The 119,947-nt window shown below is 37.8% G+C and overlaps 3 protein-coding genes across 6 annotated transcripts; 1 reads left to right on the top strand and 2 right to left on the bottom strand.

Annotated features, from left to right (window-relative positions):
* Nucleotides 1–2,320: 2,320 nt before the first annotated feature.
* GIGYF2 (GRB10 interacting GYF protein 2) lies at nt 2,321–114,797 on the bottom strand. Of its 4 annotated transcripts, none has more exons than XM_032480511.1 (29): nt 114,707–114,797; nt 109,876–109,940; nt 93,000–93,083; nt 83,150–83,279; nt 81,963–82,058; nt 74,244–74,355; nt 70,039–70,150; nt 68,818–68,858; nt 49,346–49,525; nt 45,831–46,048; nt 45,576–45,738; nt 45,295–45,483; nt 42,215–42,411; nt 41,105–41,264; nt 33,748–33,914; nt 31,226–31,317; nt 30,145–30,252; nt 29,001–29,101; nt 27,148–27,248; nt 25,114–25,275; nt 23,812–23,970; nt 21,045–21,281; nt 16,545–16,667; nt 13,700–13,918; nt 13,365–13,570; nt 12,059–12,213; nt 10,392–10,564; nt 8,222–8,369; nt 2,321–4,142 (listed from the first exon to the last, which is right to left on the bottom strand). In XM_032480511.1, the coding sequence occupies exons 3-29, from the start codon at nt 93,038–93,040 to the stop codon at nt 4,075–4,077; spliced, it is 3,858 nt and encodes a 1,285-aa protein (XP_032336402.1). In that variant the 5' UTR covers nt 93,041–93,083; nt 109,876–109,940; nt 114,707–114,797; the 3' UTR covers nt 2,321–4,074. The 4 variants fall into 4 exon arrangements, with proteins under 4 accessions (XP_032336402.1, XP_032336405.1, XP_032336406.1 ...); XM_032480514.1 differs by having other exon boundaries at nt 13,700–13,915; XM_032480515.1 differs by having other exon boundaries at nt 45,831–46,030.
* On the top strand, nt 58,202–65,500 carry KCNJ13 (potassium inwardly rectifying channel subfamily J member 13). The gene is made up of 3 exons (XM_006191134.3): nt 58,202–58,373; nt 62,387–62,862; nt 64,609–65,500. The coding sequence occupies exons 2-3, from the start codon at nt 62,403–62,405 to the stop codon at nt 65,229–65,231; spliced, it is 1,083 nt and encodes a 360-aa protein (XP_006191196.1). The 5' UTR covers nt 58,202–58,373; nt 62,387–62,402; the 3' UTR covers nt 65,232–65,500.
* Nucleotides 113,801–115,186, bottom strand: LOC116663799 (translation initiation factor IF-2-like). Its single transcript, XM_032480517.1, has 2 exons — nt 115,078–115,186; nt 113,801–114,706 (listed from the first exon to the last, which is right to left on the bottom strand). The coding sequence occupies exons 1-2, from the start codon at nt 115,178–115,180 to the stop codon at nt 114,303–114,305; spliced, it is 507 nt and encodes a 168-aa protein (XP_032336408.1). The 5' UTR covers nt 115,181–115,186; the 3' UTR covers nt 113,801–114,302.
* Nucleotides 115,187–119,947: the final 4,761 nt, after the last annotated feature.

Here is a 119,947-nt window from a genome sequence, read left to right as displayed (position 1 = left end):
CCTCCACATTTCACCTGTGAAATAAGCTACCTTGTTTAAGCATTGTTATTTTGTCTTGTAATAATGCACCCAAACCTAATACCGACCCACTGACCATTTTCAGGACTACTTCTCATGCTAAAGGAGACGTTCAAAAGAAAAAGCAATTTGCTATCAAGGGAAACTAATCCACCACTCCGAGATTTGGAGGGATAAATAAACAATCTTAAAGAAATGAGGTCTCTGCTTAAAACCAACTGGATTGAACTGGGTGTTGGGGCTATCGTGAGTTTCATCCCCATGATGTCATCACTTGGAGGCTATGGCAGCTTTTAGGGAGGAGGCTACTTCTGTTGCTCCCCAGCATCTATGTGCCGTTTCTCCCATACACTGAACCACAGCAGTGGTTGTTTCTTTAGCTGCAAAACATTCCCTCTTCTCCCAAAGGTTCCAGATTCCCCATCCAGAACTGACACTACCAAAAGCTATATGGTCATGCTCAGGGCATCCAACATCCATACATCTGGCTGCTTCAAGGCCCCCAGGCTCTCCACGGTTCCAGCAACCACTGCAGTTTCTTCAACAGGAATTGCCTGCACTCAGGCAGGGGCAGAGCCATCCTCCAGAGGTGGGCTTTTTTCCTTTTTGTTCTAAAAAAGCCCATCAACTATGAGGCCAACTTCCATTTGGAATGTGTTCTTGATTGTATGTTACTCTATTTGGAATATGCATGCCTGTTGCTCCGTCAGTGAAGTTCTGCTACCCACACTGGAAGCACAGAAACACACACACTTCATTCATAATGCAAAGGAGGCATTTTGTATAAAGTAAATTTCAATGTCTTTACCTGATCAATTTAAAAAATGGTGTATAAAATGACATACTGCAGTTACGTGTATATATTTATGTATGTGTGCATATACAAATAAAATGATTGCCCTAAAAGAAAAATATTTAAAATAAAGCCTAAAGTACCATTATCCTGAAATTAAAAGAATCCAACTTAGAGCCAATGAAGAGTTAAAGTTCCTTATATATATGTGTACTCATTCTATGCAGATAGTGCCCCCAAAATGCAACAAAAGTATCTCCCACCCCATATGCTCTCCTAAGTGACCTTACCGCTCATTCTATCAAGGGACATGGGGGAGGTGACCATGTTCCCAACCCCCTGAATCTGAATGCTTCTGACTACTTTGACAGAATAAACCACCACAGAAGTGACACTATGTGACTTCTGAGTATAGGTCAGAAAAGGTGATGCAGCTTCTGCCTGGTTCTCTAGGGGATGCCTACCCCGACGCTGCCATGCTGGAGAGGGCACACATAGCTCCTCCAGCCATCAACCCAGCCGAGTTCCCAGTCAACAGCCCACATCGACTGCCATTCACATGAGCCATCTTGGCGCCAACCTCATCGAACTTTCCTAAAATAGCAGCCCCAGCTGACATCTAACCACAACCAGAGGAGACACCATGCAAGAACTGCCCAGCTGAGCCCCTCCCCCGAAGTCCCGACTCCCAGAATTACCAATAAAATGAAAGGCTATCGTAAGCCAATTTGGGGGATCTGTTATACAGCAAGAGTGACCAGAACATCAACTACTTTGGGGGAAGTGTTCATAATCAATCTTGTCCGGGCATGTTTTTTAGTTCTCTGACTTAAAACAACTGGAAGCAAACAGTGTACAAAACAAATACTTTAAAACTCAGGAAGAGGTAGGATAATTTGCAAGTAAGTTTACAGAGTAAAGAGATAAGAACATAGTTACTGGAAGTGAAAGAGTGAGCAAATGAGAATGTGAAAAATTGAGAGAACTGAGAAACAAACATTCCTAGGAAAGAGTGGTTTCTTTCTGCTATGTGGGAAATTCCTCAGGTAGAAGCAAGCCTCCTGGTTAAGCAAATGGAATGTTCCAATGACTAAAGTGACTCTGCTCCCCTAAATCTGCCCACCCCACCCCCTAGATGTTTGTGTTTTATTTATTTTTAAAATTTCCCTGAACGAGCACACAGTAGAGTCTAGTGTGGAAGGTGTGGGCTGGCTCTGCAGGGGCACCCTCAGGGCTGTGTGTCTGTGTCGTGGGGGCAGGAGACCGCAGGAAGGGACAAAGGAGGAAAGACATTTAACCAACTTACCCATGTTTACCTTGACTGCTGCATTCTCAAATACAGAACCGGCCAGCCTTCCACAGCCTGCCAGAGAAAGCCACGGCTGCCTCCGTGTCTCGGGTGCTCACGTGTTTGGAGCTCTTCCATGGTGCCAAGAAAACGGTTTAGTGCACAAGTCAGCCTTGACAAGGGTGAGTACAGGAGGTGTACTCAGATAGAATACTACCAGGTTTTATTTAAGTTCTTTTTTATTTTCCTCCACACTGGCAAAAGTTCCGAGGGAGCTTAAAGTTTTGTAAACATTTTAACTATCCCTCCTCCCCACCCCCCACTTTTGAATTTACAAAGCAAAGGAGAGCAGGAGTCCCAATTTTTAATGGTTCCCCATCTCCTCATGCTATTTGATCCAAAAACTATATACAAGTTTGTAGCAGTCTCTGTATAGTTACTGTACACGTTTAGGAGGGAGGGAGGCAAGAAGGGATGGGGAGAATGGTGATCCAAAAGAATAAAAACAGAAACCAAACATAATCATCCAAAACCAAACTGCTCTCAGAGCAACTCCACCTTCTCCGGGCAGTGACGACAAAGAAAAGGTGCTCTACCAGGAGCCTCCCGAACCACAGCACTCCTTGCTCAGGGACGGACGGTCCGAAGGCTCCAGACCAAAGTGTGACTGGCAATCCCAGCTGATGTTCTGTGGGGGGTTGGTGGAGGCAGGAAGAGTATTTGTTTATAAATAGGGCTTGAATACATTTATATTTGAAGTGAGGGGTATTAGGAGGCCACGACCAGAGCCAGAACCAGGCTTCTGTCTCCCGTTCTCTCCCATCCCCTCCATCCCACTGCAAACTCCTGTATAGTGGTTTCCATGGATGAAGGTCTTAAAGATGGTCAGGTTTTGTATGTTCTCTTTTCAGAAAAGGCAAGCAACTTGCCATTCCAGAATCTTTAAGCAAAACCTTTAGGGGCCACAGCAAGACACACACGCAATGCTCTGAGGAACCAGATGAAATTCCGGGCTTTTATCAGAAGCAAAAGTTTATCCCTATCCAAAATGAAATTATACAAATTCATACATATGGTAAAGATCCTAACTGCCTCTTAAACGAGACAAATTTTCAGCAGAAAGGCCCAAAACAAACTGGTCCTAGTCCTCTGAAGTAAAAATATTATGGGAAAAATCAGTTTTTGTAAGAAAGAAAAATTAAAAATGAGTCCCTCCCCCAGGCCACAGGGCTTCCTTCGTCCGGTCGGGTCGGTGTGCGCCGGGGGAGAGGCCAGCTCGCTTGGAAGTCACTATCTAATGAAGGAAAAACAAGAATCCTTTCTCTGAAAGGAAGCTCAGAAAGAACAGGCCGAGGGGTGTGCAACATCAAACCAATCCAATCTAAACTCCACCCCACTCAGGGCCTCTTTGATGCAATCCCAAAGTTAGCAGTGGCCATGCAACCTTCAGACTGGAAGAGCTCTGACTGTCTCTGCTGGACACTCAAGTCACAGTCCACGGGCGTTGTGTTGCTGGCCAATGTCTGTTACCATTAACTCTCTTCATGATTGCACCAGTTAGACCCTTTGCCCTTGTGGGGGTGGGAAAGAAGAAGAAAAACAAAACAGAAGGAAAAAAGTGACAAGAGAAAGTAAATTGCTATTGGCAGATCCCAACACACTTTCTGGGATTATAGTAGGTGAAATCACGGCACAGTAAACACGTGCTGCCCAAAATTAGCCTTGTTGGGGAGTAATCCCAACTGCCACCCCCAAGACACAGGGTCCGGTCCACTTATCTACAGTCTGAGATGCTCACCAACAAAAATGGTTTAAAGAATCTTGGACACAAAGGGCTAGAAGAAAAAGCCTGAGATGACCGGTTCTGTGATTTGTTGCAGTGATAAAGAGTATACGGTAAGTAAGTGTTGTGTCCAAAGGTGGAGAATCCATGGTCGGCAGAGAGGTGAGGGAAGGCCAGTCCGCTGGCAGGTGCTCAGTAGTCATCCAAGGTCTCGATTTCACCCATATTGAGTCGCTCCGACGAAGCATTGACTGAAAACCCTGCAGGGAACATCGGCAGTAAGTGACCGACCACACCCAGACAACCATGTGTCTCTAATTCTAGGCAGGAGGCTGGGGAATTTAAGTGTGTTTTTGAGCATACCCTCAGGGATCCTAAAGGGAGGGAGAACAAAGAAGGATAAAGGGCAAAGCAGTAGTTTTCTGCCCTTTGGATGAGAGATTCTATTTTTATTTGTTTTATTTCTTAAGGTTCTGATATAATTTAATTAGGGAGGGAACACACACACACAGCCCTGCATCATTGCTTAAAGAGAATTGCAAACCACTGCCTTAGAGAGCCCTGAGAAGAATCTGGGGTGTCAATGAGTGTCGAGGCCAGTCCAGGCTCGCTGCGGTGGAAAGTTCCTTCAGAAGGTGCACCTTAATAGAATGGGGTGGGGGGAGGGCAGGAATAACACACTAAATACTCTGTAACCACCTGACCAGATGACTGTGAAATGTGAGTGCGAATAATACAACTTCAGCCCCACTCACTATCGGGAATACTCTGGGTCAAAAACTGTCAAAGTTCTGGTCAAGAGCTTTTTGCTTTTGGGAGTAGGAGGCTTCATGGATGGCCCCGCTGCAAGTGCTTAGCACCCGCAGGTGGTCCTCCTGTCACACCGTAGGCGGCATGAAAAGATTAAAGTACTCTTTATTTAACTCAAACTATTGTAAGCAGACCAGCAAAGGCAAGAATTTCATTTAGCAATACTGATTAACCAAAATACAATCTAGTTTAGAAAAAGCAATACTAACACAGCCACTGAAGGCAACAAGCAGTGCTTACAAAGACTACTGAGGTTTAAAAACCTAAATGCCATCAGCCATGTGTAATTTTTCAGTAAACTCCATAGCCAGAGATTGATTAAAAAGTACTGTTAACAGGGCCTCTCTGGAATGAGTGACTCTTAAAAAGCTTTCAGTTCACCCGCCCTAAATGAAACTCCAAACTGTTTCAGTTGCTATTTGAATATCAAAAAGTAAACAGGCGATGTTCTCCAGTCTAAAAGCAGTTCTGTTAATATTATTTGAGTGTCTGTCCCCTCCTTTTTGTTCTTTAATATTCAAGTTTTCAAACAAATACACATTTTAATGTACCAATAATAAACAAAAAATGTGTTACATAATAAAAACAGCTTAATTATATTACATTCTTGATTCAAAAATATCATGATTTGAAAACATAAACATGCCTATTTACTGACCAAAGAAGCTGTGGTACAAGCTGCTTCCAAGGCCTGCTATTGGGAGAGACCAGGACTCCAAACCCCAACCCGAGTTCTATCCGTCAACTGTGTTCTCATAACCTGCAAGACTTTTCCCTTGAAAATAATGAAAGGCTTAGTGTTCATATTTGAAAATACCAGGTTAATTAGGTAAGTGTAAAAACCTAAAGACCAAACAGTCTGTGAAACGAGCTACTACTCTGTTCTGAAGCAGACTTTCCTTTGACTTCATGTATATCTCAAGAGCAAATGAAATGTGATAAAAACAGTAATGAGCTACATGCAATAAAAGTGGGAACACAAACTAAAACAGTTTTAATCATACAAAGACAAGAAGGGGGAAAAAGCTTGGGGCCAAAAAGAGCTAATAAGCACTGACTGCTATAATCTGATGACTACTGGGCTGGGCTTTTAGCAGACATGGTCTCATTTACCTGCCGAGAAAACCAGCAAGGAGGGCACGTCTCCGCATTTGATACAAGGGAAAGCTCTGGGGTGTCCCAAGACCTCAAGCTATACAGACAAGGATTTAAGCCCAGCAAGCCCAGCTCTGAAGACTACATTCTGTTTGGTTCAGAATAACAGACTCTCGCTCACATGATTTCTTTAAAGTTTGGGAGACCATTTATATAAGGAATTATGACTGAGGAAAAATGGTACTGTGTGTGTGTGTGTGTGTGTCTCATACCCAAGTACCGGATGCTAGCTCACAACGGCACTTGGTAGCTCTAAAACCCAGAAGAAATCCAAAGAGTACAAAGGAAGACACGATTATTAAAATGAGGCTGGGCCTCTCTGACAGTCTGTTTTAGAAGCAAAGTTCTCTGTTGATCGGTGACTACTTTCTTAATGGATACTTTGGGATCAGATTTGAATGTGTTTTCCCACTATATGCATAGGGAACTTGTGACTGATGGTTATTTGTCAAGTTTTCTTAATCAGTGAGTCAGTAAGACAGATACTAATTAAAAATAATAATAAATGGAAATGAGTAGATAAAGGGCAGAAATTAGTAAGTATCAGAGAAATTTCTAGAAGGAGGTTTAGTTGAACAGAAATTCTCATTAAATGCTCCAAGCAAGGGCCCCACCCAAATGAGCCGTCTCAATATTATGTTGAAGTTTTACTTTCCTTATGTTTAATTTTTTCTTCCCCCTCAAGACAGATTCCTTAAAACTCTATTCCTAGAATGACCTATTTCTCATTCCCCTGAAGGGGGATTTTAAGTCCCTTTCTTTCTTAGGCCACAGGAGATGGGGTCAGATCAAACATTTAATCCAAAAACCTTTATTACATTTCAGAGGAACCTTTTCTCTGAGAACCTACCACCACCACTCCAAGTGGCACAGCTAAAAAGCAGGGGTTCCTTAGCTAGAATCCACAACCAGAATTGAAAGAACACTCTTAACTCTATATTCACCATTTCTATCAAAACTGGATAAAATTGAACTGTTTCATTCATCCTTAACATAAACTTCCAAGACAGGCAGAAGAAAACAGAATTTTGCCAGATCTCTAGGTTTCCAAAGCCAGCTTGCAGAGCACCAGTTCCAACAGGCAATCCTCAAAGGCAGATTTTTGTTACTGACATTTTGATTCCTCCAGGGCAGGAAACCCCTGAAGTGTGGATTCCACCAAAGCCAGAGCGGGGGAACAATCTATCTCTCGTCGCGTTCAGCTCTTTCATCTCCGTCTGACGCCTCACAGCCTTTTCACGCTCAATCCACCCAACACGTGAACACCGTATCATTTCTCTATAAGCCTGCTCCACTTTCCAGTGCTCATCATTTTAGCAAATGGGCAACTCTTTCCATCCTGATGCCACAACCTTTCCTTTTCCTTGTCCAACCAAGTCTATCCCCTAAATTTCAGAAATCCATCTAACGTCTCCATCTCCACTGCCAAAACCCTATTCCAGGCCACCAGTATTTCCACCTCGTCTATACAGCAGCCTCCTAACTGGTCTGCCTGACTTCTCAACCTGCTGTCTTTGCCAATACAACCATTCTGTTCCAGACAGCCTGGTTTTATATAATAGCCTAGTTCACATTCATACAGAATAATTTTAATTTCATCATTGTCTGTGAGGTTCTTAGGTCAATTTAAGAAACACAGGCAGCCCACCAGGTTTGCTATGCTGTTTATTATTCCAGAAACACTGTTCCCTAACCTTCCTGTCTTTCAAAGCCCCGATTCAGGTGTCACCTTTCCCACGAAGCTTCCTCGTATGAAGATACACACTGGTCCTCAATGCTAAACAAGAACAGTCATGGGTGACACAGAAGAGTGAAGAGATAACAGGCCTGCTGTGAAATCTCAGCCCCAGGGCTGAATGCTGTGTGACTTTGGGAAACGTTCTTGGTTTACTCATTGGTAAAGGTGGAATATCACCTCATAATGCAGAGTAATTCTGACAATCGTATTATACATACAGTAAATGTCAACAAACATTGGCTCTTTTCTCTGAATATCTGATTGAATTATGTCTGCTTCCACACAAATCAGCATTTAAAATTTCAAACAACTTTTTACTGTTCTCTATTAGCATTATTTTCCAACTAAATTGAAAGTTTTTCTAGGGAAATGCATATTAAATATGAAACAAGACTTTAAGGCACCATACAATAAGTTACTACCTTTCTTATTCCCTACAGCACATGAGGTGTAGCTCTTACACTGAGATGCCCAGTAAACACTGACTACTTATTTTGAACTGGTCAGAAAAAATTTACTTTTTGTAAGAAATAATTCCCTTCATGAAAAACATTACGCCACAGAACTCACATATAACTGCTATACCCTGCTATATAACCTCCCCAACACCCAGCTGAGACTTCAGGCTATGCTCACCTAATAAACTAGGATCTGCTCGAACCATCTTCTGCTTTTTCTTCTTTTTGCCACTTTGTACGGCTTCAAAATTGGATTGTTGGTTGTTGCTTTGATTGGTCTGAAATACTGAATGGAGTGCACTGTGGTTCATCCCCCAGACAGAGTCCTGTGAAACAAAATGGCACAACTGAGGTTACACAGTGGATGCAGGTTTGGCCCACCCTAAGGAAATGGCTGATCTGCCCACCTTACCAAGGGATGAATTTAAAAACAGAAAGCTTAACGTGGATTCTGGTAATAACGAAACCAAGAGCAGTCCCCTAAGCTACCCTCTTTCTTCATTTAAATACAGTTATCTCTCAAGCTCTGTCTTCACAAAGCCTGTCCTGTTAACTCTGGACGTCCACACTGCTGTAACACCACAGCAGTCAAAACTGCTACAAATACACACGGAATCTGTACCACTCACTAGGAATTTGTACTCTGGCAACTTACACGCCTCATCTACTCAAAGTGGAAGGTTCCTTTGTTCTCTGGGCCCCCAGACAGAGAGGACAGCCTACAGACCAGCTGGCAGGATGATACCAAACAACTTTATTCCTATCAGCAATCCCAGAAGGGATCTGTTCCCAAAATATTATTCATATACTTTCTACAAACTGGTTAAACTATGAAATAGTCTACCAGACATTCACTTGGTGCTCTTATTAGAGCAATTTATTTTAAATTGAGATCAGATTCAATGAGCTACATGAAGGTATGGGCAGGGGGAGGAGGACTGGAGAGAGCGCTGAGGAGGGACAAGACTGGCTGCCCACACGTGTCTCCTTTCAGCACAAATGCAGAGACTTCTGTACTGCTGCACGGTGTCTTCCTTTCTGATTGCTTAAAATACTTTTCCTGGTGCTGTTAGTGTTTACATCTTTCACTTTCCCTCAGTTGATCCCTCTTAGCCCCATCTACCCAAATGGATTTTTAAATGCTCTGTACTTCACTGCATCTCACACATTCCTAGAAGTGTCCTAGAAGTATCTCTAGTAGAAGAATTACAGAATTAAAGGATATAAATATTCTTAAGCCTTTCCACGAGCCCTGCCAGCTTGTCTTTCAGAAGACTTTACAGCCAATCCTCATTATTCACAGATGTGGATAAGATTCCACATCTGTGAATTTGCTTACTGGCTGTAATTTATTTGTAATTCCCAGATCAGTGCTTGCAGTGTCTTTGTGGTCATTCTGGACATGCACATATACAAAGCAATCAAAAGTTTGAGTTGCCCAAGGCACATGTTCTCAGTTGAGGTAGAAGGTGGCAATACCCTCTGCCTTCCTGTCTCAGCTCTCAATACTGTAAATAAGCATCTTTTTCAGTCTATTTAGTGTCAAGTTTTTCACATTTTTGTGCTTTTTGTTGATTTCAATGTTCAAAATGGCCCGAGAGGGTTAAGTGCTGTCTAGTGTTCCTAAGTACACAAAGGCTGTGTGTGACGTGCCTTATGGAGAAAACATGTATGTTATGTAAGCTTTATTTAGACATGAATTCAGTGCAACTGGCTATTGAGTTCAATGTTAAGAAACAACAATATATCAAATAAGGCAACTTTAAACAGAAACACACACAAACAAGGTTACAGACTGATCAGCTGACAAAAATGTTGTGACCACAGGTTCTTAGAAAACTAACTCTGTATTCTCCCTAGAAGCAATGGTTCAGTATTTGCTAATTCAGTGTTGGCAGCAATGTTACAGAACATACCTACTATGAATAAGGAGAACTGACCGTATCCCCTCCATCCCCATCAACAATATATGAAATGTCTGGCAGTCTGCAGTGCTGTCAGCACTGGGTACGGTGGATCCTGAGCACCGGAGATTTAACATTGGTAGGCTTTAACTATTTAAAAACCAAATTTATCAGTCTATGACAAGTTGGAATTTGTAATACACAAAACCAAGAGAAACAGGGCTGGTATGCCTAACAGAGAGTGAATGATTTTATTTGCTACTTGGGAAATTCACAAAGGTCTCTGGACATGTGATGTGAAAATACCGAGTCTACCATGTTTTAAAAAGTTCTGGTCATCCGATGTACAAAAAAGGTAATACTGCTTTCACTTCCATTTCTCTGGCTGCTCAACATTTCAAGACATCAATACAAGGGCACTGCACTCACTCTGCTGCCTCATACCTGCTGCTGCTGCTGCTGCTGCTGTCGCTGGCTGGCTTTCTGTTTGGCACGGCGCTCAAGGAACTGCTTGGCAAACTCCTTGGCCTCAGAGGTGTCTCCTAAATAGGCCCTAATGTAATCATGGACCTCATAAGGAGATTCTACTTCTTTCAGGAAAGAGACAAATGTGGGAACTGCAACATGAGAGAGAAGACATAAAGAACAACAATGAAACATCACACAGAAAAGATCAGTTTCAGTTTTTAATATATTTTAGCACCTAATACACAGACATTAATGATGGAAACTCGAAAGGTATGCAGCTATTATGGTAAACATTCTTTAATCTACTCTGTAGTAGTTTGAGGGTGTATCAACTATCATTTCGTAAAGCCCCAAGTTATCTGAAGTAGCACAGAGACAAAGATAAATCATGCATATTTAGTTTCACTAAATGTTATATTGGTAGAAACTAAAAATTACGTTGACTGAAACAACTGCTTGCCTAAGACTAAAGACATTTGGGGATTCGTTTCTTTTACCTTAAATTCAATCGATATTTATTAAGTGCCATGATGTGTGCCAGGCACCACAACAGACACTGAAGATATAGCCGCACCCTCCTTTCCCTTCACCGAGACACCATGTTCAAAGAGTAAGAGGGAACATGAAGCAGTGTGGCGCAGGTGAAAACCACGGGTGTCAGAGTTTGACAGACATGGTTTAAAACCCGACCCTGAAATTTGCTGGCTGTGTGACCTTGATGAATTACTTGACCATTCTGAGTCTCCATTTCCTAATTTACAAAATGGGGATAACATCACCTACATTGTGAAGGTATATTATAAAATTACTGCAAAACTTAGATAACTAGGAGAACACGTGGTAAAACCTAGAAGTGCCTCATAAATGGCAGAAGCTTAATGGCTGGTAGCCATTACTATCATTTACTATTGTTTTCTCCGGCTCTTTCAACCATTAGATATTGCCACAGTGCTGCAAAGGAATCCTTAAATTCCTTGACTCTTCTGTTTTTAAAAGGTTCTTGGTTTTAGAGAAGACACCCGAGGTGGACTAGTTCCACAGCCACAAGTTATGGGACTCCTTTCAACACCAAGCTGACTGGTCTCTGTTCAAACATTTGGGGGTAGGGGAAGGTCTCACTTCCATCTAGGGCAGATAATTCTCTTTGTTCAAATTGCGCTGAAACCTTTTTGTTTGCATACATTACAGGTTTTAGTTTAATCCTACAAAAAATAAGCCTGCTTGTCTGTCACATGATTCCCACCTCTGCCCCAAAAGACAGGAAGGGAAAATCTCACATCATCTCAGTCTTCTCTTGCCCAGGCTGACCTCCATCCTCACCATAACAGTTACCTTCCTTCGTCCATCTGGCAATGCTCCCCCATAAAATGAACAATATGGAACTATGACCTCTTCTGGCCTGTATGTCACAAAAGCATTTACTTTTGGTAACCACTGATAACCCATTTCAGCACAGTATTACAGAACTTTTCTCACAAGTAACACTACAATACTATTAAAGAATCAAGTTCTTACGGCAGGTTCAAGACGTGATCCCCATCAAATTTCACCTCCTGAGTGCTGGCCCATCATTCCAATTTGCCAACTCTTTGCGGGCCCTGCTCTGCTGCTCCACATGCTGGGTTTCCCTCCCCAGTTCTTACCATCCAAGTTATTTGCCGTATTAAGGGCATGAAGCATCTGTTCACACCATTGGGTAAATCCATCTTGGGCTTGATTTACTCCCTGAAAGAGCTTCAGTAACTTTTCTTCTTCTTCTACTTTCTTATTTTGCCGGTTAGATACACCTACAGATTTACTAAAGCAAAACAAGAGGGCGGTATTATACTCCCAGAAACTCTTACTCTATGATTATACTCTAACACCGTAAATAGATAGTGTCTTGGCAACACTGTGGCTGCCCAGCAATCCAATGCTTGGAAAAAACCCAAACAAAGAAAAAAACAACCAAAACCAAAAATTCAAATATTTGAAGGGGGAGGGATTACTCAATATCCCTTAAAATCCAGCCTTGGTTAGTACATCCTAGTTTGTGACTACAGGGCTTCTTTTCAGAGAAATGATTAAATTCTTCCTATATGTCCTTCAGTAAGATCTTAAATTTTACTAAGCCTCAGTTCCCTCATCTGCAAAATGGTACTACTACTTTTTTGGGGGTTATCATAAGGAATAAAGATGTTGTACACAAAGGCATAGAGCGCAGTGCCTGGCAAAGATGCTTTAGTGTCCTACTCATAACACATCAGGCCCTCAATCAAGAAGAAACATTCTGACAACACAACCATTTATTACGTAGTTACTGTGTGCCAGGCACTTTACTAACTACTCCACATGTATTTACGTCATCTTTACAATCACACGAAGTTGTTATTACCTTCATTTTACAGATGAGGGAACTGAGGCTCAAAGAGGTTTCTTCTTGCCCAAGGTCATATAGCTAACAAGTGGCACTGCTGGGATCTGAGCTCACGCATTTAACATTAAAACCCATGCTCTTTCAACAAAACTGTATGCCAAGGAAAGAACGATGAAGGTGAAATGTAACTAATTTATCACAAAAATACAAAGGTTTAAGTGTTTATGAAACGCAGAGTTTTAAGTTACTTAAAAATATAAATTTACAGAAAAAATGCTAAAATCTAGAGAATACTTTGGAGAAATATTCAATAGCAATACCAAAAATATACTCTTTCTAATATTTATTAAGTGGTTATCATGTGACAGGCAATGGACTAAGTGCCCAGCAACCAAAGGAGCCCCAAGTAATAAAACAGATGTGATTCTACCGGGAAGAAAGCAATCACCAAACCGATCTCATGTGCTAGGACACAGATGAAAATAAGCAAAAACTAAATAACTACTTTTCTCTGGCCACCCAATATCCTACCTCCCACACACCCCTTCCCCTAACCCACTAAGGAGCACAGGTTTGATCATTTTGAGCCCTACCTGAGACTGGCGTTGTTTTTATTTTTATTTGTTGAATTCCTAGGTCCCACCTCTTTCACTGCATCATCCCAGAATCCCATGTTGGAGTTTTTAGTGTCAGCATTACTCCAGATACCACTGACTAGGTCAGATGCCCACTGGTTAGGGGGACCAGTGTTTATAGAGCCCCAAACAGAATTCCCAATGCTGGTGTGCAGGTTGGAATGCTGTTTAGGAAAAAGAGACAAATAATTACAGTTAACAATATAAAAAAGATAAAAAGAGAGTCCATAGAAGTCAGAAAAGGTGACTTATGCCGGCAGCCCACACAAAGACGCTCAAGAAGATGGACCCACCGTGTTGCTCCGGGCTCTGTTTGGCTGCTGGTGCTGCTGCTGCTGCTGCTGCTGCTGCTGCTGCTTCTGCATCTGCCTGGCTTCCTCCTGCTGTATCTCCAGAAGAGACTTGGCGGTACCTGTGGGTTTGCTGACATTCCCCCAACCTGAGAGCTTTTGCTGCTGCTGCTGCTGTTGCTGCTGGAGAGCTTTCATTAATTCCCTCTGCTGGCGCCTCTGCTGCCGGCACAAACACAGGAGCCACCTCAGGGTTCCAGTTTTTAAAGTCATAGTTACAAATGCCCAGTACACTACATGGAATGTAAATACACCGTAGCTGTATCAGATTAAACAGGCTTAACTCCTCTGCTGCAAATAAAGATGTAAACTGCCCGAAGTACTAAGAGGAGAACAAAAGAAATTAGGAATTATTTCTTAAAAATTAAGTAGAGCATTTGCTTATGTGTAAAAATGAAATTACATGTTTACTTCCAAAGCCCTACCAAAATGACAGAAAAAAATCTTTACAGCATAAACCATAAGGACAAAGATAACAGATTTTAAAAACAGGAAAGTAAGCAAATAAAGACAGACAATAAGTTGAAAACTAAGTAAAAGAAGCTCAGAAATAGGCCAATTCATATTGGAAGCTCAGGAATTAGAGGTGTAGGTATCTCAAACAGAGGAAGACAGGCTGCAAGAGGAAACTAAAACTTTCCTCTTCAAACGGGCTGAATCAGATTAGTGGACTCTTCTATGGGAAAGCTGACCCAGCACAAGAGAATACGCCTATGATACCAACAGCTGTGGGACTCCAACAGAACAGCCTGCACAGAGACCATTACAAGAGACCACCCATCAAGGTGCTGTACATACCAGAACCTCCAAAGAGCTTTTCAGTGCCTTATTCTTAAATACAAACAAATAGCCCAGGATCAACAAACATTTGACACAGCTTCTAAGACGAAGGCCAAAGACCAAATTAAACAAACAAAATTCTGCAGAAACAGAAATAAGATGAAGAGAAAATAATAGCTAGCTTTTTTCAGTAGGTAATATTCTTAGAGATAAGACAGTGCATTCAATGAAACAAGAATAAGAAGCTATAAAAAAGAAACACTTAGAGAACAATATAAGGAGTCAGAAATTTAAAATAAAAGAGCATACTTAAAAGTTCAATGGAAGGCCCGAAAGACAAGATTGAGGAAATATCCCATTAGAAAAGATAAAAACATAAAGATGGAAAATAGGGGAGAAAATATGAGAAAATCAAAATCAGTCCAGGAGGGCAACATGCAGATAACAAGAATTCGAAAAAAACAGAACATCCATGCAGCAAGCCAAGCACCCTCAGATCTGACCAGGTTACAAGGTCCTGTACAGGATACCTCCAGGGAAAGAGTGAAACAGAATTGTCTAAGGTTTTCCCTATGTGAGAAATACTTATTTGGTGGCATTTTATACCTTTTGAAGAGTATAGAAAGACTTAAGAGTTCAAAGAAAATTAATCAAATAAAAACACAAATGAGGCAATTATTAACTGTTGACAGACAAAAAAATGAACAAGAAAAGACCTATGATTCCAACTCTGATGACTACTATTATTATTTTTTCATTCAGCAGAGAACAAAATTATTGGAACAATTTCTAGCCTTTAAGGGGAAAGATATACTCTGCTCTGCATCCAGTTGTTAACTTTTTAGAAAAGAGATAATTTCATAGGAAGTTCAGTCTTTTTTTTTTTTAAGAGGGTGAGAAATAAGGTAATTTTTAAGGTGAAGAAACATTTTAACCTACTGGACAATGTCAAGCACACTACATGGTGAATACATATAGATAATCTCCATGGCCTTCAGTGAACCACACCTGCCAGATCCGGAAATGACAGCTCGCACACTAACAAACTGACTGCTCTGCCTCAGGTCATATTCATATAAAGCGCTTTCTTCAAGACTCTGCTACCTCATGGCACCTTTTCAGAGAGGCCCTCCCAGACAGCGCTACCTCAAACCAGACAGTCGATCACCACTACCAGCAATACTATCCCCAACTCCCAATCCTCTCCCTATGTCGCTTTCTGCTTTGTTTTCCTTTCTAATACTTATCACCTTCTATAACTCTGTATGTTTTATCTTAATTTTTACTGCCCATTGTCCTTTCAACTAGATAGTCAGCTTTATGAAGGCAGACTTTTGCCTTTTTTATCCTGAGACTAAAACTATAACTGAGTAGGTACCCAGCAAATGTGTGATGGCTAGATGGACAGACAGGTAGATGAATACAGCATCTAATGGCATGCTGAGCCACACCATTTTACTCACTCATCTTCTCCTCTCAGTCAAGAACTGTGTTTTTCCCTCCTTCTACTCCCCACCCCCACTCTTTTGCATCCTTCCTATCCTAATGAAGAACTACAGGGTACAGACTTACAAGCAGAGATACTTTATCCCTGTCATATTTTATTCCTAGATTAGTCAGAAAATCCAATACCCTTGAGGGAAAAATGTATTCTGCATTCTAAGCATGAAATTTACAAAACAGTATCTACACAAAATTTACCCCCAATTATGGAACACCCATCTACTATTCATTTATGAGTTATTCGCTCAAGAACTATGGTAAAATGTTTAAGGTAACTGAACATTTATGTACCCAATCTTAATGTTATTCCTACTAGATCCTTCATGTTTCTAGAGTGACCAAATTATAAAGTGTTTAATAATAAACATCCAATTCAGATATACTGACAGTAATACTGTCAGCAACTCTGACAATAATAATTATCTTTAGTAGTCACTAATCCATAATGCACGCTAGCTAATCTGAAACATGGGTTGTCTAGGTCACTTCGACTTTTAAAATTTACCTCCTCTCGAAGTTGCCGTTCTCGTTCCTCTTCTAGTTTTTGGATTTCAGCCAATGACAGTGTTGCCTGGGACTGACATGCTGTTGTATTGGACTGCTGGCCCCACGTTGAAGAAGAGGGAAGCTAACAAAGAGGGAGGCAAACGAGATGATGAGGAAACATGGACAGGAAACAACAAGGCTGTAATGCATTTGTACAGTCAGAATATTCATGTTACCTTCAACTCCATCTACAACGTTCAATTCAAATTTCCTTCTTCAATCCTTCTGCATACTATTCTCCCAGTCTGCTGCTTTTACTTAATTTTTTTGGTCACAGGATTATTTTAAAACAACTTAAAATACACGCAATATACTTTTATTTGACCTACCATTATGAAATTGCAAATTTGTTACATCTGGTATTGGCGTATACAGCAATATATGGCCATAAAGAGAAGGGGTAAACAAAAGAATCACTAAATTTTTAATCCAAGAGGGTAATAAAGGACATAAAATCTACTTTCCAGTGAAAGGGTTAAGGGCAAGATTTCTGAAGGGAGAGGTGAGGTCGGTAGCTAAACAGAAGATGCCAAGCAGTTTTCAGTCAGTCTTTCATCAAAGGGAACTAACCAGACTGTGGCTTCTAGTCATGAGCACTAAGCTGGTTTTAATCAATAATTCTGTTTTTTCTATCCTTTAAAATTATCGACTGACATAGAGTGTAACTATCTGAGCCCTGAATACTTCAGTGTTCTCAAAACTCAATTATTTCTAAGGGAATCACTTGGTCTTTTTGGGCCAGAAAAAAATACACTAATTTTGAGACATCTTATGTAGCTATTAAAAACAAAAGAACAAATCTAACCAGACTTAAAATATGTTCAATAAAAATAATACAGGAGCATGAATCAAAATAAACAAAATGCCAAACAGTCCCAAAAAAGAATGGCTCTTCAGTAGGAATCTCTAAAACTGGAACTGATGGGATAAGAACAGAAAACACTTTAAACTGTCATTGGTATTACCAGATAGCTCTCCAAATGAGACCCTCAACAGCACTGAATATAATCCATCCTTAACATCTTTCGCCCAGTATGACAGGTAGCAGGGGTATTTCTCTCAACAGCACCTGTGCTGGGGTGGCAGAGGGGTGCAGAGGAAAGCTAAGAGAGAAAGATGCAGGACCAAGCAGGCGAAGTTGAAAACAAATGAACTCTTTTTCTCCATAGAAAACGACACATTTGGAAGGTACTATATCAAGATCAAATCAGGCAGCAAATTTCAAACCTGGCAGCGTCACCTGGAGAACCTACAAAAATGTAAACGCCCTGGCCCCACACTTTGTAAATCAGAAGATCCAAAGGTGAAACCAGAGAATCTGGATAGTTTTGTAATTCTGATGCAGTCAGCCAGCAACCGCTGATGTCTAAGACCCCAGTGGCTGTATTACCACACCGTACCCAGGACCCAGTTCCCAGCCATCTTCAGCAGCACCTCAGCCAGCACCAGGAACAGACTCATGGCCTCCTGAAATGGCCTATCCCCTTTCAGGCACCTCTGAAATCCCTCTGTATTTTGTGCCAAAATATACTTCACTGTACCTGCTCGTGATTCACAAGCCTGCTCTCTGGAGTAATGCAGGACAAACCTAAGTCTTCTTCACATGACCAACTAATGTCTGGAGATAGCTATCATTTTCCTTAAGTCTTATTTGTACATAAGAAATAACACTGCCCCAGGGCATTTTCCAGTTCAACATCCTGTACTGCCCACTCAGAGAACTGCAGTTTGTCAATTATGCTTTTTAGAACAATTCTCCCAAGTCAGAAGCAAAGACTAGGGAATCTGGTACATTTTCTAACCCCTGAATGCCTAATATCCTTTGTTGACTTTTAAAAATTTACTTTTTCCCTGTTGCCCTGACATTATTTCCTTACTTTTTCAACACTATTTTTTATAACATTTCTTTAAAGAAATCTGCTATAACTCAAAACAGAGAGGCTGGTACTCTACCATGACCCACTGTCTCCCAACTCCTAGCTCAGTCCCACAGAAGCAGATGAATGCAGTTAAGAGCACAGGCCTCCCTCTCTCCCCATCAGCAGCCGGTCAGTGGGCTGGCTTCCTGGACAGACCACAGGATCAGCGTTTCTCATCCTGGCTCCAGCCTCCTGCTGGAAAGGCCAAGTTACAGACAAGCACATCTGAGAAGTGGGGGCTTCCTTCTTATGCCCGGGCCTTACTTATGGGATGGAAACTACACAGTGCTACTGAGATGACTGCCCTAGCAGCAGTCCGCCCTACCTAGGCAGAGATTCCCACAAGGGCTCAATTCATAAAAGTAGGCTCCATTGTTCCTAGCTCCAGAGCTGTGACTCAGAGATTTCTGCCTTGGGGTAGACGTGGGGAGAACAAACTGGACTATGGAGAGCGCCAGACCTCTTCCCAAAGGAAATGACTTCATTTGAAACAAGAGTGTGGCGCATAAGGAGTTCAAGCGTAAGGGCACTTTCAAAAACAGGTGGCTGGGATGAAAGGCACCTGGGGGGCGCTTGGTAGATTCGCTGCAGACACAGGCTAACCTGTAGGCTGCTTCTTCGTCGAATGAAGCTGAAAGAAACCCTACTGAGGTCAGAACAAATCTCAAATATAAACCTCAGGAAGTATGCCTGGATTTGACTGGATCAGTCCATGAAACAATTTATGCCCCAGGACTCTTCTCAGAATACAGTAATCCAGCTAGCAATTAGTGGAGTTTAACAACTAGATGTGGAAAAACCCAGAGAGCCCAGTCAAAAGCAGTGTCATTCCAGAGTAACGGTGAACATATCCAGTGCGGCGTCCCCAAAGAAGCTGCAGCAGAGGCTTCACACTACTGGAGAGGCAGGGGGAGTGCAACTTCACTAAATTAATCCAGCTATTCACAAAACAAATCATAATAATGAGTGGGGAAGGGGAAGCACCAGTACCCAGAGTTGCTACAATGTTTATCAAAAAAAGTCTAGATTCCAACAAACTTTTGTTTCCAACAAACAATTATGAGACGTGAAAAAAAACAAGAAAGTACATCTATATGTCAGAAAAAAGCTGGCTACAGAAATGCCTGTGAGACTGACCAGATGTTAGATTTAACAAAGACATCACTAGCTAGATAGGAGCAGAGAAAGGGGGACACAGGCCAGATGGCAGGAATTGGGCAGAAAGGAGGGACACAGGCCAAACACAGGAGACCAGACATCGTAAGCAGCAGGGGTCCCTGGGCAGAAGAAGAAAAGCAGGAACCTCCGGGCTGGTAAGTGGGCACACCTTTTGGGGTGACGAAGAAAGCTGGGAAGAGGCAGGAATCTCCAACTGAATGTAACCTTCTCCTCATTATGCCCTCATTCAATAAAATTAGCCTTGCAGATTAGAAGCACCCATCATGCACTGACGCCATGACCCTTCTGAAGGTGGAGCTGGGGTGAAAATCAGGGACTACAACCCCAAACCCTTCCCTCTCCAATGAAAATTCTGCCCGTTCATTTTTACACTCCATGTAACTAACTTGCCAAAACACTCAGGGCAGCCGCTTACTTGAGGCTGCCCCTCTCCCCTTGAGAGTGTACTATCCATCCCTTGATATACCCTCACTTTACTTTCTTAACCTCTGCGTCTTGTCTCTGAGTTCTTTCTGGCCTAGGTCAAACTCTTCCTCACCCAGACGATTCCATCAGCCCCCTCTCAACTGGTCTACTCACCTCCAGTTTTGTTCCTTTCAAGCCCATCTTCTACTTAGCTCTCAAAGTGACTTAATCGCCCCTGCAAATCTAGCAGTGTTATTTCCTAGCTGAAAACAGCGGCCCACTCTGTTTTATCACTCTAGGTTCTAATTCCTTCACACAGTACGTACAGCTCAGGGGGATATGAACCCTGAGCACACTCACCTCACACCTCACTCTCCAGCAACTGCATTCCTCTCTCACCAACACCCTCCATTCTCAAACTGGCTTTGGTCTCCCCATCTCACTTTCTGCTTATTTCACATAATGCTTTGAATCCTCCTAAAACAACACTCTGCACTCATCACCTCAATCCAATTTTCAATAAACCCCATGGCCAGCTGTGTTTCAAGGACTACATAATGTTCTTATTTACACATCCAAATGTTAACGTCTCCTGCCCTCGTGAGTCCATCAGCTCTCTGAGGGCCGCTGCCTTGTCTCATTTATCTTCGTCTCAGCAGCACTCAACTGGTACAGAGTAGGCACTGCAACATTTAAATTTATGAACCATACAGATTTACCTGGTTTTGCCGGCATCGCTGCTCATATCCTACCCTCTTTTTTATTCTTCCCTTGTTTAAATGCCCAACACAAAATACAATGCATCATGTTATACTTTGTTGATCAAAAAACCAAAGCGGCAGTATTTTACTGTTTCACTGCTACTGCGCTGCCAGCGTCCTCCTAACTAAGGAACATGGATAAGATGCCCCATGCGCCACGCAGTCCGGGCCGGTCCGGCCGCGAGGAGGCCTCACCTTCATCTGCGCCAGCTGCTGCTGATGCTGCTGCTGCTGCAGCCTCCGGAGAGCCTCCTGCTGCTGCTGCCTCTGGCGCATTAGCTCCTTCTGCCGCTGCAGCTCCAGCTCTTTCCGCTTGCGTTCCTCCTCCTCGTGCCGGAGTCTGGCTGCCTCCTCTTCCATTCGCAGCCGGTTCTCCTCTAATCGACGCTGGGCTTCTTCTTCTTCCCGGGCCCATTTCGCAGCCTCCTCTTCCTTCCCAGAAGGAAAAATAAATGAGAATAACGTTTAATTGTGTTGAAAAATCTGAATCACTTTTGAATCACTCTGAATCACTGTCAAAGGCTATAGAAGTGACAGAGCAGAAAGCCACAAAGGCCTAGCATGCTTATAGCTAGGGATCACCTCAAACTAAGGCAAGAATGTTGGAAACTGTTCCAACATCGAGGCAGAGGTAGCTTTTCTCAGGATGCTGAGTACAAAGAGCTGCCTTGCGAGGATACTGATCATCAGGAAAGCCTCAGTCAGTTCCAGAACCAAAGCAACTTTACAAGACTACTTAATTCCACTCCTGGTGCTAACCCTTTGTGGCCCATAGGCCCTGGGAAGATCTCTCCCTGGCCCATCCTTCCATCCCTCTACTGGCTTATTTTCCTTTCTACCTTGGCTCATTTTCCTACTGCTTCCCTCCCTCAAAACCATTCCATATGCCGTCTGGACTCTCCTGGCCTTCCTCTGCGGAGTCTGTTCACTGCGCCTGCAGTGCTCCATCTAATCCAGACGGCACACTCCCCTCCACTCTGAGGGGCAGGGCAGATGTCAGCCACTCTAGGAGGACCTCCCTAGCCTTCAGGAGGCAGAGTACTTCTCTGCTTCTGATTATGCCCAACTATATCCTGTCCTCCTATGTCTGCTCTTAGCCCACCTGTGGCAGCAACTGTGTCTACCTATCCAGCAACCATTCCCTTCAAGCTTCTTTGCAGACAGAACCTCCTAACACATCAGAGGTTTAAAATGCCAGATTTTGCTTTTTAGGCTTCCAATGTAAATAGAGACACCCATGTGATCCAATTTAGGCCAAAGGGATGCTTCTAGAAAATGTATTCTTCCCAGACAAAAAACAAGCATGAGAGCCACTCTCTTTTCGGATGCAGAGAACTCCTAACCATGAGGTAAAAAAACGTGAACCCACGAGTCAACATATCAAGAAAGGGTAGAACAGAAGTATGCACCATGAGGTGAAAAAGTCAGCACACCAGGAGATGACAGAGGAGAAGCATGCAAAAGACCTGGATCCTTAATGATATCACCGAGTCACTGGGGTCATGTGTAACTGCCTTATCTTCAGTATTCCTCAATACATGAGGCAATAATGCTATCTATTATTTAGCCATTTTTAGGTGAATATTTTTATTTTTCAGCTGAAAGCATCCTTAATATGGCATTTACTTCTTGTAAAATCATCACCCACACAGCCTGTGAGCTTCCTGAGGACAGAAAGAATTTCTTTAAAAGTTCTGGACTCTACCAGGAAACAAGCCCAATAACTGGCATACGGTACATTAACTGCAAAATTAATCAATATATAACCTAACCTGAAAGTTATCTACCTCTAAAAGAATTCAGGTTTCTCAAAAGAGTTTCAATCAAGAACGTAAGCAAAAACAGGTAAACTCCATCTTTCTGTCAATCTAACCAACAAATAAAGACCCACGTCTGTTAAACGTGGGCTGCTCCACACGGTGTCTTCAGTACAGTAAGAGGGGGAAAGAGTAACTTGACAGTGGAGAAACCCGACAAGCACTACTGCATCCTCAATAGCCATAAACCACGTTAGTAATATGTACCCTTGATATGTGATGAAAATGGTACTTTACTTCAGGGATCTTCTTCCCAAACACCCATAACTCCAGCCTAATTGTGAGAAAAACTTCTAACAAATTCCAATAGAGGATTACCCTACAGTATACGACCAGTGTTCCTTAAAACTGTCGAAGTCACCAAAAACAAGGACAGTCTGAGAAATTGTCACAGCCAAGAATAAACTAAGGAGACATGACAACTAAATGCATTATTTTAGATGGGATCTTGGAACAGAAAAAGGATATTAGAGGAAAACTGAAGAAATGTTAATAAACTAAGGTCTTCTGTTAATAATGCATCAGTATTGACTTATTAATGTGTCAGTATTGGTTTATTATAACAAATGTACCATACTAATATAAAATAATAATAGGGGAAACTGTACATGTCATCCCAATTTTCCTGAAAATCTAAAACTATTTTAAAAATAAAATCTACTAATTAAAAAAAATCTATTTCTATTCTTGAACATTCAAATGAAATGCTTTAGGGGTCTGGCTCCTGTAACAACAGAATGGCACAGAAGGACTGGAGTCAGATAATGATCATTACTGCACCATCTTAGGGCTACATTAAGCAGCAATGAATTGTGCGCTCTGAAAGGGTGAACTGAGGAGAGCCCAGAGGAAAAAGTTGTCAAACCGCAGATCTCACATTTGGTTTTTTTAAAAATAGGCTTTCTTCTGTTTCTCTCTGGTGTTCTATTTTTTTGTCTGTTTGTTTTGATTCTTTGACATTTTGTTCAGCTTCTATAATTACGTGTGGACTGGTTATTACAAAAGTAATGAGCCAGTTGGATCTCTTTTGGTAATTTTCAGCAACCTGGAAAAGTTTCAGATAGGCTCTTCTAGTACCCTAACACTTCCTTACCACCAACTCCCAGCTTCAAAGAAGCAGTGGGAAGCGTAAACCATGGGATCACCTGCTTGCGTAACAACTCTTCCTGCTTCCGCCTTTCTTCCTCTTCTCTTCTCCTCTCCTCCAGTCTTCTAAGAGCTTCTTCTTGCTGCTGCCTTTCTTCCTCTTCTCGCTGTCGCCTTAACGCAATTTCCTGCTCCCTCTGGCGTCGCAGAGCCTCTTCCTAAATGAAAAAAAAGGGGGGGGGGTGCCCATAAACACGCATCTTAATTACTGTATTACATAATTTGAAAAGAAATAGGCTATATGCTGCTAAGATTCTGTTAACAGTAACTATAACAAGTATATAACCAGGATCTAGAGTAAAAAGCACGTATGTGAGCTGGGGAGTAAGCACATTAAGAGCAGGCACTACACTGTGAAGTCCATCCTGGCTTCTACGTTAGTTACATCGTTTCCTGATTAACGCTAGAAAGGACTGGGGCTTTGGTTTCTCCACTGCTACCATTAGTCCCTATTTTTTTAATCAACTGAGAACCTAAGGCATAGAGAAGTCAAATCAACACAGCCACCAACAATGCCTGGTGAGGCAGATATGTTCTCCCATCAGAAGTACTGAGTGAAGCCATGTGTTCCAGAACATGCTCTCAGGAACTAAAGTCCTACGGATATTAAGTATACAGAAAAAGGTTCCACTGTCAGAATAACTTAGGAAGAAACATCGAGCAATACAGAATTAAACAGATTTCTTCACCGGAATACTTCTTAGAGTCCTTAGGCTGATGTAGAGTGTGACTCCTAGGAATACTAGCAGTTCTAATCTAATCTCAGCATGGACTCCTTTTGTTTTTCAGAGTACTTCTTAGGGCAAAAAACAAGGAAATGTGAGGTAAAGGCTAGACAGTGGGGCTATTACAGAGTGGACTCTTTCAAATGGGACCTTTAAAAATCCCAATAGAAAAATGGTCCAAGCACATAATACAGAATTCCCAAAAAAGAAATACAAACAGCCATGAAACATGATAACCATTCAGTGTCCCTAGTTATAAATACTTAAACAAAGTTTAATTACTTCTGAAATCTAACTGGTTTACAAAACCCCAGGAAATACGTAAAAGAAATCAGTTCCAATGATTTACTAAGACTGAAGTATATCCCCCGAGAGGGTGGTAGTAGATAACAGACATTTTCCCTAAAGGGAAGTGAGTCTCCTACAATTCTAATCCCAATCTTGCTGTTAACTCCCTCTGCCTTAGGAAAGCCAGCTCTGGGAGAACTATGACCTCTGAAATGATGGAAGTGAGCAAGATACCCTGATGGCCCTCCTTCAGCGTTATTCCTCGGGGTAGAGTTCTCAGAGACATACCTGTTTCCGTCGAGCAAGCTCTTCTTCCTCTCGCCTTTTCCTTTCTTCCTCCTGCTGTCTCCGAAGAATTTCCTCCTGTTGTCTCCGGAGTTCTTCTTGCCTCTTTCGCTCCTCCTCTTCCCGTTTTGCCCTCATTTCTGCCTCTCTTCTCTCCTGCTCTAGCTGTGATTACACAAGAGTACTCTTAGAAACCGAGGCCGAGTGCAGGAACACTCCAGCGTCAGTGACCAGGAGCTGGTCAGGGCAGACACTACTTTGCACTCAGTTACACGCAGTGCAACTGGGCAATGAAAGCAGCTATTTAAGAGCTCTAAGCTCTGCTATGTCATAGTCATCAGAAAAGTTTTATGCTCCTCTCCACTGAATGCACTCACCCCTATTTTTTACCCACCCCTTCACTCCACACTACTACTACATAGCATCTCCTAGATGTGGGAGAGAGAGCAGTGCCCAATACGAGAGTAACACCAGAAATCTCTTGGGGTGGCACTTCTTTGTTCATCCCTACAAAGGATTTTCTGATTGAAGATCTAACAGTGTGTCTAACAAGGTTTCAACAGCAATTCTATAAAGCTGCTAGTGTGAAAAGCTATACAATTCTTTAAAATTTGAATAGCAACCACTTAAGCTTTATCATGTGTATTTCCTAAATACTCGTCAAATCCAGCCCTTAGTCTCCAGTCCTATTGCTGCACATATAGTTCAGGCCTTTACTTTTTCATCCACCTTCCTAAGAGTCTCTTATCTGGTTTCCCAGCAACCAGTTTTGCCCACAGTCCTCAGCTCAACATTTAACCTCTACCAAAAAAAATCACTCCCGGGCTTACATTTAACACCATCCTTCACCTTGAAAATAAATCCTAAGTCTTTAATGTAACACGTGCAAGGATCCTCGTGATTGGGCTGCCTCATCTTCTTTAATCTCTCTCATCGTTTATTCTTCAGACACACCATGGCTCCAGGCCAGGCCAAACTGTTTAACTGTCTCCTGTGCCAGGATGTTCTCATACACTTCTAGCCTTTACAGGTCTTGTTTCCCTCAACTGCAGTTTAATTTTCACCTTCTACTCTGTCAACCCCAAACCCTTCAACTGAGCTAAATCCTGTTGTTCAACTGAAATTAGCTCTGGTATTACTGTTCATCAAGAGTGTCAGCCAATTCCTGATTGCTACTTGTCCTACTAGGCAGCTGGCCCATGTGCTTTCTTGTGTCACTTATCTGTGTTGTCATCCTCCCGATTCCCCTAAGACACATACACTCACACACACGAATGTGAGCCTTCATCATCTGTGTGTTCCCAGCACAAAGCACTGTGGAACAAAAACTCAAGAGTTGTGGTCTCTCACTTGTATGGAGACAGACCCTGACCATGAATTCTTTTCATACTCGGCACTCTACAGAGACTGTCACTACCTCAGGGGATAAGAATGCATTAAATGTGAAATAGGAACAAGATTCTCTCAGAGGCATGAAAACTCAGAAATCATTACAATGACACTCGCTGTTGACAGACAGCCTCTTTTGACAAGTACTAAAGCTAAAATTCAAGATTCCTAACTCCTCCAGAAGATGTGAATGGAACACAGGATGTAACGTTAACGTTGAGCTTTTCAGCTGTAGGTCTGGGACACTAAGAAACATTAATAAATACCATAAATATTCAATGTGGGAACTCAAGCCTCAGATCAAGAATCTAATAAGCAATGTGGTGGACATATTCTTATGGTCTTGTAAAAAGCATTTACACCATGAATAATGTAACTAAAATATACCTATGACCATGATCATCAACGTGTCAACCAACCAACTTGAACTGATTTAATTTAAACCTATTAACTTTAATTGTTTTGAGGTCTTTGGGGGAGAAGAGGGCACAATAAGGAAAGAATATGATTTATGTGTTTATACCAGCTAAGTAGCCATAAACTAAAAGGAAAAATGTAGGTAGCTAGAGAGACAGAGGTAACAATAAACAAATGTCTACATCCTGCGGCTGGAAAGCATGCACTGCTATGGAAGAATGGGTTTCAGACCTTTGCAGCTTTGGCCTTCTCCATCTGCTGAAGCTGTTCAAGGGCAGGTCCCGGAGTCGTGGTGTCAAGGGGAAGATCCCACACACTACCACTTTCCCAAACTATAAGACATGAGGGGGAAAAGTGAGGGATGTCAGAGCTTACATACATGGCTAGGTATGCAGAAGCGTAATGAAAAGCTGTTTTCCTGTCCCTGAAAGAGCTCCATCACGTGCATCTGTTCTGCCTCTAAGCAGACTGAACTACCAGGGGCCTCTAGTTTATATCAATACCCTTCAACACATCTAGAAGGAAAGAAAGCACCAGGCATTTATTGGGAACTAAGTTCATCCTCAAAAAACCCTAAAAGATATCTGTTCATATCCTCATTTTTATGGATGAACAAGCTAGTAAGGGGCAGAAGTAGTTCTGTAACATTCCCAAGGATACATGGCAAGCCAGGATTTATAACCCAGTGCATTAGATCTCAAAGCCAACAGTATTTTGAAGAGTGGGGTGAGGAGAGGTACAGCTGTAGAACCAGAGAGAACGAAGCAGTTGCACAGTATTGCGAATGTACTGAATGCCACTGAATTGATCATTTTAAAATGGTTAATTTTATGTTACATGAATTTTACTCCAATGAGAGACAGAGAGAGGGGAGAGAGGAGAGAGAGAGAGAAAAAGAGAGAAAAAAAGTACAGCTGAAGCTGGGAGGCCTCTGGAAAGGCTGGGCAGGTCTCACAAATGACACTGGGTCCTACTGACCTGAAAGGCAGCACAAGGTCTGATATGGAAGTAAACAAACAGATAAAGGCTTCTGAGTCTGTTTTCCGATTGCCTGCAAGGTTTGCTGACACTACTTTTCAGCATTCTCTGTTTCCTACATTCCTATTATAGTCTATTTATGGATTATGAATTCTTGTCTGTATAAAACCAGTTGACTGTTTGTGAAAGACCTTAACAGCATCATTCCTGAACAAAGAAACTATTTAATAAGATACTTATAGATTTTAAAAAGTGGAGTGGGGGGTGGGTATAGCTCAGTGGTAAAGGACACATATCAAGGTCTTGGGTTCATTCCCCAGTACCTCATTAAAAAATAAATAAAATAAACATAAATAAAATAAAAAGAATATTTTACCATCCTAACAGGAAAAAATAAGGTACACACAGCAGGGAAAATTGATAAGGGAAGATAATCAGTCCTTTTCCTGCCATAATCCCCAGGGTCAATGTTAGCAAAGGAACTGAATGGCTCAATGGCTCTAAGAAAAATCCATCAATGTCCATGGTTCCTGAGAATTACCAACACCAACTGTAACCTCTTGTAAGGACCACCCAAGGTTCAAACTGTCCACCTCCGCATGAATCAGGCCTTAAGAAACAAAAAAGTGTTGCACCAATATCAAGACGTGTTAAAGATGTCAGCCCTAAATTTTCTGATTTGATGCAAAAAGATGGGAGAATGAGGTAAGAGTAGGCTTTTCTATTCCAAAAACTTCTGGGTACCGCCAGTGTTAAGCTGTAATATCAACCCTTGACTCGAAAGAACAGATCACCATTACTTATGTTTTTACTTATGTTTTTTCTCACTCTGGCAGAAGAGGTGAAAAACAGTTTAGAGGACTTTTTCACAGTGGTTAGAACAACATGAGAAAGAGAGGCTGAGTCAAATTCAAGAAATCTATCTGCTAAATAATTTCTAGCAAATCCTTAACAGCTATTTGAATCCTGTGCTGGGGTCCATTAAAAAAAATTAGTTAATATTCAATACAACACAGGTCCAAAAACTGATTTTTAAAAATTGATTTATAAAGTTATTAGAGTCTAAATTCTTAGAGATATACTACAAGCCAATCTTAAGTTTTTACCTGTAGGCTGTGAGGCTGCTGGCTGGAGTTCCCAGATAGAACCAGTATCTGGCACTGACACAGACCTAGTTACTGAGGGAATGATGTTCTGATCAGATATTCTGCAAAAGGAAAATTTAAAAAATTAACTTAACTTGTCCTTTTCATTCACAAAAATAGATAAAGAGGAGTTTCTAGATTATTTGTAGGTTTTTGAGGTTATTTGGCCAAAAAACTTCATTGTTTTAACTAAAACATAACACCACCAAAACATTTAGGGAAGGAAAAATGAACAGAGAACAACAGTGATCACATTTCTGGACTCAAGGTGTTAGCAAATATTGATTTCCAAATAACGGATGTATCTACTGTCTTTTAAAAACATCCAAAATATCTCAGTAAGAGTCACAGACTCAGCATGTTATCATGAAAAACTCTAAGACCATTACATCAAAAGGTCTGCATTTTAGTTCTGTCTCTGAAGTTTTCTGTGTATTATGTCAACCAGGTCCTTTAGCATCTCAGAGTCCCAGTTTGCCCGTCTTTAAAATGGAGACCTTAATATCTAACCTGCCTACCTCACAGGATGGGTTACGGCTCAAAAGAGAAATGTGAAACATTTTGGTTAAATTGGACACTAAAGTTTTTTAAGAGCACTGACTGATACCTTTGCAGGAGATACAATAACTATTATCCTGAGTGATCATTTAAAACAGCAGGGAGCATGATTTCCTTTTCCTTAGACCTACCTTAATGGTTTTTGGTCTGGTAAATTATAACCCTACATGGTATTGTTATTATCTTTTTGAGATATCATAAGTAAAACTGAGATTAAACTTCTAGACTACAATGTTGTTGCTGCTGGTTCCCCAAGACTACACTGCTTCTCAAGCGTTCTTATTATTCTTTGGTTATTATTCAAAATTTATCTTCTGAGTAAAAAGACCAAGTAAATGCTTTACCTCCAGCTTACCTATTATTTTTATTTTTTAACTATTATTTTAAAAAATCACATTTTGTTTTTACACAAAACACAAAGAGACGTGTTTTGTGTTGGTATTTTAATACCAGAGTCCACACATTTTAAAATTTGCTTTCTTCTGTTTCCCTAACAGCCACCCCCACCCCCCGCGCCATGCGACACATGGCGGAAATGACCACCAACCTCATCTTCAGCGCCTGGAACTGCTGGAGGAGAAGTGCCAGCTGCTGCTGCTGCTGCGAAGACAGCGCCGCTTTCTGCTGCTGAGCCAGAACCTGCGCATACTGCTGTCTTCAAAAAGGAAAACACAGTATAACTTGTCTGTGCACACTCAGTTCACTCTACTGAGACATCACAACACAAAGCTCTGTCCACATCCTACAAGAAGCACCATTAGAAATAGCTACCAAATATATATTAATAATCCTTCATGATAACAGTCACACAAAAAATTCTACACTTCATTCTAGAAAGAACTGAACTTATAGATGACACACTTCTGAGTGAAAAGAGAACAGAAAAAAACTAAAGAAAGGTCAAAAATTGGAAAACTCCCACAAGATGATAATATAGCCTTTTATCAGAAAACAAGTGAAAAAACAGACTCAAACTAACAGCTATTTCCACAAGAACTACCCCTTGCAAAAATAAAATCACTTGTATAAAAATTCTCAAATTTATGATGTTTCAGCTTGGAAAATTTTAAGTAGGATTTTTTTCACTAGATCAGAGGTGGACAAATTTTTTTTCTATGAAGAGTCAGACAGTAAATATTTTTGGCTTTGCAGGCCATTTGCAACTACTCAATTCTGCCACTGTAGTGCAAAAGCAGCCACAGACAATACACAAACAAATGGGTGTGACTCTGTTTCAATAAAACTCTGCTTATGAAAACAAGTAGCCGGCCAGTTTGCCAACCTCTGCACCAGATGATAGCAAATTTCTTCTATGAAAGACCCAGAACCTGAGTGGGTCAGCCATCATTCCATACCACTACTAACTTTTACTTCTCTCCTTCCCTCTCATCTGCTTTTTCTCTGTAGTATTCAAAGTTGAGCCATTCACGGAGGCACTTAGTTCCTAAAATGTTAGTTGATTCTTGCTTTAGGAGCTAAAGATCTTACAAAATTATAGTTATGTGTCATCTGCAAGCTTCTGGCATTTAAGATGCAAGATAAGACCAAACTTAGAATGTTCAGGGGTAACATGCCACTTTTGGTTACTTTTGGTGCTACAGTGCACCCTACCACATTACTGCTCTTACTGTATTAAGAACTGCTGGTACTGGAGGTGCTGCATCTGGTATAAGGCTGTGAGTTCCTGCTGCCTCGTCAGTCGCTCCTGGTCCAACTCTCCCTAGGAGTGAAGGGGTGGAAGGAAGAATACCAGTGAATAAACTGAAAAGAGCCTAAAAGCAGTTCAGTACCTACATCTGAAAAGAAAATGAATTGTAGACCTTTACATCCTGCCCCACCTTTATACCCCAAACCTAAACACTTAACTAATTAAAAAAAAAAAAAAAAAAAAGGCATCTTTAGAAATTAAACAGTGCCCTCTAGTGGAAGAAGGTGGTGTCTGCACTATAAGAGATTCCATAAGGTGGGAAAGGGTCCTTATTTACAGTTGCTGTTCTCCGCTACTGTCCTTGAAGCTGAATGTTGTACTATACTCCTACTATGATTGTAACTTTAAAAACGTGTAATTCTCCTAATCTTAAAAATGGTTTATAAACTTGGAAATTATGTAGAAATTAGAGAAATAAGACAAAACAGAAAGAAGTTAAATGCTATGGTAGGGATTTTACAACAGCACATAATGAATACAGGGAGCCAGTGTATAAGTACATTTTCTTAAAGAGGATGAGAAATTTAAAATTAAACAGAATATAAAAAGAGCTTTGAAAACTAAAACTATCCAAAAATTAGGTTTTTATTGCTATTAAAAAATCAAGAGTTTAAAAATAAGCTGTACTAAAATCCTGTTTTTTGGCTTACATTTCAAATAACATGGCTGAAATTTAAATTTAGGAAAGCTGAAAGTGGAAAAAACAGTGAAAGGTGAAGTGTAAGACAATAAAAATAAAGCATAAGGGTGACACAGACTATATGTAGGCAAATCATTACTGAATAGGTTGTATCTTTACTGTACACTGATTATATTTTGGAAAAAAGCATTTGATATATGATTTCTTGGATTGGGGTTCATTTGAAATTCATGGACATTTTTCTTTCTCATTAAATAGTGGAGGGTAGAAGGCACATCAGATTGGTCTAAAATTTCTACCTGACAAGCCCCTTAGATTTCAAGGTATATTTCATCATCAAGGTGAACTCTCTTAAGGGCAAAAGCAATACCTGACAGGAGGCAGAGCTTCCCGTGGTCTTTCCCTTAGGTGAGCCTGACTGAGGCTCAGCCCCTGTAACTGGAAGTCAGGAAAAGGACTAGTGCGAGCAAGCCAAGCTCTAAGTGATGAGCTTCCAGCTCCGACACACGTAAGATATAAACTCATCCCAGTTTCTGAGTGGGTGCTAAAAATACAATTTATATATAATACATAGAATAATCTCTCTTTGGATTTACAACAGGTATGTCAGAAATAACTCCCCTCACCTAGAAATCTTCACTGCTCTCCAAACTATAAGAGGTCTCAATCCATTAGTGGATTGTGAAATAAACTACTGGATCAAGATCAGTATTTACATATTTAAAAAGAAGAAGAAAAAAAGAAAACAGAAAATGCATGCATGGCACTAAATGTTTTATGAAATTTGTTTCACAGATATAGCTGCTCAGTAGAGTAGAGATGTAAAACTTTTTTTTTTTTTTTTTTTAACACTACAGGCTGTGGTCAAAGAAGTTTGATAGGCACTGTTCTCACTTATGAACTCTCTAACTACAGAGGCTGCAACTTATCACCTTCACCTCATAAGAACCTAACACAGGCTTGGCACAGGCCCTCAATATGTAATTGATGAATAAATCAATGGATATTACTATAGAAATCCAGTGTTCACACTAAAGGTTTCTGACTATGGCCACTTTTGATGATGGCCAGCAACCATTCCAACCTGGAAAAGGAAAAGTGAGGCACAGATCCAGAGCCCTTCAAAAGAAACTCTACAGGGAGAGGCACAGGAACATCTGCAAGGAAGACTTCCCCTTCAAAGGTACTCTAGTGTCAGGATACTAGAAAGCCTACATTATGATCCAATTTCTGTTAAAATATCAGTAACTAATATTAAGAAAAGAAAAAGTCTTCAGAATATTCTGAAACAATGGAATTTTATATTAGTAACATTTCCTTTAAGGTAAAACTCAAATTTAAGAACTCTAAGTCAGAAAGCAAGAGGCAAATAAAAGGAGAGGAGAAGAGATTGTGAAATCTAACTAGAGGCAACAAGAGACTCTAAGAAGTCAATTGTGTTGAAGCACAGCAGACAAATGTAAAAGCTCTGAAATGAACTTAGAAAGGTAAAAAGCCAGGACATGCAGGAGCTGGCAGGTAGGCCAGGATGTGATGCTCCTGTTCCTTTCTCCTACACCTGCTGGAAAGCTACTGCAGGATTCTGTTTCTTTGGGCAGGGGAGGGGCACAGGTATTTGAGTTTTGAAAAGACCATTTATAGCTAGGTATGCAGTCTCTGATTCAGACTTCTCATCACCATTTCAATTACTTTTAAGGAACTAGTTTCTTCTTCATTAGATGTAACATCTAGATTGTGTTTACAAAGAGAAGCAAGTGCTTCCGTGTCTACTATGTATTCTGGGTGAGGCGTAAGGTACTTACCATATGAGGAGGGGGAGCTGGTCCGGGAGAGAAGGGAACCCTTCCCCACATTTTCATGATATCACCAAGAGGCTGGAAGCTTTCATCACATGCTCTCTTCACCAATAAAGACATAGTAAAATAGCCTGCCTGGAACCATTCTGCCATCTCCTGATTATTGAAGGGACCTACAACAGTATTAATTAAACATAAGAGCAGTAAGAAACGTTTCAGGCCAAAGAGGAAAAAAATACTTCCTGGATCTGATCCTCACCCAGAGATAACAATTTGTCTCAGGGGCACCTATTAAATATCTTGTACGGCATCTTATTTTAATTTACCACGAGAGGTGGTGAACAGGCTTCTAACTAAAAAAGTACAACAGAAAATTTAAAAATAAGCCTGACACATCTCAATTTCTCAGCAGTATTTTAATTATTTTAAAGAGCATACATGTCTCCATCTCACTCAATCTCTACACTTCAACTGCCAGAAGAGCGTGACAGCACCAGGAAGGGCTACTGCTCCCCAGACTCCGCGTCACTCACACCCAGAGGGTATGAGCACGGGAGGCTGAGTGCTCCTCTCTGATTTTCATTTTCTATCAGAGATTATTGAAGGTCAGGTAAAATGTGAACAATAACCAATTAAGATAAATTATAATTTTTTTATTCAGGGTAAGACTAAATCTGGCTTTAGTAGGGGAAAAAAACCAACACTCTCTTGATGTTTTACAGTAAGAAATAACTAAATATTTTATACGTAAAATTAACAAACACACTCTGATCAATAACCACTGATTCAGCAAATATTTACTGAACACCAATCACATAGGTCCAGGCAGGGAAATACAACAGTAAACAAAACAAAGCCCTGGATCTTCCACTTCCGGGAAGATGGAGTAGACATACTTTTCCTTGCTCCTCCTGCTAAGTACAACTAAAAACCCTGGGCATTATATATAAAACAAACAAAAGAAGACTCCAAATGGTAGAGAAGACAGCAGACTGATGAGGCCTGGGGGCCTAAGGAACCAGATGGTGGTGAATTCCTTGGGTTTTCTTTCATCTCATTATTTTCCAGATTCAGAGCTGAAGAAGCCAGCATCAAGAAACACGGACCAATACATACAAATGAAAACATGACCCAATTATATGCTGTCTACAAAAAAAGTCACTTCATATATAACAAGACAAGCAGATATAAAATAAAAGGATAGAAAAGGATATATCATGCAAATATTAATCAAAAGAGAGCTGGAATGACTATATTAGTATTTAATAAAGTAAATTTCAGAGCAAAGAAAATGACCAGAGACAGCGAGGGACATTACAGAATAACAAAGAGTCAATCCACCAAGACATATGCATCAGACAACAAAGCCGCAAAACATGTGAAGCAAAATCTGATAGTTGAAAAGAGGAACAGTTATAGTTGAAGACCTTAACAACCCCTCTCAGCAAGTGACAGAACAAGATAGATAATCAGAAAGATTACAGCGTTTAACATCACCTTCAACCAATGAGATCTAACTGACAATTACAGAACACGCCAAAGACAGCAAAATCCACATTCTTCTCAAGTACCCACAGAACACACAGCAAAACAGACTATATATTCTGGGCCATAAATATATCTCAACAGATTTTTAAAAACTGAAATCATGTAACAGTGTGTTCTTCAACAAGACAAACCAGAAATCATACACAGAAAAATAACAGGAAAATCTCCAAACACTCAGAAACTATACAACACCCTTCTAAATATACCGTAGGAAAAAGTGGAAGTCTCAAGAAAAATTTTTAAAAACACACTCAATGAAAATATGTGTATCACAATTTGTGGTATGCAGTTAAATAAGCGCTAAGAGAGAAACTTATAGTATTAAATGGTTATGTTAGAAAAGAGGAAAAGTCTCAAATCAATAATATAAGCTCATAGCTCAAGAATCTAGAAAAAGAGCAAAATAAACCCTAACTAGAGGGAAAGAAATAATAACAAATAAGAGCAGAAACCAATGAAATTAGAAACAAAAACAGTAGTGAAACAATCAGTAAAACAAAGCTGATTCTCTGGAAGGATCAATAAAATCAACATACCTCTAGCAAGACTGATAAAGAGAAAAAGAGAAATGAACAAATTACCGATATCAAGAATGAAGCGAGGGATTATCACTACAGAATCTGCAGACATTAAAAAGATAATAAGGGAATACTTATTATTAAAAAGATAAGAAGGGTATATTCTATACACATAAATTTAGATGAAATAGACCAATTCATCAAAAAACACAAATTACTATACTTCACTCATATTAAATAGAAAATCTGAACAGCTCTATGAAGGATATTGAATTTGTAATTTTTAAAATTCTAAAAGAAGAAGTCTCTATCTGGAGAATTCTACCAAACATTTAAAGAATTAACACCCATGGCAAACATATGGAGGTTTCTCAAAAAACTAAAACCAGAACTACCATATGATCCAGCAATTCCACTCCTGGGTATATAAATCTAAAAAAAAAAAAACCGAAACACTGTTTCAAAAAGATGCATGCACCCCAATATTTATAGTATTATTTAGAATAGCCAAGATGTGGAAGCAAATTAAGTGTCTATCAACAGATAAATGGATAAAGAAGGTATGGTATGGTATGGTATGGTATGGTGTGGTGTGGTGTGGTGTGGTGTGGTGTGTGTGTGTGTGAGAGAGAGAGAGAGAGAGAGAGAGAGAGAGAGAGAGAGAGAGAGAGAGAGAGAGAATACAACTCAGCCATAAAAAAGAATGAAATTTTTCCACTTGCAACAACATGGATGGACCTGTGAAATAAGTCAGACAAAAACAAATACTGTACGATATCACTTAATACGTGGAAGCTAAAAAATACAATGAACTAGTCAATACAAAAAAAAAAGAGCAGACTAACAGACATAGAGAACAAATTAGGGGCTACAAATAGGGAGAGGGAAGAGGTACAAACTATTTTTTAACAACACACACAAAGAATTAACACCAATTTTAAACAAACTTTTCCATAAAATAGAAGGGTGGGAATAACTGCTGGTTCATTTTATGAAGCTAATATCACCCTGATACCAAAATCAGACAAGAGTACAAACCACACCACTAAAACTACAAAACATCCTTCATGAACAGACACAAAAATCCTTTTAAAAAAAATTTACTATGTAAGATTCAGCAATATATAAAAAGAATTACACACTGTGACCAAATGAAGTTTATTCCAAGGATGCAAATCTGGTTCAACATTCAAACACCAGTCAATGTAATCTACCATATTTAACTGGCTAAAGAAAAATCACAGTCATATCAATAGATGCTGAAAAGGCATTTGACAAAATCTAATATCCAATCATGATAAAGCTCTCAAAACAAAGGGTATTCCCTCAACTTGATAAACAACATCTACAAAAACCCAACAGCTAACATTACACTTAATTATTAAAGACTGAAAGTGTTTCCCCTAAGATAGGAAAGTAAGAAAAACAAGCAACGTCTGCTCTCACCCTTCTTATTCAACATAGTTTTAGAATATATAATGAGGGAACAAAAGCAAATAAGACGCATACAGATTGGAAATGAAAAAAGAAAACTGTGCCTATTAGCAGATGACAATAGCATTTACATAGGAAAGCCTATGGAATCCAACAGAATAAACAACTCCTAAAACTAATAAAGGAGCTCAGCAAGGTCATAGAATAAAGATAAACATCTAAAATTCAATTCTATATAGTAGCAATGAACACAGACACTGAAATATAATAAAACTTACAATTGCTCAAAAAAAAAAAAATTCAAGAGCTCGGAAGTGTTTCCTGTCACTGTTATGGTTTGTCTGTTAAACTGCACTGTCACCATGTCCCAGAACATGGGTATCGGCAAGAACAGGGACCTGCACTGGCACCCACTCAGGAATGAATTTAAGTATTTCAAAAGAATGACCACAGCCTCTTCAGTAGAAGGTAAACAGAATTTGGTGATTATTGGTAGAAAGACCTGGTTCTCCATTCCAGAGAAGAATCGACCTTTAAAAGGACAGAATTAATTTAGTTCTCAGTAGAGAATTCAAGGAACCTCCACAAGGAGCTCATTTTCTTGCCAGAAGTCTGGATGATGCCTTAAAACTTACCTAGCAACTAGAATTAACAGATAAAGTGGACATAGTTTGGACAGTGGAGGCAGTTCTGTTTATAAGGAAGCCATGGACAAGCCAGCCCATCTTGGCCATATATCCAGAGAGAACCTTAACTTAAAAAGACACATGCACCCCAATGTTCACAGCAGCACTATTTACAAGAGCCAAGACATGGAAACAACCTAAATGTTCGACAGATAACTGGATAAAGAGGTGGTGGTATATTTATATAAAGGAATACTACTCAGCCATTAAAGAGAATAAAATAATGCCATTTAAAGCAACATGGATGGACCTGGAGATTGTCATTCTAAGTGAAGTAAGCCAAAAAGAAAAATACCATATAATATCACTTACATGTGGAATCTTAAAAAAAAAAAAAAAAGACAAACAAACTTATTTACAAAACAGAAACAGACTCACAGACATAGAAAACAAACTTATAAACTGAGATAAACTGGGAATTTGAGATTTGCAGACACTAATACATATAAAACAGATAAACAACAAGTTCATACTATATAGCACAAGGAACTATATTCAATATCTTGTAGTAACTTGTAGTGAAAAAGAATATGAATATATGTATGTTCATGTATGACTGAAACATTATGCTGTACACCAGAAATTGACACACTGTAAACTGAGTATACTTCAATAAATACATATATATATATTAAAAAAGAAAGAAAGAAAAGAAATTGGATCAAAAGAGGGACTGTGGATTACTGTGTACATTACACTTCTGAAAAAGGTTCTGTTCACTCAGACAGGGTGAGCAGAGAAACTCCAGGATATTCCATAGGGAGAGTAAAGAGGCAGGTATGAGACTACCTTTTTGATGGTTAAAACAGAAGATCTGAGATCTTTAAAAACTTTGTTTCTGATCATCAGTGAGATTCCATGGGATGTTACAATGATAGAACAAGAACTGGCTGCTCTTTACAAAAAAAAATGTAATCTAATATCAAGCATGATGGCTAAAATTAAAAATTCAAAGAGGTAAAGAATTGAGAATGAATATTGCTAGAAATCAAAATTAGAGTTTGAAACTAAACTTGACAGAATTAAAAGGGATTTGAGTTATTGGATTATTTGGATTATTAAATATCACAAAAATAGCATTTTCTGCCTTATAATTGGTACAACATTTTAAAAGTATAAGTTAATAATATAAGCTAAAATTCAACACTTTCTGGGTTTGGACCCAGAACTTCCACTTCTAGAAATTAATCCTGAACAAAGAGATGGACCCAAGAGTATTTGTTGCAACATTTTTTTTTAACTTGGAAATAGCCCAAATGTTGATTAAGAAATAACCAGTATGTCTATAAAATACAGTATCTACAGCAGTTTAAAAGAATGAAGTACTGACAGAAAAATGGCAAAGACTGCTAAGTGAAAGAAACAAATTGTATTTACTACTCAAAAATTTTAATAAATGTTAATGTGTGGGGGAAAAAATCAAATACTTAGGTATAAATCTAACAAAATATGTATAGAATCTATGCTGAGAACTACACAGTGCTGATAAAAAAAAATCAAAGAACTAAATAAATGGGGAGACATACCATGTTCATGGATATAAAGACAACATGGTAAAGATGTCAATTTCCTTCAAAGTGATATAGGGGTTTAACATAATGCCTATTAAAATCTTAACAAGATTTTTGGTAAATATAGACAAGATTATCCAAAAATTTATATTGAAAAGCAAACTAGAAAAACTAAACACTATTTTGGTAAGAAAAATAAACCAGGAGGATCAGTCTACTCAACTTCAGAACTTATTATATAGCTATGATAATCAAGACTACATGGTGATGGTTGGAGGGACAGACACATAAATCAATGGAACAGAAGAAATAACTCAGAAATAGACCAACACAAATATGCTCAACAGAATTTCAAATGAAGTGCAAAAACAATTCAGGGGAGGAAAGACAGTCTTTTCAACAAGTAGTCCCAGAACAACTGGATATTTACAGACAAAAAAATAAACCTTGACCTAAGTCCCATACCTTATACAAAAATTAACCCAAGATGGATCACCAACTTAAGTGTAAAACATAAAACTATCAATTTGGGGGAGTGGGGGGTGGGGGGCACCTCTGGGATCTGAAGCCAGGCAAAGAGGTCTTCTTAATACCCAAAGCACAATCCATAAAATAAAAAAATTGATCAACTGCTCTTCATCAAAATTTAAAACTTCTGCTCTGTGAAAGACTGTTCAGAGTCTGTTCTGAACCTTGACTGTATCAATGTCAATATCCTGGTAGTGATACTGTACTTCAGTTTTGCAAGAGGTATTACCACTGGGGGAAACTGAGTAAAGGGTACATGGAACCTCTGTATTATTTCTTACAACTGCATGTGAGGCTATAATTATCTCAAGGTAAATTTAATTAAGACACCCATCAGTATATGTTTTAATTAAAACACATTCTACAGATGTGTAAACAGATCATGAACAAATAAATACAGTGCCAAGTAGTGACTGATGCTATGAAGAAGAATAGAGCAGGGTAAGGGGATTCAGAGTAGAAAGGGAGTTACCACGTTAGAGAGAGGTCACAGGCTGTGCCTGGTAAAACACTAACATGAAACTGATACTGATACTGTCAACAACCAATTTTAGGTTATAAGCAAAAACTTCAAAAGCAGAAATGAAAAATCAACAAATGTCCTTCACGGCACTCTCTCCCTCTTCTAATCTAACTTATCCACCATACTTATCTTTTAAGCAATTTCCTTATAATATAGTACTCTTTTCTCAGATATTTTAAATAGATCTTTATCATTTATGATATCAACTCCATTTCAGTGAAACATTCAAACAAGGTCTTCCAAGATGGTGGCCACCACCTTTTTTTATGGTCTGGAGACTGAAATACAGAGAATGTATGCAACTCAATTGCCTAGTTAACCAGCTAGGGTGCCAGAACTGAGGGGGTCTTAAGCATACTGCTTATACCACCTATCATATTAGTAATCACATTCTGTCTTGTATCCAAATTACTTTCACTGGACTCCCTCCCCCCACTGAAACTGTGAAGTACTGTAGAGGAAGCCTATAAAAAAGTCTTCTATATATAATGAAGAAGCCTGTAGCACTGACTTCTTTTTCCACTATTATGCAAATTAATATTAAACAATCACCATCTTACAGAATCTGGAGGTAATGGCATAGTTTTATACCTAAAGTAGAATGAAATAACCTACCTTGAATCTCTCCCTGAGGATCTTTGTAATACCACTTCTGCATTGCTTCATGCATCAGTGGAATTGAGACCCCCTTAGCTCTGTGCTCTTGCAGTTTTGACGCCAATCTCTCATCATCTAGTGCACTGTCTTGGAGATAAGCCACCATCTTCTCAGCTTGCTAATGGAAAAAAAAAAAGGATTGTGGGAACAAATGATCCTAAATTAATGCTTACACACATAAAAACTGTCTGCCCTTTTTGGACTACTTGGTCTGTGAAAGGTATTGTGCAAAGAACACAGTAGGTAACACTTTAATTCTTCCAACAATGCCATGAAACAGTACCATCCCCATTTTACAGAGGGGGAAACTAAAGCTCAGAGAGTTCAAGTCATGCTCAAGGTCTCAAAATTATTAAGCAAACCCAACTGAGATTAAAACACAAACTGGAATGGGTCAAAGCCCAAGCTTCTAATTAACACACTTATAATAATACCGTTTAAATGAGTAATTCTAAGTTGTATAAACTAAACATGTAAAATCATGGGTGTTAATAAAACAAAAGGCTCAGTTAATACAATTACAAATAAAAGCTTTTACAAGTTTTACTAAGACACTGCCCCCCTTCTTCCTTTCTTCAACATTTCCTGCTACCAACCATCCCACCCTGAAGAGAGTCTCTTCAGTAGAAAGCAAGCTATCATCTACTTTACATATAAACCATGGTGCATACAATCTTCGGAAAGTCTAGAGACATGAATACGATAGTAATATCCTGAAAGTTTAACTATTTTCCCTGTTACATTTCATGCAAAAAATACAGAAGACAGAGTGCTTATCCACAGCTGCTTGTATTCGCCATTTTTGGCATTCCATTAATTTCCAAAAGGAAAAAAGAAAAGCAAACAGCTAAGGGCAACCTCAGAAGAGCAAAAAATAACCTGACATAATGACTACTACATAGCAGAAACTTAAAAGCATAAAATGATTTGAAAGACAATTACTCATACAAACAAGTACTAGACATAAAAACAACTTTTTCAGTACATAAAATCTAGTGCACAAAAGTTCCATTTTTGAATATTCATTTAATGCTTTCCAATTTTAGAGAGGAGAATTATTCACTTTACCTGCTCCAAATGTTTGAGCCCCTCTTCGTCATCTGGCTCTGTGGAAACACTGCCCATACCAGGAGCACCTCCGACCGGTGTTTCAACTGGCCGGAGAGCAGGACTAGGACTGGGAACAGGAGGTGGAAGTATGAGAAGAGGAGAGGCTGTATCTGAAGGAATCTGTGACAGGGGCTGCTGGACATCAGGAACCATTTCTAGAGGGAAAAAAATGTAGGCAGGTGAAAAGCCTTTAAAATACAGAGAATACGAAGTTCATTTTCTTATGAAGAGTAACTGTCAACAAGCTGGGCAGCTGCTAAATGGGCTCAACAGAAATGCGACCTGTGTCATGAACACTGCAGCTACTTCTTATGGAGAAGTGCAGTATTTCTCTCTAGAACAACAGAAGTACCTCCATCAAAAGACAAAATACAGGATTAAAAGGTATCCAGAAAGGCCTTGTACAGGGCCAACCTGTGTCATTAGAGCATCTGCCCAATGTTTCAGATCTACCTCTTGAAAACAAACAGAATCAGTCCAATCCATTCTTTATATCATGTATCTGAACAGCAAAGACATTTTAAAAAACACTACAAAGATGCCACATCTCATCATCAAAACTTTTATTTAAAAAAATCTACAACTATCTTGAACAATTTCCTACTTCAAGTTATAATTAATATAATTCAATATATTATATTTGGTCGGATAACAAAAGCTCTTGAAGTCTACCTGTACAATACAGGAAGTTCTTTGTAAGAATAAAGACTGCAAAAGAGTTTCTGTCTTGGTTCCTATTTCTAACCTCTCAGTATGCAGGCTCTTAAGAAGGAAAGGGGGATGGAATTAATTAGATACAATTGCACTTTCCCCTTTGAAACCTTGTTTGTTCAATTACAGATAGCTTTTCCAAATTCCTATTCCTCTCACTCTATCCTTTGCCAAACTTCTTAAAAAGACAGTCTATACAAGCTGTCTCTACTTCACCACCACTCACACTTGCTACAATGTGACTTCCACTCCCAACCTCCCAGTAAAGCTTCTCTCCCAAAGATAAGCAGTGACCCAAAGCCCCCAAATCCAATAGCCTCTCCTACTTCCCGTAATCTAACTTTAGTAGCATCTGACATTATCTTCCCAATTCTCAACTGGAACATTCTTTCTTACTTTTCCTGCACTCTATTCTTGCCTCAGAAGATTTTTCTCCTCTTTATCCTCTAAGAATAGGAATTACCCAAGGTTCTGTTCTTAGTCCAATTCTTCTCACCCCAAACAAGTGTATGTAATCTTTTAAATTTTCATTCTCCCTCTGGCCCTAAACTCTTCCCATGAGCTACAGTCCCTCACTCACAACTGCTCTCTGGCCATCTCTACCTAATTTCTCAACACTTCAGAATCAATGTTCATAACTGAACTATTCTCTCCCTTCCCAAATGTCCTCAACTTCCACTCTTTCTCTGTTAAGGACACTATAATCCTCTCGGGCACCTCACTCATCTTTGACTGTTCCCTCTTCTTTGCCCTGGTGTACAAACAAGCAGCAACTACGTCGTGCCAATTTCTACTTTGAAATCTCATCTGCCACCACCTCCTTTTACAAGTGTGCTGCCTACACCATAATGACTGCTCAGGAGACCAACAGGTCACACACAGTCTATTTGTCATCACAACATCCTACCCTACACACAGCTGTCAAATATACACTCCAACCGTGTTTCCCACCAGCCTCCTTTTCACACCTTATACTTCATCTAAATAAAAACAGGAGCTGACTACTGCCCATGCCTGGATCAGTCCTACTTCCTCACCTTCTTATTCCAACACAGTCTAAGCTCAAACACACTTATTTCCTGAAGCATTCCAGGTTTGCCAATCATGAATTCATATCATTACTTTCTGCCCTAGATTATCCACATATACATGCTTTATCTCCCCCACAGACTATAAATTCAGAATGTCAACCCTTAATGCACACTTATGCAGCTTTCCAAAATACACAAGTTGGAACTCCACCCTAAAATCTCCTAGAATAAGGCCCCAAGAAAGTACATTCCAGAGTATGAATCACAAGTAATTCGGGAGCACATCACAACTGAAAAATGACTATAAGTGAAAGAGGTATCAACCTGTCTCAAGTCCCATGGTGCCTGATACATACAGAGAGAGATTCAAATACTTCCTGAGTTCACGCATTCAGCTTTGTTCCAGACATAAAAAAACTGGGGGGAAAATCCTTGGTTCAAGCTCTCAAAATGGTATTTGTATTGCTATGTTAGAAATATTGCTGGTTGTTTAAGAAATAAGAGAAAACATCTCACGTAGCTCGGGAACTTGGGGTGAGAGAGTTTCAGACACAGAGAACAGCATGTGCTAAGGCACAAAGGCAAGAGAACAAGGGACATTTCAGGACCTAACAAGCTGTGAAGCTGGTAAAAAGAGAAGGAAGTAGATAGAGCTGGTGCTGAAACTGCAGGAAGGGAGCTTTGCCAGGTCATGCAAGGTCTCATAGGCCATGTTAAAGAATGAATTCACCTCTCAATGCCAGGCCTCACACTGATATTTTTTATTAGTATGTGCAAGAAACATGGAAATGAACATTAATACTGCCTACTGAGGTATATGAGCAATTTAAGATCAATACATCAACACTGGAGAAGGAGATATACTTTAAACTTATTCTCTAGCAAAGGTGATGGGACTTCCACAGATTCATCCATGTTCTTTTCGGCCTGTTCTGAAACAATGACATTTTGATGTATCATGTGGACACACATGTAGCCATTACATAAAAGGTACCTGGTACGGAATCAAACTACTGCAGAGGATCCCAAACCCAGTTTGCTTGACTTGATACCAGGAAAGCTCTATCATAAAATCCTAGGAAGTGAGATTACTTTGCTGCTTCTAATTCTGCTTTGGTGAATTCTGGGATAGACACGTCGGGGAAGCAGAGTTCAAGCAGGTTTACTGGCAAAATAATCTATTCCAATAATTCACCACTAAAAAGCAGTTCCAAGAGGCATAAACAGAAGCCTTTCTTAGCAGTGACCACTGGCCCCAGCAGAATTCAAGTTCAGCTTGCAGACCCTCACACATACCATCCCCCCTGCTGGGTACTTTGGTTGGTAGACTATTTTCCGTCCGATTCTCTTCCTCAGCTTTTTCTGCCTGCTCAGGTTTGGGTTCCTCTTTCTTCTCAAACTGTGGGGCTTCCTGAGGCTGAAGGTCTGAAGGAGCACCTGGTCTAGCAGACGGCGAGGAGGCTTGGGGGGTTTCCTCACTGGTTTCTGTAACATGAAGCAATCTTCAGTTAGCAACTTGGGAAACTTTGAGTTCGATGTTTAAAAAAAAAAAAGTAAAGGACAAAAATGAATCTTACCAACTCCTACTCTATCTGTCTTTTCTCCTTCTTTGTTATTTGTCTTATCGGGTTCTTTGGCTTCTTCATTATGGCTCCCTTCTGAGTCAGAGCACTCGTCCCCTTCTTCTACAGGCCGGAAGTCCATCTCCTGCTCTTCTGGAATGGGCTCTTTCTGTACTTTCTGCAGCAAGAAAATACAGCCAAAGATAAACAGCATACTTGGACTTGGTGAAAGGTCAACACCTGTCACAACATTTAAAACAAATGTCTTACCTTTAGAGAGAGGAATGCTCCAGATGAGTCGAATGTGCCCATTTCTTCTTCAGCATCCTCTAAGCACCACTCAGGCAAGCTATCCCTGTCGTCGTCTATGCTTCCACTGCCAGAGCGCACCCTTCGGTAACCCCGCTCATCATCCCGATCTCGGAAATCAAACTCGAACCTTCGCCGTCGCTCCATGTGTTCCCGCCAGCCTGCAGAACGAGGGCCATCTGGGATGAGGAGGAGGACACCAACCTTAGAAAACTTTTACAACAGTATTTGAAAAAGAAAACCATGGACAGGAATCAAAGAAGAAAACTGTAACTGACAACAAATTCAAATGGATTAACCTACTAAAGAGAAAATTAGGCAAATGAAATGAAGCTTAAAGCTCTTTATTACATACTACAACCACACACCATCACTCAGTGACAACAGTAGTTACCTTCATTAAGTACTGAGTCACACAACATACTCTAAAGCTTTTAAAGATAAATTTAAAACAAGTCACTTTTAAAGGACACGTTATTCAAAGCATATACTTTTAGTAAGCCCTAGGTATCTGAAATGCCGATCAGTCACTCAAGTGGCCTACTACAGGTCCAGACTTACAGAACTGGATTATCTTTCTATACTGAAGTCCATGCCTTCCCTTTGGCAGGTCCTGAAGCATTTTCTTTCTTCTGATGAAAATATCATTCTTTATGGGTAAGACCAGCTCCCTATGTCAATTTATAATATCAAACTCATCATGCCTATTTGCTAGTGCCAAGATCCCATTTGTAATTCTGACTACCAAAAAAAGTCATGGAATTATACCATTATATGTCATATATAGCCCACTATCCTAATTTTATAGTTTAAGAAACAAAACCTCTGACAGCAGAAGTAACTTGCAAAATGACAAAGCAGAACCAGAATCCAATTATGCCTCCTCTACTGCTTTTTTCACAGTAACATGCTGACTCTCCTTTCCCTTTTCTCTCATCTCTTAACTCTCCCTAGGGAGTTTTTATTTCCGTATAATATCCCCAGGGACATTCCTAAATCCACCCTTGCATACTACTTATTACATCTACTTTCCAAAAGAAAAAGACTGCCTAAGAATAAAAGATCTGAGTTAAAGCATCTTCTCAAAAAAAAAAAAAAAAAAGGCAGCGGGGGATGACAAGGATGGGGACTCTTGTTAAAATCTGAAAACGAGTCTAAAAGAGTCTTAAAAAGAGGGACAGGTTTTAATCTATTAGGATATTATATCCTTGACTGCTTTCTCTGTGGGAGATACACAGAAAAAAATGAGGACAAAGTTAAATGTTATTACTACTGAGGCCCAATTTGCTAAAACCAGCGATCTAAAGCTCAAACTGAAAACCAAAGGGCAAAGTGTTAAAACTTCAAATACAGGTAGCATCTTATAAGCCACTTACAAAATGGTAAGAAAACACTATTTTCCACTCCCCAAACTTTACTTACAACAACAAAACACTATTTACTATTTCTATGAAAACTAAGGAATTTTATACCCAGATTGCCTAAATGTAAATGTACAGTCATTATCCCAAAGAAGTATTCATGATCAAACATTGACTCCAAAGTACTCTGTCTGCTACTCTCCTTTCTAAGTATGCACCGTGATAGGAATCTGTCCTTCTAGGCATCTGGCTCATGTTTCCCTAAGTTTCCCAAGTTCACCTCCCAGAGTGGGTAGTTTAGCGTCCTTAATGCTCCCAACTCCATTCTACACAGCTGTGAGCTGCACTTTAATAAAAGTATATCCCATAATTTTTTTTGTCTTACAATAATTAATGAAACTTTATTCACGAAACTAAATGTAGCAGGCAAGGTACATCTATAGCTCATTAAGACTGAGCACTGCTTTGCAGAACTTACGTTAGAACTAAAGTTTTATGCTATTTTCATAAGTCAAAATCATTATTTAAAATTTTAATCAAATCCTAATAAAAGATTACTAAAACATTAAGAGTAATTGATAACAGATATAATCAGGCTCAATTTTTAATATGCTGCACTGACAAAGTAGATGGTATTCTTTTTAAAAATGCATGTTTACAGTGTTTTTTCAGCCCCATATGTCTTTATATCTCTCAAACTGTCTTTTCAAATATATGGATAAAAAATTCTGGAAAACCGTCAAGCTGATGACAAATAAAACTGACATGAAAACTTTTAACTTGCTTTAATAGAATCAACATCAGACGTTTGAGCTCAGAAACACTGTTCATCTTCCAAAACATTCACCTTGTTTGTTTTTGATCAGCTGGAATTTTTCTTCTTGCTCAGCCCAGATCCTGTCCATTCTTTCACTGAATGCTTGTTGGGAACATAGTCTACAAACCCTTCTGCTTACAGGGAAGCTCAGCACAAAATGCCATGATGCCTTGAAGAGAACTGCAGCACTTGGTTGCCCAGGACACAGACTATGAGAACTGCCTAGACAACTGTGATGTAAACAATGCCCACTAATGACAGAAAACTCGCTCAAGAGGCAGCCAGGAGGAGCTGGGGTAAAACCACTGTAACTCTATCCAAGATTAACTTCACTAAGTTTCCACCTACCCACAACTCCATAAAGCACCCTGAATGCCTGTTACAATGTTCACTCAGACTGAGACTAACCGTTTGCTAATAAGTTGATTTTAAAAAGCAAATGAAAACAGTTTACATTATAACTTCCTCAACTAAAGTAAGCTTCCTTGGCATACAGTCAATAGATAAAATAATACTATGCACATGCAATTCAAAAGACATGTACACACACTCTTTGTGTGCTTCAGTTCTGCATGACCCCAAGATTCAAACTACAGTGGCATCTGATTATCATGAGGCATGGAATCAGCACTTTGGTAGGGGACGAACTTTGACATAAAGCACCAGTGTCTTCAATTACCAGCATATCTAATGTCGGGGAAGAACAGTTTGAAGCATTCTTAAGAGTCAAACAGAAGAACTTACAAAACCACTCATCACTACTATTCTCTCTCCTTTTTCTAAAGTTAGAGGGACAAAAGAATGAACTTGTGATTATGTTCTTGACCTGGGTTTCAAGTTTATTCTTCAAATAAGCAGAAATCACATTTTCAGAACCAAAAAAAAAGTGGAAGAATAAATCCTTTCTTATGCATAAAAAAAAACATTTTAGGGGGAGCATATATTCCTAACTAAGCATAAAATTATACATTTATAAGAATAAAGCATGCTGAAAAAAGATTCAAAGATTTAGAAAAACCAAATGAAATCCTCATTTTTGCAGTTAAGGGCAGGTGCTTCCCATTAACCACACTGACCCAGAAAAATAAAAGTGACTTTAATCAACTGAATAAATGTGGAAAATTTTTATGTTAAAATTTTCTGTAGTAACAAGACTGAGGGTAATGACATAAATATGACTCTTTTCTTTTTTTTTTTTTTTTCATTTTCTGTACTGGTTTATGTTTTCTGCTGAATCCTTAACAATTTCCACCAAATCCCCACTTATTTTGGTCCCTGCTTGCTTTTACTCTTCTTACCAGGACTGTGAGGCCGCCACCTCTCTCCATCCCTTCTTGACCCTGCTAGTCGCCAACCTCCATCTTCATCTTCTCCATTCTGTTCCTCTCTAAAAATACGCCAATTTTCACTTTCTGATCGTATGAATTCATGCTTTCTTCCCACTGATGTTGGCCCACCTTCCTCAAAATTTGGTCTCCCTGTAAAGAAAATGAGTAAACATAAGCCTCAGCCAGCAAGGATTTTGAAAACAGACTTGACTGCTCAAATCAAGCTTTTTAGCAATGTTCAGGAAGTATAAATGAAGTAACTGTGGATATATGCATATGTTATTAGACACACTTCTTAAAGCTGATTGTTCATAGGCTGGGCATTATTTTTTTAAACAAAAATAATATGTGCATTCTAAAAAAGGGCATGCAATGAAAAGTGAATCAACCCCCTGCCACACACACACACACACAGTTTCACTCCCCAGAAGTAACCACCATCAACAGTTTCTTAGAAAGCCTTCCAAAAACTGTCCCTGGCTATACTTATGTATGTATATACAACAGATCCTTCATTCACACTCACATAACACTACCCTCACAGTGTTATATGTTGTTTTGTACCCTTGCTGTTTTCACTTGGCAATGCTTCTGTCCAGCAGATACTTCTTTATTTTTTCTTTTTTAAGCCATACAATATTTTTAACTATATAATTTACTAAAATCAACTTGATTTGACCAACTTCTACTGGTGATTCTGCCCAAATAGGGTATCTGTAAATTTCAACATCTCTTTTATCCAAAACAGATTGTAAAGTCAAAAGTAGAGACTACAAGCTCTAATTTTTCATTTACTCTAGCACCTAGTACATTATAGGTATACAACAAATTGCTTTTGAACAGAATTCAAAGCTAAGCTATGTCTAACCTGATACAACTCAAGAGTTATCAGATTAACAGTAAAAGAGAACCTGGTACACCAAGTAAACTAAATTGGTACTTTCAAAGCACAAGAGAATTCTAAACCATGCAAACAAATTCTTTAGTTACCATCCCACATGTGCTAATATATACAATTCATAACATTATACAAAATCTCACATTAAAGTATGGAGTTGAATATCCAAAACATACACTGATGTCCTCGGTTTCTAACGATAAAAGTTACATATTCCCCCAGTGACAACCTCAATTCTTTTCATTAAATCATACTAAAAATGAAAAGAAAATTGAACAGTAGCGTTTGAAAATGATGAGGAAATTCTAATTTCTGGTCATTCTTATATTCCATTATTCTGTTTCACATGTATTCCACATCCTGTTCACCCAAACAGTTGTTAGTTGTTAGCTTGTTAACAGGTATTATCTATTACCAGATAAAGTATCTTAGAATGGGGGGTACGATTATTTGCTGAGCAAAATACTCTTATTATGGCAGGCATCCTCTAAGATTGCCCTCAACAATCCCTGCCTCTGGCCTTTGTGTAATCCCCTCACCTTAAGTCTAAGCAGGACTTATTGGCTTGCCCCTAATAAACAGAGCACAGCAGAAGTGATGAGATATCACTTCTCTTAAGTTAAAAACTTCCATCTCGGATGCTCTCTCTGAGGAAATCCAGCTGCCCTGTTGTGAGGCAGCCCTGTGGAGAAGCCCACATGGCAAAGACCTGAAGCCTGCCAACAGCCACATGAGTAAGCTTGGAAGTGGATCCAACCCCAGTTGAGCCCTGAGATGACTGCAGGCCTGGCTGACACCATGACCACAGCCTCATGAGAGACCCAGGCCACCTAGCTAAGCTGCTCCTTCCTGGCCCACAGAAACTGAGATAATAAATGTCTGCTGATTTTGGCCACTAAGTTTAGGGTAACTTGCTACACAGCCATAGATAATAAAAACGGTCATTTAACTGATTTAATCTTCATGGCAATCCTCAGTATGAGATTATGTTTTCCCATTTTACAGCTGAGAATACTGAGGCTTAAAAACATAACTCAGGAGATTGTCCAAAATCACATACCACTATTTAAACAGTATAGACAGGATTCAAATGTTAATCTTCTGAATCATTTAACAAATATATTTTGCACACTAAGTATCAAGTTTTATGAATTCAAGTATAGATACATTCCATGTCTGCCGTTGGGTTAGAAGATCTTCTAGGCTCTGTTGCTCAGAACAAGAGGGGACAAGCCATTTTAGAAAGCCCACATTCATTATATGACTTGATGAAAAATGTAGCTAGCTATACTTAAAAAAGAAAAACAAATTTAAAACAAAGAAATTCCTGATATGTACAAATTGATAAATGATGGGAAATGATTTTTAACCTATGTAATCATTCAGTCATAAGTAATACGTGCCAGGTATACTGAGTATTCAATCATGTGACGGAGGAGCTGGTCAAAACACTCATTTTCATCTACTTTTATGCTAAGCCTTTGAGACGTAATCAATGTACCAAAATAAGCAAAAATAAACAAAACACCACTAATGGCAAAATGCTTTTAACTCATCAAAAACTGATCATTATGTTTTCTAACAGATAATGAGCTGCAAAAAAGTTAAAGATATTAAAAATAAAAACACTAGTAATCCTTCAATCTTAGAAATATCACTCTTACCTGTGGTCAGCTTTTACACAACCTTTCTTTTTTAATGTAGTTTCAATCAGTGCACCTACTATTTTGTAATCTACTTTTCACCTAAATAGCAAATACTTCTCGGTGATTACACGTTACTAACAATGTAAACAGGTACCTACCAGGTACACCTTGCTGCTGTAACATAATCTGCTAGTTATTCCCCACTGGACATCTACTTCAAAACTAATTTTTTGAGAACTACAAATAATGAGGCAAGAAGTATCTGTGTGCGTATGTTTTGCTTTTTTGAACTATTTCTTCCAAAAAACTTCAAAGAGTAAAATTACTAGGTCAAATGACAGATTTCTCTCTTCCTCAAAAAAAGGATAAAACCAACAGACCACTTTAGATGATCAAAACTAAGTGCTGCTATCCTTCTGAAGCTTTTTTACTTTAACAGTAGTAAATGGTATAATAATGTGGCTCAATATGAATTTTTCATATCAAGTATTTTTCATATGATTTGCTGACTTTATTTCCCTTTACGTGAATAATTTGTGTTTTTTTCTAAACTAATAGCTTCTTTAACCTTCTTAACTGTCAAATCCTACATATACTTTTCACAGTAGTACCTAAGAATAAGAAAAATATAAAGGACAGGATAGGGTAAAAACAGGGAAACTACAGGAAGAAAAAAATCTGACTTTCATGCTTACTGGAAACTATCTTGTAATTCACAACCTGTTGGAAATACCATACCACATTAAGACTGAATGACCACTTATGCCATTCCCTTATGAAGATCATGGAGTCAAAGACCTGATTTTAAACTGCAGCTCCAATTCTGATCTATACACCTAAAACAAAAGAACAGCCCATTCCTAATGTGAAAGAGGGTGTGTGTGTGTGTGCGCGCGCGCGCACTGAGGCAGTCACCTGAATTTACATGAACACTAGCCCATTCCAGTTCAAAAATTCTACGACAAAGGAGTTCAGATTTTGTTACCAAGTGCCTATTTCTACAAAATAGTTCCTAAAAACTGCAATATACTTTTTCTTTTTAACATCTGCATTTTAATTTTTTTAACTTTTTTTAATGAGTTATAGTCATTTTACAATGTTGTGTCAAATTCCAGTGCAATACACTTTTTGACATATCAAATAACAAATAACTGAAATAGAAAGATCTAGGTGACAATTTCTCTGGTAAACCAAGGAAAACCAGAATAATACAATTCTGACATGCCAAAATATCCCCTAAGTGCAAAGTAGGGAGAGTTTTGCCTTCAGGGGTCACTGTCAATTTTCATAAGAGAAGGGTGAAAAGGAGTCAAGAATTTTTAAATGGACTACACTCATTTCCTCCCCCTACCTTTAAGAAAACTTACTGAAGTATAACATTCTTATCAAAAAGTACACAAATCACAAACATACAACTCAAGAGTTTTCATAAAGCAAATATATCCATCTATCTACTACTTAAGATTATTAAAAAAATAATTATCAGGACCTCTCAAAAGTCTTCACGTCCTCCCAATCAACTTTTCCCAAGGTAAACACCATCCCGACTTTTATCCCCAAAGATTAGTCTTGCCCACTTTCAAGCTTTTTGTATAAATGGAATATTCGTTTATGTCTGACTTTTTTCGTTGAACATTACAGGAAATTCATCTGCACTGTTACAGAGAACAGAAGCTTGTTCTTCTGCACTGCTATACAGGATTTCATTGTACGAACAGACCCACAATGTATTATTCTACTACTGATATAGCTTGTTTCTAGTTCCTGCTATTATAAATTGTGCTACTAGAAACAGTGTTGGACACGAAATTTGGAGAGATATGCTTGCTATTTACCTACGAGTAAAACTGCTAGGTCATAAGGTATATTCAACTTTAGTAAATACTACCAAATATTTCCCAGAGAATAAGTACTACTTTTAACATTTTTTGCTTGTTTACTCAATCTTCTAGCACACATTAATATGAGTGCTTCCTCTATGAACAAATACAATTAAAGACACAGAATCAAAAATAAAGAAGAAACTTACAGCACCCACCCTCCAGGTCCACAGTCCAGGAACACACATGTAAACAAATGACTTGATACATTATAGTCCACAAAACACATCAATACATCTCATCTAATCCTCATAATAACAACAAGGGTTGAGTCAGAATTATCATCTCTATTGTTCCTGTGAGGAAAGGGATACCTGTAGGGGGATCTCCCACAGTCACACAGCTGAGTAGTGAAAAAATCAAACAGAACACAGGTGTTCAAAATCCTAATCCAGGGCTTACTCACAAATTGAACGCATCAGAAGTAGCCAGAAATCCTAGAAAAACTATAGTAGAAAAAGGAAGATCTAAATCTAAGTCTAACAAGCTTTAAAAAGGCAGTAGACATTATCATGCAAAGAAGAGTCTGGGGACAGAGACTGACAACATTTCTAAATGGAACTAAATTTGCTATTTTCCAGCAGATAAACAATGTCAAATGTGTACCCCTGAAAAAAACGTTAAGATCAACTTCTACAATATGAAAATTATACTCCAGAAATTATTTTGAGGGGAAAAAATGACAAGTACCATCTAATAAAATACATGTTTCCAATTACTACTAATATAACCTACAATTATAGTTATGCCAGAATTACTCTAAAACATTAAAATAAATCCACTATATTCTAAATGATTACAGCATCTCTGTATTTGTGTAACTCAGGGGGAGTAGGGGTGTCAAAGAAAACGTCAATTGTACAATGAGTTTAAAAAATAAATACATATTTGTGTATTACCGATATAATTTTAAATAAATGATAAACACTAAAGTTGTTCATGGGCAACCTGTAAGATATTTAAAGTTCCTTTAATGTCTAAAAATTATAGGATTATTCCACAGTGACCAGGGCTAAAATCAGTGAGGGACACCCACACGACCTTTCTCAGCACTTAAAAATCAAAGTCTTCCTCTTTCTGTAACATCAGCAATATGACAAAGTTCAGTAACCAAATGTTTTAGTTGACTTAAAAATAAATATTTTACCAGATTAGTTTGTAAACAAGATGATTTAAAGGTAAACATAATTGCATAATTTACAAATTAATGCCTGAACTGAATATCCCTAACCTATAGTCAATGAATGAGCTTGGGGGCTATGAATCCTTAAACTGGAAGCATGCATTATGTTGGTATGCTTTTTTCTTTTTTAAGGGAGAAGGATTTAATGTTTTTGCCAGGGTCTTAAAGGCATCTATGACCTTCAAAAGGTTAAAAAAACACAAATTTAAAATGTTGTTTTCTGTTCAATACTGCAAACATGACCATATTGCAAACTGTACTATCTGTATAATACCTTTTATATTCTTACATCAACAGTTCCTCAAGATGTATAAAAGATGCTAAAAATACAACTGTACTACATACATATTTTCCCAATGGCAATAAATACTTGGTTGTTTCCACCTTAATGTATTAAGTCTAAGTAGGACTCTTCTAAAAGTTAAATTAAATTAAAATGCAGTATTGGTTTTAGTCTGGTCTAATTGAGTGGACTTCCTAAGGAGAAAGAGCAGTAAAAGGGCACCTGTGTGCATGTTTGACTTACAGCCAGAAATAGTGTTTATGGAAAACTTCAGATGGAGCAAAGAGGCACTCAGCCAACAAAATCTACAGCTGTGAGACTTGGAACTTACAAGTGCCCAAACTCCAAAAGCAAAAGTGGAATTATGGGACAGACTTTGAAGCTTGTTTATGTGCAAATTTTTCTAGCAAGTAACTTTGTATTCCTCTATTCAGATATATATTCTCTGATTAACACTAAAAATATTTTCTAATACCAGAGAAAACAGTGAAAGGGAATCCCATCCAGGTATTGATATTTATTTTTCCCCCAATTGTAAACAAAACTCAGGGTAACTAGGATGGAGCAGTTTAAATTCTATATCCAGAGATTTGCAACTGTTCACCTGTCCTAACCCTTAAGGGGGTAACAATTTGCTCCACTGGTTAACATGGGTCCTGAAAACACAGCACTTCCTGGGTGGAAGGGAGAGCTGGAGGAGCTGTAGTGTATCATACTCTCTGAAAAAGCACCTCATGTAGTTTGAATACACCCCATTTCCCCATAACCCTTATGCTCAGTCATCTGCTGGTATATACCCAGACGCTGCCTGAAATCTCTGGGAAAATGATCAGCAGAGGGCTTGAATGCAGAACTGGAAAGAAAGAGACTAGGCATCTTCTAAAGAAAGCTAAGTACACTATGTAAGAAAGAGCACCGCAAAACACAGCTAAAGTTTAAAAACTGTGAGATTATCTATGTGCATAGGCAAGACACTGCACTTCAAGTAAAGGTTTTGTTGTTTTCAAGTACAATGTGGTACAGTTATGGATCATATATGGAATTGCATCAGCCCCAAAGAAAAGCAAACAACTTACGGACAGAGAATTTAATTTAATAAAGAATAATGTACCTGGTCTTGGCATCTTTCTTAACTATTGTAATTCTGAATAAAAATCAATCAATCAATGAACAGATACCTGGCATCTGTGTTCACTCATAGAATACTGTAGAGGCAACTCCAATGGAAACCACTATTTCTGCTTAGATGGGAGGGCCCATGTATTTTAGGATGAAGTTGGTGTATCATCTGTGCCAATATCAATTTCATCTCAGCTAACCTGGCAAGCTTAACCAGAAATGAATTTAACTGCTCAGGCTATTACAATGGGAGTGCTCTGTTCCTAAGGAGGGATGCCAGAACTGGTCCACAACATCCCTTCAGTTACCAATTAGGAATCAGCATCTACAGACCATTGAAGACTTCAAAGTGTAACACCCAGAAACCAGAATACTTCACTGGAGATATTTCTTTCTTGACAATCATCTTGCTAAATCATTTCTGCCTCAGTATATTCTGAAATGGAGTATATCATGAAAGAGACTTCTAAGTTCGGTAAAACTTTTCACTATCTTGCTTACTATAATGTCTATTCAAGACAGATGGCAGATACACTTAAGTACTGCTTTCGGAAAGGCAGTGTTACACTATATTTACTCTGGCTTCCCTCTCCCACCCCCAATCAGTTAATTGGTAATTGATATAAAGTACAATTCCTACCAGAACATGCAGGGAAGGTGCATCATATCATAAGTCCCTCCTTCATGTTTCACCTTCTCTAGTTCTGAGGGTCAAAGTTTCCAATGCTGTGTCTGAACTTGTATTGAAATGTTTGGCATTAATAAAACAAAGAAGGAATTAATATCTTTTTTAATTGCGGGGGGAGAAGGAATCTACAAAGGCGGATTTCACTTTCTAAGTAGCATTATATTGGTCAACATTAATAATTTTCCCAGCAGGCCTTCCATGATTTTACTTTGAACAATCACAGCCTTTGTTTCTCAGATCCTCTTACATGTGACATTTGATCAAAGCTTTAGAATCAGCAGCTAACGAAGGTGGAGAAAAGCACTGCTCCAGTAAGGCATTACACAAAGCCATCCCACGGCTCATTTAGAAGTTGCTACAAGCTGGATCACAGACATTTTTCAGCTAAACATTATTTAGATGTTAAATTAAAATTTCTATACCCTGAACACTATGTTTCATTGCATGTCATCATACGTCTCCTCAGGGAAACAACCCCTAAACATCACTAAAGCATGACTTAAGAAAATTCTTCATTTTTTCACACAGGTGTGTTTTTTAAAGATAAGCACAAGGTACCAAACAATTAAATTTATTCTTATTCAAGATCTCTGCACATAGCCTTTAGAAAATAAAATTAAAGTCTTCTTCCTTGCCCCTCCAAAAAGATTTCAGGTTAACTAAATTACCTGAATTACTAGTTCCAGAATCAGTGGTAGCCATTCTGCTGAGACGGGATATGAAACGAAAACTAGTAAAATCAGTTCATTAATTTATACCTATAAGTCCTTATCCAAGGAAAATATTCCCCAAAGAAATGGAGGAAAAAAAGATTAGTAAAGGAAATATCTCACACTTCAACATGCTATATAAGGAAAAGACGGCTGAAAGGAAATCTTGCAGGGAATTTTATCCCTTTGAACTTTTAAATAAACTCTTAAGTAAGATTATGCAAACTTACTAAAGACCGGTCCTGATTAGAGGGAAAAAATGCACCCCTTCTCCAAGTCAGTTCTGGAGGCTTTCTCCAGAGTTGTTAAGGTTTGTGTTGGGTGAAGAAAGACCTCCTAACAAACCAGCATTCTTTTCCACATGATCAGAGCTAATTGGCCCCCCTGCAGACTAAGTGACCAATCACATCAGCTTCAGCTGAAACCAGCCCCCACGACATTATAAACAGAGGAATGTGAACTGCAAACCCAGTCCAAGAAGAGAAACTACAAACTGCACTTGTAGATTAAAATTACCTCATCAAAAAGACAGACTCTGAAAGCTTCCTCAAGACATACCTGTGTATATAGGCTGACCCAGCAAAATAACTGGTGAGTAGATGAAATAATATTCAATCTTATTTCTTTCCTTAAGGGGAACAGAGGAAAAAATTGACTGACAAATAGGGATGAAGTCAGATATTGCCAATAGAGTTTTAAAACAAAGATATTACCTACAGAGTCATATGTCAAGGCTCTTTATTCTTTTTCCTTGAATTTTAAAAACAGAATAATAGTCCTACTGAAAGTATTACTGGAAAATTTCTTCTTAAATGTTTTAATAGATGTATACTAATTCTCTTTTATAACAGAAGAATGAGAAGTGAAAGGCCCTAGAAAAAATTCAATGGCTTCTTAAAAAAATGTATCTTTTTCTTTTGGAAGGGACTGAAAAAACCCAAAATAAGCATACAGAAACAAATGACCCCCCCTAAAAATCACTTTGCCTTTTCATTTTTTTAATTCATGGTAAAAGTGATGAGTGTCCTAATTTCCTTTTAAGCATGAAATTATTACTGAAGCTAGATGCTTCTACAAATAAGAAATTAAAATATAGAAGAATCTCTGAGCTTATATAATAGAACCAACAGTTTGCCCTCATTATGGAGGGGAGGAGAGATGATTATGACTCTGTCTACAGTCTTTACTCCAAACATGAACACACAGTAATGCTGTAATTACTTAACATTTGTAGTTATAGCTTATATCTTAACTGTTTGATACGAACTAATATGCTACTACAACATGATAATAAGACATAATTTTAAGTGCTACAACCTAACGAGTAGAATGAATCCATTATTCTGATGACCAATGAAGCAGCCAAACTATCATTTTTATAAAGTACTATTTTTTCCACCAAACAGTTTATAAATGGGCAAATATTTTATAGCCCGGGTTTTTCCATGTATTTATTTAGTTGCAAGAAAAAAAAAATGTAAAAGTCTAGAGCAAGAGTGCTACCAAAGCTGTAGGTAAGAAGTAACAATCCTAAAAGGGCCCAAATGAGAATAACTAATTTTCATTAGCTAAAGTATGTATACAAAACTATCTTCCCAGGTAATGAATTTTAGAACTTAATGAAGGAGGTTAAAAATCAAGTAGAATCATGGACCTTCCCCCCTGCCAAATTATTGTGACATAATAAGTAATCAGTGGTTTCCTAAGTGGAACACCACCAGTGTACACGTCCATGATTGGCATTTTCACATAGGCAAGGATGCAAGAAACAACAAAGGTCAAAGCTGTGGACAACGCAGAACCACACAGTGGTTCACAAACTTAATGAAGGCAGCCAACTACCTTTTATTGCTATATCTTCCTTTGAGTGTCAGAACGTCTTTTATAAAATTATGATGATAGTATTATATTTTTAAAATTATTTTCTCACCTGGCAAAAAACAAAGCTGGCAATGCTTTATAAGAACTCTTCTCTCCCCATTTTATTTTAACTCTACTGCTCTGTAGAATCCAAGACTAGACTGCAATAATTCTAAATGTACTAATCTTCAAATCTTGCAAGATGTCTTCCTTAACTGAAAATATATTTCTTGCCTACAATCATAGGTCTTAACATAAGCATTCCTGAAGAACAAATATTCTGTAGGGGCTCTTGAACAAAACTAGTTATATGGAACACTGGATTATTCACAAAGGCTAACCAGGATCAAAATGTCTATTTTTCCGGCAATACAGCTCTGACTCTGGACTCAGAAGGGATTCACCACCACTTACTACTCCTGTGATCTTAGGATACTCATTGTGCCTCAGTTTCATTATCTGTAAAATGGGCAATGATAGTACTTATTGCTGGGAAAGTTAAGAAATATTATTAATACCAATAAAGCAACTAATACTTACTAAGAAGTTACTCTGTGCTGGCATTACTATTGGCTTCACATGAATCAATATACATGAGGTGTTTGGTATGATTCCTGGCACATAATAAACAATACGTATTAATTAGCTAATATTATTAATCCTTACTGGCATAAAAATCATGTATAAAGTTAACAATGATTAAAGTGGATACTTGAGACATTTATGAGGATAGAAAGAGCATCTACTAAAGGTGCTAAAAATCTAGCTGTCAAAGACTGTTCTGTGAATGCAGTATCAATCATTCTGGGGAAGACTTTTATCTCAAACTCTCTGAATAGACAGCTTCTTGTAGTTAAAACAAACAAACAAACAAAACCCAACTGTGAAGTTAGCTAGACTTGGAAAATAATCCAAATAATCCAAGGCCCCCATCTGCCTTGTATAAATTTCTTTCACTGCCTGATCCTCAGTGATCTTATCTGAAAAATGGGATAATGTCTATCTCACTGAGATACAAAAGAATTGGGACAATGCAATATGAAGGCACCTAGCACAGTGCCTATGAATATTTTGTTGTTGTTGTTATAATTTCCAAAAGGGCAGAGATCAGGTCTTATAAAACACCAAAAAAGTCTAGCAAAATGAGTCATTAAATAGTTGTGCCAAGAAAAAAAAAAAAAAACCTCTAAATAAAATGATAATGACATCTTGTTAGGATAATAAATTATAAAACATTAATGCTCTAATTTTTTAAAATTTATAATATGAAACTGAAACAGCCATCTAATCTAAATAAATTTAACAATCATCCCTGTGTTCCATCGGTAACTCAAATCTGAAGAAAATACAAAAGAATGTCTCTAAAATCACCAATAAATGTTAAATTAGCCTTAGAACAAAAGGAAAAGTATATACCCAGCTAGCCAATGTCCGATTCCAACAACACAGGAAGGCAGTCTCCAAAGCCTCAAAGTCCCTAGACGTGAGAGGATCCAGCAAATTCAAGCAACAACTTTAGTTCCATGTGCCTCTGGTCCCCTTCTTAAGCCATCACCGTAGCTCAACAGGTAGGAAGGGGATGGACAGTCAACACTTCCAGGGCATCTACTGCTGAAGGAAGAAGCAACTAAGAAAAGAGTCAACTATGAACTCCTAGTACTTGACTATGGCAAAGAAGAGAGGAGCACTCGAGGGAAACAAAGCTGCATTTCCCATTCTGTTCTTGGTTACTTCTGCATAAGTCTTTGACACCTTTGTTAGGTGTCCACGCAAGGATGGTCATATGGAAAGCATATATTAGATTTCTACTCACCACACAGAGAAAAGTATAAACACAGATGAAAACTGTTTATAGCTAAAAACTAATTTCACTAATTATGTTTTAAAAACTGTCATTTGATGTCTTAATTATTTTAGTTCATTAAACTCAAACCTTTTTCTTCTGGTTCATTTACTTTCAAAATTAATATTATCTAGGAATCTCTACCTGGAATTTCTTATTTTGCCAAGAAAATAACTCTCTCTCCACCCCACAATCTAACCAGAACCTACAATATTTAAAAGGGAGGCAATCCATCAGCCATGGAAGGAAAGACTACATGAAAATGGCCACAAAGTAAAAAAAAAACAAATAAAACTTAATCATAAATTTTCAACAGCCTAATTATAAAGCGTACATTAGGACTATGGATCTGTAAATGCTTAGTCTTATCCTAGCACTAAGTCTGGCTTCAAAACACTTTCAGACAATTTAACACTACACTTCTAAATAATTTCTATTTATTTATACAGAGGAACACATATTTAACATTCCTTTTAATTATGAGTTATTCACAAATTATTATTTAATTATGAAAAGTAATTATTTACACATAATGTTTAGTCAGATCAATACATACTTGAAGCCCGGACTTGTACAAGACAGATATAGGAGTGTTAAAAAAGACATGAATCCCAATCCCAAATCTCAGGGATTTGTTAAAATGTCAAACAATATTTTAACAGTCACTAAAGGAAACAATAAGAGATATCCTTACGGCAACTCATGATTAGCTATGAAATGAATGACTTAGTCAGTAAATGCCCATTTATGTAAAGAGAAAAGAGCGAGCTATCAGACTGGGAAAGCCTGCCTAGTAGTCAGGGAAGCATTCCAAAGAAATTACAAAGCAAATAAGGTCTCAGAATTTATTAACATGAACTGTAATACAGTTAAGGGTTTACTAATTTACCCTTGATTTCAGAGAACTACAGCCTGAGATGGATGGCAGTAATTGCAAAGTTATTGCTCCTCTCCTAACTCAGAGATACCGGAGAATGGTCACCAAGGATGGCCATAGCACACTTCAAATGGATGGCGCTCAAAGAGGTCTTGCATATCTTCGAGACGCTTGGGGAATCCTAATGGACATGCGCTGGCGCTGGATGATGTTGGTTTTTTCTGCTTCTTTTGTTGTCCACTGGCTTGTCTTTGCAGTGCTCTGGTATGTTCTAGCTGAGATGAATGGTGATCTGGAACTAGATCATGATGCCCCACCTGAAAACCACACTATCTGTGTCAAGTACATCACCAGTTTCACAGCTGCCTTCTCCTTCTCCCTGGAGACACAACTCACAATTGGTTATGGGACCATGTTCCCCAGTGGTGACTGTCCAAGTGCAATCGCCCTACTTGCCATACAAATGCTCCTAGGCCTCATGCTAGAGGCTTTTATCACAGGTAATTGTTTTTGTTCTTTAAAAAATGCATGAATGTTTTGGAAAGGGTATAGTCAGTTATAAGCAACTGTATTATAGAATAACTTATTTGCATTATTACAGGTAATGCCTGAGATTGAAAAGAGCCCAGGATCAAACAATAGGAGAAATTTTAAGAAACTTGACTCTACACTTAAGTTTTACCTATTGAAACTTAAGAAAAAAGGGATCATTATGACACTAGCCAAAAAAAAAAATTAACAAAAAGGCTAAAAGGAGTTTTTCAGAAAAGCTAAATATTTTGTTAAATAAGTGAATAAATACGTTCAATGTATATTTTGACAGTCATTTTACCCAACAGAGGAATTTGACTTTTTCTTTTTTTAAAAAACCTTTACTGGACTAGAATTTTCTCCTCTGACTTCATCTTTTCAACATTTACTCAATACTAGTGAGCCCAGAGCAGCACAGTCAGCATTGTATGTTGGAGTGTAAGTATACACATCCTCAGGAAAATGCACTGGAAATACGGCCAATAGATTATGAAATTCTGCTGATAAACCTGGCAGCACATAAGACTCTTTCCTCTAATAAAGTAGGGCTAGTGATATACACAATAAAAGAAAAAAAGAAAAAACCTTGTTTTAACACCCTACCCTGTAATAATCTGAGAGGGTAAGCAATGGGCTATGTATTTTAACAGTGATCTGGAATAAAGCCCTAGGGTGCTATCAACTGGCTCTACAACCAGAGGCATGTTGTCACCTAACCTTTCTTTACAAGAGCTCTTACGCTGGGTCAGTCATTTGATAAAATTTAAGGCTCTGTGAACTTAGGAAAAACTTAGGTCTTTTTTATCCTAACTTCTAATTGAAATTTGGCATTTCCGTTAATTACAAATATAGGCAACAACAATAGCATCAGCAATACCTGTAACTCTGACACAAATAGAAATCAGGTATTTTCATATCACACTACACTACTTCAAAATTACAGTACTAAACCCACCACTGTATTGTTATTTAATGCATTAAAAAAGCACATATACTGGTACATATTACAATTTTTTAAACGTTCAACTGGATTTCAACATATTTGGTTTCCGTATTTTATTTTTATGCATTTAAAGAATAATTCTGATAAGAGGTCCACAGACCTCACCAGTTTGCCAACAACAATTGTGGCGCAAAAGTAGTTAAGAAACCCTGATCTACCAGCTGCTTGGGGGAGGAGGGGGCAGTTGACAGGTACACTGAAATCACCTTAGTGCTAGAGCCTTCTTTTAAAAAAAAGTTTGTACAAATTTCAAAGTTAAAAATTCTTCAATATATCACTCATTCTACTGGTCTCCTCCCTACCTACCCCAAATCATTCCACTCTGAATCTAATCTCTATTTCAATTTGAAGTAATCTGGTTGCAACTAAACTGAATTTATTTTGTTACATTTGTTTAAAAGCAGGGCCAGGAATACAGGGAATGACCACTCTTTGACTTCATAACAAACTAGATTAAAGCTTTCTATTTCCATATAACAAAAATTAATTTTGCTTACCCATTTTGAAATCATAGTTTTAAAATGAGAATGCATGTCCATTTTGAAAAATTCTTCAGAATAATGAGAAATTAACAATGAATTCAATTCCTGGCTCATCTGGAAGGTATGACACCAAGAAATGTGTAACCATTTGCTATACCCTACTCATTCAGAAAAGGTACTGGTATTTAAAGTGTTCATTCTAAAAAAAAATTCAATGGTTTTTAATTTAGGTGCCTTTGTGGCGAAGATTGCCCGGCCAAAAAATCGAGCTTTCTCAATTCGCTTTACTGACCTAGCAGTAGTAGCTCACATAGAAGGCAAACCTAATCTTATTTTCCAAGTGGCCAACACTCGACCTAGCCCTCTAACCAGTGTTCGGGTCTCAGCTATACTCTATCAGGAAAGAGAAAACGGCGAACTCTACCAGACCAGTGTGGACTTCCACCTTGACGGCATCAGTTCTGAAGAATGCCCATTCTTTATCTTCCCATTAACCTACTATCACTCCATTATACCATCGAGTCCTCTGGCTACTCTGCTCCAGCATGAAAATCCTCCCCACTTTGAATTAGTTGTGTTCCTATCAGCAATGCAGGAAGGCACTGGAGAAATATGCCAAAGGAGGACATCCTACCTACCCTCCGAGATCATGTTACATCACTGTTTTGCATCTTTGTTGACCCGAGGTTCCAAAGGTGAATATCAAATCAAGATGGAGAATTTTGACAAGACTGTTCCTGAACTTCCAACTCCTCTAGTCTCTAAGAGCCCGAACAGGACTGACCTGGACATCCATATCAATGGACAAAGCATTGACAATTTTCAGATCTCTGAAACAGGACTGACAGAGTAAGAAGTAACCATAGCACCCTCTTTTTAATGTATTAAATATACTCAGCCAGTTATGCAGCTACTCTTCCTTCATATTTCATGCTTTCTTTTTTCAATGCTGATTACATCTCTCTGATTACATCCTGGTGATTAAGACTCCACCCATAAAAAAATGGCTGAGCTAAATAACAATACATATTGTAGAAATTTAACATTCTACAAAGCTGGCATCTGTGGTTATCTGCTGAAATCAATGGATCTGAACATAACTGATACTTACAACAACAGAAATGTTGCTGGTGAGTTTATACAGATGTGGTATGACACCAGTAATGAAGGTAAATGGACAGTGAAGTTTAACACAGCTGAACTCTAAGAAAATCAGCCATTAATTTCTCATTTTCAGCTGCAAGTTGAAGCAACAGTCTAGTTTGAAACCTAGCTCACTCCCTGGGTAGAATGATGATTTCACAATATTTAGTGAACATCTTTTAAAACTGTTATTTTTTCAAGACAACGAAGATCACTTCTTTGGTTCTTTATTTAAAAAAAAAAAACTGGGGTAAGTATGTCCCCCTCCCTTTAATTTTGAACAGCTAAGAATAAACATTCACAAGAAAACAGCAAAGAACAGACATGTACAAAACTCTACAAGCATTTGAGCATGACACCCAAACACATGCACATGTTCATATATTTGTGGCAGAAAGTGATCAGAAAGTAAGATGAGTGGCCAACTGGAAACTGTCGGGTGATATTTTGGGCAAGGAAATACAAAATAATATCTACTTTAAAGCTACCCTGCATAATAATCAAACAGTGATTTAAAAATTATAACCAACTATTATTCATCTGAATGAGTTCCAACCTAAGTAAAAACATTCCTTTCCTACTTATGATCCATTAAATGGTTTAAAAAGCCACAACAGCTCTAAATAACTCATAAATGCAAATATATTTAATTTTTGTAGATATAAAGGTTTAGATATAATTCAACTAGGAAGAAAATCTCCAATAGAAAAAGCAAAGAATAATTAGGCAAGAAAGTATTTTCAAATCCAAATTCCTGTTTCCAACTTCAAATAGTTTTTTCTATAAACACAAATGAGTGTTTATTCACCAGTAGGAGGCTGGACTAGATGAACTCTATTATTTCTTTCCAAATCTAATACTACATGAAATTATGCTTCCTCTGCTTTTTTATTTTACATACACTAAGATGAATACTTTCCCTTACCTCCAGTTTAATATACTTTTCATTTCAACTCGAAAAACTAACTGTCCTCCAACAAAACAGGAACCAAAAAACTCACCCTATCAGATTTCAAACAGATTGGTCGCTGCTCTTCTTTTCTGAAATTTCCCTTATCCAGGTTTATGTGAAAAAGTGAAAGATTAATTCTCCCTACTGGTGACGATCCACACAGGAATCATCTTTTGAAATAAATACTCGCTAGTAAAGGCAAGCGGTTGTGAACAGCAGGGCACAGCAGCGAGTCACATTTTTCTACTCTTTGACCAAAAGGAAAAGAAAATAAAGAAGAACTCTGGAGTGGTTTAAGACTGATAATAGCACAGTATATCAAGGACACAGAAACTTAATTACGGTGAACTTTTGCTGTTTGAAAATCCTAGGCATTCTTAAACACAAGCCAGAAAAATAGGGGTTTTTTTTCCCAACCCAACACTGTTGTAACACATATAGACAGCAGGAATTCCTATTTCTATATTAAAATAACAAGATTCACCTAACCTGTGAAAATAAAGTAGTACTGAAGATTTACATGGTATGTTTTTTTCCTAAGAGCTCTACATCCCTTACATAGATCACAACTACAACATTTCAGTGAAGTTGCCCAAACTGACACAATAAGGAAGTCAGCAAGATCTGCTGGGATCTGAGTCTCTACAGATGCACTATGTTGTGCAGTCTCTCAGTACTCTATTTACACAAAAACTCTGCATGTGAAAATTAGATACGACCTCCCCCACATACACTCCCCCATAAAAACTCTGTTGGTATACTAATGCTATTTAATAAACAGACAACTAAGAAATGCAGTCAGAAACTTTTGTCCAGGGGTTGAAAGTTTCTGAAAGAATTGTTCATGAATCTTTCACTTCAAAGAACCACAGCTTTTATGTTAAGGATTAAATTTTCTGCAAAGGCCCCATTATCCTTTCAGGAGAATGGCGTACCGGCAAAAAGAGAGGAGAATTTTCCTGAGAGGTGGGAATAGCAGCTCTAACTCCTGGCTGGATGGCTCACTTACCTGGGCCACCTGGGAACTCAGTGATGGTCTCTCAGATACATGATCAAGAAGCCCACACTGGAACTAACTTTAAAAGTACTTCTGGAAACCAGTACAGATAGCATGACAGTCTCAACAAACTGGAGACAAGTAGATACTAAAAATCATAAGGCCTAGTGTACAAGCCCATATTACAACTGCCAGAAGCAGCCTAATAACCAAAAACTGCTATGCCTGCTTCAAAGTATTTCACACTAAAATGCACCAAACCACACCTTTCTGTATCATCCGGATTATTCTTTAAAATTTTTAAATAATCTTTTAATTTCATACTCACAGAATCATACTATAAGATGATCACCAAAACTGATCTCCTCCTATGGAATAAACAATTTCTACAGAATAGGAATTGTAATTTGAATATTACAGGCCTTTTTCCATCTCCACATTCTCCAATAGGTGTTCACAGGGGTTAGACTCTTACTCAGATGTCTCTAATTCCACCCATTTATCTATACATTAGAAGCAAACACACGATAAGAACCATCTTTAATTAAAAAAAAAAAACCAAATTATTCTGGAATCTTCAGTATTCAAACTGTCTTAATTTGATGTCATAAAACATCTCACACAATTGAGCAAGTGTGTCCCAACAAACTAGTTTAGCACTGCTGTTCTTGGAGAGATTAGACACAATTTGAGAATTTTTTAAAAATCTTACTATTTTCAACAAAAGTGGATTACTTTTAAAAAGAAGCTCAGAATCATTAGCACAGTTTATCCAATAACCTGAAGTGGGTATCTTATCAAAAAGCATTCAATAAAAGCCACTACAATATATTTGTATAGATCTATGCGCAAACTGCCCTGAAAAAAAGAAAGTGAGATTATACACCAAAAAGACCATATGAATAAATCCAAAGTAAGAACATTCATAGTTTTAGCCTTTGCTCTCCGATACAAAAGCAAACATTCTAGTATTTTCCCTATTTTTTCTCACCTGTGAGATGCTATCTGTACTGGAAAAGGAGTTAATAGACTGGTTCCTAACTTGAAATTTCAATTCCTAAGATAGCCTTAATAAAGTATATATGCCTTGCAGAGAACACACAGACCTAAAAAGTTACATCAAGTAAATCCTAATGGCTGTATTCATCACTCCTGGTTTCATGCACTGGAGTCCTCAAATAACCAAAGAATTCTAAATGCAAGCAATGCTACAACCCCATCTACTGGAGAGATGCAAGTAAGTGAGTCAACTTTTAATAAACAGATCCTTATGTGTTGGCCTTGTTAAGCATTATAATCAATGAAGTCCAGATAAAAATACTTGAAAACAGTATAAGAAAGCCTTACCTACATCTTTTCGTCCTGGTTTTTCAAAACGTCTGTCACCCCTAGAAAAGGTAAAATGAGTTTCAAACAATTTGAGAGTAACATAGATTTTCCGTCCATGACACCCACTTTCCTATCTTTTTCTTTTTTTTTAAAGTCTTTATCAAGTCTTTGTTTAAGAAAACCAGTCTTGGTGGGGAGGGTATAGCTCAGTGGTACAGCACGTGCCCAGCATGCCTGATGTCCTGGGTTCAATCCCCAGTACCTCCATTAAAAAAAAAAAACCAAAAGTTCAATAAATAAACTTAATTACCTCCCCACCCCCAGAAAAGAAAAATGAAAAAAAAACCCAGTGTTCTCAATATTAAGAAAGATAGGTTCTGTTCACAACTATGTAAACTTCTGTATTTGCCTTTAACATCTATTTCACTTCTGTTAAGTAGATATGTATTATTTCTTCCTATCTTTTTTAAAATAGGATTTCTTTCTTTTTCAACTAATAAAACAAATACATGGTTATTGCTTAACATTTGGACACTACAGAAAAGCACAAAAATGAAAATAAATTTTTATCTATCATCTCACCTCCCAAAAGCTAGTTTCTATAGACTCAGAAATGTTATTTTTCAGATTAGGTACATTTTTAACCAAATACATGTTTTATTTTAGGTATTTGCTATACACAGTTTTATATACTGCTTTTAGAATGTGCTTTTACACATCATTAAATATTTTCAAAATCATCCTAACTTTAATGGTTATACAGTATTCTATTGTGTGGGTACTCCATTATATAAGAAACCACACTGATATTAAGGTGTTTGGCTTGTTTCCCATTGTTTTATATTATAAATATTATCACAGTGGTTATCTTTGTACATGGATCTTTGTGAAACTGCCTTCGCTCACCTTCAAAGACTTCATATAAAGTCCCAAGCAATAGAGAGAAGATGCCTCGATTAATATAACAAACAATAAATGAAAATGCTTCCCACTGAACGTTAATCAAATAGCAAATCTAATTAACTATTAAATATCCATGCTGGCACTAAAATATTACTCTATTTATCTAGAATGCTTCTTCCTTTAAATAAGGATCATTTAAACATTTCTAACATAACTGATAGTCAACAATTAACAGCATTTTTTTTATGAAAAACTGGAACTGTACAAAGAGGCTTCTCCTCTACAAAAAGCAGGAAAGAAATGTTCTTTACACCAAGATGTGGTTCCTTTAGTTACCTTTCCTCCCAGCTCTGCGACCTATGCATTTCCCGGCCACCTCCTCGACCAAACACACCCTCTACTTCATCAAAGCTTCTTTGGTAGAAACCACATTCACCTCTGCCTCTGCCTGAAAGTAAGAAAACAGAAATAATGATAGTCAGATATCAACATCTGGCACAAGTTCAACACCAAAGCTTAATCTCTAAAGTTCTAACTATATACAAAGCAGGATGTCTACATTCAAATATTTAGCAAGGCCTGCTAGGCCTTTATCAGTAAGACCGATGATGACACTGAAGTAGCTAGACCACAGGAGGATGAAAAAAACAAGTTAGAAAATGGCGTAAGAGTCCCAGTTCCAGTCCTGAACAAGAAATAGTATCAGTACTAAGCTCCTTAATAAAAAAATTCAATAGTGAAATTCTAAGATCAGTAAACCATTACTTCAAATCAAACCTATTACTGGGTTATTTTCAACAAAAATAGAAGATTTGGAGAGTATGAGAAGCAAGCAGATAAAGAACAAAAGCCATGTACAACAATTAAATTAATATCTCTAACTACAGAGAAAAGATAATTTAATAGGGTCAATGTTAAACTATCAATTTTGTGAACTAACTCCTTAAAGGATATTCCATAGCAACCAAAGGCACTCTTTCTCATTTGCCCAAGTCTTGAAGAAAAATATCAGGCAGCACCAAACGCGAACCACAGAGCCAGTAAGAATATGGGTGGGTAAGGATTTAGAGGCTCCAGTGGTTCAAGTGTAAACTGGCCTTTACTGAAGGCAATTTGGTTAGACCTATCAAAATTTGACTTAACAATATTAACTAGAACTTATCCTAATAGAAATACTTGCACAAATCTGCAAATACTGTATGTATGAAGATGTTTACTACAATAAAAAAAAAAAGAAACTTTATCAAGGATTGGCTAAATAAATTCTGATAAAACAATTCAGCAGAACACTAGAAAGCGACAGAAGATAAAGTACTGGTATCAAAAGAAATCTGCATTACTCTGTTAAATGACAAAAGCATGCCAGAGAACAATACATATAAAAAAGGGGTCCAGGTGTATAAATGATATGGCTGCATAGTTATGGCCAAGAAGGATATACATCCAATTGCTGTGTCAGGGGCAGAAGGCAGCATGCACTTTCAGCTTTATATTTTATAGTGTGAGGATTTTCCAACTAATGTACACCATTTGTATCCAACACAGGTTAGAAAACTGGAAGAGAGGGCAGGGCCAGGGATGTACTTATAAATCTTAGCCATTATCTCTAGCTCAATTTCTCCAATAGCATAAAAACACCCAAAGAAAAATGATGATGCATCCTGAATAAAAAGCATGAATGCATTCCAAAGCTAGATACAACTGAATTAAATAATTACTTCAAATATCCATGCAATATTTCCACTTCTTAGTTACAATTTATCAAGAATTGACTCAGGATACAACTGTACTTCTATATGACCTTATTATGAAATACAAAAATAACGTACAGAATTTTATGTGTGCAGTCTTGGAAATGAATACCCTCTTGACTAGTCCAAGTATCAATTTCTTCATCTGTAAAATGGAAGTGAGGACTAAGGTTGAACTGTAATAATCTTAAGTTACCTTCCAGTTGTACCAACTTAAGTCAACTTCCAATTTTGGTACTTCTATCCTTAGGAAATATGCACATTTTGTTTAAGATTCTAACACATTGTAATACAAACTGTTATATAATACTGGGGTGATCCCCTACAGTGATTTTTAGAGTGAAAGAAAAAGTCCCCCCTCCTTTTAAAGAACAATTTATCAAGAAAACCATTAAGTATGCAGCACCCTGAAAAAGTGTTTTATTCTGGAAACACACGAATATGAAAAACAGTCTACAAGTTGTTAGAAAAACAAACAAACCACGAACAAAATATTTTCTGCCACTTATGACTAGCAATGTCACTGGTCCTCCTTGAGTCCAAAGCTCTATAAGTTGGCACACAGACACAAATCAGATTCTAGAGCTTTCCAACCTATAAAATGTAAGGAACAATCTTCAAAATACAAGACCCATAATTACCTATAAATGCAATTCCCATATAAGGAGGAGCAAGTAAATACAGCATGACCAATCTTTCATAAAGCTAAATTCAAAGAACTATCCTATTGTCTGAGATTTCATCCTATTCTTTCTCCTGGAGGATTAAAATATACTTCCTTTTAATAATGATGAAGACAGTGGCTGACAGTTGTGTGGATATGCTTTATTGCTAAAAATCTTAACCAGATAAATAGAAAGGTGACAATTTCCTGTTGTTTCCCCATCTCTATTTAAATTTTACTAGTTCAGGATATTTAGAAGTCAGTTGATTTTCACATTAAAGTTTTCTCAAGTTGGAAGGAGCCAGGATAATCACCTGATGTTATTTCTGCCTGTGCCAAAAAAAAGCTACAATTACCACTATTTATTTAACCAACAAGTTAAAATTAAGTAAAAATATAAATGAAGAAAAGAAAAACTATGGATTAAAGGTCCAATAAGACCATTAAAAAGAATCACAGCTGGGACAACGGTGTCGGAAATTTCTCAGCAAGTCAGCTCATTCATTTGACTAGTTTTATATCACTCATTCACATTAACGTTAATTAAGTTACTGCTTTCATCACAGTACCTTATCTTTTATAAATGCCCTGTTTAAATTCTGAATGTAAGAGTTCTATGTGATAACCCTATACTTCAAAGAAACCAGAAGGCAGGAAGAAGTTTATCAACCCTTCATTAGTTTATCCACAGGGAATTTTTTTAAGCCTGTTTAGAGAGACTGGTTGGTATTTGTAGCACACAACGTTGGTGGTCGCCCACGGCACAAGGAACAGCTCCTTGTGGGCCACACTTCTTAGTAAGATCTCTCAATGTCATGCCCTAAAAAAGCATTGGAGGCAAAGCTGCCTGAGTGCAGCCTCTCCTCACTGCCAGCCCACAGCAAACATGCCAGAGCCATCCCCAAAACACCATCATCCACCACCAAGCGGCACAGATGAGACAAATTCTGGACCAATGGAACCTAATTACCAATGGGACTCTAAATGGTCTGTAGACCTTCTGAAACACACACATGCTTAAAATCTCACCACCCAGTGTTCTGCTGCAGAGGTATTTCTTGTGAATCTTATAGATGATTCTAACAACTCCCCAGGTTAAAAACCACCATTTTAGAGACTGACAAATTCAGAAGGAAAGCACGTGTACAATTTGGTAATGGTAGCTGGCCACAAGTAGAGTTTTAGCTTCTTCATCGTTCACAACAATGCATTCCCACATTCTGTGTGGACTGCTGAAACTCCTTCATAGGAATGCACAATTTAATACGGTCTCTATAAGGAGTGGGTATACATTACTCTATTCATAAGGCACAACTTCCAGGAAAAATTTAGATACTCCACACTCGTAATCATGCCAGCCTGGGTGGTGCCATGTGTGGAGACAATGGCCTCTGTCTTTGCAGACACCTGACTTCCATTTCTAAAAGCACCTCTAAAAATGACAAAGTATGTGTAGACTTCTGCAATGATTTAACCAACTTAGAGGTAAATGCTCAAGCAGATATTTACATTATAAACATCAAGAATGTCTGTAAGTAGCAGAAAATCAATGAACCCAAAAGAGGGAGTAGATATCAAAGAACAATACCAAAATAAAAATTATTCTTCTAAGAAAGGACACAAATCTATAAAACTATAGGTTAAATGACTGCTACAACTTTTTTGTTGTTCTTCACCCAAAATAGCCCTAGTATTGAGGAGGCAGCTTTTACAAAGCCTCTCTCTGGCTGGGGACACTCTTGGCACATGGTCTCATACAGAAAGCCTGGGGCATGGAGGCCTGCAGGGACTTGGGTGCTGCTCCAGTAGGGGGCTGCACCTCTCAACGTGCGAGGCTCCCGGAGGATGAGAATATGGAAAACAAACTTTTGCCAAAGTTAACTAGGACCATCTAGAATCATTCACTCTCAAATCTCAAAGCTAGAATTATCCTCCTCTACTCCAAATCAGGGTTGTGGAGCAGGTACACTGAGAAATAGTTCAGAAAATAAATGTTGAGGACATTTATTATGCAGTTAATGACAAAGAGCAGTTTTTTAAAAATCAAGTATCAAAATATTTTTAAAGTGATTTCCCTATCCTCTTTCTCCTCCTCCTGTTATTATTTTTTTCACATGAAAGCTCACCTCGCCCTCTTGAAGAACTTCGACCTCTAGGAGCCCCCACCACTGTTCCTCCTCCTCCTCGTCCTGTCAATCGCAGGACAGCAGCACTATTTACAGACATGGAAAAGTTTCTCTGCCAAAAAAGAAAAGAAAGAAAAAATGGATAAAACAGATAAAACTGCATGTTGCTTCTCGTCATCTCCTACTGCATCTATAAAATGGCATCTAATTACTACTAGCAATGGGAAACCATCACTCCATCACTACATGACACACTAAGATGCTCCAAAACCTGATTTTAGCTGAAAATTTCAAATTAACATTTCAGATCAACAAACACTAATAACCAATGCCTTGTACTATGTTAGGTTCTGTGAAGAAATATTAAACAAACTTTAAATGCCATATGTATCCAGAAGCAGACAGGGCAAATATGCATCATAATATACAGAGAATACTTGGTAAAAGAGATCTGATTTGAAACAATCCTTTAACTACTTAAAGGTGGAAATAAGAGGGAGTCACAAAAAGGTCTGAATCAAGAGTAGCATGGTAAAGAGAAAAACAATCATTCTGCCTCATTCTGCTCACCAATGTGAATTAGCAACTCCAATTAGTATTTAATAGAATGATAGGTATCAGGGGTGAACGGGGAAGGGCGAAGTAAGAATCTACATAAGATTATCCACCTTAATGGGTAAGGGGACAGAATGCTTGAAAAAAAAAATGAAATTCCAATCGCTCAGTTATTAGCCTGCACTTGCACCCACAGTCAACCTGAGAAGGGTCAAGTACAACAAGACTAATAGTGGGTGGGCATCCTTCAGACATGAAGAGGGACACAAAAAGACAGGAGGCCTGGGAGCCAAAAATATGTTTAGCTGATACTTCCGGATAAATGGAATATAGAGAGCTTAGGAAAAGGTAAAGAGGAAATTATAAAAATCTTGAAAAGTGATCTATAAAATATCAAAATCCTGGGCATCTGAAGGAGAATTTCATAAGAGAGTTTTAAGCTCAGAAAATATATCCTTACCCGAATACTTTCTATACACTTAGAACCTAATAGACATTTGTGCAAAAGTGCAAAGGTGTGGTACAGTGTAGAAAATCCAACTTTAGCATGGCGTATAGCCACAGGCCCTCCTGGCAGAAGCAAGAAGTGAGGCTTAGTTGGACTGAAATAGAGCCCTGCAAATTCAATTAATATTTTAAGTTCAAACTGTTTTCTACTGTGAAGTCCTGATTTGCTGTTTTGATTTAAAATCAATTGAAATATGTCTATACCTCTTCTGAAGAAATCAACGTGCAATTGGTTTTAAAAAACTTATACTTTCATTAATGAATTTCTTGTTTTAATACATGGGTCATTTTCTCCTCATTACCTGTCATTACTTGTCTTTTTCAGAATTGTATTCAATACAATTTGTTCATGTAAATTTTAGAAACAACAATGTAAGTTTTTTTCCTTTGAGTTTTATAGGTATGTAATCATATAATTAAGTATCTTCAAAACTGAAGACTTAAGATGTAATTGATAACAAAAAACCAGAAGATACCAAACTTGATAACTTATTTCAAACTATATTTTAATAAAATTTAAATTTAAAAAAGCTGATTGAAACAAATACATTAACTTACCTTTTAGTACAGAATAACCAGTGGAGTTATTAAATAATGCCTCTGGGAACACCATTAAGCAAGACTATGAAGTCCCAAAATCTAGATTAATATATTCTAATACTGGAAAAAAGAGATCCTGGCACACATAACACTGCGTTATGTGTGCCACAGGATCCGACACAGTTGAATACCTTAATACCAAAGTATTACACATATGAAACTCAAATGCACCCGTCTATACGGTTCGGGGAAGTTCTCACATGCTTTCATACTTCCTCACACACTGCAGCTGAATGTGCAAACTGGTATAATCGCAGGAAGGCAATTTCTCAAACTATATTTAAATGTCCATACCCCTTGACACAAGAAGTCCTCTCTTCACACGTGCAAAAACTAACATAAGCAGAAAGATCTTAACTGCAGTACTGTTTGTAAAAGCAAAAATGGAAACCAACAAAATATCAGCCAAAAGGAGCTAATTACAAAATCATGCTCATCTATCCAGGGAATTCTATGCAGTTCTTTAAAAAAATGAGGCAACTCTATTAGGCTGAACCATGTAAAATTGCTAATATTCAACCATTTCTGATACAGAAAACCACAACTTCATTCAGTTGATCTAATATACAAAGATATACAGCACAGCTGGAGTTAAGAGCATGGAGAGGTTAGACTGCCTCAGGGTGAAATTTTAGCCCTTTTACTCAACTTCTTTGTGCCTCATCTACATAATGGGAATAGGAATCTACTTCATGGGTTGTTGCAAGCACTTAAGACATTAAGCAACAAGTGTTTAGAACAGTGTCTGACACATATTAAAAGCTAAATAAGTATTTACCATTATCTCCCAAATAGATGTTTGGGTGAAAACAGTAAACTGTAGAACTGTGTGCATAGTATGCTACCATTTATGTGCATGTGTGTTTAAAAGAGTAGATACATAAATAGTTGTAGATGTATTAAATACCCTGGGGGGAGGGAACACAAGAAAATGGAAATAATGGTTACTCCTGGGGAAGAATAATAGGTAGGGAGAGTTTGGGTAACTCAGACTTGCTTTTCACCACATGTGCTTTGACATTTTTGTATGTATATAAAATATTTTGTATTCAAAAATGCGTAAGTGAAGTGATTTTCTTTGACGTCAAATAAAATACATCAATGTGGTAGCAGCTACCTAAATTGCAGATATACTGTATAGAGTTATGCTTTTCAAACTCAGATAGATATACAAAGGAAATGCCAAACCAAAGAGCAACTAGAAGATCTTATTTAAGCATTAATTTTGTTCTAAGAAAATCTTTTTCCTAGTTATATTTTATACATGCATGCATATTTACGTGTGTGTGTATGTGTGCGCGCGTGTGTGCGTGTGTGGCAGGTGTGGGGAGAGGGAGAACATATGAGCAGAATATTAACTTGCATTTTAAAGATAAAATATCCTGTTCAGGTAACTTCAGGAAACAAGATATGCACCAAGAAGCTATTTTATATCATTAGAATTATTTACCTCCCAGATAGGAGTAAGAGGGTGAAAAAGTATGCAAAACTCCAGTCTAGGAATGTCTAAACAATCCCTGAACGGGTACCTGACCATCCAAAGTAAAAACATCAAAATGTTAATGAACCTTTTGCCAGCGTTAAGTACTGTTCTACTCCAACATATTTTACAAATAAGAAAGGCTACCAAATTAAGTGTCAAGAATCCCTTAATGATGTATTTTTAAATGCTTCCAAAAATGGACCCTGATGATCTTCTGTGACTACCATGAAAATATCCCAAATCCTTACATTAAGCCCTTGTAATTATGGCATCCAGACTATAACACCTTAAGAAAAACATGTCCATTATAAAGACAAAATGAGGAGCTATTCCTTTAGTCATCGTAGAATTAATTCTGGTTTGTAATTACCGTGCATACCTAACTTTATTCCTTTTCAAATTGTTGACCAACAGTTCCCAGAAGCATTTGTTGTATAACTTTTGATTTTTCAAATGATTTGTGTAGCTCTTAGTAAACACAAGTTTCTCAGAAATGTTATAGGCTGTTTCTGAATGATTCAATTACTTTTTTTTTTTTAAAGGTCTATCACATTTTGGTAAATAGTAGCAAGTCCTTCTCCCTACTTACTAAAAAGCTTTTCTGGCCCATGTAGTCTCTAAGAAATCTACGCAATCATTTAAGGAAAAAAAAATTTTTTTATTAAAAATATTCATTAACATTTTAAAAGTTGGAATAATAATCACAAAAGATTAAAACTGGTATATTGAACTATATAAAAATTAGCTTCTGTATTAAAAAAAACCATAAATGAAATTAAATACAATATTATAATTTAGAAAATTTAACAGGTTAGGGTTAGGGCTAGCTCAAGAAAAAGATTTCTATCTAAAAGAAAAATTGGCAAAGATAAGAACAAAAAAATTTTTTTAAATATAAATGCAAACATTTGAGAAACTCTGCACTGGGGAAAGAAATGAAAACTAAAACAATGGAAGAACTTTTTTTCCAAATTTGCAGAGAATTTTTCAATAAAAACAATGTTGGAAGTACACAATAGTGCTTAGTATATACCATCACCTGTACAAAAAGAAGGTAAACATTTAATATTTACTTGGAAAAATACACAAGAAGCTGCTAACACTGGTTGCCTTTTGGGAAAGGAGACAGGTGGCTGGGGAAAAGAATGGTGTTCTGTAAATTTTGATTTTTAAACCATATGATTTATTACTGATTCAAAAAATTACTTAATAAAAATACTGGATATGGCAAAAGTGATAGTAAAGTGCTATAGCCATGGCAGCAGTGAAACAAAAGAAATATCCTCATACAAAGTTTCTTGAAAGCAGTATGGAGTGATTTGGGTTTTATTTCTGAACTTTCAATTCTAATCAGCTAATCTGAATGTCTATCCTTAAGCCACAGTTTTGATTACTGTAGCTTTTCAGTAAGTTCTGAAATGGGAAAGTACAGGTCCTCCAACTCTGTTCTTTTTCAAAATTGTTTTGACTACTCAGGGTCCCTTGCAATTCCGTACGAATTTTAGGATCAGTTTGTTAATTTCTACCCAAAAAGCAACTGGGATTTTATGGGGATTGTACCGCCAATAGATCAATTAACAATATTAACTCTTCCAAAGCTTAATAAATGTTGGTGCCTTTCCATGTATTTCCGTCTTCTTTAATTTCAAGTATTTTATAATTTTTATTGTAGATGTTTTATACCTCCTTAGTTAAATTTATTCCTAAGTATTTTGTTTTTGATACTACTGCAAATAGAATTGTTTTAATTTTTTTTTCTGAATTGTCCATTGCTAGTATATAGAAATACAACTGATTTTTATTGCTGATCCTGTACTGTACAGCTGTGCTGTATTCATTTATTGCTGTTAATACTGTTTTGAGAATTCTTTAGGATTTTCTATTTGTAGGATCATGTTATCTGCAAATAGAGATAGTTACTTCTTCCTTTCCAGTTTGGATCCTTTTTATTTATTTTTCTCACCTAACTGCTCTGGTTGAAACGTCCTACATAATGTCAGGTATCAGTAGTGAAAGCAGGTGTCCTTATCTTGTTTCCAATCTTAAGGGAAAGGCTCTCAATCTTTCAACACTGAGTATGTTTTTTGGTTACGGGTATTTTATAAGTGCCTTTAATTATTGATTAATTAAAATTTAATGACTGATTAAGTTCTCTTCTAGTCCTAGTTCAGTAAATGGTTTATCATGAAACCATTTATCAATTTTGTCAAAGGTTTTTCTGTGGCAAGTGAGATGATCAAGTGCTTTTTTTCTTCATCCTACTAATGTGCTATGTTACATTCATTTTATGTTGCACCACCCTTGCATTCTGGAGATAAACCCCACTTGGCCGTGGTGTACTATCCTTTTAATATGCTGCTGGATTCAGTCTGTATTGGTGTATTTTGACAACTAAAGATATACAAAGAAAACAGACTGCTTAACATACTAAATGTTAACAAATAATTATCTCTACATGGTGAGTTTATAGCTAAGATTTTCCTCGTCATAACTTTCTGTATTTTCTACAATGAATGAGTACCTTTTATAGCAAAATAATAAGTATTTTATTGACTTTAAAGAATATATGAAGAAACATTAAAATCAACACAAAGGACAAATAATCTAGAACAATGGGCAAAGGACACAGGCAAATAAAAAACAGTAACAGACCATAAGCATATGAAAAGATACTCAACCCTACTAGTAACATGTGAAATACAAATTAAAAACAACTATCACAGCCACCATTTTGGCCAAATTTTAAAAATCCAGACGTGGAGGACTGCATAAAAGTTAGACCTCTCATACACTGCTGGTCAGAGAGCAAACTGGCTTAAATCACTACGGAAACTAACGTGGCAACACCCTGTGAAGTTTAAAAAAACAACCAAAACTCAGCAATCCAGCTTTTTCAACATGTTGTAAGAATGCTTACTGCAGCACTTTTTGTCAATAGCAAAAATTGAAAACAATCTAAATATCCAACCAGAGGAAACTGGAAAAACTGGATTTTCTCACATATGAAATACTATACAGCAGAGATGAACAAACTAAAGCTATGTGTATAAACATAGATAAATCTAAAAAATCATTACTGAAAGCAAAGAAGCAAGCTACAGGATATAAACTACAGTATGCTATTTTTAATATATAATTTATAACCCTATAAAATGAAACGCTTATGATATATGGATACATAAATATGTAATGAAAATATTAAAATATGAATGAGAAAAGTAATCCAATTCATAGTAATCGCTGGGAACAAAGGGATGGGTACACCCCAGGCAGTCTAAATGTTTCATTTCTTAAAACAAACAAAAAGATACACAAATATGTCATAATTCTAAGATCTTATATGCCCTAATTAAAAATATGCTGGTATTTATAATAATATTTTCTATACTGGTTTATTTTAAATACTTCATAATAAAAATATTTCTGAGAAAAATTAAAACAAAAGATAACCAGATGTCATTTTTTTTTTTTAAGTAATTTTGTCAGTTTTGAAAAGGAACTTTTCAGCAATCACTGGAGACAGGACCCTTCCTTCCCCATGTACTCTTTTATAGCAGTAAAACCTTTTGGTCAATGAAAATATCTGCTGATGCCCCTAGATGATGTTGAGTTTCATGACTAAAGATGGAACTAGCCTGACTCAGGAGAAACCATAAAGAAAACAAAATTGCTTATAAAAGTATGGTGCTGAAAATCACCAAGGTTAATATCAAATCTTTCTTAAAACTTAACTCAGGTTAACAGAATTCTTTTAGTAAGCTTTTCTTCCTTAATAGGGTGACTTCATCATGCAAAACATGGCAAGAATACAAAGGAAATCTCCAGAACTGTCACAAAAAATAATGATGAAAATGTTCTGGAATTAGATAGTGGTGAGGGTTATGCAACTCTGTGAATCTACTAAAAACTACTGAACTGTATACTTTAAAAGGGTCAATATTATGGCATGTCTCAATAAAGCAGTTAAAAAAAAAAAAAGTAATGATGACTCCTCATTTAAAGTGGCATTCCAGCATTCCAGCAAAGCTTTATTTCTCCACATTACTACAATTACCACAGTTCCTTGAAATCAAAAACTCCATTACTTGTCTGGATATAGTACACTATAAAAAGATAAACACAAAATCTGATACTTTCCAGCCCAAAACTCTAACTTTCTTGCAATATCACTTAAAAAAACTGGTGATAGAAGAGCACATTTTAAAGCATATAGTGAGCTGAAGATCTACATTTTCCTTCAGTGGTAGACTGCACTGGTAAGAATTCAGGTTTTGCCGATTACTTCTGAAAAACTACATGTTTCTGAAAAGAAGGCCTTCTCACCCCCAAAATTACTTTCTCTCTACTTGAATAAGTTGTAAATATTTCCTCATCTCTACATAATACTCAACAGCTTCAGATCTAAAGCAGAATCTAGTCAAGTTAAGAGAGGCACCGTATGCCAAGAAAACAGTAAGAAGGAAGCAGACCTGTGGGAACGCAGAATACTCCTTAGGGCCTAAGTAACTTCCTATTTTCATGCTTCAGTGGGAAGGAACAAGGGTTTGACCTGAGGCTCAAAACTAGGCACAAACCTGTTCTTCCTCTGTAAATGGTACAAGAGCCAACGGCGGCAGGGGCTCCTCCTGCAGGATAGGCAGAAATTCTTTATCCAGAAGGTCTGAAGGTATCTGTTTGACCAAACACATGACCATGAGATTAATGCTATCCCTCCAATTACTAGAAGATAAAACAAGAAAATATTCTTCGGTTTATCGATTGACTATTATAAATACAGATTAAAGCTTATTCAACCACTATTAACTTTTGGTGGCATGTAAATATTCTGAAAGCGTCAAATATTAAAAACCCCAGTCACTCTCCCTTTCTTCTCATCAGACTACCACTTTCAGACTTGATATACAGCACTGACTGGTATTCCAGCGTGCACATTTTTAACTCAAAGCACAAGGTGGTAAGGAGAGGTTTACAAGTAACTGTATCTGTCCTTAGCAACCATCATTAAAATTTAAGACTCTTAATTCATTAATAAAATCAAAAACAAAGTATACTTTAAAAATAGAAAATGTTATTTCTCCCTATTCAGATAATAAAAGTGTACTTTAATACATTTTGAGTTTTGTTCATTTATAAGTGACACAACATGGTGTCACTCTTAAGATTTGCTCCCCACTAAAAATTTTATAATTAACTCAGAAGGAAAGAACAAGAGAAGCATCTGCCCTTCTTGCTCCTAATTTTTTTTAAAGATATTTCTTTTTTTTAATTAATTAATATTTATTTATTTTGGTGGGGGAGGTAATTAGATTTCTTTTTTTTAAATGGGAAGTCCTGGGGATTGAACTTAGGACCTCACGCATGCTAAGCAGGGGCTCTACCACTTGAACTATACCCTCCCCACCTCCTAACTTCTAACTGGAAAGAAAAATAAGAGATGCACTAAAGAGAAGGGGAAAATTCTTCCTTTCTCAGCAATCACACTGGGACAAAAAAAGAGTTTAAGAGAAATTAGTCAGACAAAGCATGAAGTCCTGACTACTCTCCTGTTTCCATGAAGCCTTCTACTCCTGTAATGAAATTTTAGGTCTTCTCTAAAAAATAAGAAGTACACAACATTTAGAAGAGCCTCTCTGAACTACTGCAAGTTTCAAAGCAAGAAAAAGGTACAATAGAAAAATCATGGCTATTTCATATAACAACACATAACTGTACATACCCTGAAATCTCATTCATAATTCTGAACTCCTTGCTACTTTCTTACCTTGTTGTCTTTAAGGAAAAGTGCTAACATCTCTTCTCTTCCGTAACGATAGTCTGCTAACTTATACTTCGGCAATGCTGGAGAAAGAGGAGGGGACGTAATACTCCCACCACTGGACAGAGCTCGAAGCCTAGGAGACACAATATGAAAATGAAGTGTTAAACATTCCGGCAGCAAGGACCTTTTTCATATAGTACACTATAAAAAGTTTCATTTTAGTTCTTTGGAAAACAGAAAGAAATCCCATTATCTCAAGGTGCCCAAGATTCTAGCTCTAATACAGCCTGCTGCAACAGCACACTAAGAACATAGTTCACTGAGAAATAACTAAACCACCATGTGGAAATTCCTTAACTTAGAAGGTACCAGGGCATGTCCTTAAGAAGCTTAGGGGATGAGGAGGGGACATCTTTTTTCCAAAGTATAAAAGTAATATATGACTAAAACAAAAGTGAGATATTACCTTACACCCATTAGATTAATAAAAATTAATAAACCTGACAATACCAGTTGTTGGTAAGGATTTAAAACAATGGAAATTCTCAAGTAGTATTTATGGAATTATAAATTAGAACAGCCACTTTAAAGAATTATTTGCTAATATTTAACAAAGTATGCTACACAAAAGAAAAAGCAAAACATAGAAGCTTATAAAAAAGATAATTTTATATACTACATATAATGAGGATCATACTACTTAAGGACACATACAAAACATAGCAAAAGCATAAAAGTTAAACATGAATTGACAAATACAAAATTTGAGATATGGTTCTATCTGCAAAGGGAAGAATTCATTTTATCCACAACATTTTATTTTTTCAGCTAGGTACTCAGTACATGGATGCTCATTACAATTTATACTTTTTTATGCCCACAATATTTCACAATCCACTTTTAATGAAAGCAATTAACAATCAGTGTAGAGAATCTGAAAATGCAGTGAAAAGAGTGAAGTACAAGCAGGAAAAAAAAAAAAAAGCCCCATTTACTCAAAAGAAGAAAAAAGTAAAAATATACTCCAAGCTGATAAGAGCAGTTGCCTCTAAGGAATGGAACTGGGGAATGAGGAACATTTTAATTTTATAATAAGATGTTTCTATCTTCAAAAGAGAGTGGGGAAGAGAACCTCAGCAAAAAATGGCAAGAGTAAGATCCTACTGCAGCACTGTATCAAAGTGGAAAAACTACCACCAGGAGTAGCTGATTACCTGGGGCTGGGGACAGCCCAAAATTCTATAAAGTAATAAATAACAACAGTAAAACGAACCAAGATACTGTAATTCAGCAGTTTAGCCTGAAGGAAAAATTCAACAGAAGCATTAAAACATCCTCAAAATTGCTAAGCTTTATGCACAAAAACAAAAGAAATGGCCTACAAATTATATATTAAAAATATGGAGGTCAAGCACAGTAAATACTTGCATGGTATTCAAAAATGGCAGAAAAAATAGTATGCATGTAGTAAATATGTAAAATGTGTTTACATGTAGAAAGCAATACCAAAAAAAAAAAAAAAAAGGACTATGTATTAGTAAAGTAAGACTACAGGGTTTTGGTTTTTTGGTTTTTCTTTTCTTTTTTTTTTTTTTCAGTGTTTCTACCTTCTTTTTCCATGTTATTCTTTAACATTTTATTATGGACAATTTTGAATAAAAGTACCAAGAAGAACATAACGAACTCCCATGTACCTATCACCAGTCCCCAATCCATCCTGCTCCTTCTACAGCCCCATCTAACCCTCCTTTGATATTTTTGGAAGAAATCTTTGGCTTTCAAGATTTTTGAAGGGTATTATTTTCAAGATTTTTTGACAAAATCTTTGAAGAAAATCTATCATTTCATCTGTAAATATTTCAGAATGTTCTCTCTAAAAGATAAGGATTTTTTGAAGTCTGAATTTTGCTGATTTTTTCCCTGTGACATAGTTTTAATAGTTTAACATGTTTCTCTGTTCTCTGCATTTCATGCAAATCGGTGACTGAATGTAGAGACCTGATTAGAGGTGGCAATGCTTCCACGTGGTGGTGTGTGGTTCCATCAGGAGGCACACACTGCCTGGTTGGTTTTGTGAGGCTAAGCAGTCCCTGATGACCAGAGCCTAGATCCCTATATTCACTAAGATTGCTAAAGTGACTTTATTCTTCCATTTCTTCTTTATTTACTAGCTATAGTTCTACAGAGAAACGTCCCTCTTACACTGTTGGATATTGTTACTTAATAGCATACAGTTCATACAGGAAAGGAAGGAAAAAGCCTTCATCCTTCCTTCTTACTTATTAGTTTTCAAAATAATGATGTGATTCTCCAACATCCCCTAACAATAAAAAATTATTTTTTACTTATGTATTTCAGTTCACTGCAATTATTCTTAACAATACTCAAACTGTCTCATCTTTGCCCAGTCAGAGAGGCTTCAGGTTGGCTCCTGAATCCTTCTGACACAACCCTAGTTAACAGCTTCTTTTCTATCTGGTTTATGTCAAATGTTCCAGAGTCAGCTTCTATTATTTCTTCCCTCGGACTTAGAGTCAACTATTTCAGCCTGATTCTCTTTGGTATATATTAAGACCACAATCTGGGTACTAGGAGTGTTCACTGCTACTGGGTTAGTCCTTTGTTTTCTTTCCAATTCTTCATGTACTCAGAGATCACTGGGTCCAACTACTACACGACAGGTTAAACAAGCCAGTAGGAAAACAATATGCCCATGAAAGAGTGATCCAACCACTGCTGAAGGACCTTCCTATACATTGGTTCACATCAAATTCACATACATTCGGGCTCTTTCCTAAAAAAGTGAAATTATTATCCACTGAGAACTGGAGCTCGGAATTCTACACATACACTACTTCATTTAATTTCATTTGAGTTTCACAATAATCCTAATACAACAGATGAGAAAAATGAAGCCAAAGGGTTGAGCAACTTGCCCACAATCACAGCCAGCAGAACAAAATCAAACCCAGGTCTTCATGAGTTAAAAGACCAAAATCTTTCCAACAGTGAGGTCTCCAGTTTTTATCTAAAATAGCCATGGTTTATTCTTCCAAAAATTACTTTTTAAATATACATATATACTTTTATTAGAAGTTATTTTTAAATTATTTTTCTTATACTGAATCAACATGCTCCACAATCATTTCTACCACTAGAGGGCACATGTAAGTGGTTTTCCAAGAGGCAATCATTCCAGTATTTGCAAAGTTACTGCATCTCACCAGAGACTTCCCTTCTCATGGCTCAACGTCCCTAATTTCATCTGCTCCTCACAAGGTTTCAAACCCATCTACCACGCCCAAGGGCTTTCCACATCTGGGACTGAATACTTACTAGGCACCAGATCTATTAAGAGGAACATGACCACAATGTATACTCAAGAGATTCCTCTAGCTACTGTGAAGAGAATAGACCAAGGCAAGCTGAGAGTAATTCAAACTAAAAGAAGATGGTAGCCTGAATTAGGGTAATGGTTGAGTTTTATTTAATAATTAACAAATCCTCTTGCAAGTCTTTCTTCACTCCACAGATAACTGGAAATGCTAAAACATATTTCGGAAATGTCCTCTCCTAAAAACCCACCGGTGATCTTTAACTCCTCTAAGGACCTTGGTCCATACAACCCTCTTCTGTAGAAATTCAATCCTTCCCTTTTTGATTTCCCCTCAGTCTCTAAGGATACTTAATAGTGATTTGTTTAAAACTCCTCTAATGCAGCAACCTCCTCTACCTCTGCAGCACTGCCCATCTTTCCTTTTTTCAGAAACATCTCCACACACTCACTTTCCAATCACTTCAAAACTCAGTGCCACCTGGCTTCTCCCTTCTACTCCTCTGCTCTAGCAAAGTTCAATTACTAGGCCCAAGTGAAATGTTTTTATTCTAATTACCTTCATCTTCCTGGCCATACTGAGATCTGTTTAACACGGGAGGCCTGGCGCCACTCCTAGTAGTACCAGTAGTAACTGACAGGTAACAGAAGCAGGGTCTCCTAAAACTGCATGATATCCCACAATCCTCACTTGTTAACTGCTGCCCAAAATCCAAACTTCAACTTATAAAGGTAATTTAGAATGTCAATGTAGATGTGCAAAGATGTAGGAGTCAAAAAACATTTCTGAGTAATCTCACAATTCTCAATTTCAGCTCTGACCTGTCCCCTCTAGAGAGTAAGGCTTTCATATTCAACCACTCACTGTCCTTCCGGTTTAAAACACCCAAAACCCTCCTTATTAGTTTATTCATCCCAACCTCCTCCATCACCTCTGTTCCCAAACACAGGTCACCACCATCTCCTCAGCCACTACTTAAGCCACTGGCTTAAGAGTCTGGGAATCATCCTTTTTTTAGTCCTCACCTTCTAACCATCTCCATATACAATTACCAAGTCCCACCGGTTTTAAATCCTAAATCTCTCAAACTGTCCCCTGATTGACTAACCTACTACTGTTCACGCTTTTCTTTCTTACCTGGAATGCCACAACAGCATGCTAAACAATCTAACCAGTCACAGTCCACCTTCCACACTACTATCAGTCATTATTTCAAATGCAAATCTGAATAAAGCATTCTGTTTAATGATTCTTCATCAAATTGGCACACAATGATCAAGTAAAATCCAAAGCTCCTTAACACAGAAGAGCTGCCTGCTAGCTCTCTTCTCCCACACTTCACATCAGAGTAAAGGCAAACTTCAACCTCTTAAACCTACAGTTTCTTACCCTCTTGTCTTTACACATGCCCTTTCTGCTGTCAGGAATATTTTTTTCTAATCATTTTTACCTGGGGTGCAGTGGGGACCTGGAAGCAGAAAGGTTAAGTGGAAAGGAGAAGGAAAAGGAAAAGAAGAGAGACAGAATGAGGCGGATGGGGGATTGGAAAGAGAGTGGCAGGAGGGAAAGGAGAGAGATCTAGACCCTCAGGGCCTTGGCTACACACAAATACCAACCTACCCAATGTTCATGGAACGAATTGGCTAGTAGAAGAAAAAGCTGGTAAGTAGCCATACAAATAGACAGCTAGTGAAGGATTTTGCAGAAAACTTGCTCCAATTTACATTTTTAAGATTACTCTGAATGCAGTGGGGAGAGCAATTAGAAGAAAAGAATGGAAGTCAAACATCAGAAAGCAACTGCTACAACAGTCTATGTCAGAGAGATGATGGCTTACACTAGGGTGGAGGCAATGAAGATGAAGAGACATGAATAGACTCAAGAGATATTTTGAAGGTAGAATAGACACAACATTGTGAACTAGACGTAGGGATACAGAAGTAAAACAAAATAAGCAGGACAACTCCAAAACTTCTGGCTTAAGCAAATGAGCGCATTGTGGTACTGAGATAAGTTAAAAGAGCAAAATTCATGAGCTCAGTTTTAGGAAACTATCAAGGATGAGATGCCTACAGGCATCAAACAAGCAGCTGAATATCCTGTACTGACAGTATACTTTCTTTACAGCACTGACATTAGAGTGAAATTAGTGTCAGCTTCCCCACTACATCAATAATTCAAAAGTAGATACCATGTCCTCTATCCTTGTTGCCTAAGCACCTAACCCTAGACATAAAACATAGAAGGCACATGGTAAAATGTTTTCTAAACAGCTCTTAATATTCTCTTCTAAAATACACCCTAGGTTAACACCTAATTTACTATCCCTTCAGGTTGTATAGTTACCTTTTACACTTCTTGAAAACTGGGATCATTAATGCATTCCATCCTCCAGAATTCCCATTTTCCCCACAATTCCACAAAGATTATGAATAGTAACCCAGCAATCTCAGGTTTGAATTCTCTTGCTCCCATCACCCCCACCATAAGAAGTGAACCATTCAACATTTGCTAAGTGCCTCCACTAAGCTAAACAACAGGCTCACCAAAATTGAGAAATACAGTGACTTTCTCAATGGAATTAGTTCTTTTCTAAGTAAGGTAAACACATATAAAGAGACACAGCAAAAAGTCATAACTTTCACATAGATCTAAACAAAATGCTTTGGAGGAAACAGAAGTGTCCCATTCATTTTTGCAAGGAAAGACCTGAGAAAACTTCTTTAAGGCCAGGAAGAGACAGAAGAAACCCCAAAGGAGGTTCCTTGGCTCCTTCCCATAGAGCCAGGTAACTGCAATTATTCATTCCCCTGTAACAAATTCCTTTATTGCCCAGAATTATCTGAGTAGATTTTGGATCCTCAAAATAAAAAAATTAAAATGCCAAAACAAAACAAGTATAATGAATTTGTTTTGCTTTTTAAAAATGTCTTGATGTATACATACAAACATTTATTTGCAAAGAAAAAAGAATAGGATACAAACCAAAATTGGCTAGTGGAAGAAAAAACAATGGTTTTCGGGTGGCAGGATTAAGCATAACTCAGATCTTTTCTTTTTCCTCTGCACTATTGCTCCCTCCATCGTTTTCTGGAATGAGTGTGAATTAATCTACAACTGGGACTAATAAAAAAATTCTTTAAAAAAAACCCCATAAATCTACCAAATTTAGAACTAAAAAAATTTTTTTTCTTCAAGGTAGTACTTAGTGTTTTATCAAGGGCAAAGTAAATAGGAGAGGATGGGAATTAAATTCATACAATTCTTCTTGTGATCAATCTGTCCATGTGTCATCCAAAGCCTTAAATATTAAACTTTTGATTTAATAATTCCACTTCCAAGATATTTCAAAGGAAATGATCAGCAACACAAACAAGACTGCTCAAGGATGTGTATACATGTTGACAATAGCAAAGCATAACAACAACTTAACTTTCCAACAATTCACTCATTCGTTAAACAAATATTTATTGAGTACCTACTATGTGCCAAGCACTGGAGATACAGCAGTGAACAGTGTGTACAAAAATCGTAACCAACGTACTTGCCCTCAAAGGAGCGCACAGTCTAGTGGGGGCTGGAGGATGGGACATAAATGATAAAGAAAATTAAGTAAATACTTGGCATGCTATATTTTGATATAGACCATGAAGAAAAAATTAAACAGGGAAGGGAGGTGGGAAGTAAGGGGTGGGGTGTCATAGATGGTCAGAAAACGTCTAAGGTGGTAACATTTGAGTAAAGATTTAAAGTGATTCTTGTTTTATACCTAAAAATGATTTACTCCTCCATTAAATCTATCACACCCTTTTAAAAATTACGTGATATATTTTGTTATTCTAAATATAAAGATAAGCTACAACCTAATGATTCTACATACCTACCTCATAAAGTCCATGCTTATGGTCATTCATGGTCTGCCCCATCACAATTTTCAACACTCCCATCTTCACTACTGTCCCAGGTACAAATACATCTCTTCATTTTATCCATCTCTTACTGAACATTATGTTTACATCACTATAAAAATGATCATCTTAGTAAAAAGAATACAGTATCACTGAATAATTCTGTATGATTCAGAGTTACACACTGATTCAGTATAATCACTCTAAACTTTGATTCTCGTTATTCTGGACACAGCTCTTTACCTCAAGCTCCATCGAATATACAAGCTACAACAAACGTAATGTTACATGCAGAAAAACACAGCATACTCATACTGCAGCTTTCTAGATCAGGGTTATCCGAGTTACTTAAGGGTCTCATATATTCCCTTTGCCAGAAGAAATTTTGACAGATGGTGCAAAGAAGGCAGTATGCCTACTTGGACCTCCGCTCCTCAATTTATCAGCATTTCAGATGACTAAGGGAAGGTTCCTAAACTCTAATGCCCACAGGTTAACAGAGGTAACAATTAGGCAAAGCCATAGCTTGAGCGTGGGACTGGTAACTTTCCTCTGCTAAAGGTACTTCAATTCAAATTTTGTATAAAACACTGAGCTGATCAAACAAAATACCATCAAAAAAAACTTCAGAGTACCAATGAAAAGGATGTGTAAGACGAAAGAGACCATCAATGATGCACCAAAATGACTTTGGGAATCCATGCTTTAGGGCAGGGGCCAGCGAACTTTTTTCTGTAAATGGCCATAGAGTAAATATTTAAGCTTTCTGAGCCAGATGGTCTGTTGTAACTACTCAACCTTGCCACTATAGTGTGAAACTAGCCAGGTAACATGGAAACAAACGGGTGTGGCTGTGTTCCAACAAAACAGCCCCATGGCCATAGTTTGTCAACCCATTTAGCACCAAATTAAATATGTAATGACTCAAGAACATCACCAGGAGTGGTTTTTTTTCCCCTTTTGTTTTAGCTAAATTCCTGGCATTGCTGTTACTTCTTAATAAAAGGATACTGAAAGAAAAAAAAATTTCCTTCAATTAGCTGACAATTTTAACCAGGTTTTTACAAAGAAATAGGCATGAAAGTGTGTAAATACAAAAGAGCAGCAGTTATAAATTCTAGGTGAAGGCAAAAGAGCTGCACCCAAAACGGTTTACAAAGTAAGCTATATGAATTTAAATCCACTTGGAAGATGTGAATAAAGTTTTAGCTACAAGAATGTTCATCAAAAATATTTTTATAATAATGCAAAACTAAGAACAGCCATATATATGCTACATCTAGAAGACTAGTTAAATAAATGATGGTATAGCCATACAATGCAACCATTTAAAATAACAGAAAATATTTATTGATAAAAAAGATACTTTTGAAGTGGTTATTTTTTAAATGCAGGTTACAAAATTGAATGTACAGCATGATCCAATTTTTGTGAAAATACATGTACATATACACAAGTAAGCATACATAAAACTACCTACAATGATACATCAACCTATTTACAGTGGTCATCATGGATGGTGAAATTATGGTGATTATATCTTCTTCTGGATTACTTATAATTTCTACTTTTTCTAGAGGCATATACTGATTTGACAATTAAGAAAATTATCCTTAAAATATAAAATAAGAACTAAAACAGGTGCAAAATTACTTAGGTCAACATTTCCAAAATAAACTCTCAAAGTATAGAAGTTGCATCAGTTCTTAGAACTTCAAAAAGTGATTTCTCCTCAGTCTCCAAATGCTAGCTATAAGGGCCAAGAAAATTTAGGAGTTACATATAAGAAGAAATCCATATTGTAAGGTAAGGTAAGAAGAGTCCTCAAATAGGGAGTTACTACTGCGTCATTTATCAAACCACCACCACCTGAACAATCAAAAATGTTTAAGACACTATTTCAATTTATATACTTAAATACTGCCTCTGTTTCAAAGTTTGAATGGAAAAAGGAACTATCATTATTCATGCCACTGACGAGAGGATCTTCAATCATCAACTTTGGGGAAAAGGAAGAAGAGGGGGAAAAAGTCACACTATAATGTGATGGATCTCAAAATTCCATGAGAATTCCATATTCGGGGTCCAAACATATCTGTAAGAGACTCAAAGGTCGATTAATTGTTATTATGGCAAATGCTAACCCAATCCTATATGGCTGTTTATAGCCAGTGTAATTCTGGACCACCTGCCTAGCCCATCAATAAAATAAAATTCAAATAATAACGCAATAAAAACTATTTTTAATGAGTCTATGAATAGCATCCACAAAACAGCATTGTAGCAGAAAACATACACATAAAAAGTCACAATTATATAACATTAAATATGCATCTAGACAAAGCATCAAACAAAAGTTAAATAATTTGCTAGGGTGGTGGGAATGTGGGGAGTTTCAAATCAATTATCATTACAAGACCAGAACAGGAAAATAAAAGTAGTTATTAACCAAATATTATTTATTCCTAGGCTGGTATATTATTTTCAACTAGGCACGTAAAGGAAAGTCTCAAAAACATGCACATTTTATAAACTCCCAACACCTGTACAAATACCTTACTACTATACTAGTCATCCAACAGGCAGCAGGATGAGATTTTGAAAACTCACCATTCAGGCCCAAAGTTCAGTGTCTGCGTTTCCGCTGCCATTCTTTTCCGTATGTTTACAATAGATTTTTATATGTGGAAAAACCTGTTAAAGAGAAAAATATCTCCATATAGTTGGTCAAGATTAAATGCAGAATTCCAGCCCAGGAAGGATAGCTAGGGAGTGTGTTTTGCTTATGCTCCTCTCAACCAGTCACCAGAATGAGATCTTTTCATCTCTATAACAATATAGCAGGCAAAGAAAATGAACAAATCCACCCTTACATTCCAATTCATCATCTTTTTATGTTTATATGGGGAAAGGAGGCATGGTATAAGATGATGCTGGTAAGACAGGTGGGAGCAGACAGGTTCCCACTGGGAACCAAATTAAGGACTTCGTTTTTTAGCCTTCAAGCAATGGGGAGTGAATGAAGGATAACAGATTTACATTTTAATTTGTGTTACTCCCTTGCAATGGCTTTTTCCATCACCATGAGGTATAGCAAAGATTCTTAAAATCAGGACCCCTCTACCTATCTCACAGCTTCTGCCACAACTCTCCCCACTTTCTGCTTAGCACTGTACACTCCAGTGATTCTTTGAAAATTATCTTGGACCATCAAGTTAAAATAATAAGGTAATCAATTACATGAGTGATTTTTCAAGAGCAACTTTTACACAACAGATCTTAAAGAGAAATAAGACAGGGAAAGTCAAAAACTGTATTACTTATAAAAAGCCAAACTCATAGAAACTGAGAGTAGAGTGGTGGTTACCAGGGGCTGGGGAGTCAGAGAAATGGGGAGATAATGGTCAATGGTACAAAATTCTGGGGATCTAATGTACAGCATGGTGATTACAACTAGTAATACTACATTACATACTTGAAAGTTGCTAAGAGAGTAGATCTTGATTGTTGCCACAAAAAAGGAATGGTAATTATGTGATGACATGGAGGTGTTAGCTAATGCTATAGCGGTAATGATTTTGCAATATATAAATGCATCAAATCAACACATCTTACACCTTAAACCATCATAATGTTCTATGTCAATTATATCTCAATAAAGCTGGGGATAAAAGGATATCAGAGCCTAGAAAACAGAAAATGCTATAAACATTATACTGTAAATATCTCCAAGATATATCACATCACCCTGATTGTTGCTGTTTAAAAGATCTAAAAACAAACTAGAAATTGGTCTAAAATGCAGAAAAGGCAAACTAAAAATGTGCTAACGTCCATATCAGCTATTTATCTGCTCTCCTCCTGGAAGGTATTTCTGGCCCTATGTCGACCATGTGGGTTGCAGGAAGAATCCCATGTTCTTAACCCTGATGCAAGTTTACTTGCAGTATGATTTCTCTCTTAGTAATACATAAAACGATGCATTACATAAAATCTCCTAATTGATGCATGTTAGGTTCAATTAAATTATGGTACATCCCAACTGAAATAAGTTGTCAAGGTAGTGATAATCAGCCCCCAGGTGAAGTGCCCACTGTAAATGAAGACAAGGATCATACTTACATATCAGCTGTGTGACCTTACTTAGCATAAATCAGTATGGTGTGCTTTAAAAAAGTATGTGGACCTACGTGGCTAACAAACAGTCCTACAGAGACTACATCAACTGTAAGATTTCACTGTAACACAAAACATCTTGAAGGAGTGTTTTTACCACCATTTTAAACCCCACTTAGACAAATGTTTTATATTCAAACCCCTATGGGACTTCGACCATTGGAAAACAGCTCTGAATTAATAGAGCAAGGCAAGATTTGTACCAGACTAAATTTATAAAGCAAGTGAATCTCAAAAATTGAATTATTTGATACATGAAATCAGTGAAAACTAAAATCATTCTTACATATTTAATATTTTTTCCCTTTAAATTACTACCACAAGGCTACACAGGTCACGAAAAATAAAAAACTCCAAGGGCACCATTGCCACAAAGGATGCAAACAGAACCCCTAGAGTTGTGTAGTGCAGAACCTGCCCAACTGCACGCAGTGGTCTTGAGTTACAGAGCAGCCCTGGACTCAGGCAACACCTAAGGAACAAGCAAGGAAATCCTGTTCCAGTCCTCTTTATCATTCATTCCACCTATAAACCTTTAGGTAGTGCCAAACTACCATACTGCAGAAACATTAAAGGCTCAAAAGTTTTTTCAATGCCATGAGCTGAGGACCTAACTACCATTTACAACATGGTTTGCATAAGATTACTTCCTACCGTAAAGTTTTCTGGAGAGCTCTTAAGAACTTAGAATAATAATCCAAGCAATTTAATTATCAGCTAAAGAGACCTACATTACTTAGAATGGTGTTGTGTTCATTCTCCTTTATGAATTAAAGCAGGAAATCTAAGAGTTATGACTGTTAAGGAAATCTAAACACTTACATTACTGTAATTTCTAATTCTGAATTCCCCATCCCTGGTTGCTGTTTCCTAATCAATTTAAATGAGCCCAGTTCTAATATATTTATTTATATATACTGGAGGAATTGTCTTACACAATGTCTCCGAATTATAAATTATTTGGAATGGAAACTAAGACTTATTTCTCAATTGCACTTTCTAAGGATGCAGTGAGGTACTGAAAACGAGCACAGGCTTTGCCACCATTTAAACTCCACTGAGCTAAATGTTGTCAACTCTCAGAACTGTCCCCAATAGAAAACAGCTCTGAATTTTTACAGTAAGTCAGGATTTGAACCAGACACTGAAGGTGGTGCTCCCACCAAGCTGTCTCTTTAGACTGCCTTTTCTTGAAACTGTTTCCTTCTTTTTCCTCCACGTCCAGCACTATACTGATGTATTTTTCCTAACTTCATTCCCTTCCTATTTAATCACCATTCCCCCCAAGTTTCTCTTCTTTTCTAACTTCCCTCAGTGCACCCATGGTTTACTTAACTATAAATTCTGTTTAGATATTGTCTTGAACCTTCATTTTATTTACAATGGTGTTCTCTACTACTTTGGGTAGACCCCTGCCTACGAAATCATAGGGAGTTTAACGTGGAGCATGCAGGGAGTAGGAGTTTATTATAGAACAGCAATGTAAACTTCTCCCACAAATTTCTAAACTGCACACCACCCCTTGAGAGGGGCCCCATCCCTGCTGTGAATTAGATTTTATCTTTTTCTTCCATGACCTATGTGGCATTTCCAGGAGCCTGCTCCTCCTCGATAAACATCTCAACAACTGATCAAGGTACCACTGTTCTCACAGTTTACTGTTGCCCAGGCTCAAAAGCCCAGAGTTACCTGAAACTCCTTCTTCTTCTCTATCCCTCATATCCAATCATTATGTCTCAAATGTGGTCAATTCCTCCTACATTCTCCTTTCTTTATAGCCAAACCTTTGTTAACTCATGTCTGGATTACTGAAATAAAATTTCTAATCTGCTTCCCTGATGCAGCCTCTACTTACACACATTGAACAAGATCAGACTTAGTAAAGCACTGCTCTGGCCATGTCCACCCTTCTTTATAAGGGTCATTAAACCTACTGTGCATGGTCAAAACTCCTTTCAGGTTCCCAACAATCTGACAATCCACACCTTTTTAACTCAATCTCCCACAGTTTAACCTCCAAACTCAAAGCCAAATAACTTTCTACTCTCCACTGCATTCTCCTCCTTCTGGCTCATGCCATTCCCTTACCCCAGAAGGCCCATCTTCCTTCCCTTACACTGGCCTGTACAAAACTAAGGATCCATTCAAATACCTACTCCATAAAATATTTCCCAAAGTGGAAAAAGCACTGCTCATTCTGGAAAGAAAAATCTAAACAAAGGATGCAGAAATGGAATGGAATCTAGAGGATGTAATACTGGGGGCAGGTTATTTTATCAATCTGTATAGAAAAGCTTGAAAGGAAAGAGAAAATGGAAAAGTAACAAGTTTAGGAGGAAGTACATCTACCATTTTAGACAAAATGAATGGGAAGCACCTGAGGAGCCATCCAAAAGACTGTAATACAGACCATGAACTCCAGTGTAGAGTCAGGATGAGAGACACAGACTTGGAAGTAAATCTACAGAATTGTAACCCAAAACAGAATGAAACTATCTCAAAGCAAAAACCAAGAAGGGACAAGCTCAAGGGACAAGAATAAAGCCTTAGCAAACACTGGAGGAGGAAAAGAAGAAGAAAGGATCATGTAGTCAGGTATCTCTAGCCCTAACCTCTCACCTAAAGTCAGATTCTATGACTCTAGCTTTCCCCTCATTCACTTTATCTAAAACAGAAAGGAGAAAGAGTCAGGTTCTTTTGAGAGCTTATCCATTTGTTCAATAAGGCTAAAAAACTAAAATGAAGTTTGGTAAAGCACGTGGCCATATCATAGAATTTTTGCATTTTAGATCTCAAGAGCAATGGAAGGCTATACATGAAGATACAGGCAAGAAAATGTCCAAGATCAAATCTGAACTTTAGAAAGATCATTCAGGATGCCAGGAGGAGAATGAATTAGCAAGAACTAAACATAAAGGAGGGGTGTTAGAAATCCAGCAGATAGCATGGAAACCAGATGTACATAGGGGTAGAGAACAGAGGGCAGTGATGATCACTATATTCACTGACATAAAAAAATGTCAATATGTTAAGTGATCAAGAAAGGTTAGAGAATACAGAGAACATAATTAAATTCACCACATTTTAAAATATATTCTTAGTTGGTATATACAGATATGCCCCCAGATGTTAATATTTACTTCTGAATGACAGAATTATGAGTAATTCTTTTCCTAGTAGGTTACTAATATGTGTATACAACAAAGCTAGCACTTACAAAAAAATTTTTTTTGTAATGGAGGAATTTCGAAGTTTCAAATATTGAAGTCAAAAAAGAGAAACACTGAAAAGTCTTCATATGCTTCCACAGTGAAGTCACTGGTGACTTGAAGAGTGAAGTGTGGTGAGGGACAGAGCCAGACTTTAGGGGGTGAGAGGTGAGGAAGGGAAGACTACAAATGCAGCCAACTTCTTCTAGAATCTTAGCTGTGAAAGGTGAAGAGAAATGAAGTAGAGTGGAAGGAAAATTTCCATTTTTATTTTAGATGAAAATATCCTACTGGAAAAATACTAGTAGAATCAAAAAGAGAAGAAACAATTCAGCAAAAATATGATAGAAGTGAAGTCTGAGAAAGCCGGGCGGATGTGGTTTCAGAGAACAAATGGGGGAAAAAACGTTATGCCCTTCCACCTGTGACAGGAGCAAAGTATACTCAAATGGCTTAGGACACCTCCAAGCTTATTTTTGTGGGGTTTTTTGGGGGGAGAGGAGGACAGTAAGTTGCAGGGAATTCATATTTGATGGCCTCAATTTTCTCAGGTAAGTAGGCAAATGACAGACTAGATGACAGAGTAAGGTTTGAGGAGAATGAAGCAATGCTAGCTGGTGTGATCTACAGCAGTATTTTTTAACAAACTTTACTTAGGGATAATTACGGATTTATAGAAATGTTACAAAGCTATTACAGAAAGTTCCCTCTAATATAAACAACTTACATTACCACAGTATTTTGTCAAAACTAAGAAACCGACATTGGTACATCACTATCAACTAAACTGGAGTTTATTCAGATTTCACCAGTTTTGCCAACAATGTCCTCGTTCTGTTCCAGGATCTAATCCAGGACACCACACTGCAGTTCTGAAGGTCCAATCAAGATGGAGGAGGCACCTATCTGCATGGCTGTGAGCTTCTTTCTCGAACTTAGCAGCCTGGGTACGTGGCAGAGAGTGACAACAGGACTGGACCAGGGTTAAGATTTTATCCACACAGTAAGTGGAAGAATAAGAGGGCAAAGTGGAGGGTGCTAGCAAGTATGATTTAGGCACAATGGGGAAGGAAATAAAAACAGAAGAGAGTTTACAAATTTGATATGTTGGTAATGCCAAAAAAGCAGGTATATTAGGAATATAAAAAAAAGTACTAAAAAAAATTAGAGATGGAGTTAAGTCAAGAAACCAGGAATTTGGGAAGATTGGATGGGTCATCCCACAGACTACATATCTGATGATAACGAGGGAACAGCTGTACTGCCAGACAGTACGAACTTCAGAGGAAAAAGGATTTTGCACAAAGAAGGATGAATAATGGCTAAGGTGACTACATATAATCTATCACCTAAACCAGAATGTTTGTGTGAAAGGGGTATTCATAATTACATAGAGACAAAAGGAGTATTTCAGCTTGAATGGTCATCCTAGTAAAGAAACAGAACAGGCATGTAAATGGAAGAGGATGAAGATCCTGATGGTGCCTGCTGATGCACCTACCGCTGTGCAGGACCACAGTACTGATGACCTCAGAGGGGTGAAGGGAAGGTAACATTATCAGGGCAAGATGGGCTGCAGTTACCTTAACAATACTGAAAAACATCCTGTGTACAGGTTAAAACATGGAGAGGTAATAAAGCTCTCACCTCTCCACTGGCCTCTCCACTCTCCTTTGGCTACTCCAATTCTAGGGATAAAGACCTGAGGTCTACCCCCAATTTTTAAAGAGAGATGACTTTAAAATAGCTAAGAGAGTATTTCTACATAATCACTATTTCAAACCTTGTCCACTATTCAAAATTCCTTATAAATGAATTCAAGTAATACATTTCTCCTGCAATTAATATCAGGAAGCTGGTATTCTATAAACTGGATTCTATACTTGACAATGAATGCTATTTAATCTGCCTTTTTGTCAACTTCTTAAAAACTCTAAGCTAAATCAGTCCTCACTAGCAATTATTTTATCTCTGATTACTAGTATATAATTATTTTTCTTTTCCTCTGTATATTTTTCTAGTTTTCCTGACTTCCTCAGCTCTTTGGGACCTCATCTATCACTGTGTGCATGTGAGTACACGTTCAAAGGTGAAGAGAAAGAAATCAACCTAGTCTCTTATTGCTGGGTTTACAACAACAACGACAACAACAACAACAACAACAACAACAACAAAAAAACACAGCCTCTCAGAGACTTTATCATTTTCTCACAACCTGGAACAGTGTTGAGAAGCCAGATGACTTCTGGGCACAATCACTATCAACATGAGGGAGCTGCAGATCTACATAGTAAGTTGTCTGAACAAACACAGCCAGGAGAAACCAAAGTAAAAGCAAAATCTGGCACAATGGCTAATGTTCTACTCTGAAAGTGTTGCCTGATACAGCTTCCCAGGAGAAGTCTTGATATATTGATTAGCTATTACTATTCTACTAACAATTCAAAACATATACTCTGAAATACCCTCAATCTTTATTACAAAAATAATCTGCTACTGCAAACCTCCATTTCCTGGGTATGTAAAAATTACCTGGAAAAAAACTGGCAAATCTGGGATGAAGTCCAGCCAGTACTATGCACAGATGGCCAAAAGACTAACAGAATGAACACCAAAAAACCTGAATCTGCCATCTTCCCAACCTCCATTTTCATAACAGCAGAAAAAGAGCTACTTCCCTAGCATTCTTCACATGTACCAAGTAAATAAACAGTTCTGTGTCCATTCCAGCAACCAGTTATTTTTACCTTAGCCAGATCTGGATTAAGATAACACAAAATTAGTGACTCCATTCCTGAAAATTAGTTCAATCACTTCAAAAAACAGTTTGGCAGACTCTATTAAATCTAAATATACATCTACCTGGCAATCCCACAATCCACTGCTAGACATACACTCAAGGAAAATGCCTACCAAAAGATGAGTGTAAGACATTCATAGTAGTTTTATTCATAACTACCAAAACCTGACATTTGGCTATTATGTTTTCCAACACAAATGTCCATCAACAGATTAATACATAAATGTAGTGGAGCTTCAAGGCTGGTGAACATATGAAGGTGTAGAAAGAATGGCACACCAGAAAAACTGTGAAGCTCGCACCTCTTCGCACACACCTTGCCCTATGCATCTCTTCCATCTGGCTGTTACTGAGTTATTAACATCATTAATAACGAGACTAGTTGACACCATGTGCCTCCTGATGTGTTACACTGGGAAGGACACAACATCACTTACGTTACATTCCTGACAATAATGCATAAACTGAAATTAATCTTGAAAAAAAAAACCAGACAAGCCCAAATTGATAGACATAAAATCAATCAACCATACTTTCCAAAAGTATCAATGTCATAAAAGACAAAGTAAGGCTAAAGAAACATCCCAGATTAAGGGAGACTAAAAAGAGGTATGATTCTTAATTCCAACCTGAACTAGCGAAAAATAAGCTAAAAGACATTAAAGAGACAATCAATTAATTTGAAAAGAAGTTATATACACAATAGTATTTTATCAATGTTACTTTTTTATGATTCTGAAATTTTTACTGTGATTGTGTAGGAAAATGTTCTCATTCTTAAAAAATAACACTGAAATGTTTGGGAGAAAGGAGCACGAGGTCTGTAATGGACTCTCAAGAGGAAAAAAAAAAAAACTACATACATATATACTTGCATATATGGAGAAAGAAAAAAGAAAATGAAGGATAAAGCAAATATGAGAAAATATTTAAAAACTGGTGACCCAACCAGGTGAAGGACACAAGGAAAGTTTAATTTTTGCAACTTTTCTGTAACTTTCAAATTATTTCAAAGTTTAAAAATTGTTTAAAGTATAATATATTTATACAACAAAATACTCACCAATAAAAAAGAACCAACTACTGATATTTGTAGCAATATTGTATGAATCTCAGACACTGTGTTCAGCAAAAGAAGCCAGCCACCAAAGAATATATACTGTATGATTCCTTTTATGACGTTCAATAAGCAAAATAATCAATTTTAACATGTGTCAGGAAATTGCTCACCATGGAAGTAAGTACTTACTGGGAAGAAGAGGGAACCTTTTGGGGTGCTGGAAATGTTCACTATCTTGTTTTAGATGGTGATTACAAAACTATATACACATGTAAAAATTTTCCCAACTATATACTTCAGATTTGTGCACATATTTGCTATATTTTATACCTCAATTTTAAAAAGGAAAAAATAAACCATAAATGGTTTAGCTACGGTGAAAAAAAACAGTACAATTAAAAATATTTTAAGAAGTTGTGACATCTACACAATGAAATACTACTGAGCCATAAAAAAGAATAAAATAATGCCATCTGCAGCAACATGGATGGACGTTGGGATTGTCATACTAAGATAAGCCAGAAAGAGAAAGAAAACCACCACATGATATCACTTATATGTGGAATCTTAGCGGGGAAGAAAGGACACAAATGATCTTATTTACAAAATAGAGACAGACTCACAGATATAGAAAACAAACTTACGGTTACCAGGAGGAAAAGGAGGTGGGGAGGGATAAATTGGGAGTTTGGGATTTAGGATTTATAGGTACTAACTACTATATATAAAATAGATAAACAACAATGTCCTACTGTATAGCACAGGGAACTATATCCAATGCCTTATAATGGCCTATAATGAAAAAGAATACAAAAAGGAATATATATATACACACATACACATAAATGAATCACTATGCTGTACACCAGAAATTAACACATCTATAAATCAATAAATCTGTCAACTCTTTAAGACCATAAACAAGTCCAAATTCAAATGAAGCAAGTAATCACTAGGCTAAAATATGCAGCCTTCAAAATGCATTTTTTTTATCAGAAAAAAGCTAAGTAAAACAATGAGAGGGAAAAACTGAAACATGAGAGGGGAACCACATATACCAAATCCCTTATAATCATAAAAGACTGGAAGTTATCTTATAAAAGCAGCACAGTCACTCAACAAAATACAGGTACAATATACTTGCACACAAGAGTATAATCATACATACAGTGTCCCTTAGCACCCGAGGGGGACTGGTTCCAAGACCCTCTGCAGATACCAAAATCCAAGGATGCTCAAATCCTTTACAATCAGCCCTCCACATCCAAGAATATGGAACCCATGGATATAGAGGGCCAACTGTATGTCACAAAAAAAAAAAGAGAACATAGAAATAAAGAAATATGCATGAGGTGGGATTAATGATTTTCTCTATTTTCAAAACTTGAATATTCAATTACTTTTATAACAAAATATATTTTAATTCCCACAAAGTGTTTGCCTTGCCTGTTTGAAACATTTTTACAACCCCAACATAAATGTCATAAAATTTAATATTCTTTGGAACATTAATTTGGTTTAAAAAATAATTTTAAGGCATAAAAATAAAAAGACACACTCCTCCCATCTATTACAGCAGAAAACATTTTTTCCTTCTGCACCCATCTGTATGACAATACCAAGTCTCATTTTTAAACATGCAAACTTTTAAAAATGATTTTTAAAATATGATGTTAACACATCTACTGATGACAAAACTTTATGAAGCAAAATTACACTTCCATTATTCACTTCATTACTTAACATTTATCCTAAAGAACTAACAAAGAACTCCTCCACCGCGCTCCCGAAAATCATCCAAAGTCACAATTGTCTACATCTATTTGGACCACATATTATATATGAAACTTTGCAAAATACTATTTATTTCTACATTAATTACCCTTTTCATGACATATCTTCAAAAAAATTATACTCTGTTGGCTTTTCTCCTCATCCTAAAAGGAATTTAAATTCCTAATTTACCCTGCTGTAATAAATAATCCAGCACAATCTGAATCACTACCCACTGCCATTGAAACTAAGGTCAGCTTTATTCCTAACAACCCCAAACCAAGAACAACCCAAATAAATAAATACTGTAATGACTATACCTTGGAATATTCTCATTAACAAAAACAAATTATGGATACATGCAGCAACATGGATGTATCACAGATATTACACTGAGCAAATGAAGCCAGACACAAAAAGAATACATACTGAATAATTCCATTTATATAAAACTGTAGAAGAGGCAAAATTATCTATAGCCACAAAAAACAGATCAACAGGATTGGGCAAGGGCAAATGACTACAAAAAAGCAGGAGGAAACTTGGGGGGTGGGGGCGTGATGAAAATGTTATATATCTTGATTGTGGTGATGGTTACACAAGTATATGCATTTGTCAAAACTCATCAAGATGTACACTTAATGAGTATACTTAAGAAGGCATTGTATTGTACATAAATTGTATTTCAAAAAGTTAATCTTGAAAAGACTAAACCTACTGAAAGTAGACTGCCTCCTTCTAACAACGCATTCCAAGACTAACACTTTATATTATGTTAAATTGCCTTTCTTTAAATTTATTAAAATAGATGTTAAATAAAGTTCTGGATAAAATTTAAAATTGAGGAACACTGTCTAGAATTGTGCCATCTTATATAGTACCCATCAGCCACATGTGGCTAGTTAAATTAATTAATTAAATTAATTAAAATTTAAAATTCAGGTCCTCAAGGAGGGAGGAGAGTAACTTAACAGTGGACAAACCTGACAAGGCATAAAAGTCCACCAACTGTCAAGGGCAGCACTGACACTGATAAATCATGTTGGCAGTACACGTTCTTCATATGACGTAGTGAAAACGGCACTCTAGTACCTCTGTGGACTTTCTCTCAAAAACCCATAACCCATAATCAGGAGAAAAACATCAGACAAATTCCAACAAAGGAGTTCTACAAAACACTTAACCAGTAATCCTCAAAACTGTCAATATTGCTAAAAACAGCAAAGTCTGAGAAACTATCACAGCCATGAGGAGCCTATGGACAAATGACTAAATGTAATGTGGTGTCCTGGACAGGATCCTGGAACAGAAAAACACACTAGAGAAAACTAAGGAAATCTGAATAAACTATAGACTTAGTTAATAAGTAATATTGGTTAATTAATTGTAATAAATGGACAACAGTAATGTAAGACAGAAACTGGGTGTGGTATATACGGGAGCTCTCTGAACTATTTTCTCAATTTCTCTGTGACTCTAAAATTGTTCTTAAAAATAAAGCCTACTATAAAAAATAAGAGAACTTGAGCTGTAATAAAAAAGTAAACCCCTTTTACATTTCAAAAAATGCAGTTCCCTCTGTCACACTAACCACATTTCAAGAGTCACGTATGGCTAATGGCTACAGTGTTTTTAACAGTTCAGATTTATAGGACATTTCCATCGTAGCAGAAAATTCTGTTAGACAATGCTGGTGCAGAAGACTATTTTTATGGGACCACTATAAAAGACTATTTTATAACTGACTGCAACTTATGAATAAATCTATATTTACCAAGCATTAAAAACTCTCAATGAAATCTAACAATTCTCAGTGATATGTTTATTCTAGCTTCTATTTCAAACAATTCCTTGTTTGAAACATTTTTTAAAAAGTCAGTGTAATATACATGAGTAGAACACTGGAAAAAATTCTACTCCCCAAAGCAGCAATTCTCTGAAACTCTTTTAAAGTATCCAAGATGTCACAACTGTTAATACTAAGATGTAAGTTTTCACTGCACTGGAGAAAACTGCTGGCATCTTAGCATCGTTCAAATCAGTGGCACCCAACTGTACTAGAAGTCACTGTATTCTTCACTGCCATGTGCCCTAAACTGATGAGAGAGAAAAAAAGCCAGGTTTATTCAAGAATGCCTTGATAAAGCACTGAAAACTATTAATTTAATTAATCTTGATCCCTGTGTACACATCTTTTCAGTATTCTATGTGTTGAAATAAGAAGTGTGCATAAAGCACTCCTGCTGCACATCAAAGTCTTGAAGAAAGGGACTTAGGCGACTGTTTTGAGTTACAAGCTCAACTAGCTGCTTTTGTTCAAGGAACATCATTTTGACTTGAAAGAGCTGACAAACAAAATTATCTAGACCTGGGTATTTAGCAGACATTTCTTTCAAAAACGAACAAAGTGAAACTGTTACTTTCAGGAAAATAATTGACACTACTTGTTGCCAATTATAAAACTTGAGCTTTCAAGCAAAAGTTAAAATTTTAGAAAACTTCTATTCACTACCATGAGCTTAACAGGTTTGCTAGTACTTAGACTTTCCCAAGATGTAAAGGCTTTTCTGATGTGTGGTGATATCAATTAATGTGTTTTTTGATACTCTATAATATAAAATACCCATTCAACACACAAGATAGACCAATAGATTTTAGTGTAAGAGTATAAAAGTGCATTGATAAAATTCAGATTTCACAGTGCAACTAACGTATAAAAACTACTTGTCAAATTTTAGTATAATATCGAAGGATATCTGCAATTATCTGAAAAAGCTCTTGAAATATTCCTCCCTTCTCCAACTACATACACATCTTTGTATGAACTTCCTTCATATATTCAACTAAGGTAATAATAGCAACAGACTGAATGCAGAAGCAGCTATAAGAATCCAGCTGCCTTCTATAAAGCAACACATAAAAGCTATTTGTGAAAAGATAAAACAATGTCATGTTTCTCAGCAAATTTTTTAGAAAATAAGTATTTTTCATTAAAACTATATTTTCATTAAAACTATATTTAACATGTAAAGAAACTATTGCTATTTTTAAATAAATTAATAAGTATTAAATTTCTCAATATGATAAAGACAGACATAATTGAAAAACCAAAAGCTCTTTGGGGTCCTCAAACTTAGTAAAGGAAAAGTAAAGGAGTCCTAAGATCAAAAAGTTGAGAACATCTATCTCACAGAGAGAGGGAAAAAGTGACAAAAGATATACATAAATTAACTTAAACAAACATATATACCCTGGAAAGCATATCACGGGGCATAAAATATCACTGACAACAAGAACACCAAGATCCAAAATGTGACACTTATTCAAAAAGTATCAAGGATTTAAAAAATGTCTTTTCCAAGGACAGAGAAACTTTTCACATTTTGAAATTCACTTATATGATTTCCTGATAGCCTCTACCACTAGGGTGTGGTCCCTAGTCCCATGAAGTCCCATGAAGATAGGACCTTGTGTGTTTCGCTCACCACTTTGGCTAGCCCAGCACCTGGCACAAAGCAAGTATTCAGTTATTTGTTGGATTGAAAACAAAACAAAAAAAAGACAAAAGATGTAAAAACAGAACCCACTGAGGTCTCTATTAAAATTATAAAGATGACATTTCACAATCAAAATGTATCTGTTTACATATTAATAACAATCATAAAAGCTACCATTCATTGAAGACCTATTTAATATGTCCCAGGCATCAGTATCAGGCATTTTAGATTTTTAATTCCCAAATCACTATGGGATATACTTGGTGAAAGTAAGGAAAGAAAAATAAAGTAAGGAAAATAAAGCTCAAAGAGGTTACCTTGCTTATCTAAAGCTACAGCAAATTAAACCCACGTTTTTCTGCTTAATGGCCACAAGCTTTTCTTCATATATTTATATAGTGCTTAATACTGCTTGGTTACTTTTTGTTCCCTCCATTTCCTGGCAATTTTCAGAGGAATTCATTTTGTGGAAGTCATTTTTTCTCCTTTCCCCAATTTCCCACTCCGTTTGTTTCACTATTCTCCAATTTCTACTCCTTTGCCTCACTCAATTAAGCAATATAGTGAGCCCTCTGGTTGGGGAAGAGTATATACTCTCATAACACACTACCAGAAACTCCATTAACAATGGCAGAAGTAGTATAAAAGACTAAAGAAGAATTAAGACTCTGACTTACTGATCTTGCAAGATGACTTCATATCCATCCAGTTACTACGGGGCCAACATGGACACCACCACCTCAATTCCCAAGGGGCTAACCAGGAAATCCCCTGGATTTGACCATCCCTTCAAGGCTTGAGCCACGATTTACCAATTGTGAAGTAACAAGACAGTATCTCTGCCAATTCTTTGTCAGGCTCTGCTACCAGAGGACCAAAACTGAAAAGGCCAGAGCTCCAAAGACTTCCTCCAGGTTCAGGACAACTTGAATAAAAGCTTTGTTCCCAAAGAATATAGTGGCCACAATACCACTACAAGAAAAGCTGTTACTAATTACTGTCATTCTCCCCACTGCTTCTAAACAATATGTAAATGTTTCTCTTCTTTTCCTCCTTTTGGTGAAACAACAAAATTAGCAATGAGTGAACTATTCTAGGAGAATTCACAATGCCATACACATTACCACATCGTGTGATAATCTCGCTACAAGTCAATCTTTTCCAGGGAAGGGTCCCCAGAGCCTGTGAAAGTTTTACACACATTATGTGGAAACCTTTTAAAACCTCACAAAGCCCTGAATATGCCTTACCTCAACATTCAGATTAAAGAAAATGTGTAATATGAGAAAGGACTCTTCCACCTTAAAAATGAATTCAGCTGCAATCTGCTAAAGAAACCTTGGCTGAAAAAAAAAGTATCATAGGAAGTCACATGTGCAGTCTGTCATTCGACACCTCACTCTATAACAGATCACTTGTGTTAGTAATCCCTATGCTTTGCATCAAAGTCTCAACATACTAATACACTAACATACGATTTAAATAATAAAAATTATGTTAGCAATTCGATGTCACCAAGTACGTACAAGCTACAAGCAAAAACAAATAGGGTATCAAAATGCTCCATTAAAAAAAGTTTACTTCAGTACTACATAATAACTGTATATACAAAAATATGTTAACACAAGTTTATACTGTCTCCCTGATCCTTTCCCAAAAGTGAAAGTCCCTGCTGCCACTCAAAGAATATGAATATAGATTCCCACATAAAAGTCCTACCCTTGGGGAGGGTACAGCTCAGCAGTAGAGTGTGTGCTTAGCATGTACTAGGTGCTAGGTTCAATCCCTAGTGCCCCTGTTAAAATAAAGAAATAAATAAAATAAACCTAATCATCTCCCCTAACCGAAAAAAAACCAAAAATCAAAAACAAAAACAGAAGTCCCACCCCTCAAATTCTCTATGGCTTCCTCATACTCAAGTGTTACTTAATACTGTAAAAAGTATGCAGAAATTAAAATTTATAAAAGCAATCAATAAAAAATAACTAATGAATTTTTCCACAAACTAAGCTTCTCACTTGCTTATGTTCATTTGCTGAACCTTTATCCCAGATGCTCCTCTGAACCCAAATCAAGAACTTTTGTTAAAACACTGCACTAGGAAGCTCCAGGAATGCTTGGTGAGAACTACTATGTCTCATTCACCAAAAGACATGCATATATTTTAACTCTTCATTCAGGACACATAAATTGAAACTGCCAAGCTATACACAGGAAATTTTTCTAGGAAAAGGAAAACAATCTAGAAGCTTCTGTGGGATTCTGCCTAGAGTATGCAACACTCCATTTTCTGAGACCTAACCCCATTCTTAGGAGTGGGACCTTTTAAGAACCCCACCCCATGGACATACTAATCAGACCAATGACAGAGATCTGGACCAAGTCCAACCAATCAAATTTTCCCCTCCCAGGAATTTGAAATGGGGACACTGAGCTACTAACCAGTTGGCTAGTGGCACTAGAGCCTGATTTTATATGTGGCTCAAGGAATCAAGTGGCAATTTTCCTCTATGTCTGTTAAAGCAGAAAAGGCCAGAGTGTGGAAAGACAACTAAAGCAAGATAAAGAGACAAGAGATGACACCTATTTGCAAGCAAGGAGAAAAGTGCTCTCTCAACTACTTTGTCTCCTGACTGCTTCCCAATTTCTGGTTTATGTCCTTCATGAAGCCAACTGCTTGGGTTCCATAAGATACCTCCTTACCGCTCCCCCCAAAGCACTCCTCTTCCTGTTTCATGCCATCAAAAAATCATTATGACAATTTAAGACACAAATTCACACCAGGATCAATGCAGAAAAGAGTATGATTATTCTTACGGTTCATAAGGGATCTGAGCAGTACCAGAAAAGTTGTTTTTATTCACTGCCTATAACTTCAGGAGAAATAACAGGACAAAAATAACCAAAGCCTTAAGAGCAAAAATCATCTGTTTGCTTAAACCCCAGTTTTGTGCTTCCCTTCAACACTCACCTGTTCAAAAGTTCTGCTGGTTCACAGCAGGAGGTTTGAGCAGATTTTGTTCAGGTCCTTTAACACTGTAAGTAATAAAAGTATTAAAGTGAGTAACTCAGCGATTTCTTAGGAAATTTTAAAAACATATTTTTATTATGTTTTACAGGAAATGGACTTCAAACTGGGTTAAAATATTAGAATCACCTGGTTTTGCTTATAATCTAGATTCCCTGTCCTAACAACTAAAGAGTCTCTCTCAGAAGCTTTAGAATGGGACCGAAAAATGTATTTTTTTTAACCAAAGTTCTAAATGATTCTGATGAACCCAACAAATGAGCACTATTAGGGTTTCAGGAAATGATTGTTTGGGGTTTTCATTCAAAACTACATTATAGGGATTTGGTATTAACTTTTTTAACGTATCTGATAGAAAAATGACAGCCAGGAACACAGCAATACAGTATGTACCCTATGCAAATAATCAGTGAGCCCAAGAAGTATAACTGCTGCAAAATGTCCAAGGAGCAAAGCTCCAGATGTGCTTTCAGTTGCAAAATCACAAACTCTTTTTAATGCTCTGATGAGGCAGAATCTTTAAAATCCACAATATGGTGATATTCCAACCGACAAGGAGTGGACTGAACAGCTTCAAGTGGTTTCTAAGCTAAAATCAAATGATGCTTTGAATGCTGCTACTTAAGAGTCAAAAAACAATCATTAAAAATTAAAGTTAGGGGGAGGGTATAGCTCAGTGGTAGAGCACATGCCTAGCATGCACAAGGTCCTGGGTTCAACAACCAGTACCTCCATTAAAATAAACAAACAAACAAACCAACCTGATTACCTTCCCCCTCAAAAAAATTTTTAAAAAAATTAAAGTTGACAATTTTACTAACAGTAAGAAAGGACTTGAGAAAGCCACTTTCACCTTTGATTTAATTTTGCAAAAAAGTAGTCACGTTATAATGTCCAAAAGCTCATCCAACGTCATCCATTGCACTCTATTTTTTGTACGGGCAGACAGAAGCAAGAGAGAACTAGACAATAAAACAAACTCTTCTCTGGGTCTAACTCACCAGAACAAGCTCTAGGATATCTCCTATAAGTATAAACAAATTTCAAGTTCAATGAAACTCTAGTTGACAAGAAAATACAAAATGTTGTTCCTTAATTACTTGAGGTGGGGAAGTATGTAATATTTTGAGATTCTTATAAAATTAACTTTGGCCACTTAAGAGACTATTCTTTTTGTTTTTCAAATCTCTCCCCTCTTCTCCCTCAATCTCATATAAAATTATCAACAATTCAGCAGAAGTATCATTTTGTATTCCTGTATGATTAATTTAGTGTATTTCTCAGTCACCTTAAGAGCATAAAAAAGTGAAAAAATGCTAACCTGGTCAATAAATACCAGGATTCTAACTGTAAGTAAGCTTGTCAGTGAAGTAAAAATCTACTCATATTTTTAAAGACATGTAATTCTTCAGGGATAGAATTCCTAGGACTTGATCACCATAAAATCCTAGTGAGGGTTAAGGGGGGAAAAACACTTGGGTTGAGTTTTACAATAATGATCAAATGTTAAGGCAATTCAAATTGCTGAAGGAAAACAGACATTGAACTTGCCTCTAATATAACTGGATTAACACCAACATAGGCTGTAGATTCAACCTAATGACACCGGTCCCACTAAAATCTATAAGAAACAGAATAAAACAGAAAGTACTGAAAATTTAGTCATTAGGGGCTAATAGAGAACTGCAAATGAAGTCAGTCTTCAAAAATGGCACAAATCAAAGATCCTTTAGAAGGACAAGGATAATATGGATGGTAATAATCTTTCACCCAAAAAGGCTTTCCCAGATAGCAATCACTATCAATAGTGTGGTCTTCCAGTGTGAAGGTCAACAAAAAGAGAATAGACATGTGGAGTATTAAAATGCAGAGTCATGAGAACAAATGAGCTGATATGACATCAAAGACGTTATAATTTGGAACTGTCATTTCAAAAACTCAACAAAGGAACAAGAGGGAGAAAGGCAATTTGTTAAAACACTATCTCATTATTATCATCACTATATCCCCCCTTAGCCAGGGAGCTCCACTCACACCCTGAATTCCTATCTTCTCCTGATTTTCAGGCAAACTAAAACAAATTATTTTTCATATATACAATTCACCAACAAAAACATTTCAAAATCAAAACATTAAATTCCTCAGGTGAATTAAAACAGGACATTTATGAAAGCTCAGGAATAAGAATATGGAGACGAGCTGAAAAAAAATCAAAATTCTTTTCCAAAGAAAAAGTACAAAATTAGTTGAAAAACTAGTCTGAAAGGTCAAAGTGCAGGAATAAAAAACAACACAAAAAGTTCTACACATGTAAAATGCTATAAAGGATATACTAACAAATTAATGGAAGAGTCCCTGAGGACTTTAAAGCTCGGCTGGACAACACATAAATCATTAAGGGGAATTCTTTACCATTAAAAACAACATGTGTTAATACAATTCTTCCAGGTAATACTCCTTAATGATCTGTGTCTACACTTCAAAGGAAATTTATTTCCCTACATTTTCAAATATTCTAAATAATCCCAAAGATCTCCTTCTTCGAAAGTAATTTCTTTTGAAAAATCCTCTTAGGCAGTTTATCATCAATCTCATTTAAAAACTTTTACTTTTCAGAAAGCTGTTTCATGACAACTTCCTGAGATATGTTATACGAGCACCAGAAATTTTTCCAAACTGATGCAGAGAGGTGTCCGGTGGAGGAAAGGGGTTGGGCATACAGGCCCAAATTTCCAGAATCTGATTTTCCTTTCTAAGAGTCCCAAGAGGTATGGAAAAAGATTCCAGAACAACTGAATATCCCCACTCAACTTAGGGTCAATGAGCTGGGTACACATTTCCTACTAACCTCCCTCTGGATTGTGCCTCTCTGGTTAGGCTAGCCTCCATACTCTTCCCAGCCACAAATGATCTGCTCACACCTCAGTTTCTGCCGCAGGGTCTTTGCCCTGGCTTCCCTCTCCTGGAGCATTCCTCCTCCCTAGAGCTACAGGAATAGCTCCTTTCCTTGTGTCAGATCTTTCCTCAAATACTAGATTTTTCAAAGGCCTTCCCAGAGCACACTACTTAAAATTAACTCTTCCCCTAACTCCCTATTATCCTATTTCCCCATCTCATTTTTTTCCCTACAACGCTTGACACTACACAATATATCTTACCTAAGTATTTATTTAGCTGTCTAGAAATGAGCTCCATGGAAACAGGACTATTTGGCTCCCAGCATCCAACAGTGTAGTAGGGTCTCAGTATTTTTCAAATAAATAAATGCACAAATGAAAGAATAAATGAATGGAAGCACATATACCTTCTCCTTCCTGGGTCTCAAAATCCTAAAATGCTTTGTCAAGTACAGAAAAACTGTGAAGCCCTTTCTTTTCTGGCGAGTTACTACCATCACCAGTGTATTCCCCAGTATTAAATGCCAAAAGGACTGACATTTTTCTAGATACAAGCCACTTTTAATTTTTTTTTCCTAGTGTCCTCTACTGATGTCAACATTTGATGTAACAGACAAGTACATATTCCAGCTTGAGTACTCTGAAAGCTGCTAACTAGAGGAACACATAAAAACATCAATGAATGAGAGAACGTATTTGCGTTCTCATCAAAATAGACAAAACTCTGAAAGGCCAGAGTTGCAAATATTAGAAGGAAAAGTCGATGTTCAGAAAAGATGACAATTTTTTTAAATCTAGGAAATCATTAGACTCTAAAAAGGAAATAATATGTAAGGAAAAAATATCTTCCCCGCATACACATTGGGAATCAAAACTGCCTATAGTCCAAGGTAAGTACACTGGATAAGAAACTGTCCACGTTTCTGGCCTCTTCCTCAATGTCCTGCAAGTTAAACTGAAATACTTACCTTTGTTACAGAGAAATTAGGCGTGCTTAAGGGCTTTCAGTCAAAGGATTTGAAAACAAAACAAACAAAAAACAATGCCAGATAAATGCAAAGCAACGTTACTGCTTCCCAAACACGGTCATACAACCTGCTTTCATACCCCCTTCCCTGGCTGTTTGGTTTATGTTTCAGCCACAAAACTGAAATATTCTGAGTGCTTCGTGGATAACTGCTGACACTTAAGGCTAATGCCCATTTTAAACCGATGTGAACGTTCGGGTCCCAAAGCTGCCATGGGTTCTACTTTCCCAGCCTCCGTCCCAGGTTCTGATCATGGCTCCACCTGGCTTCAGGCCTGGTTCAGACCCAGTCCTCTCGCCACGGAAGGAGTCTCCCCAATGCAGATGCTCGGTGAGGAAGGCAAGGGCGCATCTCCCAGAGGCCAGGTGTTGGGAGAAGCGCGGGCAGGAGCAGCTGTCTAGCAGAAGCAGCTGTTACCCCGGGCACCCCGAGGCTGGGCGGGTGGCTAGAAGCAGGTAGCGGAAGGCGAGCCCTCTGGCCCTAAGCAAGCCGGCCTGACACTGCCCACCCCACCACCCTCTTCCCTTCCTCGCCTGCCCCTGCGATGCCAACAGGCCCCGGCGGAGGGGGCTCTCCAGCTCGGCGGCCGAGACGCGCCCGGGTCCGGCATGCCCCCCGGCGGGGAGGAGGCTCCCTCCAGCCCCGCACCTGACCTGTCCCCTCGCCTGACGCCCGAGCCGGCCGCGGCGGCTGCCGGGCGGCCTGTGGGTGTCCATGCGGCTGGGCTGGGTCGGGCAGGAGCGGCGGGGACGAGAGCGCGGGCGGCAGGCCCAGGAGGCCCAGGCGGGGCTGCAGAGCTGGGGCACGGAGCGGAGCCGCGGAAGGGAGCGAGATGGAGTCGCTGGTTACCTGCGGTCCGGGACAGGGAGTCTCTCAGAATCCAAGTCAGTCCTCAGCCTCAACAACACAAGATGGCCGACACGTCGCCACGCACGTCACGTGACAGTGCGCCCGCTCTGTCACGCCTCCTGCTCCGCCCCGGCCCCGCCTCGCCTCCCTCCCAGTTTATCCAGCCTCCCACGACATCCTTCCTTTCCGCTGCCTCCCTCCCCTCTTCCCCGGACACGCCCCTGCCCGAGCCCCGGATGTCAGCCTGGAGGAGGGCGGGGCCGCGGCAGAGCGCAGGCGCCTGCGGGAGCCTTGGCCCGAGCTCTCCGCCTGCCCTTGAGTTGAGTAGAGTTGGTGTCCAGAGTCGGATCGGGGCCAAGCGCCCTGTGACTCACCGTCCTGTGCGCCCAATCCAGAGCCCGTTGGCAGTTCAGAAAGCTCTTTTACGGGCTGATTTTCCACAGTAGAACTTTTCCACAGGTTTTCATCCAGCATTTTCCTGCCCATTTGCCATCCTAGAGAAAAATGGGGAAGCGACAAAAGCTAAAATTCAAAGCAGTTTCTCCATTTGTTAACGGTTCTGGTAGAACTGGGAATTCATTCTGGAGTCTTGGAATGTGACAGCTGGGAAGGACTTTGGAGCTTTGACTCCACTCCTAGGGCATCCAAGACTATAACCCTCTTGCCTAAGAATCTCCCATATGGGGGTTGCCAGATAAAATACAGGCCACCCCGCGAGATCAGGGACATAATTATACTAAAAAACTATTCGTTGTTTTTCTGAAATTCAAATTTAACTTTTTATTCGGTACATCTGGCAACTCTACCCTTCTTAGGTCATTCCGTTCTTCCCTTGTGCCTCCAACCTCTCCCTTATTTACAGGATCCTTCCCATTAGCTCTTTAAAATATTCAAACGTCTTTCATCCTAATGGTTAATGTTAAAAGCTCCAATTCCCCCCTCCAACAAGCTCACTCTCTCTTCCCTTTCAATGTCAATGGCACCAAAGAGGTGTTTATAAGCACTTTCCCACACCTGGCCAGCAGTCATCAACCATTGTAGTGTGGCTTTTATCCTGAGGCTCTACAGGTTGATAGTTTTTCAGCCCTCACCTTGACTTAGGGCTTCCCCATCTTCAATGTGATTGACCACTACCTACTTTCTGAAATATTTTCTTTTCTTCACCTTTATGCCCTTGCTGCTCAAAAGATGATCAGTGCAGCAGTATCAGCATCATTTGAAAGCTTGTTATAAGCACAGAATCTTGACTGGATCCTTCACAATCCCATTCTGCTGAACTCTAGATTATCATCCACATTGTCCCCCTCCCCTTCCTCTGTCCCCTGAACTTACTGCTCCAGATATGCCCATGTATGAAGGTCCTCAAATATGTCAGTCTGTTTAAGCTTTTGCACATTCTGTTCCCTCTTGTCATAATGCCATTCCTAACACTTAATGCCACTTCTCACCAACCTGCATGACTTTTGCTCATCTTTAAGAGCCTAAATCATATGTACTGACTCCCTGAAGCCCTCTTTAATCTCCTTTCTTAGACCAAAGAACTTACCCATTGAACTGTTATTTCTAAGGGAAAAAAAGTGAACTGATGCTTGTTATATGCCAACTACCTCATTAAGCACTTTACTTGCATTCTCTCTTGCAATCCTGGTGATAGTGTTATCCAGCACTTTTGTCATCTGGGCACCTGAGTGTGGTGCTCACCTTCTCCAAATCTCAGCCAGAACTTCCTAACCCAAACTGATTGCAGAGCCCAAATCCCTACCCAGGTTGTTATGCCACCTGTGCCTGTAATTATCTACCTATATGAAATTAAGATATAATTTGCATACAGTAAAATTGAGCATTTTAGGTGTGCAGTTTTGCAACTGCACACCTAAAATGTGTGTGTAACTACTATTAAATCAAGATACAGAATAGTCCTACCACCCACAAAATTCCCCCAAGGACCCATTGCAGTCAGCCCTAATGCCCACTCCCAGTCCCTGCAAACATTGTTCTGTTTTCTGTCCTTATAATTTTGCCTTATGATGTCATATAAATAAAACCGTTTGAGACTGGCTGCTTTCGCTTAGCATCATGCATTTGAGATTCAGCCACACTGTTGTGTGTTTCAGTACTTTCTTCTCTTTTCTTGCTGAGTAATATTTCATTGTGTGTATGCAATATATTTGTTCATCCATTCCCCATTTGAGGGACTTTTGAATTGTTTCTATTTGGGGAGATTATTAATAAAGTTGCTATAAATATTTGCATACAGGTATTTGTGTGAACAAAGGTTTTTATTTCACTTGGCTAAATACCTAGAAATGAAATTGATGGTTATGTGGCAAATGTTTGTTTAACTTTATCAGAAACTTCCAAACCATTTTTCAGAGTGTCTTAGCCATATTTTTAGCCCTAAAGTGTAAGCTTTCAGACAGCAGGAACCAAATTTAAGGGATGATGATGATGGTGACGTTGAGGGCTAACAGAATCCCATGCATTGTTCGACACATACTGCATGGTTCGACACATACTGCATGGTTCAACTTTGCATTCTCAGTAGCTGGTATTGTCCTGGCACACAGTAGGCACTCAATAAATACCTGTAAAATCAAATACATTCTTGATTTTCTACTCCTTAGGAAGGGCACTTTTCTCGTCTCCTTTTATTCACTCTGACTCTCCAATGTTTCATTAAATAGTAGTTTTAAGATTACAGCAGTAGACTTATGCCTGCCCTAGTCAAGGATAATAACAGAGTTTCAGCTTTATTGTATCATTGATAGAAACAGTAAAGTTGAGAATAATAGATTATTGGCTGGAAGGAAGAGTAAGGAGTTTAGCTCGAAATGAATTTAATTTGTAACAAACACAGGTTGATGAACTGTGATAGACTGTATTTTTCTAAATATGGCAGTAACAACATCTTCTGTCCAAGGTACGCCCCCTAGAACCTTGCCACTACCCTTCCTAGAGGTAGGGTCTAATTCCCCTCCCCTTGAGCCCTTCTAACCCGTAGGCCACGAAGAAACTGAAATGAAGGGACTTCCAATGCTAGGTCATAAAGGCGATAGAGCTTCCACTTTGTTTTTTCACAGTCTCTTTTGAAGCAAGAGCAAACTTCCAAATGCCTCGAGGCTGCCACTCTGCAAGGAAGCCCAGACCACAAGGAGAGACCCAAGTGGTTTCCCCCATCAGTAGCCCCAGCTGAGGTCCCGGCATCAACAACCAGACATTTGAGTGAAAAATGCCACCAGATGATGCTAGCCCCAGCTGTCGAGTCACACCTAGGCATCCAAGCCCAAGGCATCCTGAAACAAGAACAACAAGAATCCTCCCTGTGCCTTGTCTGAATTCCCGATTCACCAAATCCATGAGCATAATGAAGTGGTTGTTTTGAGCCACTAAATTTTGGGGTAATTTGTTACACAGCAATAGTGACTGGAACCTCACTGTTATGGATCGAATTGTGTCCCCCTCAAAAGATATGTTGGCCTCCTAAACCTAAAGATGTGCCCTAGAATGTAACCTTATTTGGAGATAGGGTCTTTGTGGTAATCAAACTAAAATGAAGTCATTAAGGTGGACCATAATTCAATATGACAGGTATCCTTATAAAAAGAGGAAATTTGTACACAGACATGCATAGAGAGAGAACTCCATGTGAAAATGAAGGTGGAAAACCAGGTGATACTTCTACACCCCAAGGAACACCAAAGATGGCCAGCAAACCTTTACCAGAGGCTGGGAGAGAGGCATGGAAAAGGCTCTTCCTCACAGCCCTCTGAAGGAACCAACCCTGCCAACACCTTGATCTTGGGCTTCTGTCATCCAGAACTGTGAGACAATGAATTTCTGTTAAGCCACCCAATTGGTGGTACTTCATTACAATAACCCTAGCAAAGTAATACAATCATCTAAAAGTTTAAAGAGGCAACTTGAAATGAAGGCGATCAAAGAGGATTAGAACTTCAAGTCTGAGAGGCACCCATAGAGAAGTTATCTTTGAAACCACAGGGTATCACCCATAACCAGCAGCTGCAGAGAGGAAAAGTATGGAGCTAAGGCAGAGTCTTGGGAGGAAAAGGTATAGCTGGTGGACAGAGAGAATTTACATGTAGGACAAGGTTGGAAGCAGGAACCAGTCTCAGAACAGAGGGAGGAAGAGACTGACCAGTGATGCCCAATCTGCAGAGTTTTCAAGGAGTCTGGGGCTGGGGAAACAGCAGTTGCATTGGTGACTGGAGGTGTTTATGGAGCAGGGAGAACAGACATTAGGAAAAAGTAGGTGATGAGGAGGGGAGGGTGCAGAAATTTGAAAGTAGATTTTGAAAAGGAGGAGGTATTAATTAATGGGGAGGGCAGAGCCACTCAGATTGGTACCCTAACTAATAGCGTTGGGTACACAGCTGAAAAGCAAAGAGAAAACACAAGGAAGAGAGTGTGGGAAGATAGTGAGCCAGAGAGCTAAGCAAACATCAAGGAAAGGCTGTTCAGATGATAACTATGGAAACAGATCCATTTTTATGTTTGAAAATATTTTTATTATGAAAGTACTTGCATATTTTAAATTATTTTCTGATTGACAACCTCCGGGCATATACCAAATAAAATTAAGTCATAAAAACTATCTTGGAATACAGTAAACATATTCTTTCATGTGTGTCCCACGATGTGTCCCAAAATGTTCCTTATTTTCTCCTGAGTCTTGCATATTTAGGATTTCATATTTTTGCTCTCCCAGAGTGTTCCCACATGCATGTTCAACTGCTCTTCTCACTTTCTTTTCAATCAGAGAGCCCCTCTCTTTTTTATTAACTGTTCTTAATAGTTGTAGTGGTAAAGCAGTACATGTTTATGGTTTAAATAATTTTAGAGTTCAAAAACATAGAAAGGGAAAAATTTAAATCTCAGGACCCTCAGGTTCTCCCCCATTTCAGGTAACCCACTGTTGACAGTGGTTTTCCCCAAAATGTTGTACTGTCTACTTCTACATGAGGTGCTTCTTCATTCTTAACACCACCGAGAACCAAGATACGGCAGTTACCTCAAAATCCACTTAGTCGTTGACCTCCTGCATTTGAGCTACATGGGCAGAGAGACGTGACTACATATCTCTCATGGAAAACAAACAAAACACCTGAGCAGTACTGTGCATGCTGCTCAGCTCCTGGCCTTTTTCCAAGAAATAATATGTCCTGCAGTCCCCCACATTTTTTTTTCAATGGCTGCTTAGCAGTGATTATTTGCATGGATGTG

The sequence above is a fragment of the Camelus ferus genome, chromosome 5 (assembly GCF_009834535.1).
Source record: "Camelus ferus isolate YT-003-E chromosome 5, BCGSAC_Cfer_1.0, whole genome shotgun sequence".
NCBI lineage: Eukaryota > Metazoa > Chordata > Mammalia > Artiodactyla > Camelidae > Camelus > Camelus ferus.
Note: the sequence above shows the minus strand (reverse complement) of the source record. Positions and strands in the feature narration are given on the sequence as shown.

Bases quoted from the DNA above. Each gene is read 5' to 3' on its own strand.
- KCNJ13 (XM_006191134.3), top strand. From the start codon at position 62,403: ATGGATGGCAGTAATTGCAAAGTTATTGCTCCTCTCCTAACTCAGAGA. The intron at 62,863-64,608 runs GTAATTGTTTTT...TTTTTAATTTAG, and splicing joins GCTAGAGGCTTTTATCACAG to GTGCCTTTGTGGCGAAGATT.
- GIGYF2 (XM_032480511.1), bottom strand. From the start codon at position 93,040: ATGGCAGCGGAAACGCAGACACTGAACTTTGGGCCTGAATG. The intron at 83,280-92,999 runs GTGAGTTTTCAA...TGTGTCTCCTAG, and splicing joins CTGAACTTTGGGCCTGAATG to GCTTCGAGCTCTGTCCAGTG. The intron at 21,282-23,811 runs GTGATCCCATGG...CCTTCTGGGAAG, and splicing joins AAGAGTTGTTACGCAAGCAG to GAAGAGGAGGCTGCGAAATG.
- LOC116663799 (XM_032480517.1), bottom strand. From the start codon at position 115,180: ATGCTGGATGAAAACCTGTGGAAAAGTTCTACTGTGGAAAATCAGCCC. The intron at 114,707-115,077 runs AGTCACAGGGCG...CCCGGACCGCAG, and splicing joins ATTGGGCGCACAGGACGGTG to GTAACCAGCGACTCCATCTC.